The following is a 122,556-nucleotide window of genomic DNA, read 5'->3' on the forward strand; positions in this document are numbered from 1 at the left end:
ATGAGGCTTGGAGCATCCTGGAATAGTGGAAAATATCCCTGCCCATGGAAAAGGGGGTGGAATTCCACGATCCTTGATTTCCCTTCCCACCCAAACCATTCCATGGCTCCCTGCGATGGATTCGTTCCACCTCCCACATCCCTTGGCCGCTGTTCCCGAGTCTCCCCAATTTTCCAGACCCGCTCCACCAGAGAAGGGAGGAGAAATCTGAATTTTTCCAGGCTGGAGCCAGCGCGAGGAACGGCTCTAAATCCTCCAAACAGGATTCTGCCCGCAAAACCCTCGGAAAAACGGGAATGAGACCACGGCACGGGAGCAGGAACGTGGCGGGTCCAGCTTCCATGGGGCTGGACAATCTGGGAACCTTCCCAGTGGATTTTTTCCTGGTTTTTTTTTGGCCTGGATTTTTTCCTGGTTTTTTTTGGCCTGGATTTTTTTCCTGGTTTTTTTTTTTTTTCTGGATAAGAGATCCACACACCTCAGGTTTTAGGGTCCAAACCTCAGGTTTAGGATGAAAGCCTCCAATTTTAGGATCAAAACCTCAACTTTGGGATCAAACCCTCAGGTTTTAAGGGTCCAAACCTCAATTTTGATAACTCTGAGTAGCAGAAATCCCAGAAAACCAAATTATGGAAAGGCCGGATCGCTGGGATCTCTCCCGGATTCCGTGAGGAGCGTCCAGGACCCGGGATCTGGGGGTGGCTCTGGTGCAGATCCAAAGCTCTGACTCTGATGGTGCCACCGATCATTCCCGGATAATTTGTCGGATAATTGGGAATGGGGGATCCAGATGGAATCCACCACGGATTCCGAGAGGTCACCAAATTAACACCGGCGCTTAACGAAGAGGAGAAGAACCTGGGAACGGATCCAAGTGTCCTCTCACCTAAAAGGGATGGTGGGGAAGGGAAAACCAGGATTTTCCATGGAAGGAATTCCATGGCTGCAGCATGGTGGGGTCTCCCGTTGTGCGTTTTCCATGGATTTTGTCATCAGGAATGGCGGGGAGACGACCATCCTTGGAGATGGCGGAATTTGGGCGCTGGATGGGAGAATTCCAGGTTTCCCATGTTCCTGGGAAAGGAACGTGGCCCAGGTCGCCTCCAAATCCATCCTAAAATATTGGGGAAACGCGGTTGTAAAAACACGGAAAAACGGTGCTGGGGAAGTGCAGATTCCCATTCTCCCACCTTGGAATGAGGAAAAACCTTGGAAAAGGGAGGAGGGGGTGTCCTGGCTCTCCTGATTTGGGGGTTTTTTTGGGGAAAGATTCCCAAAAAAATCCTAAATTCCTAAACCATGACACCGCTCTGGTTGGGACGCCGAGTTTTCCTTTCCTCCCGTGCATAGGGAAGCTCCTGGATTGCAGGTTTTCCAAATATCCGAGGTTTCAGTGGAAAACGAGCCTTCCTGCCTTCCTCGCCCTCGCTGCCCGTCCCGGCCAAGTTTTGGGGAGCATCCAAGGGGTGTGAGCCTCCGGAATCCGCTCCTGCTGCCAGAGCAGCCTCTGGAAGCGGCAGATGCTCCCGCACCTGCCAAGCCGGGCTCCCCACAAGGGCTGGGCTCGGGATGAGGATTTGCCTTTGGGAATTCCTTCGGCAAAGCTCCTTCCAAGGAGCGGCAGAACGCGGAATTTTCGGTGCCAAAGGAGCGTTTTGGGGTGGAATTTTCATTGTTGAATTCCCTGATTTGGTTTCTGAAGTGAAATATCCGTGTTTCAATCCATGGGAAAAAAACCACATTTATTTCTGGCATTTGGGTGGAATTTTTGTTTTTGAATTCCCTGATTTGGTTCCCAAAGTGAAATATCCATGTTTCAATCCATGGGAAAAAAACCACATTATTTCTGGCATTTGGGTGGAATTTTCATTACTGAATTCCCTGATTTGGTTCCCGAAGTGAAATATCCGTGTTTTAATCCATGGGGAAAAAACCCCACATTTATTTCTGGCGTTTGGGTGGAATTTTCGTTGTTGAATTCCCTGATTTGGTTCCCGAAGTGAGAAATATCCGTGTTTCAGTCCATGGGAAAAAAAACCCACATCCATTTCTGGCATTCTGGGTTTGTTTTTTTGTTCGGTTTTGTTTTTGAAGTTTCAAGGGTATTTGGGCCTGTTTGGAATTTTCCTGGGAGTTTATGAGCTGGATTTGGATTAGTCCCGATTTGTTGCGTTCGGATCCCCCTTAGAAACTTTGGAATGAAGTCGTTATTCCCTGTGGGAACCCCGGTTGGTTTTTAGAGGGGTTTTCTGCGGCATCCGGAGGGAGCTGGATCCGCCGGGATCCGCTGGAATGTGAGGATGGATCCATTAACAGCTCTGGATCCAAACTCCGGATGCTCCAAGCCTGGTTTAGCAGCAGCACAAAATCCCGGAATGGTTCGGGTGGGAAGGGACCTTCAAGATCATGGAATTCCATGGGCGGGATGGAAAATGCTTCCACTACTCCAGGACGCTCCAATTCCAGGGATGGGGGTGGGAATTCCATCCCAGCCCCTCACCACCCTCCCAGCCAGGAATTCCTCCCCAATATCCCAAATTCCCTCTGCCAGTCTGGGCCGTTCCTGTGTCCTGTCCCTCCATCCCATGTCCAAATTCCGGCTCTCCTGGAGTCCCTGGAAGGGGCTCTGAGGTTTCCCCGGATCCTTCCCTTCTCCAGGCTGGACATTCCCAGCCTCTCTCCATCCCTCGGAGCATCTCCATGACCTCCTCTGGATTTGCTCCAACACCTCCACATCCTTCTGCTTTTCACCCCAGACCTGGATGCAGAATTCCAACAGGAATCTCACCAAAGCCCCAAAATTCCCCTTTTTCCCCTCTTCCCACGCCACCAGCAGGAAGCTGCCCATCCGTATTTCCCCAGGATGGGGCGAAGCTTTGGGAAAAAGGGGGAAAAAACTCGGCAAATCCCTGTTTTTCCACCTCCCTTCCCCTCCTCCCGGCAGCTGGGGCGGCAGATTCCGCAACCAACTGCTCCGAGCCCTCGGATCGCGGATCCCGGGCGCGGTTTTTTATCCACACAACATATGGCCCCGTTTCCCTGCGGATAACCAACCCTCCCCTCCATTCTCCCTCTGCTTTTCATCCCGTTCGTGTCCCGAGGAACAATCCCAACTCTTTTATGTCCCGAGGAACAATCCCAACTCTTTTATGTCCTGAGGAATAATCCAAATTTTTTTTTTCTGGATTTGGGAGCAGGGAAGCAGCGCGAACTCCGATCCCGTCATTTTCCTCCTACGGAGGATTTTTGAGGAGGGAGGAGGAGGGGGGGGAAGATCTTTTCCCGAATGGGATTTGCTGTCTTGAGCGCCCGTCTTGGAGCTTGGAATGTTTTCCGGCCTTATCTCCCCAATCCTAAAAATATCCCGGCGGGAAGGGGGGGAGGGGGGGGGGGGAGCTGCTGCATCCATGTTTTCCTCCCTCTCGGAGAAGGGTCATGGGATATTCAGGAGGTGACCTCGGGAAGGTCGTTCTCATTTTTCACCTTCTAATTGCTCCCATCGTCCCAGGGATGGGATTTTTTTATTTTTTCGGGATCAAATTCCACGGGGAGTTAAATCAAGTTGGTGCCCTGGGGGAAACAAGGATCCCTTGTTTTCATCCCAAATCCTCCTCCTCCTCCTCCTCCTCCTCCTCCTGGAATCCTCCCTCGTCCCGATCAAATGGCGACAGGTGGCCTCTCGGAATCACCTGCTCCCCGCCAGCTGCCGCTTCCCCAGGACGAGGAAAAGCCATCCCAAAGCCCCGGCTCGGGATTTCCAAGGAATTCCACCCCCCCCGGAGGAGGAGGAGGAGGAGGAGGAGCTGTGCCCGATGTTTGCCGTGGCTCCGGCCAAGGCCGAGGAGGAGGAGGAGGAGGAGGAGGAATTTATTTTTCTCTTATTTTTCTCCCCGGGCTCAGATTTGCTGTTTGCAGTTCCCTGCTCTTTTCCCGACCTCATTCCACGAATTTTTCGGAGTTCAGAAAGCACGGGATGTGCCCCGGGCCTCGTTTTTTTCTTCCGCTCGGGGCTGGGCTCAGCAAGGAAAACAAAACTTTCTCCAAGTGTTTTTTTCCCTCGGTGCTGCTTTTCCCTTTAAGGTTTTTGTGGATTATTCCTTTTGTGATTTTTGCTGTTATCAAATATTCCCTTTTTCCCCCCAGGGGCAGACTTGGAATTGGATTTAAAGTTGTTCCATTCTGGAATTTAATTTTAGGGTGTGTGTTTAGATTTTATATTTTCCCCACATTAAATCCGTAAACTCCTCTCATGCTCTGATGCCTCTTGAATTCCCCCCCCAAAAAAGTGAATTTTTACTGTTTTGTTGGAATTTTCGTCCTTTCCCTGCTGTTTTCCAACCTCTGTGACTTTGGGATCCCGCTTTTCCAATCTTCATCCACGCTTGGGCTTTTCCTCCGCCCAGGCTCCACTTTTTCAAGCTTAAATCTTTAAATTTAATCTTTTCCCCTCGGGATTGGCTCAAGTGGAATTTTTTTAATGGAAACGAGGTTTTCCCTAAGGAGTTAAAAAGCAGGAGTTCAAGGAAAGGGAGTTTTGGACACGTGGTGAGGAGGGCCGGGATTCAGCAGCTGCCGCCGGAATTTTTTCCCTGCTCCTCTCCCTCTCTGCCTCCCCCCAGCTGCCACTGCCCCAAAAAGCCAAACTTGGCCTTTTTTCCCTTAAAAAAATCCCCCATCCTTAGGGGAAAAGCAGGGATATCAATCAGGGAATGGTTTGGGAAGGGAAAAATCCCATCCAGTCCCCCGGACAAATTCCACAATCCGGGTTTCTGCAACCTTGGACAATTCCAGGGGTGCAGGGGCAGCCGCAGTTTCTCTGGGAATTCCATTCCAGGGCCTCGGCACCCCTCCCAGACAGGAAATTCCTTCCCAATATTCCCATCTTTCCCTGCCCTCTGGCAGTGGGAAGCCGTTCCCTGATTATCCAAGACGGCAAAAATTGGGGAATTAAAAAAAACACCAAAAATCAGTTTAGCTGAGGCAGGGTGATTCCTGAATCCCTCTCAGAAGGCAGCAGCAAAACCACCAGGAATTTCATGAAAATAAGAAAAATAACATCCTTTCCGGTATTTTTACGGAATTTTCTGGCCAGGAGTTTTGGTGGTATTGGATTTCCGCTCCCTGACGTTTTTCCTTACACAAATATGAAATGGAGACGCCTGAGATTGACAGAATTCCTTTTCCTGCAGGAATTTTCAGGGCAGGGAGAAAATTTCTTCGCTCAATCCCGATCATTCCAGGTTTTTCTCAGATTGGTGCAGGTTGTTGCTTGTTCCCCGGATTTTGGCTCAGGGTTCAAAGCGTTCCGCTCAAATATTCCGAATTTCCAAAGAGCTTATTCCCAGTAATCGTCTTTTCCTCGGAAGATTCCGACTGGAAAAGCAAAACGAGATTAATTTATTTCGGATTTTTAGGAAGCGTTTGAGTCGGGTGTCGGCAAATCCCACCGGGATAATCTTCATTCCATTTCTGGAATGTTCAGGGATAAAAATTTGGGATTTGGGAAGCGAATTTTTAGCGGATTTGAGGAGTGGGGTTTCATGGAATGCCACCACCCAAAATCATCCATGCTCAAGGTGGGAATCATCTGCTCCACCTCGGAGGATGGAAATTCAGCTCTTCCCATCCCAAAATTTCCCCACAATCCCGGGAACGTGGCTTTTCCAAGAGGACAAGTCAAGGGAAGGTGAATTCGGATCCGTTGGTTTGGATCTGGTTTGGGTGGAAACCAATGAGGACCCAAAGGTTTATTAAAAATTCACGGATAATGGATCCCAAAGTTCTCCTGGGATCTTGTGGGGCATCTTCAGTTCGTTAGCTTTCATCAATTAAAACACTCCCAAGGGGTTTATTTTGGGAATGTTGTCCCAGAATCCTGGATAAGGTGTTGGATGGGCATCCCGCCCCTCGCCAGCGCCTTCCCTGGGATCTCCAGCTCCTCTTTCCCATCCCAATCCCAATCCCAATCCCAATCCCAATCCCATGGTGCCCAATCCCATCCCCAGCTCCTCTCCCACCATTTTGGGATCAGAACGACTCTTCCAGCTCAATCCCGGTTCCGGTTCCTCTCCCACCCCTCGGCAAACAGAATTCCCATCCTCCTGTCCTCATTTTCCCTCTTCCCTTCAAACCCAAACTTTTCCTGACATCCCCAAGCCCTTGACCTCTCCGGGGTTTAATGAGGCGAGAGGCTCAAAAAGTGATGAATTGGCGTCGGGGGAGATATCGGATGGCGAAAGCCTCCGGATAAAATTCCAGAGCTCCTTTGAGAGGCTCGAGGTCATCCCGGCGGTTTCGCTGCTTTCGTGCGGATCCTTCCATTCACCCGGGCTCTTTTCCTTATCAGCTCTCCGGCAGCTTCCTAAATTCCTTTTTTGTATTTTTTTTTTCCCCTCTCTCCCTGGAGTTTAAAGGAGATGCCAGAGCTGCGAAGTTCGGATCGGGAGCGTCGGAAAGCGCTCTGATAAGATGGGGAAAAAAAATTCCGTCCTTTCCATTTTCTGAAGCTGCTCTTTGAAGCCTCCAGGGTTTTTTTGGTGGGTTTTTTTTTTTGGGAGTTTTATCCCTGTGTCCTCCAGGCCAGAAGGGATGGGAGGAAGCCAAAAACACGGATGCAAAGTGGGATGTTTCTCGCGGCTGCGTTCCATTCTCCACGGCAAAAATTCCACTGCAAGAGGGGAAAAATTTCTCTGAAAAGGGAAAAAATTCCTCTGAAAAAGGGGAAAAATTCCTCTGAAAAGGGGGGAAAATTCCTCTGAAAAAGGGAAAAAAATTCCTCTGAAAAAGGTAAAAAATTCCTCTGAAAAAGGGAAAAATTCCTTTGAAAAGGGGGGAAAAATTCCTCTGGAAAACGGAAAAAATTCCTCTGGAAAAGGGGGAATAATTCCTCTGAAAAGGGGGGGAAATTTCCTCTGAAAAAGGGGGAAAATTCCTCTGGAAAAGGGGGAAAAATTCCTCTGAATAAAGGAAAAAATTCCTCTGAAAAAGGGGAAAAAATCCTCTGAAAAAAGGGGGGAAAATTCCTCTGAAAAGGGGGGGAAAATTTCCTCTGAAAAAGGGAAAAAATTCTCTGAAAAAGTGAAAAAATTCCTCTGGAAAAGGGAAAAAATTCCTCTGGAAAAGGGGGAAAATTCCTCTGGAAAAGGGGGAAAAATTCCTCTGGAAAAGGGGGAAAAATTCCTCTGAAAAAGGTAAAAAATTCCTCTGAAAAGGTAAAAAATTCCTCTGAAAAGGGGGGAAAATTTCTCTGAAAAAGGGGAAAAATTTCCTCTGAAAAAGGGAAAAATTCTTCCGAAAAAGGGGGAAAAGTTCCTCTAGAAAAGAGGGAAAAATTCCTCTGAAAAGGGGGTAAAAATTCCTCCGAAAAAGGGGAAAAAATTCCTCTGAAAAGGGAAGGGTGAACTTTCCCTGCTCCTGGGGATTTCCCAACTTGGAATATCCCCTTTAAAGGCTCTCGTCCTCCTTGAACTCATCTAATTTCTCCTTTGAACCTATTTATGGGATTTGGCTGCGTTGCCGAATTCACGGTTTAATTAGGAGCCACGGAAATCATTTCCCGGAGTTTTCTTCTAAACTCCGGAGCAACCAATTAAAGAGGAGAGGGAGAAAAAAATGTGGAATCATTCCCTGCTCCTCTTCTCCGCGGTGCTTTTCAGGAATAACGGGGAAATTGGGTTTTCGCACTTCTGAAATAGGTTTTGGTTGTTTTTAAGGTTTCTTTGGGAATTTTTTTCCTCTGAGGATGGGATTTGTTGGAATTTCCCGGAGAAGTTGCGGATGTCCCATCTCTGGAAGTGTCCGAGGGCAAGTTGGGAAAGGATTGGAGCAGCCTGGATGGTGGAAGGCGTTCCTGCCCCATGGAATGGGGTGGAGAGTGACGGTCTTGGAGGTTCCTTCCCATCCCGAACCATTCCATGGTTTCTGGGGCTCAATCTCATCCCGAATCTCCGGGATTTTGATTCCCAGTGGAATCAGGGAATTTGCAGCAGGGATGGGGATTTTGGGATTCGTGGAGCGTCACAATTTGGAGCCTTTGGATGGTGCTTGATCCAACTCTGAGGAACATCAGATTCCTCTTGGATTCCACCCCCTGATTCTCCAGCGGGATCACCCCATGGAAATGCTCATTTTCCATGGGTTTCCTCACTCGGGGAAGTCGGAATTCCACGAATTCCATTCGTAGCCACCTTCAGGCCTCTGCAACTCCCAGAACACCGATATTTAAAACTATCCAGGTATTTACTCCTTCGGGAAGGAGCTGCAATTCCAAGCTGGCAGAGAATTCCGGGAGCTTCATCCCTATGCAAAAGAAATTCCTCCTCCACGGTTTGGCTTCCAAAAGTGCTGAGGAAGAGCTTGGCCAGCCGGGAGCTTTCCCGGAGCACATTCCAAGCCGGGGCACATCCCAGGACGTGTTATCCCGGTTTATCTGGGTCCGGGAATTACTCCAGGGCTGTCATTTGGGGTGCAAATCATTCCCGAGTTGTAAATCCCGGAGTCACATCTCCGGGAAAATCAAAGGGGGAGTTGAGTTCCGACGCCGTCGGATCCGCCGGGCCGTGTTATCCCGGCATTCCGCCTCTTCCAGAGCAGCTGGATGAGCAGGAATGTCCCGGATTTGGATCTCTGGTGGTCTGTGGATAAATAAAAAATCCTCAGGGTTCTACCACTCCTTTTTCGCTGATAAATTCCCTTGGGACAGTCAAATATCCGATGGTTTTCCAATCACGGCGGTCAGCGGCAAAGGGAATGGTTGGGAACGGTGCAGGGTGGAACAAAAGGTCTTGAGGTGCCTTCAAACCCCGCCAGGAGCAGGAAAAAGGATCCTCAAAGTCCTTGGAATGTTGGTGGGAAAGGAAAAGGACCCGCCCATGTCAAGGTTGGGAATGTGAAACTAAAAATGGAGAGATTGGGAAGGAATCTGGTGATGGTTGGCGAGGGCCTGGAATGAAATTCCCAGAAAAGCTGTGGCTGCCCCGTCCCTGGAGGTGTCCAAACCCCGGTTGGAGCAGCCTGGGATGTGGGAAGGTGTCACCACTCCCATCCACGAGAGCTTTGAGGTCCCTTCCCACCCAAACCATTCCATGGCTCCATGAAACCCGACGGTTCAGTGGTGTTAAACTGGGAATTGCCATTCCCAGGCTTGTCCCTTCCCACCCAAACCATTCCATGGCTCCATGAAACCCGACGGTTCAGTGGTGTTAAATTGGGAATTGTCATTCCCAGGCTTGTCCCTTCCCACCCAAACCATTCCATGGCTCCATGAAACCCGACGGTTCAGTGGTGTTAAACTGGGAATTGCCATTCCCAGGCTTGTCCCTTCCCACCCAAACCATTCCATGGCTCCATGAAACGCGACGGTTCAATGGTGTTAAATTGGGAATTGTCATTCCCAGGCTTGTCCCTTCCCACCCAAACCATTCCATGGCTCCATGAAACCCGACGGTTCAATGGTGTTAAATTGGGAATTGTCATTCCCAAGCTTCTCCCATTGGGAAGGAATTCTTCCCCGTGAGACCCCGGAATGGAATTCCCAGAAAAGCTGTGGCTGGAAGTGTCCAAATCCAGGTTGGAGAAACCTGGGATGGGGGAAGGTGTCGCCACTCACATCCAGGTGATCTTTGAGGTCCCTTCCCACCCAAACCATTCCATGGCTCCATGAAACCCGACAGTTGAATGGTGTTAAGTTGGGAATCGTCATTCCCGGGCTTCTCCCATTGGGAAGGAATTCTTCCCCGTGAGACCCCGGAATGGAATTCGCAGAAAAGCTGTGGCTGCCCCAAAGGGGTGGGACAGCTCTAATTAAAGACGATTTTCCCTTAATTAATGATTCTCCCTCCTTTCTTAACCACCTTGACATCTCCATCCTTGGAATTCCTCCCATCTCTGCATTCCCAGCCCTGGAATTTTTTCCCATCCCGGCTCTCCAGGAGCTGGATCAGCTCCCAGATTTCCACCCAGTTCTCTATGGATTTATTCCATTGGTCAGGGATCGATCCCGGGAATCTGCTGAGCAAGGCGGGGACAAAGCTCTTGGTCAGCATCGACATCCCGAGGAGGATTTTTCTGCTGGATCAGCCTTTGGAGATGCTTTTCCCAACAAAAAACAAAAACCTCCTCGTGTTGATGTTTCGGAGGAATCGGCCACAATTTGTAGGATAACGGGATTTTTGGAATTTTCATTTAATGGGGTTATTAAAATCTCGTAGGATCCACGGGAACATCACATGGGTTTGGTCAGGAAGGATTTTTGGAGGTCATCAAGCCCGGCTTTCCACTCCAGTTCCCAGGGAATTCCTCCAATCCCACTCCAGTTCCCAGGGAATTCCACGGCTGCTCCATCCCTGGAATTGTCCAAGGCCAGGTTGGACAAGGCTTGGAGCGACCTGGGATGATGGGAAGCGTCCTTGCCTATGGAAAAGGGTGGGATTGGATCATCTTCCAAAGCCTCTTCCAACCCAAACCATTCCACGATTCCATGAACTTCACCTGGCTGGAGATTTCACAAATATCCCAAAAAATGATGATTCTGGCTGGGAAAAAAAAAAAAAAATCAGGGACGTATCCATGAATGTGTTCCTGCCCACGGAAGCGGAGAGAAACGGGATCGGATTTCCGCAGCGATTCCTGGGATTTTGGTGGGAAAGGAGCAGCTCCAACAAAGATCTGGTGGGAAGAAGTTGGAGGAATTGTTTTAAATCCCTGAATTGTCCAAAAAGAGGGAAATTGGGTTCAGGCGGGATCAGTTTTACCCACAGTTGAGGCTCCAAGTTGTCAGAGGATAGGGAAGGATTTGGAATTAAAAATGGAGAGGTTTCAATTGGAATTTGGGAAGGAATTCTTCCCTGGAAGGGTGGCGAGGCGCTGGAATGGAATTCCCAGGGAATTCCGTGGCTGCTCCATCCCTGGAATTGTCCAAGGCCAGGTTGGACAGGGCTTGGAGCAACCTGGGATAGCGGAACGCGTCCCTGCCCATGGAATCGGAGAGAAACGGGATCGGATTTCCGCAGCGATTCCTGGGATTTTGGTGGGAAAGGAGCAGCTCCAACAAAGACCTGGTGGGAAGAAGTTGGAGGAATTCTTTTAAATCCCTGAATTGTCCAAAAAGGAAGGAAATTAAGCTCAAGCGGGATCAGTTTTACCCAGAGTTGAGGCTTCAAGTTGTCAGAGGAACAGGGATGAGGGGAAAGGGTTTGGAATTAAAAATGGAAAGGTTTTGATTGGAATTTGGGAAGGAATTCTTCCCTGGAAGGGTGGCGAGGCACTGGAATGGAATTCCCAGGGAATTCGGAGGCTGCTCCATCCCTGGAATTGTCCAAGGCCAGGAATTGCAACTTGGGATAGTGGAAGGTGTCCCAGCACATGGAAATGCGTTGGAAAAAATGACCCTCAAAATTCCCTTCCCACAGGGAAAAATTCCATGATTTTCCATGAAAATCACAATTACTGAGCCATGGTGGACCTGCCACAGGGTTGCCTTGGAATTCTGGGGAGACGACACTCAATTTCCCAAAATTCCAGGATGGAATTCCCTCATCTTGGAATTTTGGGATGGGTCCGCAGCGATTCCATGGCAAAACCACCGGAGCAGTTTTCCCACTTTCCATGGAGTGGCTGAGGATCCACCCCGCTCCCAGCCCTCATTCCATGATTTTTTTTTTCCCATTTGTTCCCGATTTTCCAAGGTCTGGCATCAAGGAATTGTGAGGTTTTCTTTCCATATTTTAAGTCAAATATTCCTAAAAAATCAGTAATAAATAAAATAATGGGTGTAATAATTAAAGGAACAACAATGAAGTGAATGATAAATAAAATAATGGGGATAAATAATAAAATAATGAAAAAAAAAAAGAAAAAAAAGAAAAAATAATGAAAAAAAATGTTAATTAATTAATCAATAATAAATAAACCATCGGGCAGGGATTGGAACGGATGAGCTTTAAAAGCTCCTTTCACCCCAACCCACTTAATAATTCCATTATTAATTTAAATTTTTATGGAGTTTTGCAGGAGGTTTTAATTAATATTAAATTAAGAAATTTTAAATTAAATTTTAAAAAGGAGATGAGAAACAAGGCGGGAAATTGGGAAATAAGATGGGAAATAAGATGGGAAACGAGGTGGGAATTGTCCTCTCCTGGGAATTTTGCACTCATGGGAGGATTTGGGTTCTCGGACATTTTGGGAAATCTTGGATATTTTGGTTTGTGATTCCAAAGGGATCGCCTGGCAGTGGGAAATTTGGGGAGCAGAGCCCCCCGAGTGCTGCGGAGCCGATTCCAAGGTCTCCAAAACCTTGCTGGGAATCGGGAATTTCAATTGCTCCTCATAAAATCCTGGAATGCTTTAGGTCGGAAAGGACATTCAGGATCATCCCATTCCCTTCCCTGCCCCTCAATATCCTGGGATTCCCAAATCTTTCTTTGGGATTGGCCACCTTGACTGGTTCTTTGGCCAATCCCAATTCCCTGGAAATGGCTTCCAGCTCTGTGCCAGATGTGAGTTTTGCGGAATTCCACGATTTAGGAACGACTCCCCTCCCACTGCTTTCAGTCTCTGTCCTGCAGGGAAAAGCTCAATTGCGGAATTTCCTCTCATTCCCAGGAGGATCTGGACACCTTTTCCTCCTTTAGGGGGGTTTGATCCGAGCTGGAATCCCAAACCCTGAAAATTCCACTCTTTTTGTCCATCCAGAGGTTTTTAAATCCCGTTGGAAAATCAGCTGGACCAGCTGAGGGCTCAGAGCCAGGCTCACACCCGGGTCCCCCCTCCAGGGATTTTTTTCCTTGGAAATTTGGCGTTTCTGAGGAGCCTCCAGGGGTTCATTCCCGGGAATGTGATCCATGTGATCCATCATTGTCCGACTCCCCGGATGTGTCAGGTTCCTTCCTCGAAAAGCCTCACTTTTCTTTTTATCCCTTCCCATCTATTTCCAGATGTTCCATAAAAGCAGTCGCTCTTCTCCATCTCACGCTCGGGTCAAAAAATGGAATCATCGGGTGGTTGGGGTTGGGAGGGACCTTGCTTGAATTTTCCCTCTCTCCCTGTTCTTTTCCACGCTGGAATAATGGGTGGGAATCGTCGAGTCTTGGACATGGAATATTTGATGGAGGTGTAAGGAAGAGTTGAGCAGTCGCTCTTCTCCATCCCTTGCTCGCGTCAAATCACGGAATCATCAAACCTTGGGTGACCTTCCAAGGTCACTCGGTTGCCTTTCCCTTCTCTCCTTGTCCTTTTCCAGGCTGGAATGGGTGGGATTCATCAAGTCTTGGACATGGAATATTTAATGGGGGTGGAAGGAAGAGTTGAACAGTCGCCCGTCTCCATCCCGCGCTTGTGTCAAATCACGGAATCATTGAGTGGTTGGGGTTGGGAGGGACCTTGGTTGAATTTTCCCTCTCTCCCTGTTCTTTTCCACGCTGGAATAATGGGTGGGGATCACCGAGTCTTGTACATGGGAGACTCGATGGGGATGAAAGGAAGAGTTCAGCCATTGTTCTTCTCCATCCCGCGCTTGCGTCAAATCAGAAAATCATGGGGTGGCTTGGGTGACCTTCCGAGGTCTCTTGGTTGGCGTTCCCCTTCTCTCCTTGTCCTTTCCCAGGCTGGAATGGGTGGGATTCATCAAATCTTGGACACAGGAGATTCAATGGGGGTGGAAGGAAGAGTTGAGCAGTCACTCTTCTCCATCCCGTGTTTGTGTCAAATCACGGAATCATTGGATAGACAGGATTGGGAGAGACCTTGGTCGATGCTTCCCCTCTCTCCTTGTCCTTTTGCAGGCTGGAATAATGGGTGGGAATCATTGAGTCTTGGACATTGAATATTTGATGGGGGTGGAAGGAAGAGTTGAGCAGTCGCTCTTCTTCCTTGAGCACCAAGTCACAGAACCATTGGATGGTTGGGAGGGAACTTGCTTGATGCTTCCCTTCTCTCCCTGTTCCTTTCCAGGCTTTTTCCAGGAAAGGGTGGAAGTCATTGTGTCTTGGACACGGGAGACTCGATGGGGTGGAAGGAAGATTTGAGCAGTCGCTCTTCTCCATCCCTTGCTCGTGTCAAATCACGGAATCATCAGACCTTGGGTGACCTTCCAAGGTCACTCGGTTGACGTTTCCCTTCTCTCCCTGTCCTTTCCAGGCTGGAATGGGTGGGATTTATCAAGTCTTGGACGTGGAATATTTGATGGGGGTGGAAGAAAGAGTCGAGCAGTCGCTTTTCTCCATCCCGTTCTCACGTCAAATAATGGAATTTTGGTGTGGTTGGGGTTGGGAGGGACCTTGATTGAAGGTCTCTCCCAGTTCTTCTCCAGGCTTTTTCCAGGAAAGGGTGGAAGTCATTGTGGCTTGGACACGGGAGATTCTATGGGGGTGGAAGGAAGCGTTGAGCAGTCGCTCCTCTCCATCCCGCGCTCTCCTCAAATCAGAAAATCATGGGGTGGCTTGGGTGACCTTCCAAGGTCACTCGGTTGATGTTTCCCTTCTCTCCCTGTCCTTTCCCAGGCTGGAATGGGTGGGATTCATCAAGTCTTGGACATGGAATATTTAATGGGGGTGGAAGGAAGAGTTGAGCAGTCGCCCGTCTCCATCCCACGCTTGTGTCAAATCACGGAATCATTGAGTGGTTGGGGTTGGGAGGGACCTTGGTTGAATTTTCCCTCCCTCCCTGTTCTTTTCCACGCTGGAATAATGGGTGGGGATCACCGAGTCTTGTACATGGGAGACTCGATGAGGGTGGAAGGGAGATTTGAGCAGTCGCTCTTCTCCATCCCGCGCTTGCATCAAATCACAAAATCATGGGGTGGCTTGGGTGACCTTCCGAGGTCTCTTGGTTGACGTTCCCCTTCTCTCCCTGTCCTTTTCCCAGGCTGGAATGGGTGGAAATCATCGAGCCCCGCACCCGGGAGCGCATGTACGCCAACCTGATCACGGGCGAGTGCGTGTGGGACCCGCCGGCCGGCGTGCGCATCAAGCGCACCAATGAGAACCAGTGGTGGGAGCTCTTCGACCCCAACACCTCGCGCTTCTACTACTACAATGCCACCACGCAGAGGACGGTGTGGCACCGGCCCCAGAACTGCGACATCATCCCGCTGGCCAAGCTGCAGACGCTGAAGCAGAACACGGAGTCGCCGCGGGCGTCCACGGAGAACAGCCCCGGCCGCAGCAGCAATGTCAGCCGGGAGGGGAGCACCAGCTCGTCCCTGGAGCAGGAGCTGGAGGGCAGCGAGAAGGGGCAGGAGCAGCGCCCCGGCCGCCAGCCCAGCCAGTACTCGGTGGTGAAGGAGGAAACGGAAAGGTAAAGGTGGGAGAGAGTCGGGGATTTGCGGTGGTGGTGGTGTCCAAGGGAAATCCTGGTTTGTGGATGGTTCCTCGTGCTCGGCCTCTGGTGGGTCTCCATTGAGTTGGATCCTCCAAAAGGCGCGGAGGAAGAGGGAAAAACATCAGGAAAAGGTGTTTTTCTACCTTAGGGATGTTTTAGATGTTTCCTTCAGGAAGGTTCCGCAAAGGAATAATTTCTCATCCTCTGAAATTCGTTTTTGGGGTTGGAAATTTGGGTTTAGAGCCCGGGCAGGAGAAAATTGGGAATTTCCAGTGCTGGTGGTCTCCAACAGCAAAATCCTGCAGGTCTTGGGTGAAGATGGTTTGTGGATGGTCCCTAATGCTCAACCCTGGTGGGTCTCCACTGAGTTGGATCCTCCAAAAAACAAGGAGGAAAAACATCAGGAAGAAAGGAGGAAAAGGTGTTTCTGCACCTCAGGGATATTTTAGATTTAGAAGATTCCCTAAAGGAATAATTTCTCATCCTCTTGGAATTTGTTTTTAGGATTGGAAATTTGGGTTTAATTTGGGAGAAAATCAGGAATTTCCAGTGCAGAGAAATTCTGCAAGTCTTGGGCAAAGATGGTTTGTGGATGGTTCCTCATGCTCGGCCCTGGTGGGTCTCCACCGAGTTGGATCCTCCAAACCACAAGGAGGAAAAACGTCAGGAAAAGGTGTTTCTCTACCTTAGAGATATTTTAGATGTTCCTTGTAGGAAGATTCACCTTGTTTTTAGGATTTGAAATTTGGGTTTAGGGCCCGGGCGGGAGAAAATCAGGAATTTCCAGTGGTGGTGGTCTCCAAGAGCAAAATCCTGCAGGCCTTGAGTGTTTTGTGGATCGTTCTTCATGCTCTATGTCTGGTGGATCTCCACTGAGTTGGATCCTCCAAACCACAAGGAGGAAAATCATCAGGAAAAGATGTTTCTCCACCTTAGGGATATTTTAGATTTTGAAGATTCCCTAAAGGAATAATTACTCATCCTCTGAAATGCGTTTTTAGGGCTGGAAATTTGGGTTTAGAGCCCGGGCAGGAGAAAATCAGGAATTTCCAGTGCAGAAAAATTCTGCAAGTCTTGGGTGAAGATGGTTCGTGGATGGTTCCTCATGTTCCACCCCTGGTGGGTCTCCACCGAGTTGGATCCTCCAAGAAACAAGGAGAAAGAGGGAAAAACATCAGGAAAAGGTGTTTCTCCACCTTAGGGATATTTTAGATGTTCCCTAAAGGAAGTTTCCCCGAAGGAATAATTTCTCATTCTGTGGAATTCACTTTTAGGATTGGAATTTTGGGTTTAGAGCCTGGGCGGGAGAAAATCAGGAATTTCCAGTGGTGGCAAGGATGGTTTGTGGATGGTTCCTCATGCTCGAGCCCTGGTGGGTCTCCACTGAGTTGGATCCTCCAGAAATCAAGGAGGAAGAGGGAAAAACATCAGGAAAAGGTGTTTCTTCACCTTAGGGGTATTTTAGATTTTGAAGATTCCCTGAAGGAATAATTTCTCATCCTCTTGAAATTCGTTTTTAGGATTGGAAATTCTAATTTTGTGGTTTTCGGTGATTTCCCTGGATAAGATCTCCCCGAGGAGCTGGGATGATTCACGGCACAACCACGGCCGGTCCCGCCGGTCTGGGGAGCTCCTGGCAGGGACAATTTCCCTCGGGAAGGAGAAGGGAGCCAGGAAACTCCTGTTTTCTTCCTGAAAATGATCCTTTTCCCAGGAAATTCCTGCTCCGTTCCCAAGGACAACGTCCGGAGACATTCCTGTCTCTCCTCCATTTTTTATGGATTAAATCTGCAAATCACGGAATTATGGAAATGAGCCCGGGAGAAGTTGGTGGAGCGGGATCCCATTCCCAAAGGGGATTAACAGGGATCGGGGGATGGATTTTAAATTCCCTGGAATTTGCTGAAATAACAGGGGTGGGATCAGGAATTTCCTGAGGAAAGGATCATTCCCAAGATGGAATCAGGAATTTCTTGGGAGAAGGATCATTACCAAGTTCGGATTGGGAATTTCCTGAGGAAAGGATCATTCCCAAGGTGGGATCTGGAATTTCCTGGGGAAAGGATCATTCCCAAAGTGGGATCTGGAATTATGGAATGGTTTGGATTGGAAAGGAGTTTTAAAATCCATCTTTTTCCACCTCCCACCATCCCAACCCAACTCGGGACAATTCCAGGCACGGAGCAGCCGCAGCTTTCCGGGGATACCCGAGGCGGGTCGTTAATTAATGCGTTTATCTTCCCTTAATTGGTGCTTTTGGCCACGTTAAGGAGCCCCGGCCGGGCTGAGGAGACCGATCCGGGGCGGAATTCCCGTTCCCGGGAACCGCGGCTGGGTGGGAACGGGAATTCCCGGCCGGGCCGGCGCTTTCCTGTGGGACACCGGAGGCTCCGGGGGGGAGGTGCCGCCTTCCCGAGGTGCTGATGGAATCTCCGAGCCCGGGAATGGGGGGATCCTCCCGGAGCAGGGGGATTTTGGGGATGGAGGTGGGATTGGGGTCGTTCAGTGCCGGCGGATGCGGAATCGTGGAATTACAGAATCATGGAATGGGATGGGGTGGGAGAGGCCTGGAAGATCACGGAATTTCAGCATTTTCCACGGGTAGGGACACCTGCCACCATCCCAGGTTGTTGCAGCATCCAACCTGGCCTTGGACATTTCCAGGGATCCAGGGGCAGCCACAGCTTCTCTGGGAATGCCATCCCAGCCCCTCACCACATTCCCAGGGAAGAATCCCTTCCCAAATCCCATCCATCCCTGCCCTCTGGCAGTGGGAAGCCATTCCCTGTGTCCTGTCCCTCCATCCCTTCTCCCAAATTCCCTCTCCAGCTCTCCTGGAGCCCCTTCAGGCTCTGGAAGGGGCTCTGAGGTTTCCCTGGATCCTTCCCTTCTCCAGGCTGGACATTCCCAGCTCTCCCACCTCTCTCCAGCCCTTGGAGCATCTCCGTGACTTCCTCTGGAATTGCTCCAGCAGCTCCACGTCCTCCTGGTGTTGGATCCGGGGTGCAGAATTCCAGGTGGGATCTCACCTGAGCCCTGGAGCAGAGGGGCAGAATTCCCGCCTTTCCTGGTGGGAAATGAGCCCGGGAGATGTTGGTGGAGCGGGATCCCATTCCCGAAGGGGATAAACAGGGATCGGGGGATGGATTTTAAATTCCCTGGGATTTGCTGAAATAACAGGGGTGGGATCTGGAGATTCCTGGAAAAAAATGATCATTCCCATCTTGGAATCAGGAATTTCTTGGGGGAAGGATCATTCCCAAAGTGGGATCGGGAATTTCCTGAGGAAAGGATCATTCCCAAAGGGGGATCAGGAATTTCCTGAGGAAAGGATCATTCCCAAAGTGGGATATGGAATTTCCTGGGAAAAGGATCATTCCCGAGCTGGAATCAGGAGTTTCCTGGGGAAAGGATCATTCCCAAAGTGCGATCAGGAATTTTCTGGAGAAAGGATCATTCCTGAGATGAGATTAGGAGATTCCCGAGGAAAGGGTAATTCTGGAAATGAGATCAGGAATTTCCTGGGGAAAGGATCATTCCCAAGATGGAATTTCTTGGGAAAAGGATCATTCCTGAGGTGTGATCGGGAATTTCCTGAGAAAAGGAATAGTCCCAAAGTGGGATCAGGAATTTCCTGAGGAAAGGATCATTCCCAAGGTGGGATCTGGAATTTTCTGAGGATAGGATCATTCCCAAGGTGGGAATCAGGAATTTCCTGGGAAAAGGATCATTCCCAACTTGCAATCGGAAATTTCCTGGGGAAAGGATCATTCCCAAGGGGGAATCAGGAATTTCCCGGGGAAAGGATCATTCCAGAGATGGGATCAGGAATTTTCTGGGAAAAGGATCATTCCCAAGGTGGAATGCAGGGGTTTCCTGGGAAAAGGATCATTCCCGAGCTGGGATTGGGAATTTCCTGGGGAAAGGATCACTCCTGAGGTGGGATCAGGAATTTCCTGAGGAAAGGATCATTCCCAAAGTGGAATCAGGGTTTTTCTGAGGAAGGGATCATTCTGGATATGAGATCAGGAATTTCCTTGGGAAAGGATCATTCCGGAAGTGGGATCAGGAATTTCGTGCAGAAAGGATCATTCCTGAGGTGGAATCCGGAGTTTCCTGGGGAAAGAATGATTCCCAAGGTGGGAATCAGGAATTTCCTGGGGAAAGGATCATTCCCAGGGTGAAATCAGGAGTTTCCTGGGGCAAGGTTCATTTCTGAGCTGGGATTGCAAATTTCCTGGAGAAAAGATCATTCCTGAGGTGGGATCAGGAATTTCTTGATGAAAGGATCATTCCCAAGGTGGGATCCAGAGGTTCCTGGGGAAAGGATCATTCCCAAAGTAGGACCAGGAATTTTCTGAGGAAAGGATCATTCCCAAAGTGTGATCAGGAGTTCCCTGGGGAAAGGATCACTCCCAAGGTGGGATCAGGAATTTCCTGACGAAAGGATCATTCCGGAAGTGGGATCAGGAATTTCCTGGGAAAGGATCATTCCCAAGGTGGAATGCAGGAGTTTCCTGGGGAAAGGATCATTCCCAAGGGGGAATCAGGAATTTCCTGGGGAAAGGATCATTCCTGAGGTGGGATCAGGAATTTCCTGGGGAAAGGATCATTCCCAAAGGGGAATGCAGGACTCTCAAATAAAAACGTTTAATCCCTGGAAATCTCCTGGAAGAGAAAAGGAATTCCGCCCTGGGCTGGGTTTGGCCGATGGGAGTTTGTGTGTCCTGGAATCTCCAGGAATTCCAGGTCTTGGCCTTTCCAGGGCTCGGGATTGAGCAGATCCCAGGTCTTGGAGCTTTAAAAATTAATTTTAAAATTTTAAAAGTTTAGATGCCACTAGAGGGAGGAGAAATTCCCGCTGACTGGAATTCCCACCTGCATCCCGGGAGGTGACAGGGATGAGTCCCATCAGCCCATCCAAACCATGGCTGCATCCCACCCTCGATCCTCATATCCTGGCCGGAAAAAAAAAACATTCCTGCATTTTCCCCATTCCCGCATTTTCCCCATTCCCGCGTTTTCCCCATTCCTGAACTTTCCCCATTCCTGCATTTTCCCCATTCCTGAACTTTCCCCATTCCTGCATTTTCCCCATTCCTGCATTTTCCCCATTCCTGCATTTTTCCCCATTTCCGCATTTTCCCCATTCCTGCATTTTCCCCATTCCTGCACTTTCCCCATTCCCACATTTTCCCCATTCCCACATTTTCCCCATTCCTGCATTTCCCCATTCCCGCATTTTCCCCATTCCTGCATTTTTCCCCATTCCCACATTTTCCCCATTCCTGCGTTTTCCCCATTCCTGCATTTTCCCCATTCCCGCATTTTTCCCCATTCCTGCATTTTCCCCATTCCTGAACTTTCCCCATTCCTGCATTTCCCCATTCCCACATTTTCCCCATTCCCACATTTTCCCCATTCCCGCATTTTCCCCATTCCTGCGTTTTCCCCATTCCTGAACTTTCCCCATTCCCACATTTTCCCCATTCCTGAACTTTCCCCATTCCCACATTTTCCCCATTCCTGCATTTCCCCATTCCCGCATTTTCCCCATTCCTGCATTTTCCCCATTCCCGCATTTTCCCCATTCCTGCGTTTTCCCCATTCCCGCATTTTCCCCATTCCTGCATTTTTCCCCATTCCTGAACTTTCCCCATTCCTGCGTTTTCCCCATCCCTGGAAGTGTCCAAGGCCAGGCTGGACAGGTCTTGGAGCAGAAGACAGCGGAAGATATCCCTGTGTAATTCCATGATCCTGAAGGCCCCTTCCAACCCCGGCCATTCCATGATTCCATGAAATTCCGTGAACTTCCACGATTCCCAGGTCTCGGTTGGGTTTCTCGCAGGAGATCCGCAGCTCGGAAGGAGCTCTGGAGCTTTCCCAGTCCAGGTTTTATCCCAGGGAATTTTATTTAAAGGTTTCTGGATAATCTCAGCTCATCTGGTTGGAAAAGGAAATTCGGGATAAGCGGGGGAGTTTTTATCGGAATTCACACCCGGAGCTTCCCTTAAAATTTGGGATTTGGGACCCAGAGCGTCTCCAGATGCTGGAGACCTCTCCCAATCCATTCCTCACATCCATGGGGATGTTCCATCATCAGCCCTTGGAATCCACCGGGAATTTTCCGTTGCCAAGCTCCTGGATCCCGCCGGAATCACCTCGCGCTTCCACGGTGAGGTGGGATTTGATTCCCAGCTCGGGAATATCAACATCATCTTTCTTCGTCCTGGTGGTCAGCAGAGCATTCCCAGAGGGATTTCCCAGCTTTTCCATGGAGTTTTCCACCCTTGTCCTAAAATGGCGGCTTGTCCCCGGAGCGCGACGCGACAGCCGGGAAATCTCGGAGCGGGAACGTCGGCCGGATTTCGTGTCGGGATTTTTCCGCTCCGTCGGGAAGCGTCTGAGGTTGTTGGCTTGAAATCCTTGGAAAAGGTTCCCAGGCAGGGAAAAAGGAGAAATTCCCATGGAAAACTCAATCCTGCCGCTGCTTTGCCAAGGAGGAATTCCGAGTGGGAGCTTGAAGGACGAAAACGTGGATTTTTGACCGTCTGGAGTTTTTTCCTTGGACAAAAACGCAGGAATTTTGGGATGCCAGGGGTCTTCACCCAAATCCCGTCTGCACGGAAATTGTGGCCAAGTTATTCCTCGGGATCCACAAATATTTTTTTTTAGCACATTCCAAAGGCGCCAGGATATCGGAGATTTAAATCTCCCTGGATTAAGTGTGGCTGAGCTGGAATATCCAAAGGGAATTCTCTCAAAATCCAATCCAGTTCTCCGGGATCAAACCCCCCCTCCCATTACAGGCAGCAGCCATTTCCTGACTCCAAAAAATTCCCCAAACAAGCAGATTTGTGGAATAAAAGATGCCTCAAATCTCTAAAATACCCGATTTGAGCGTCCCACGATTTTTCCTTGGAATTCTCTCCGTTTATTTCCTTTCCTGGAACGCGCCGGGAAGAACCAGGTTTGGAAAACGGGCGGATCAAGGACATAAATCCCTGGAGCTGCCCGAGGATATTCCAGGTCCTGGCGGGAGTTCCCAGAATTCCTCCAGGATGAGAAGGAGGAGAAACCGAGGGCTTGGGTTTGCTCTGGAAAACCGCGCGGAAGGAACGAGGCACGGAAAGGATCCTCAGGAATTTCCTTCCCCATGTCCCACCTCCAGCAGGAGATCAAGGCTTGGAATTCTGGAATTCTTGGAATTTCTTCCTCTAAATGTTGGATTTTCCCAGCCGGGTGAGGTCTCCTGGTGCGAGGAGCCAGGAGGAGCTTGGGATAATTGGGAATTCCCCGGCTTCAGCCTCTTCCCCCGCTTCCGCGAGATCCTCAATTTCCCAAATCGTGAGGAAGGATCCCAAATTCAGTTTTCCAATGTTTTTTCGTGGCGTTTTATCCCCAATTTTGGTTTATTCCCACCCATTTCATGGCAAAAATCCATCTCCGAGTGACGCTGGATGTTCCCGTCCTTGGCAAAGGGGTCGGAATTCCGTGATCGTTTCAGGGCCAAAATCCATCTCCGAGTGACGCTGGACGTCCCCGTCCTTGGCAAAGGGGTCGGAATTCCGTGATCATTGCACAGCCAAAATCCATCTCCGAGTGACATTGGATATCCCCGTCCTTGGCAAAGGAGTCGGAATTCCGTGGTTTTGAGGTCAATTCCAACAATTTGAGTTTCTCCAAACCTGGCCATGGACGCTTCCAGGGGTGGGGCACTGCTGGAATTCCTTGGTGGGATCTCCCAGCATTCCCAAATTTATCCAAAAATTGGATTTTTCTCCACGGGAAATTTTCCTGCTCCGAAATTCCTTTGGCTTCAACTTCCATTTCCCTCTCCCAGCGCCGGGGGTGCTCCAGGGTGAGTTTCCCGTGGAGTTAAAGGTCGGAAAAGACTTCCAAGATCCTCAAATCCAATTCCCAGGCTCTTTCCTCAATCCAATTCCTCCCCGCGATCCTCGAGTTCATCGAGACCGTGAAACTCCCCGGGGGAAGGTGGAATTATCCCGGGGAATATTCGGGGATAACCAACGGAAAACACATTCCCGGCATAACCCAAACCAGCCCGGCCTCCTCTTCCTCATTCCACCCTCAAATATTTCCCAGAAAAACAAAAAAAATCCCAAAAAATCTCGTATTTGGCATTTTTTGCTCCGAGCTGGGATGGAAATCGGGACCTGAAGCTTTTTAATTATCGAGACCGTGAAACTCCCTGGGGGGGTGGAATTATCCCAGGGAATATTCGCGGATAACCAACGGAAAACACATTCCCGGCACAACCCAAACCAGCCCGGCCTCCTCTTCCTCGTTCCGTCCTCAAATATTTCCCAGAAAAAACAAAAAAAAATCCCAAAAAATCTCGTATTTGGCATTTTTTGGAAATCGGGACCTGAAGCTTTTTTAATATCCTTGCCTTGAATTCCCCGGATGAGGCGGATATTCTGGATATTCGCTTGCGTCGTCGTCGGCCGCGGAATTCCGGTTGTGTAATTCCAAGGAAAATGTTCTCCGAATTTTCACGGGAAGCGCGGGGGGCTGGAATTAAGATTAAATCCGAGGATTTGGAGCTGGGATTTCGTTTCTATTCCTGGATTTTTGCCATGGAGCTGAGCTATTGCCCGGATTTTTCCAAAGGCTGGGGAATGCTGCCGTGCTCTAGGCAGGGCAAATTAAAAAAAAAACTGCTGGATTTATTGATTTTTTTTTTTAAAAAAATTAATTTGGGTTTTGTTGTTGTGCCAGAGGTTCCCAGGATAAATTTCTGTCGGTGCCGGAGGATTTGTAAGCCGAGGTTTGGGGAAAATTGTTGGGGGAAAATGAATTTTATTGGCGTAGAAGCATCTGGGTTAATGGGAAATCAACTTTATTAGTGGGAAATCACCTTAATTATAGAAAAATCACATTAATTATTGGAAACCACCTTAATTATTGGAAAAATCACATTAATTATGGAAAACCACCTTAATTATTGGGAAAATCACATTAATTATGGAAAACCACCTTAATTATTGGAAAATCACCCTTATTAATGAAAAATCGTCTTCATTAATAACATCATCTTCATTACTCTAAAATCACTTTTTAAATTGGAAATCATCTTAACTATTGGAAAATCATCTTAACTATTGGAAAATCACCCTTGTTCCTGGAAAATCATCTTAATTATTGGAAAATAACTTTTTTAATTGGAAAAATCACCTTTTTTATTGGAAAATCACACTTATTACAGGAAAATCGTCTTCATTACTGGAAAATAATTTTTTATAATTGAAAATCACCTTAATTATTGGAAAATCACCCTAAATAGTGGCAAATCACACCTATTAAAGGAAAAATCATCTTCATTAATAACAAATCATCCTCATTACTGGAAAATCACCCTTATTAGTGGCAAATCACACTTATTAATGAAAAATCATCTTCATTAATAACAAGTCATCTTCATTAATGGAAAATAACCCTAATTGTTGGAAAATCACTTTTTTCACTGGAAAAATCACCTTTATTAGTGGAAAATCACCTTTTTCATTGGAAAATCAGACTTATTAATGAAAAAATCATCTTCATTACTGGAAAATCATGTTTTATAATTGGAAATCGCCTAATTATTGGAAAATCACCTTAACTATGGAAAAACCACCTTAATTATTGGAAAATTATCTTTTTTATTGGAAAATCACATTTATTAATGGAAAATCATCTTCATTACTGGAAAATCACTTTTTATAATTGGAAATCACCTTAATTATTGGAAAATCATCCTTATTAGTGGCAAATCACACTTACTAAAGGAAAAATCACCTTCATTAATAACAAATCATCCTCATTACTGGAAAATCACCTTAATTATTGGAAAATCACCTTTATTAAGGGAAAATCATCCTTATTAGGGGAAAATCACCTTTTCCATTGGAAAATCAGACTTATTAATGAAAAATCATCTTCATTACTGGAAAATCACCGTAATTATTGGAAAAACCACCTTTATTATTGGTAAATCACCCTAATTAGGGGAAAATTACTTTTTTCACACTTTTTAATGGAAAATCGCCTTTATTCATGGAAAACCACCTTCAAAGTGCCCCGAAAAAGCTTTGGATGTCTCCCTCACCCAGCCAGGGACACGATTTGATGGATAAAAACCAGATAAAAACCGGATAAAAACCGGGTAAAAACCGGATAAAAACCGGATAAAAACTGGATAAAAACCGGGTAAAAACCGGATAAAAATGGGATAAAAACCGGATAAAAACCGGATAAAAACCAGTTAAAAACCAGATAAAAATCAGATAAAAACCGGATAAAAACCGGATAAAAACCAGTTAAAAACCGGATAAAAATCAGATAAAAACCGGATAAAAACCGGGTAAAAACCGGATAAAAACGGGATCAAAACGGGATAAAAACCGGATAAAAACCAGTTAAAAACCGGATAAAAATCAGATGAAAACCGGATAAAAACCGGATAAAAACCAGTTAAAAACCGGATAAAAATCAGATAAAAACCGGATAAAAACCGGATAAAAACCGGATCATCCAGCTCAGAGGGTGGCGGTCCAAGGTTCATTCCCAATGTTTGGCTCCTCTCCCGATCCTTATCAATAACCTGGATATCCTTATCAATAATTGGATATCCTTATCAATAACCTGAATATCCTTATCAATAACCTGGACATCCTTATCAATAACCTGGACATCCTTATCAGTAACCTGTATATCCTTATCAGTACCCTGGCTATCCTTGTCAGTAACCTGGACATCCTTATCAATAACCTGGACATCCTTATCAATAATCTGGACATCCTTATCAGTAATCTGGGACCCACCCCCGGCTCCAGACGCGCCGGAGGGCAGGGCTGGATCTCCAAGGGATTTTTGGGATCGAGGATGGGTTGGGAAGAACTGGCCAAGGTGAAGGCCACGGGATGGACAAAATGGCGGCGGCGCAAGGATTCGGGAATGCTGGGAATTGTTGTCCCAAGGGCAGGCGAGGGAGGGAAGTTGGGGACGCCTCGGAAAGTCCAGCGAAAATTGAATCCTCGTTTGGCCAAAACTTGGAAAATTTTGGATTATCCGAAACCTGGGAAAGCTGGGAGAATCCGGCGGGAATCACCAGGATGGAGCACGGGGTGGGTGAGGAGAACATGAGGGAGCCGGGCTGGTTTTGCATGGAGAAGGATTTTGGGGAGACCTCGGGACACTTTTCCAAAACCGAAGTTGGGTTTCCAAACCGGTCGGGTTTTTGGTTGGAGCCAGTTTTGCTTCCTGCGATCAGCTCCATGAGATTTCATCCGTCGGGATTTCTGGGATGCGATCGCAGCCCCGTTCTTGTGGAAGTCCTTGGTGCCCACTTTGGGAATTTGTTTGGGTTGAGTTTTCCCGATTATCCCGGTTGTTCCAAGGCCAGGTTGGGTGGGAATGTCCGGCTTGGGGACACAAACCGGGCCAAGGTGGAGATTCCAGGAAAACGTCAAACATGGAATGGTTTGGGTGGGAAGGATCCTCAAATCCATCCAGTTCCATCCTCTTTCCATGGGCAGGGCCACCTTCCACACATTGGGAATTTGTTTGGGTTGAGTTTTCCGGATTATCCCGGTTGTTCCAAGGCCAGGTTGGGTGGGAACGTCTGGCTTGAGGACACAAACTGGTGGAGATTCCAAGAAAGACCTCAAACATGGAATGGTTTGGGTGGGAAGGATCCTCAAATCCACCCAGTTCCATCCTCTTTCCATGGGCAGGGTCACCTCCCACCATCCCAGGTTGCTCCAAGCCCCATCCCACCCAGGCTGGACAATTCCAGGGATGGAGCATCCACAGGTCCTAAAATTCCTCCTTTAATCCAACTAATCTGTTGGCCAAGTAAAATCCGTAAGGATTTGCCCTAAAAACCTTGGAAAAACATCTGGCCAAGGGTGGGGGCTGCGCTCCGTCACATCCTTGCCCGCAGGAAATCGGAATTCCTGGTTAAATATTGAGCTGCCCAGATCCCCCCAATCGGAATTTTTGGGATGGATTCGCTCATCCATCAGCTCCAAAACTTGTTGGAGATGGATGGGAGGAGGCCTGGAGCTCGTTTGGATGGGGATAATTAACTGGAAAAGGAAAAAGGATGGATGGAAACCAAGCCCTGGCTCCGATGGATTGGGAAGATCTTGGAAGCGACAACTCCGAAAAATTCCAAGGAAAATCCGTCAATTTTTGGTTGAGCCGAACTGAAGGATGGAGGAGCACGTGGAGCTTGATGCTGGCACCTGGAATAGAAACCTGGGATCCAGAGGAGCGGGAATTCCGTCCTGGATGGGTGTGGAGGAGCTGTTGGTCCATCCCACGTGGGGAATTCCGGCGTCCGTTGGGTTTGACGATCCCGTTTCGGCCGTGGCCGGGTTCCAGTGGAGTTTTTAGATGGAAAATTTGACATTCCCACCAGGTTTTCCTGCTGTGCTGGATGGGGGTGGAGTGCTGGGAAGCAGATCCATAGGGAAGGACCTTGAAGAGCTCCAGAAATCTCCTGGAATCATGGAATGGGTTGGGTTGGATGGGACCTTAAAGCTTATCCAGTTCCTGGGCAGGGACACCTTCCCAGATCCCGGGTTGCTCCAACCTGGACTTGGGCACTTCCAGGGATGGGATCCATCTGGATTCCATCATGGATGTGGAGATCCTTCTGGATTCTGCCATGGATTTGGGGATCCGTCTGGATTCCTCCACGGATTTGGGGATCCATCTGGATTCCATCATGGATTTCAGGATCCATCTGGATTCTGCCATGGAACTGGGGATCTATCTAAATTCTGACACGGATTTAGGGATCCATCTAAATTCCACCATGGAATTGGGGATCCATCTGGATTCCTCCATGGATTTGAGGGTCCACCTGGATTCTGCCATGGATTTGGGAATCCTTGTGGATTCTGCCATGGATTTGAGGATCCATCTGAATTCTGCCATGGAATTGGGATCCATCTGGATTCTGCCATGGATTTGGGGATCCATCTGGATTCTGCCATGGATGTGGAGATCCATGTGGATTCTGTCATGGATTTGGGAATCCTTGTAGATTCTGCCATGGATGTGGAGATCCATCTGGATTCCACCATGGATTTGAGGATCCATCTGGATCCCGCCATGGAATTGGGGATCCATCTAAATCCTGACATGGGTTTGGGGATCCATCTGGATTCCATCATGAATTTGGGGATCCATCTGGATTCTGTCATGGAATTGGGGATCCATCTGGATTCTGCCATGGATGTGGAGATCCATGTGGATTCCTCCATGGAATTGGGGATCCATCTGGATTCTGCCATGGATGTGGAGATCCATCTGGATTCCAACATGGATTTGAGGATCCATCTGGATTCTGTCATGGAATTGGGGATCCATCTAAATCCTGACATGGGTTTGGGGATCCATCTGGATTCCACCATGGAATTGGGGATCCATCTAAATTCCACCATGGACTTGAGGATCCACCTGGATTCCTCCAAGGATGTGGGAATCCATCCGGATTCTGACATGGATTTGGGAATCTGTCTGGATTCCTCCATGGATTTGAGGATCCATCTAAATTCTGACATGGATTTGGGAATCCTTCTGGATTCCATCATGGATTTGGAAATCCATCTGGATTTCTCCATGGATTTGGCGATCCATTTAAATTTTGACATGGATTTGGGGATCTACTTGGGTTCTGCCATGGATTTGGGGACCCATCTGGATTCTGCCATGGATGTGGAGATCCATGTGGATTCTACCATGGATTTGGGGATCCCTCCATGAATTTGGGGATCCATCTGGATTCCTCCATGGATTTGAGTGTCCGTCTAAATTCCACCGTGAATTAGGGGATCTATTTGGATTCCACCATGGATTTGAGGATCCATCTGGATTCCACATGGAATTCGGGATCCATCTAGATTCTGACATGGATTTGGGAATCCATCTGAATTCCATCATGGAAGTAGGGATCCATCTAAATTCTGCCATGGATTTGGGGATCCACCTGGATTCTGACATGGATTTGGGAATCCGTCTGGATTCCTCCAAGGATTTGGAGATCCATGTGGATTCCGTCACGGAATTGAGGATCCATATGGATCCTGCCATGGAATTGGGAATCCATCTGCATTCCATCATGGATGTGGGGATCCATCTAAATTCCATCATGGATTTGGGGATCCATCTGGATTCCACTATGGATTTGGGAATCCATCTAAATTCCGCCATGGATTAGGGAATCTATTTGGATTCCTCCATGTATTTGGGATCCACCTGGATTCTGTCATGGAATTGGGAATCCATCTGGATTCCGCCATGGAACTGGGGATCCATCTAAATTCTGACATGGATTTGGGATCCATCTGGCTTCTGCCACAGAATTGGGGATCCACCTGGATTCTGACATGGATTTCAGGATCCATCTGGATTCTGACGTGGATTTCAGGATCCATCTAAATTCTGACATGGATTTGGGAATCCATCTAAATTCTGACATGGATTTGAGCGTCCGTCTAAATTCCACCGTGAATTAGGGGATCTATTTGGATTCCACCATGGATTTGGGGATCCATCTGGATTCCACTATGGAATTTGGGATCCATCTAAATTCTGACATGGATTTGGGAATCCTTCTGGATTCCATCATGGATTTGGAAATCCATCTGGATTTCTCCATGGATTTGGCGATCCATTTAAATTTTGACATGGATTTGGGGACCCATCTGGATTCTGCCATGGATGTGGGGATCCGTCTGGATTCCTCCATAGCTTTGGGGCCCATCTAAATTCTGCCATGGATTTGGGGATCCATCTGGATTCCATCATGGGTTTGGGGATCCACCTTCTAAATTCCACATGGATTTGGGTACAGCACTGGGATCGGAGGTGATGCCTTTCTCTCAGGAATCCTGGAGGAGGAGGAGGAGGAGGAGGAGAAGGAGGAGGGGGAGGGGGGAATTCCATAATTCCATTCACGCGCGCCGGCGAGGAAAAGGGGATTGAGCAATTCCACGCAGCCGTAATTCCCGGGCTGAATCCCATTAAAATCGGCTTTGACAGAAGCTTCATTTTATTGCTCCACTAAAATTTTGGGGCTTCATCCTATTAGGGAGATTTGTTTGATGGGTGAATCCCATCAAAAAAATAAAAAAAATAAAATAAAAAAATTTAAAAAATTTAAAATTACAAAAAATTTAAAAAAAAAATTTAAAGACTCCCAACTCAGGCAGATCCAGGTCGGGTGAATCCCATCCAAAAAATAAAAAAATAAAAAAAAAATTTTAAAAATCAAAAAAATTACAAAAAATTAAAAAAGAAATTAAAGACTCCAAACTCAGGCAGATCCAGGTCGGGTAATTCCCATCCAAAAAATAAAAAAATTAAAAAATAATTTAAAAAATCAAAAATTAAAAAAAAAAAAATTACAAAAAATAAAAAAAAAATCAACGACTCCAAACTAGGGCAGATCCAGGTCGGGTGAATCCCATCAAAAAAATCAAAAAATAAAAAAAAAAATCAAAAAAATCAAAAAATATAAAAAAATTTTTTAAATTACAAAAAATTATAAAAAAAATTCAAGACTCCAAACTCGAGGGGCTCCGGGTCGGGTGGGTCCCATCCCGGTGGGATCGATCTCCATGAATCGCGGAGGATTCGCTGACGTTCTCCTCCGCCGTTCCTGTTTTCCAGCTCGTCGCCCTCGGGAGCGTTCGAGAAGGAATTCGACGTTTACCGGGATTACGGCGCCGAGGGGCAGCTCCTGCACTACAGGTAGCCGGGATTGGGAACGTCACCCGTGGTTTATTCCCGAAGGTTTATTCCCAATCCTTCCCCTCGTTCCCTTCCGTTCGCGCCTTGCCCCTCGGGTCTTTGTGGAGCGCCAAAAAATAAGGAACCCCAAAAAGTCCTCAGTGAACCCCAAAAAGTCCTCAAGGAACCCCAAATGTCCTCAGTGAACCCCAAACGTCCTTGTTGAATCCCAAAAGTCCTTGTTGAATCCTGCCGAGTCCATCTTGGGCCCCAAATCCTCGTTGAACACCCCAAATATCCTCATTGAACCCCAACATTCCTTCTTGAACCTCCCCAAATCCTCATTGAATCCCCCAAATATCCTCATTGAACCCCAAAATTCTTTCTTGAACCCCAAATCCTCACAGAAACCCCAAATCCTCTCTGATCTCCAAATTTCCTTCTGGAACCCCAAATATCCTCACTGATCCCCAAAATTCCTTCTTGAACCTCCCCAAATCCTTCTTGAATCCCCAAATTTCCTTCTTGAACCCCAAATCATCACAGAACCCCCAAAATCCTCACTGATCCCAAATTTCCTTCTTGAACCCCAAAACCTCACTGTACCCCCAAAATCCTCCTTGAATACCAAACTTCCTCACTGAACCCCAAAATTCGTTCCTGACCCCCCCCCAAATCCTTCCTGAATCTCCCCAAATCCTCACTGAACCCTCAAAATTCCTTCTTGAGCCCCAAATATCCTCACTGAACCCCAAAATTCCTTCTTGAACCCCAAATCTTCACTGAACCCCCAAAATCCTCATCCCCAAAATTCCTTCTTGAACCCCAAATCCTCACTGAACCCCAAAATTCCTTCTTGAACCCCAAATCCTCACTGAATTCCCAAAATCCCCACTAAAGCCCCAAAAATCCTTCTTGAACCCGAAATCTTCACTGAACCCCCAAAATCCTCACTCATCCTCAAAATTCTTTCTTGAAACCCAAATCCTCACTGAACCCCAAAATTCCTTCTCGAACCCCAAATCCTCACTGAATTCCCAAAATCTTCACTGACCCCAAATCCTCGCTGAACCCCAAATATCCCCACTGACCCCCAAAATTCCTTTCTGAACTGCAAAATCATCACAGAACCCCCAAAATCCTCACTGAACCCCAAAATTCCTTCTTGAACCCCAGATCCTCAGAGAACCCCAAATATCCACAATGAACCCCAAAATTCCCTCTTGAACCCCAAAACCTCACTGAACCCCAAATATCCTCATTGAACCCCAAAATTCCTTCTTGAACCCCAAATCCTCCGAGGACCCCAAATATCTTCACTGATTCCCAAAATTCCTTCTTGAACCCCAAATATCCTCAGGAAACCCGAAATTTCCTTCTTGAACCCCAAATCCTCCCTGAACCCCAAAAATCCTCATTGAACCCCAAAATTCCTTCTTTAGCCCCAAATCTACACTGAACCCCAAATATCCACAATGAACCCCAAAATTCGTTCTTGAACCCATAAAATCCTCATTGAACCCCAAAATTCCTTCTTGAACCCCAAATTTCCTTCTTGAACCCCAAATCCTCACTGAACCCGCAAAATCCTCACTGACCCCGAAAATTCTTTCTTGAATCCCAAATCCTCCCTGAATTCCCAAAATCTTCATTGATCCCCAAAATTCCTTCTTGAACCCCAAATCCTCACTGTACCCCCAAAATCCTCCTTGAATACCAAAATCCCTCACTGAACCCCAAAATTCCCACTTGAACCCCAAATCCTCAGAGAACCCCCAAAATCCTCACTGAACCCCAAAATTCCTTCTTGAGCCCCAAATATCCTCACTGAAACCCAAAATCCTCACCGAACCCCAAAATTCCTTCTTGAGCCCCAAATATCCTCACAGAACCCCCAAATATCCACAATGAACCCCAAAAATCCTCACTGAACCTCCCCAGAATTCCTTCTTGAACCTCCCCAAATCCTTCTTGAATTCCCCCAAACCCTCCCTGAACCCCAAAATTCCCCGTGGGACCCCACCAGCTCCTCGTCGAACCCCAGAATTCCGATACGCGGATGAAAGCGGATTTTTGGGATTCGCGGAGTCACTCCCGGCCTGCTTGCTCCGGGTTTTGGTAAAACCCCAAATTCCAGGGTTTTTTCCCAGGAATTGGGGATGAGAGGAGGAAAATTCCAAATTTCCAAGAGGGAGAACCAGCAGGGCGATGGGATCGGGGTTTTATCGAACGTTCTCCATGAATCCATAGACAACCTGATCCCAGCCGGGAGCCGGGCGGGTGCGATTCCCAGGAAAGGGCGGGAAGGAGCCAGAATTGGGAATTTTGATTGGGAATCAGGGATTGGCAGCGGGAGCCGAGCCGGAATCCATCGGGATTTGTCGGGGACAACTTGAAAGCTTCGGTGTGGCCGCACTCGTGAGCTGGAGACGCCTCCGTCTTCCCAATCCCATAAAAACCCAGGAGTTTTCCAGCAGTTTTCCCGCTTTTCCAAGCTGGTCTCCATCGCATTCCATGGAATTCACCACCACTGAGTGACCTCCTGGGAAGTGTTGGAATTAATTGGCACTTGAGGATGAAAGGGATAAAATTCCAAATTTCCAGGAGGGAGAACAAACAGGGCCAGAAACCAGAAACCCTGGGATCGGAGTTTTATCCTCGTTGGCCGAACGTTCTCCATGGATCCATGGACAACCTGATCCCAGCCGGGAGCCGGGTGGGTGCGATTCCCAGGAAAGAGCGGGAAGGAGCCAGAATTGGGAAGTTTGGTTGGGAATCAGGGATTGGCAGCGGGAGCCGAGCCGGAATCCATCGGGATTTGTCGGGGACAACTTGAAAGCTTCGGTGTGGCCGCACTCGTGAGCTGGAGACGCCTCCGTCTTCCCAATCCCATAAAAACCCAGCGGTTTTCCAGCAGTTTTCCTGCTTTTCCAAGCTGGTCTCCATCGCATTCCATGGAATTCGCCGCCACTGAGTGACCTCCTGGGAAATGTCAGAATTAATTGGCACTTGAGGATGAAAGGGTTAAAATTCCAAATTTCCAGGAGGGAGAACCAGCAGGGCGATGGGATCGGGGTTTTATCGAACGTTCTCCATGGATCCATGGACAACCTGATCTCAGCCGGGGGCCGGGCGGGTGCAATTCCCAGGAAAGGGCGGGAAGGAGCCAGAATTGGGAAGTTTGGTTGGGAATCAGGGACTGGCAGCGGGAGCCGAGCCGGAATCCATCGGGATTTGTCGGGGACAACTTGAAAGCTTCGGTGTGGCCGCACTCGTGAGCTGGAGACGCCTCCGTCTTCCCAATCCCACAAAAACCCAGCAGTTTTCCAGGAGTTTTCCAGCAGCTTTCCATGAGTTTTCCAGCAGCTTTCCCGCTTTTCCAAGCTGGTCTCCATCGCATTCCATGGAATTCGCCGCCACTGAGTGACCTCCTGGGAAATGTCAGAATTAATTGGCACTTGAGGATGAAAGGGTTAAAATTCCAAATTTCCAGGAGGGAGAACCAGCAGGGCGATGGGATCGGGGTTTTATCGAACGTTCTCCATGAATCCATGGACAACCTGATCCCACCCGGGAGCCGGGTGGGTGCAATTCCCAGGAATGGTGGGAAGGAGCCAGAATTGGGAAGTTTGGTTGGGAATCAGGGATTGGCAGCGGGAGCCGAGCCGGAATCCGGTGGGATTTGTCGGGGACAACGTGGGTTTGGGCTGGTGGCAATGAAAAGCGTCCCTGGAGACGCCTCCGTCTTCCCAATCCCATAAAAACCCCGGAGCAGCCCCGGCCGCCCTTCCCCCGGCCAGCCAAGGAGCCAATTAGCAGCTTGGCTTAATTAGCGGTGAGTGGACGAGCTCTGGTTTAACCCCGTGAGCGCCACGTGCTGGAATCGGAGCTGGCGGTGGATTCCTGTTAATTGGATTAATTGTGAGGGGGGAAATTATTGGTGGAATCGTGGAATGGGATTGGGTGGGAGGTCCAAGGTTGTCCCATTCCACCCAAAACCATTCCAAGGGCAGGGACGCCTTCCAGTATCCCAGGTTTCTCCAAGCCCTGTCCAACCTGGCCTGGGACATTTCTTGAGATGGAAGCGCCGTGGTGCTCCAGGATCTTTGGACAGGGATTGGGAAGTCCCAACGTGGTGATGACAAATTTGGAGCAGGATGGAACCCAACCAGAGCTTCCAGGATCCATCATGGAGTGGGATGAGCCCCAAACGCTTCCAGTGGAGCTGCCACAGCTCCCTCGTTTCCAATCCCTGTTTGTGGAAAGATCCTGGCGGTTTGGGATTGGGTGGGAGCTCCAAGATCGTCCAATCCCACCCAAACCGTTCCAAGGGCAGGGACACCTTCCAATATTCCAGTTTCTCCAAGCCCTGTCCAACCTGGCCTGGGATGGAAGTGCCGTGGTGCTCCAGGACCTTGGGACAGGGATTGGGAAGTCCCAACATGGAGATGACAAATTTGGAGCAGGATGGGACCCAACCAGAGCTTCCAGGATCCATCATGGAGTGGATGAGCCTCAAACGCTTCCAGTGGAGCTCCCTCGTTTCCAATCCCCGTTTGTGGAACGATCTTGGAGGTTTGGGATTGGGTGGGAGCTCCAAGGTTTTCCAGCCCCACCCAAACCGTTCCAAGGGCAGGGACACCTTCCAGTATCCCAGGTTTCTCCAAGCCCTATCCAACCTGGCCTGGGATGAAAGCGCTGTGGTGCTCCAGGACCTTGGGACAGGGATTGGGAAGTCCCGACGTGGAGATGGAGAATTTGGAGCAGGATGGGACCCAACCAGAGCTTCCAGGATCCATCATGGAGTGGATGAGCCTCAAACGCTTCCAGTGGAGCTCCCTCGTTTCCAATCCCCGTTTGTGGAACGATCCTGGAGGTTTGGGATTGGGTGGGAGCTCCAAGGTTGTCCAGTCCCACCCAAACCATTCCTGATTTTTGGAAGTCAATCCATTTCCTTGGAAGTGAGGAAGAGGAGCAGAACTGTGATTCCCTGAGGAGCCATGAGATGAAAATCCCATCTTTTGGGGAAAAAAGGGATGAGGGTTGATGGTCGCTTTTGGTGGTATCACGGTGGTGGCACCTCCAGTTATGGTCTTGTGGTTCCTCCTGGTGGGTTCCTGATGGGATTGATCCCAGAGGAACTCACTGGAGACCCCCCCGGCCATCATGGATGTCCCAAACCAAGAGGACAGAGATGGGTGGGGAAGGTCCACCCTGAGCTGACCTTCAGCAAGGTCAACCTGACCTTCATCCAAGTTCATTTTGGTGTTTCCTCATCGTGGACATTCCATAAAATCCTTTGGTTATGGATCCGTGACCTCCAACGTCCCTCTCCAATCTGGAAGGATCTCCTCTTGGTTTCTGTGACATTTGGATTTCGGGAACGAAGGTATTTTTGGAGAATTGCTTTAATTGGGATGAGCAGCTCTGATTGACCCCCGGAATTTGGCATCCATGTTGTCCATTCCCAGTTTGGTTCTTTTGGCCTTGTGCTTCCTCCTGGTGGGTTCCTGATGGGATTGATCCTGGAGGAACTCCATGGAGACCATCCCAACCACACCAAGAGGACAAAGATGGGTGGGGAAGGTCCACCCCGAGCTGTCCTTCAGCAAGGTCAACCTGACCTTCATCCCAGGATGATCATCCAAGTTCATTTTGGTGTTTCCTCGTCGTGGACATTCCATAAAATCCTTTGGTTATGGATCCGTGACCTCCAACGTCCCTCTCCAATCTGGAAGGATCTCCTCTTGCTTTTGGTGACATTTGGAATTTGGAAATGAAGATATTTTTGGGAAATTGCTTTAATTGGGATGAGCAGCTCTGATTGGCTCCTGGGAATTTGGGATCCGTGTCCAGTTTGGTTCTTTTGGTCTTGTGGTTCCTCCTGGTGGGTTCCTGATGGGATTGATCCTGGAGGAACTCCCTGGAGACCATCCCGACCAAACCAAGAGGACAAAGATGGGTGGGGAAGGTCCACCCTGAGCTGACCTTCAGCAAGGTCAACCTGACCTTCATCCAAGTTCATTTTGGTGTTTCCTCATCGTGGACATTCCATAAAATCCTTTGGTTGTGGATCCGTGACCTCCAACGTCCCGACCTGACCAATCCCACCCAAACATCCCACCAAATTTTTACCGGAAAATGGCAAAAATTCGCCATCCCAGCCCTGCTTCTCCTGAAAAAAAGTGGGAATGGGTTTGGGGCGGGTCGTTATCTCCCTCTGTCTTGATGAGCTTCCGCGGATGTTAATTAACGCCGATTCCAACGGAGCCGCAGAAATTTCCGGAGATGTTTCACGGAGAGATTCGGTGTTGAGGGCTTGGAGCTACAGGTGATCCCACGGCGCCATCCGGAGTCGGGGATTGCATTTTGGAAAATTAAAATTTTGGAAAAATAAAATAAATTTTTTTTTTTTTTTTTTAGTGGTATTTTGATGGGTGTAATCCTTTGGGAATATTCCATTGGAGAACGGAATTGTGTGCGGCGTAGCTTCAGGAGGTCGTGGACTTCCACCAAGCCAAGATTCGATGTCAAAAACTTTGGGATTCAACATTCCCATCGCTCCAAAATTCCCAAAAATACCAAACTGGATTTTCCCCTTCCTGGATATCCCATGGATGTTGTTGTATCCATAAAATTATCCTGGAAAAACTCGATCCTGGCGCTCACCTTCTTCCCAAATATCCATTTTATTGCCCAAATTATGCAAATTTCACCTCATTCCGGTTTTTCCAGGAATCAGCTTCAAACCAATCAAAATGCTTCCTAAAAAAATGAACTCCGAGGAGGAAGCGACGCTTCCAAAAAATGGGAAGAGGGATTGGAAGTGTGGGAGAAAGGTTGGAGAGGCCGTGGTGGGGTCGTGAGAACCCCAAAATCCCGCAAAAACTGAGAACTTTGAGGGCTCCAGCAGGAATTTTTAAAAAATTTTGAAATTTTAAAACGTAGAATTTTAAAAAGAATTTAAAATAAAAATAATCCCAGACTTTGGGATTATTAAATATTAAATCCCAAATCTTGGGATTATTAAATTAAATATATTATTAAATATATTAAATATTATTAATTATTAAATACGGAATCCCGCAGAATTCCGTGTCAATTTTTGGGAACAGCACAGCGTGCAGGTGAAACCTTAAGGATGGAGGATTTCGGGATTTCATTACACAGCTTAATTAAATTACAAATTAACATAAATTACGAGTTTCTGCACGATTACAGAGGCTGCATTCCTGCCCTGAGGAATTTTCCCGGCTGGAAAATTCCGGATGGAAGCTCCGGGTGGAATCCTGGACATCCTCAGGCTCTGCCGCTCACCTTTCCCTGATTTTTTTTTTTCCACGGATATTTTCGTGCTGCCAGGCACCATTCCAGGGTTTTTTCCTGAGCCCGGAATTCCCGGCGGGATGCGCTCGGAGCAGCTGGGAGGGAAGAGGGGCCGGGCTGTTTCCATCATTCCCATCATTCCCAGCCAATTTCAGCCCTGGAAAAGGGAATTTTCAGCTCAGAAGATGCTCCCAAATCCCGCGGCCGGAAGAGCCAGGTGGGAATTTGGGATTTTGGGGGAATTTGGGATGGTGGGGGTGCCCGAGAAAATTTTGCTTTTCTCAGAAAATCCTGCTGTGTTCTGGTATTTGAATTATTGAAATCCAGGGTTTTTTCCTGGAAAATCCATTTAATCCCGGCTCTAAATTTTAATCTTCACCTGCAAAGTCTAAACAACACCGGGGCAGGGGAAGAAATCTTGGAAAAATTCATGGATTGGGTCGGTTATGAAAATATTCTTGTTTTTAAAAACCTCATGTCGCCACCTCATTCCATCAAAAACCAAATAATTTTGGTTTAAAATAATGAAATAATATTTTTAAAATAATTCTGCTTTTTCCCAGAGAGGAGAAAATCCATTTAATCCCGGCTCTAAATATTTATTTCCAACTGCAAAATCTAAATAACACCGGGGCAGGGGAAGCAATCTTGGAAAAATGCATGGATTGGGTCGGGTTTGGAAACATTCTTGTTTATAAACCTCAAGTCCATCAAAACCCAAATAATTTTGGTTTAAAATAATGAAATAATATTTTTAAAATAATTCTGCTTTTTCCCAGGGAGGGGAAAATCCATTTAATCCCGGCTCTAAATTTTAATCTTCACCTGCAAAGTCTAAATAACACCGGGGCAGGGGAAGCAATCTTGGAAAAATTCATGGTTTGGGTCGGGTTTGGAAATATTCTTGTTTATAAACCTCAAGCCCATCAAAATCCAAATAATTTTGGTTTTAAATAATGAAATTTTATTTTTAAATAATTTTCCTAAAATATGATTTATTCCCTCAGCCCCACCTTGATGGAGTCAGGGAATAAAAAAAGCTCCATTAAAAGCATCGGGAATGTGACAAATCCATAATTTTGGTCGTTTCCGTGGGGTTTTTAAGGAATTTTGAGCCGTGCTGGAATGAATAATGATATGCAAATGAGGGTGGGGGGGGCGGGGTCTGCGGGTGTGGGGTCTGTGCAGAAAAAACAACGGGAAGCAAAAGGAATTCCGGGATGAGGGATCCGGGTTTCTCCTGTCCCCTCCATCTCTGAATTCCCAAAGTTTGGAAGAATTTCAAGGAGGGGACGTTGGAGCCGGGAAGGAAATTTAGGAGAAGGAAATTTAGGAGAAGGAAATTTTAGGAGAGCATGGAAAAATCCTGCCCCAAACCAGCTGGAAGTGATTTGGGAATCGCGCAGATTTCCAAAGGAACGGATTTCTTGCACAGGAGATGCGCAGGGATTTTTTTGGGAAGCGCTTTTGTCATGGAAATGTACGGAGCAGGAAAAAAAAAAAAAAAAAAAAATCCTCCCCCGTGTGGAGAGAACAGCAGGGAGAACGCGGTGCCAAGGCAGAAATAACAGGAAAACTCGGAATTTCCGCCGGCGCCAGCATCCCGTGGATTTCGTGGGCAGCGATTTCAGCCCAAATTTTGCCTTTTTGGGATTCTTTTTGCCGGCAGAAAATTCCCTTTTTTTTCTTTTTTTTTTTATTTTTGAGGCGGGGGGGGCACCAAACCATAACCCAGGGAGCTTTCTGGAACGTTGTTTCCCTTTTATTTCATTTTTGGGATTGAAAGCTCGGCCCAGATGAGGTGATTTGAAGATTTGACGGAAGCGCCGCCGCTCCCTCGGGGATTTTCCTTCGGATCCAGATGGAATGTTAATGCCGGCAGCAAATCCGGGAATTAAGCGGTGGTTTCACCTGGTTTGAGGGAAAACACCTGGATTTAGCAAGGATTTGGGATTTGGGATTTGGGATTTGGGATTTGGGATTTGGGATTCGGGAGGGCGTGGGGGAAAACGTGGAAACGCGGATTTTTTTTCAGGGAATTTCCGGATCATCTCATTCCAACCCTTTTCCATAGGCAGGGACGTCTCCCACCATCCCAGGTTGCTCCAAGCCCTGTCCAGCCTGGGCTTGGACACTTCCAGGGACGGAGCAGCCACAGATTCCCTGGAAATTCCAGTCCAGCTCCTCTGTGGCTCTTCTGTTTTCTTTCCTCATTATTTTTGGGATATGTGAATAAAAATCAGATTATTCCTGAGGATTAAAGACCTCCAGCTATTCCAGAAGAAACACGGAGCGATCCAAGATTTTTGTGCGTGGTTTGAGCGGGAATTGCAGATTTTTCGGGAGCAGGGAAAGGTGGGAAGGGGCTTGGAGCAACCTGGGGTTGGTGGAAGATGTTCCAACCCACGGCAAGAACTTTTAATGAGCTTTGAGCCCAAACCATTCCATGAATCCATGGTTTTGCGGTCGTGGATGGAATTTTGGGGGGTCTGGAAGGGCTCCATGAGGTGGAGGAACCCAAACTCATCCAGGTTTTCGGACAGCCAGGAGTTGGCAGGAGCCTCAATTCCCCAGGAGCTCCGGAGGTGGGAAAGGGAAGGAATAAATTGTTCCCAAACCCCTTGGAGCGAGGACAAAGTGGTGGAAAAGCAAGGAGAGGCTGCGGAGCCTCCTGCAGGGAATTGTGTCTTTTTTTGGGAATTTTTCCCTCAAAACTCGTTGATTTAAGTCACTCCAACCTTTTCCCGGGGGGTTGGACAGAAGGGACAAAATGTCTGGGAATGAACGGGAGCTGGGGAGGGATGAGCCGGCAGAGCAGACGGCGCCTCCGGAATGTTCCGTTCCAGCGTGGGATTGGCGGCAGGATGTGCAGCCCTGCGCCTTGGGAACGGCGAATTCCAGCTGGGATCCCTCCTGGGAGCTCCATAAAATCCATCCCTGCTCTCCCTCCGAGGAGCGGGGAGGGAGGGGATGGAAATCCGCCGTGCCAGGGAGGAATTCCTCACGGGAGAATTTCTTCCAAGGGCAGGGACGCCTTCCACTATCCCAGGTTGCTCCAAGCCCCATCCAACCTGGCCTTGGACGCTTCCAGGGATGGGGCAGCCTCAGATTCTCTGGGAATTCCATCCCAGCCCTTCAGCACCCTCACAGCCAAGAATTCCTTCCCAGTATCCCATCTGTCCCTCCCCTCTGGCAGTGGGAAGCCATTCCCTGTGTCCTGTCCCTCCACGTCTTGTCCAAGATCCAACCCCATCCATTCCCTCCCATCCCTTGAGCGCTTGGGAATATTCATCCTCCAGTCCCAGGAGGTTCAAGACCAACAATCCCAAATTTCGATGGAATTCTGACCCCGCCCCCTCCAATGACATTCCTCCCCGCAGGACCTCATCGCTCCCATGGAGCAGCCACAGCTTCTCTGGGAATTCCATCCCAGCCCCTCCCCACCCTCACAGGGTGGAATTCCTTCCCGTTATCCCACCCAACCCTGCCCTCTGGCAGTGGGAAGCCATTCCCTGTGTCCTGTCCCTCCACGCCTTGTCCGAGATCCAACCCCATCCAATCCCTCCCATCTCCATCTCTCTCCAGCACTTGGGAATGTCCATCCTCCAGTCCCAGGAGGTTCGGCACCAGCAATCCCAAATTTCGTTGGAATTCTGACCCCTCCCTTCCAATGACATTCCTCCCCGCAGGACCTCATCGCTCCGATGGAACGCCGGCACCAAGGAGCGGATGCTGATCAAGGTGACGGACCGCGAGCCCAGCTTCCTCCTCCACCAAGGCAACGGCTACGGCCCGGAGAACCAGCCCGGCTCCCGCTCCCGCCGCCCCTCGGGCGGCCAGCAGTCGCCCAACCTCCAAACCTTCTCCTCGGACAGCGCCGACAACTCCGTCTTCTTCCCCGAGAGGAAGCAGTCGCCCTTCCTGAAGCGGGCCGAGCACGCCGGCAGCTGCTCGCCGCTGCTGGGCCGCGGCGACTCCTTCTGCTCGCCGCTGCAGGGGCAGCACCGCAAGCCCTCGAGCGAGTCGCAGCCGTCGTCGCCGCGCTACGCCTACGAGCCGCCGCTCTACGAGGAGCCGCCCATGGAGTACCAGGCGCCCATCTACGACGAGCCGCCCGTGGACATGCAGTACGAGGCCGGCGGCGGCTACAAGGCCGGCTCGCCGCAGAAGTCGCCCGTCCGCAAGCCGCACCCGTTCCTGCAGTCGCCCAAGCAGGGCGCCAACTCGCCCTACCAGCAGCTGGTGCTCACCAAGCAGAAGTGCCCCGAGCGCTTCATGAGCCTGGAGTACAGCCCGGCCGGCAAGGAGTACGTGCGGCAGCTGGTCTACGTGGAGCAGTCGGGCTCCAGCCCCAAGATGAAGGCGGGCTTGAGGCACAAATACTCCCCCAACCCCATCGGCGGCTCCTACTCGCTGCAGCACAGCCCCTGCCTGGCGCGCGACCAGCGCCCGGACGTCAGATCGGGCGACTACAGCAGCATGGAGGGAGCCGACTTCTGCCCGGGCCCCGCGGGCGCCCCGGCGGGCCAGGCCGAGGACTCCATGTCGTGGTCCAGTCAGCAGGACACCTTGTCCTCCGGCGGCTACTCGCCCTCCACCAGGAAGAGGAAGAGCCGGAAGCCCTCGGCGAACCACGACGCCGACGCCTCCTCCGCGGACGGCTCCGCGGAGCGGGAGGCGCCGGGAGAGCCGGGCGAGGAGCGGGCGGCGCCCGCGCGGTCGCCGATGAGCCGGACGGAGAGCAAGGCGGCCGAGGCGGAGGCGGCGGCGGCGGCGCGGGCGTTCCCGGAGCCGTTCCTGGCGCAGGCGCGGCTGGCGTGGGAGGCGCAGCAGGCGCACTACCACATGAAGCAGAGGAGCAGCTGGGATTCCCAGAAGGACGGGTCGGGCTACGAGAGCGACGGCGCGCTGCCGCTGCCCATGCCGGGCCCCGTGGTGAGGGCCTTCAGCGAGGACGAGGCGCTGGCGCAGCAGGAGAACAAGCACTGGAAGAGGAACACCTTCGAGAAGCTGGGCTTCCCGCAGATCCTGCTGGAGAAGAGCGTCTCGGTGCAGACCAACCTGGCGTCGCCCGAGCCGTACCTGCACCCGTCTCAGGTAACGCCCTCGGGAACGTTCTCGGGTCTGGGGGTCTTCACCACCAATCCTGGTTGAAGATCCTTCTCCTCCAGTGGGATGGTCCCTGGGGTGGGGCACAGGGATCTCTGGGTCATGGTGGCCTCAGCTCTGTGCTGTGGGTTATCCTGGTTATCCTGCCGTGGGGCAGATCCTGGAGCCGCGCAGCTCCCAGGAGGTTCCTGAGTGCCCATCCCTGGCTGGTCCCTCAGGGAAGTTGGTCCTTGCCAAGGTGGTCCTTCAAAGTTGGTCGTTGGCAAGGTGGTCCCTCAAAGATGTTGGTCCTTAGCAAGGTGGTCCCTCAAAGATGTTGGTCGTTGCCAAGGTGGTCCTTCAAAGTTTGTCCTAAGCAAGGTGGTCCTTCAAAGATGTTGGTCCTTACCAAGGTGGTCCCTCAAAGATGTTGGTCGTTGCCAAGGTGGTCCCTCAAAGAAGTTGGTCTTGGCCAAGGTGGTCCTTCAAAGTTGGTCCTTACCAAGGTGGTCCCTCAAAGATGTTGGTCATTACGAAGGTGTTCCTTCAAAGTTCATTCTTGCCAAGGCAGTCCCCCAGAGATGCTGGTCCTTGCCAAGGGCATCCCTCAGAAATGTTGGTCCTTGCCAAGGTGGTCCCTCAAAGAAATGTGGTCCTTCAAAGAAGTTGGTCCTTGGCAAGGTGGTCCTTTAAAGTCGGTCCTTAGCAATGTGGTCCCTCAAAGATACTGGTCCTTATCAAGCTGGTCCCTCAAAAAAGTTGGTCCTTACCAAGGTGGTCCCTCAAAGTTGGTCCTTACCAAGGTGGTCCCTCAAAGATGTTGGTCTTGGCCAAGGTGGTCCTTCAAAATTGGTCATTAGCAAGGTGGTCCTTTAAAGTTGGTCCTTGCCAAGGTGGTCCTTCAAAGTCAGTCCTAAGCAAGGTGGTCCCTCAAAGATGTTGGTCTTGGCGAAGGTGGTCCTTAAAAGTTGGACCTTGCCAAGGTGGTTCTTCAAAATTGGTCCTTGCCAAGGTGATCCCTCAAAGATGTCGGTCGTTGCCAAGGTGGTCCCTCAAAGTTGGTTCTTGCCAAGGGGATCCCTCAAAGAATTTGGTCGTTGCCAAAGTGGTCCCTCAAAGATGTTGGTCTTGGCCAAGGTGGTCCCTTTGAAATTGGTTCTTGCCAAGGTGGTCCCTCAAAGAACTTGGTCCTTGGCAAGGTGATCCTCAAAGATGTTGGTCCTTGGCCAACATCTTCAAAGTTCATCCTTGCCAAGGTGGTCCCTCAAAGAATTTGGTCCCTGCCAAAGTGGTCCCTCAAAGTTGGTCTTTGCCAAAGTGGTCCCTCAAGCATGTTGGTCTTGACCAAGGTGGTCCTTCAAAGTTGGTGCTAAGCAAGGTGGTCCTTCAAAGATGTTAGTCCTTGCCAAGGTGGTCCTTCAAAGAAATTGGACATTCCCAGGGTGGTCCTTCAAAATTGGTCCTTAACAAGGTGGTCTCTCAAAGATGTTGGTCTTGGGCAAGGTGGTCCCTCAAAGTTCATCCTTGCCAAGGTGGTTTCTCAAAGAAGTTGGTCCTTACTAAGGTAAGGTCCCTCAAACAAGTTGGTCCTTCAAGGAGTTGGTCCTTGCCAAGGTGGTCCTTCAAAGATGTCGGTCCTTATCAAGGTGGTCCCTCAAAACCTTGGGATGAAAGAGCCACCACTTTTCCAGGATTTGTCCCCCAGGGTTGTGCGCTGCCGGTTCCTTCCCTGGAGATCCAAACTCCCGTTCCAGAGGAGACCCTGAGGCTCTGACCTGGAATTGCCGGAGCTGGTGCTCCCCATGTGCCCAACTCCATCCCATCAGATGTCTCCATGGTTCTTGGATTTCCTCCACCAGCTTCTGGATGTTCTCCACCAGCTTCTGGATGTCCTCCACCAGCTTCTGGATGTCCTCCATCATCTTCTGGGTGTCCTCCATCCATCTCTTCCCCTCCAGGGAAAGGCTGTCAGGGCTTCCAAAAAACAGGTGATGACACCATCCATGAGGATCAATCCCACCTGGAGAACTTCCTGGAAGATGGAATTTGGTGTCAGCAGGAAGGAGACCCTGGACATGGACCTGGGAAACGACAAATCATCTGGAAAATTCCCTTGTTGTCCACGGGAATCGGTGGAGCAGCAGAAGAAGATTCCTGAAGCGCAGGAGAAGGTCCAAACCCAAAGCTCGAGAGCTCCAGGTCCGCTTTGGATCTTCACGCCAGGAGAAAAAGCTGCCACCATTGGTGATCCCACGCCTTCTTCACAAGATGTGGTGGGAATCTTCTCCGCTCCCCAGAGGTTCCTGTCCTGGTGGTCCCATCTGTCATCCTTGACCTCAGGGACACCATGGTGGTGGGACACCAACAATGGTTTCCCAAGAAGCTGTGGCTGCCCCATCCCTGGAAGTGTCCAGGGCCAGGCTGGACAGGGCTTGGAGAAACCCGGGATCATGGAAGGTGTCCCTGGCCATTGGAATGGGAGGACCTTGAATGGTCACGGCTGTGGTTGTCACCATGGAGTGTCCCCACACCGAGGTGCATCCCAGCCCCACCCAGGTGGCTCCAGGACCTTCTCCCTTGAGGATTCCCGGATTCCTGAGGTGGTTCCATCTGCTGTCCTCGACCTCAGGGACACCACGGTGGTGGGACACCAACAACAGTTTCCCAGAGAAGCTGTGGCTGCCCCATCCCTGGAAGTGTCCAAGGCCAGGTTGGACAGGGCTTGGAGAAACCCGGGATCATGGAAGGTGTCCCTGGCCATTGGAACGGGATGACCTTGAAGGTCCCTTCCATGGTCACGGCTGTGGTTGTCACCATGGAGTGTCCCCACACCCAGGTGCGTCCCAGCCCCACCCAGGTGGCCCCAGGACCTTCTCCCTGGAGGATTCCTGAGTTCCTGAGGTGGCACCACGGCCACCCCATGGGCCAGGCAGGAGGTCACGGCCATTTGAGGTGACACCCGATGGTTCATCCCCTGCTTGTAGGCCAGGACATCCCCCAGGTTCATCTAGGTGCTAATTAGAGCTAATTAGGGCAGAAGTTAATTTCCTGTTGGCTCTGGCAGCAGAGGATCCATCACATTTCACTTCCGGTGTCACTCCCTGGCCACGCCCTCCTTGGCTGGAGAAGGTCGATGTCCTCAACCAGTGGGGTCATTTCCTTCTCTCGGTGGCTCTGGTCCAGCCCATGGACCAGGTTTTGGAAGAGCCACGTCCCCAGCAGCGGCCAAGTGAGACCTTCGAGCATCTCCTGCATCTCCTTCCACCCAGGAAACCCCAGGTTGGAGGACACAGAAGGACCTTTGGGGTGATGTGGCCTCCACGGGGACACCAGGGCTGGGTTCCTTGAGGGATGAAGGGTCCCCATCCCATGTCCCCACCATCGTCACCATGGTCATGATGGGAGTGGAGCAATGTCCATGGAGAGATCTCCACGTTGGAACAGGACGAGTGGTTGGACACCAGAACCTTGACTTGTTTGAAGGAGCAGAAGCTCAGTAGAAACCTCATGGGCCTTCAGCTGACCAATTGGAGGACACAGAAGGACCTTTGGGGCGAGGTGGCCTCCACAGGGACACCAGGGCTGGGTTCCTTAAAGGATGAAGGTTCTCCATCCCATGTCCCCACCATCATCACCATGGTGAAGATGGCAGTGGAGCGATGTCCATGGAGAGATCTCAACATTGGAACAGGACGAGTGGTTGGACACCAGAACCTTGACCTGTTTGAAGAAGCAGAAGCTCAGTAGAAACCCCATGGACCTTCAGCTGACCAGTTGGAGGACACAGAAGGACCTTTGGGGTGAAGTGGCCTCCAGTTTCTTGAGGGATGAAGATCCCGTGTCCCCATCCCATGTCCCCACCATCATCACCATGGTCATGATGGGAGTGGAACGATGTCCATGGGAAGATCTCAACATTGGAACAGGACAAGTTGTTGGAGACAAGGACCTTGACATGTTTGAAGAAGTGAAAGTTCAGTAGAAACCCCATGGACCTTCAGCTGACCAGTTGGAGGACACGGAATCTTTGGGGTGATGTGGCCTCCACAGGGACACCAGGGCTGGGTTCCTTGAGGGATGAAGATTCAGGATTCCTTGATGGATGAAGATCCTGTGTCCCCATCCCATGTCCCCACCATCATCTCCATGGTGAAGACGGGGGTGGAGCGATGTCCATGGAGAGATCTCCACATTGGAACAGGACGAGTGGTTGGACACCAGAACCTTGACTTGTTTGAAGAAGCTCAGTAGAAACCCCATGGGCCTTCAGCTGAGTTGGAGGACACAGAAGGAACCCTTGGGGTGAGGTGGCCTCCACAGGGACACCAGGGCTGGGTTCCTTAAAGGATGAAGGTTCCCCATCTCATGTCCCCACCATCATCACCATGGTGAAGATGGGAGTGGAGCAATGTCCATGGAGAGATCTCCACATTGGAACAGGATGAGTGGTTGGACACCAGAACCTTGACTTGTTTGAAGGAGCAGAAGCTCAGTAGAAACCTCATGGACCTTCAGCTGAGTTGGAGGACACAGAAGGAACCTTTGAGGTGAGGTGACCTCCACAGGGACACCAGGACTGGGTTCCTTGAGGGATGAAGATCCTGTGTCCCCATCCCATGTTCCCACCATCGTCACCGTGGTCAAGATGGGGGTGGAGCGATGTCCATGGAGAGATCTCCACGTTGGAACAGGACGAGTGGTTGGAGACAAGAACCTTGACTTGTTTGAAGGAGCAGAAGCTCAGCAGAAGTTCAGCTGCCAGCAGCTCTGGTGGCTCTTTGGGTGGCCTCCTTGTCCCCCTCCTGGATTTTCCACCTCCTGGGTCTTTCCACCTTCTGCTTTTCTTCTGTTCCTCATCTGAAGCCCAGCCCCGAGTCCGTGGCAGGGCTGGCGTCACCTTGCCCAGGGCCACCGAGGTGGGGACATCAGTGTCACCTCTGCATGGTGTGGCACGTCCTTCCCTGCCGTGGGTCACCTCCCCATGGCCTCCAAACCTGGTGGTGCTGGCCTGGACGGGCAGAAGAGATGATGGAACCACCTTGGCTGGCTGGAGGACCACGGAACTGTCCAGAATTGTCCAGTTGCCCATCCCAATTGTCCCTCGTTGGTCTCCATGGTGGCCACCAGCTGTTGGTGACTCCACCTCCTGGGGTGACATCCATGAGCTGTGCTGGTTCCAGCAGAAGGAGGACACTGGGTTCCTCTGGGCCCTTTTGTCCATCCCAGTTGTCCCTCATTGGTCTCCTCCATGGTGGCCACCACCTGTTGGTGACTCCTTTTGTCCATCCCAATTGTCCCTCATTGACCTCCTCCATGGTGGCCACCAGCTGTTGGTGACTCCACCTCCTGGTGTGACATCCACTGGTGCCACCAGGAGGAGGACACAGGTCCACAGAGGTCCTCTGGGTCCATCCCAGTTGTCCCTTGTTGGCCTCCTCCATGGTGGCCACCATCTGCTGAGGTGACATCCATGAGCTGTGCTGGTTCCACCAGCAGAAGGAGGACACTGGGTTCCTCTGGGTCCATCCCAGTTGTCCCTCATTGATCTCCTCCATGGTGGCCACCAACTGTTGGGGCGTCCCTCCACCTCCTGGGCTGACACCCACCGGTGCCACCAGGAGGAGGACACAGGTCCACAGAGGTCCTCTGGGTCCTTCCCACCGGCTGCTCTGCAGAGGTCCAACCCTGAGCATCTCCTGTCCCTCCGGAAGTTCAGAAGGACCATCCGTGTTCCTCACGGCTTGGAGGAGCCACCACCCTCCTCCTGTGGCCGCTCCTGGAAGGTGATTGGCTGTCCCGGGGGCTGTTAAGGGTGGGCGTGTCCCAGGTGTCCCCAAAATATGGGAGGAACCCAAAGCCACCCCCACTTTGTTCCCTCCATGTTGCCACCAAGTTCTTCTGGCCAAGAGGGGGCACAGCCCGGCTGTCACTCGTCCCCACTGTCCCCTCCCTCCCTCCTGCAGCCAATCGGTGCCGGGCCCGCCTCGGTGCCGGCCAATGGTGCGGCACCCGGCCGTGGTGGGACTCGGGGCCGGCCAATCGTGCGGCACGGTGGGACTCGGTGCTGGCCAATCGTGTGGCACCTGGCCAGGGTGGGACTCGGTGCTGGCCAATCGTGTGGCACCCGGCCGTGGTGGGACTCGGGGCCGGCCAATCGTGCGGCACCCGGCCGTGGTGGGACTCGGGGCCGGCCAATCGTGCGGCACCCGGCCGTGGTGGGACTCGGGGCTGGCCAATCGTGTGGCACCTGGCCAGGGTGGGACTCGGGGCCGGCCAATGGTGCGGCACCCGGCCGTGGTGGGACTGAGGAGAAGCTCCTGGAGAGGACGAGGCCGGAGGGAAACCTCGGAATGGGGCAATGGTTGGGTGGGGGGGGGTGGGTTGGTTGGTTGGTTGATTGGTTTGTCAGATCAATTAATTGGTTGATTGGTTGATTGGTTTGTTGGTTGATTTGTTGGTTGGTTGATTGGTTTGTTGGTTGATTGATTGGTTGATTGGTTTGTCAGATCAATTCATTGGTTGGTTGGTTGATTTGTTGGTTGGTGATTGATTGATTGATTGATTTGTTGGTTGACTGATTGGTTTGTTGGTTGGTTGATTGGTTGGTTGGTTTCACCACTTGTCAGTTGATCAATTGATCAGCTTGTTGGCTAATTTATTGTTTGGATGATTGGTTGATTGATTGATTGATTGATTGGTTTGTCAGATCAGTTCATTGGTTGGTTGGTTGGTTTCTCTTTGGTTTCTCCTCTTGTCAGTTGGTCGATTGATCAGCTTCTTGGCTGATTTATTGGCTGGATGATTGGTTTGTTGGTTGATTGATTGATTGATTTGTTGATTGGTTGATTGGTTTGTCAGATCAGTTCGTTGGTTGGTTGGTTGATTGATTGGTTGACGGATTGGTTTACTGGTTGTTTCATTGATTGGCTTATTCATTGATTGGTTTGTTGATTGATCTATTGGTTGGTTGTTTGATTGATTGAGCCTTTGATTGGTTGGTTGGTTGGTTGCCTGCCTGATTGGTTTATTGGTTGGTTGGTTTGTTGGTTGGTTGGTTTGTTGATTGATCGGTTGGTTGATTGATTGATTGAGCCATTGGTTGGTTGGTTGGTTGTTTGACTGATTGATTTATTGGTTGGTTTGTTGGTTGATGGTTTGTTGATTGATTTATTGATTGAGCCATTGCTCGATTGTTTCATTGAATTATTGCCTGCTCCATTTCTCCATCAATTGATCAACCAACCAACCAATCAACTGATCGATCGATCACTCACTTCCCCCTCCCGTGCCCCGCAGTCAGAGGACCTGATTGGTTTACTGATTGGTCAGTTGGGTGGTTTGTTGATTGATCTATTGGTTAATTGATTGATTGATTGAGCCATTGGTTGGTTGGTTGGTTGATCTATTGGTTGGTTTGTTGGTTGATGGTTTGTTGATTGATTGATTTATTGATTTAGCCATTGCTCGATTATTCCATTGAATTATTGGCTGCTCCATTTCTCCATCAATTGATCAACCAACCAACCAATCGATCAATCGATCAATCAATCGATCACTCACTCCCCCCCTCCCATGCCCCGCAGTCGGAGGACCTGATTGGTTTACTGATTGGTCAGTTGGTTGGTTTGTTGATTGATCTATTGGTTAATTGATTGATTGAGCCATAAGATGGTTGGTTGACTGATGGGTTTACTGATTGGTCAGTTGATTGGTTTGTTGATTGATCTATTGGTTGATTGATTGATTGAGCCATTGGTTGGTTGGTTGGTTGGTTGGTTGACTGATTGATTTATTGGTTGATGGTTTGTTGATTGATTTATTGATTGAGCCATTGCTTGATTGTTTCACTGAATTATTGGCTGCTCCATTTCTCCATCAATTGATCAACCAACCAACCAACAGATCAATCACTCAATCGATCACTCACTGCCCCCTCCCGTGCCCTGCAGTCAGAGGACCTGATTGGTTTACTGATTGGTCAGTTGATTGGTTTGTTGATTGATCAGTTGGTTGGTTGATTGATTGATTGAGCCATTGGTTGGTTGGTTGGTTGATTTATTGGTTGGTTTGTTGGTTGATGGTTTGTTGATTGATTTATTGATTGAGCCATTGCTTGATTGTTTCATTGAATTATTGGCTGCTCCATTTCTCCATCAATTGATCAACCAACCAACCAATTGATCAATCGATCACTCAATCGATCACTCACTTCCCCCTCCCGTGCCCCGCAGTCAGAGGACCTGATTGGTTTACTGATTGGTCAGTTGATTGGTTTGTTGATTGATCTATTGGTTGATTGGTTGATTGATTGATTGAGCCATTGGTTGGTTGGTTTGGTTGATTTATTGGTTGGTTTGTTGGTTGATGGTTTGTTGATTGATTGATTGATTGAGCCATTGCTTGATTGTTTCACTGAATTATTGGCTGCTCCATTTCTCCATCAATTGATCAACCAACCAACCAACCAATCGATCAATCGATCACTCGATCGATCACTCACTCCCCCCTCCCGTGCCCCGCAGTCGGAGGACCTGATTGGTTTACTGATTGGTCAGTTGATTGGTTTGTTGATTGATCTATTGGTTGATTGGTTGATTGATTGATTGAGCCATTGGTTGGTTGGTTGGTTTGGTTGATTTATTGGTTGGTTTGTTGGTTGATGGTTTGTTGATTGATTGATTGATTGAGCCATTGCTCGATTGTTTCACTGAATTATTGGCTGCTCCATTTCTCCATCAATTGATCAACCAACCAACCAACCAATCGATCAATCGATCACTCGATCGATCACTCACTCCCCCCTCCCGTGCCCCGCAGTCGGAGGACCTGGGCGCGTGCGCGCCGTTCGAGGGCGGCCGGCCGGCGCGCGCCATGATGCCGAGCGCCAGCTGCGTCTTCCCGGCGTTCACGCTGCGCAAGCCGTCCTCGGAGACGGACATCGAGAACTGGGCCTCCAAGCACTTCAACAAGCACACGCAGGGCCTCTTCCGCCGCAAGGTCTCCATCGCCAACATGCTGGCCTGGAGCAGCGAGTCCATCAAGAAGCCCATGATCATGACCAACGACCGCAGCGTCAAGAAGGAGGCGTGCGAGATCTTCAAGCTGATCCAGATGTACATGGGCGACCGGCGCGCCAAGACGGACCGGCTGAGCGTGGCGCTGGAGGTGGCCACCAAGGGGTGGAGCGTGCAGGGGCTGCGGGACGAGCTCTACATCCAGCTGTGCCGGCAGACCACCGAGAACTTCCGCTACGAGAGCCTGGCGCGCGGCTGGGAGCTGATGGCCATCTGCTTGGCCTTCTTCCCGCCCACGCCCAAGTTCCACTCCTACCTCGAGGGGTACATCTACCGGCACATGGACCCGGTGAACGACACCAAAGGTGAGCGGGGAACCGCGGCGCGGTGGATTCCGGGGTGGTCCTCCGTGCCTGGGAGGGTCTCCGGGCCGGGTTGGATGGGGGTTGGAGAGAGATGGGAGAGTGGGAGGTGTCCCTGGATGGTCTTTGGGGTCACCTCCAGCCCGAACCGTTCCATGATTCCATTGATTTGGTTCCTTTCCTCTTGGATGAGTGTCCTGGTGGAAAGGTGGATGAGGAGCTCATCCAGAACATCTGGAGGTGCACCTGGGGCTGTGGGACCTTTCCCACCCTTCTCCTTCCCAGAATTCAACAGGAACTGAGCTGTGACACCTTTGCTGTGGAATTTGTGTCACCACCACACCTGGAACTTCTCCCATTCCCTGAAGTTCCTTCCAACCCAAACAATTCCCAGGTTTCCACCATTCCCACCTCCAGATGTTCCTTCTCCAGTAGCTTTGGACCCAAACCATTCCATGATTCCATGTCTCAACCCATTGATTTGGTTCCTTTCCTCTTGGATGAGTCTCCTCATGGAAAGGATGAGGAGCTCATCCAGAACATCTCCTGGAGGTGCACCTGGTGCTGTGGGACCCTTCCCAACCTTCTCCTTCCCAGAATTCAACAGGAACTGAGCTTTGACACCTTTGCTGTGGGATTGGTGTCACCTCCGTTCCTGGAAATTCTCCCATCCCCTGAAGTTCCTTCCAACCCAAACCATTCCAAGGTTTCCATCAATCCCACCTCCAGATGTTTCTTCTCCAGTAGCTTTGGACCCAAACCATTCCATGATTCCATGTCTCAACCCATTGATTTGGTTCCTTTCCTCTTGGCTGAGTCTCCTCATGGAAAGGTGGATGAGGAGCTCATCCAGAACATCTCCTGGAGCTGCACCTGGTGCTGTGGGGCCTTTCCCAACCTTCTCCTTCTGAGAAATCCAACAGGAGATCCAAGAGGAACTGAGCTTTGACACCTTTGGGGGATCAGTGTCACCTCCACTCCTGGAACTTCTCAAGTTCCTTCCAACCCAAACCATCCCATGATTCCAAGGTTTCCATCATTCCCACCTCCAGATGTTTCTTCTCCAGTAGCTTTGGACCCAAACCATTCCATGATTCCATGTCCCAACCCGTTGATTTGGTTCCTTTCCTCTTGGATGAGTGTCCTGGTGGAAAGGTGGATGAGGAGCTCATCCAGAACATCTCCTGGAGGTGCATCTGGGGCTGTGGGGCCTTTCCCACCCTTCTCCTTCCCAGAATTCAACAGGAACTGAGCTTTGACACCTTTGCTGTGGGATTGGTGTCACCTCCGTTCCTGGAAATTCTGCCATCCCCTGAAGTTCCTTCCAACCCAAACCATCCCAAGGTTTCCATCAATCCCACCTCCAGATGTTTCTTCTCCAGTAGCTTTGGACCCAAACCATTCCATGATTCCATGTCTCAACCCATGGATTTGGTTCCTTTCCTCTTGGATGAGTGTCCTGGTGGAAAGGTGGATGAGGAGCTCATCCAGAACATCTCCTGGAGCTGCACCTGGTGCTGTGGGACCTTTCCCACCCTTCTCCTTCCCAGAATTCAACAGGAACTGAGCTTTGACACCTTTGCTGTGGGATTGGTGTCACCACCACACCTGGAACTTCTCCCATTCCCTGAAGTTCCTTCCAACCCAAACAATTCCAAGGTTTCCACCATTCCCACCTCCAGATGTTCCTTCTCAAGTAGCTTTGGACCCAAACCATTCCATGATTCCATGTCCCAACCCATGGATTTGGTTCCTTTCCTCTTGGATTGATCTCCTCGCGGAAAGGATGAGGAATTCCTCCACAACATCTTCCGGAGGTGCACCCATGGGGCCTTTCCCACCATTTTCCTTCCCAGAATCCAGCAGGAACTGAGCTGTTCCACCTTTGCTGCAGGATTGTTCTCACCTGAGCTCCTGGGACTTCTCCCATCCCCAGAAGTTCCTTCCAATTCAACCTTCAGAGGTTCCTTCCAACCCAAACCATTCCATGATTCCATGTCCCAAACTGTTGACTTGGTTCCTTTCCTCTTGGCTGAGTCTCCTCATGGAAAGGATGAGGAACTCATCCAGAACATCTCCTGGAGGTGCATCTGGTGTGGGACCTTTCCCACCCTTCTTCCCAGAATCCAACAGGAACTGAGCTTTGACACCTTTGCTGTGGGATCATTCTCACCTCTGCTCCTGGAACTTCTCCCATCCCTGAAGTTCCTCCCAACCCAAACCATTCCATGATTCCATGGTTTCCACCATTCCCACCTCCAGATGTTCCTTCTCCAGTAGCTTTGGACCCAAACCATTCCATGATTCCATGTCTCAACCCATGGATTTGGTTCCTTTCCTCTTGGCTGAGTCTCCTCATGGAAAGGTGGATGAGGAGCTCATCCAGAACATCTCCTGGAGCTGCACCTGGTGCTCTGAGGCTTTTCCCACCATTTTCCTTCCCAGAAATCCAACAGGAGATCCAAGAGGAACTGAGCTTTGACACCTTTGTGGGATCAGTGTCACCTCCACTCCTGGAACTTCTCAAGTTCCTCCCAGCCCAAACCATCCCATGATCCCACGGTTCCACCATTCCCACCTCCAGATGTTTCTTCTCCAGTAGCTTTGGACCCAAACCATTCCATGATTCCATGTCCCAACCCATGGATTTGGATCCTTTCCTCTTGAGTGAGTCTCCTCATGGAAAGGTGGATGAGGAGCTCATCCAGAACATCTGGAGGTGCACCTGGGGCTGTGGGGCCCTTCCCACCAATCCCACAGGAGATCCAACAGGAACTGAGCTTTGACACCTTTGCTGCAGGATTGTCCTCACCTCTGCTCCTGGAACTTCTCCCACCCCCAGAAGTTCCATCCAACCCAACCTTCAGAGGTTCCTTCCCACCAAAACCATTCCATGATCCCATGGTTCCACCATCATTCCCACCTCCAGATGTTTCCCCTCAAGTAATTCTGGATCCAGAATTCCAGGATTCCATGGTTTCCATCATTCCCACCACCAGATGTTCCTTCTCCAGTAGCTTTGGATGCCAAAATTCCAGGATTCCATGGTTTCCATCATTCCCACCACCAGATGTTCCTTCTCCAGTAGCTTTGGATGCCAAAATTCCAGGATTCCATGGTTTCCATCATTCCCACCTCCAGATGTTTCCTCTCAAGAAGCTTTGGATCCAAAATTCCAGGATTCCATGGTTTCCATCATTCCCACCTCCAGATGTTTCTCCTCAAGTAGATTTGGATGCCAAAATTCCATGGTTCCCATCATTCCCACATCCAGATGTTTCTTCACGAGTAGCTCTGGATCCAAAATTCCAGGATTCCATGGTTCCCATCATTCCCACCTCCAGATGTTTCTCCTCAAGTAGCTCTGGATCCAAAATTCCATGATTCCATGGTTTCCACCATCATTCCCACCTCCTGGTGTTCCTTCTTTGGATCCAGAATTCCAGGATTCCATGGTTTCCATCATTCCCACCTCCAGATGTTTCTTCTGGAGTAGCTTGGAATCCAAAATTCCAGGATTCCATGGTCCCACCTCCAGATGTTTTTTCTCCAGTAGCTTTGGATCCAAAATTCCAGGATGCCATGGTTTCCATCATTCCCACCTCCAGATGTTCCTTCTCCAGTAGCTTTGGATCCCAAACTTGACAGAAATTTGAGAAATTTGGGAATTTCAGGAGATCTTCTGCAGCCTTGGGATTGGTTGTCCCAAACCCTTCACCCTCTGGAGGTCCCCACGACTCGATGTCACCTCCTGGTGGGTCACGGATGAGGTGGGATTGGGAATCCTGGAGGATTTGGGATTTGGGGATTTGGGAACTTTGGGATTTTGGATCCCAAATTTCTCCTGGGGTTCCGAGGTGTCCCTCAGATCCTGGAGGAACATCCATGGGGACACCAGGAGATGGTCCCACCCCAGGTGGCCACAGAGGGTGGAGAAGACCCCGATTTTGGATCCCAAATTTCTCCTGGGGTTCTGAGGTCTCCTTAAGCTCCTGGAGGAACATCCATGGAGGGACACCAGGAGAAGGTCCCACCTCACGTGGCCACAGAGGGTGGAGAAGACTCCGATTTTGGATCCCAAATCTCTCCTGGGGTTCTGAGGTCTCCTTAAGCTCCTGGAGGAACATCCATGGGAGGGGGGACACCAGGAGAAGGTCCCACCCCAGGTGGCCACAGAGGGAGGAGAAGACCCCGATTTTGGATCCCAAATCTCTCCTGGGGTTCCGAGGTGTCCCTCAGCTCCTGGAGGAACATCCATGGGGACACCAGGAGATCCTCCCACCCCAGGTGGCCACAGAGGGAGGAGAAGACCCCGTGGGACATCCCGGGAATGCCGGGATTGGTCGGGTCGGTCCCACCAGAGGCGCCAAAGCCATTTCCTGCCAAAGCCGAAGCTCTGCCCCCAATTCCCCCTCAGCCAATCAGATTCGTTGTCTTTGTGTTGATCGGTTTCGTTGTCTTTGTGTTGATTGGTTTGAATTTGCATTTTGAGTCCGTCTCATTTGGTTAAATTTGCATATTCATGGCCATTTTAATTGTGGTTTTCTCTTTAATTTTATTTTTATTTTTTCCTTTTATTTTCAGTTTGAAATATAATTTCGTTTTAATTTAACTTTAATTTTAATTGTAATTTTAATTTTAATTTTAATTTTAACTTTAACTTTATTTTAATTTTAAATTTAAATTTAATTCTAATTCTAATTTTAATTCGAATTTTAATTTAGTTCATTTTCTTTAATTTCATTTTTACTTATTAATTTTCCTGTTCTTAATTTATACTTTAATTTATGCCCTATTTATTTTTATTTTCATTTTTTTACTTTATTTTCCATTTTATTTCCATGGTATTATTAATTTTTATCATTATTTTCTACTAATTATTTATTTTCTCATTTTTTTATTATTTTTATTATCTATTTTATTTTTATTTTCATTTTTTATTTCTTTTCCATTAAATTTTGACACTTTTCCTAATTTTTTAATCTTTGCTTATTAAATTTTATTTTTAATTTTTTAAATAAAATTTTATTTATGGATTTTTTTATTTTTCTGTTTTCATTTTATTTTAATTTTGCATTTTTATTTTTATTTAATCTCTTTATTCTCATTCCCATTTTCACTTCACTGTTTTTCCACTTCCGCTTTCGTTTCCTTTCAAATTTTATTTCCATTTTATTTGTTCAGTTTCCTTTCAGTTTTTCCTTTAATTCATTTTCTTTTTTTATTTTTATTTAATTTTTATTTCTTTTTTAATTTCAATGTTCCTTTAATTCTTCCTTTAACTTAACTTAATTTTATTTTTTTAATTTTAAATTTAATTTTATTTTTTTGATGTTGTAACTTCAGTTTGAACTTCAATTGTTAATTTTAATTAATTTCCTTTTAAATTTTATTTTGGTTTTAGATTTTAATTTCGTTTCATTATCATTTTATTGTAATTTCAAATTTTGTTTTTGCTTTAATTAGAATTTAATACAGGTTTTGTTTTCTTTTAAATTTTCATTTTATTTCAAATTTTATTTCATTTCAGGTTTTAAATTTTAATTTCATGTCAATTTTTATTTTAGTGCTAATTCCCATTTCATGTCAAATTTTAAATCCTAATCTTAATTTCAATTTTTATTTTTAATTTCAATTTTCATTTTAAATTCAATTTCAAGATTTCCATCTCAATTTCCATTCAGTTTCAAATTTTAATTCCAGTTTCATTTATTTCAATTTTTTTCCTATTTTAATTTCAATTGTAATTTCAATTGTAATTTTCTCTTTCAATTTATTTTAATTTATTTTTTAAATTTTATTTTAAATTTTTAGATTTAATATTCATTTCAATTTCTATTTCAGTTTTTATTTCGATGTTATCTACATTTTTCAATTGTAATTTTACATTAAATTAAATGTTTTAATTTCAATTTAATTGGGTTTAATTTTAATTTTTACTTTTACCTTTACTTTTCTTTCCATCTCAATTTATTTTTTCTAATTTATTTTAATCATCGTTTTAAATTTAATTTTTTGCTTTAATTTAAATTAAATTTTTTAATTTTAAAATTTTAAAAATATATTTATTTTAATTTAAAATTCGATTTTTAATCTCAATTATAATTTAAATGTTTTTTAATTTTTGTTTTAATTTTTAAATTTTAATAATAGTTTTCATTTTCATTTTGATTTTCATTTCAATTATATATTTTAATTTCTTTAATTTTTGTTTTCATTTCAGTTTTAATTTAAATATTTTTAGGTTTTACTTAAATTAAATTTCTTAGCTTTTCTTTTCAATTTAATGTTTCAATTTAAATTTTAATTTAATTTTATATTTAAAATGTATTTTAATTTTTTTAATTTTAATTTTGATTTTCATTTCTATTTATATGTCAATCTTAATTTCGATTTTTATTTCAATTATAACTTTTCATTTCTTTAATTTTTTGTTTTAGTTTAAGTTTCAATTTAAATATCTCTAGGTTTTACGTAAATTTTCATTTCAATTTAATTATTTTATTTAAATTTTAATTCCATTTTTAATTCAATTTAATTATTTAAATTGTAATTTTAATTTTAATTTAATTCGTTCAATTTCAATTTTAATTTCAATTTAATTTTTTAAATTCTAATTTTAATTTCAATTTTAATTTTAATTACAATTTAATTTTTTAAATTTCAATTTCAATTTTAATTTCAATTTTATTTTCATTTTTAAATTTAAATTTCAATTGAAATTCTTAGATTTTAATTTTAATTTAAGTTTTAATTTCAATTTTAATTTACTTTAAAAATTTAATTTCGATTTTAATTTTAATATTAATTTTATTTTAAATTTTAATTTTAATTTCAATGTAATTTTTTAAATTTCAATTTCAATTTCAATTGTAGTTTTAATTTTAATTTGTTTCAATTTCAATTTTTTCATTTTAATTACAATTTTAATTTCAATTTCAATTTCAATTTCAATTTTAATAATGATTTAATTTTTTTCCAATTTCATTTTAATATTTTAATTTTTATTTTAGTTTTAATTTTATTAATTTTAATTTAAATTTTAATTTAATTTCATTAATTTTAGTTTAAATTTTAATTTCATTTGTAATTCCATTTTTAATTCCATTTTTAAAATTTTCATCTTAATTTCAATTTTAAATTTCATTTTATTTCATTTTCATTTCAGTTTTAATTTCATTTTAATGTCATTTTATTTTGGATGTTAATTTCTGTCTCCATCTCCATGTCCATCCCCCCCCCGTCCCCGCTCCCGTCCCCGCGGGGTCCCCGGTGCCCCCCCAGTCTCGCGGCACCTGCGGCACCTCCTGGCCCGGAGCGCCCAGAGGAAACCCAAACTGCGCAAGAAACCCAAGGCACAGAGCCAGGAGAGCCCCGGTAGGGACACCCAGTGCCCACAATGCACAGGGGGCGGGAGCTCGCTAATTAACTCATTAATTAACCGGGGAAATTCATAGGGGCAGCATAGACTTGGTGTCGCTTATCTAATAATATTAATGTTGTTAGTATTAGTGTTGGTATTAATATTAGCGTCAGTAGTATTGGGACTGGTATTGGTATTGGTATTGCATTAATTGGGGTAATTAATAAGGGTCAGGAAGACTTGGTGTCGTTTCTTTAATAATATTAATATTATTAGCATTAGTGTTGGTATTAATATTAGCATTATTGGTATTAGTATTAGTGTTAGTATTAGTATTAGTATTAGAATTGCTAATAGTATTTGTATTGGTATTGGTATTGGTATTGCATTAACTGGGGTAATTAATAACCATCAGGTAGACCTGGCGTCATTTATTTATTAATATTAATGTTGTTAGTATTAGTGTTGGTATTAATATTGGCGTCAGTAGTATCAGTATTAGAGTGGTATTGGTATTGGTATTGGTATTGGTATTGGAATTAGTATTAGTATTAGTATTAGTATTAGTATTGCATTAATTGGGGTAATTAATAGCGGTCAGGTAGACTTGGTGTCATTTATTTAATAATAGTATTATTATTAGTATTGGTAATACCATTCGTATTTGTATTGGTATTAGTATTGCATTAATTGGGGTAATTAATAACAGTCAGGTAGACTTGGCATCGTTGATTTAATAATATTAATATTATTAGTATTAGTGTTGGTATTAATATTAGCGTCAGTAGTATTAGCATTGGTATTGGTATTGGTATTGATATTGCATTAATTGGGGTAATTAATAAGGGTCAGGTAGACTTGGTGTCGTTTCTTTAATAATATTAATATTATTAGTATTAGTGTTGGTATTAATATTACCATTATTGGTATTAGTATTACTGTTAGTGTTAGTGTTAGTATTAGTATTCGTATTAGTATTAGTATTGGTAATAGTATTTGTGTTGGTATTGGTATTGGTATTGCATTAATTGGGGTAATTAATAACCGTCAGGTAGACTTGGCGTCATTTATTTAATAATATTAATGTTGTTAGTATTAGTGTTGGTATTAATATTGGCGTCAGTAGTATCAGTATTAGAGTGGTATTGGTATTGGTATTAGTATTACTATTAGTATTCGTATTAGTATTAGTATTGCATTAATTGGGGTAATTAATAACAGTCAGGTAGACTTGGTGTCATTTATTTAATAAGAGTATTACTATTAGTATTGGTAATGCCATTCGTATTGGTATTGGTATTAGTATTGCATTAATTGGGGTAATTAATAACAGCCAGGTAGACTTGGCATCGTTGATTTATTAATATTAATATTATTAGTATTAAGTGTTGGCATTAATATTAGCGTCAGTAGTATTAGCATTGGTATTGGTATTGGTATTGGTATTGCATTAATTGGGGTAATTAATAAGGGTCAGGTAGACTTGGTGTCGTTTCTTTAATAATATTAATATTATTAGCATTAGTGTTGGTATTAATATTACCATTATTAGTATTAGTATTACTGTTAGTGTTAGTATTAGTATTAGTATTGGTAATAGTATTTGTATTGGTATTGGTATTGGTATTGCATTAATTGGGGTAATTAATAACGGTCAGGTAGACTAGGCATAGTTTATTTAATAATATTAATATTGTTAGCATTAGTGTTGGTATTAATAATAGCGTTAGTAGTATCAGTATTAGAGTAGTATTGGTATTGGTATTGGTATTGGTATTGGTATTAGTATTGCATTAATTGGGGTAATTAATAATAGTCAGGTAGACTTGGTGTCATTTATTGAATAATATTAGCATTAGTATTAGTATTAGCATTAGTATTAGTATTAGCATTAGCATTAGTACTAGTATTAGTATTGCATAAATTGGGGTAATTAATAGCGGTCACGTAGACTTGGTGTCATCTATTTAATAATAGTATTACTATTAGTATTGGTAATACCATTCGTATTGGTATTGGTATTAGTATTGCATTAATTGGGGTAATTAATAACAGTCAGGTAGACTTGGCATCGTTGATTTATTAATATTAATATTATTAGTATTAAGTGTTGGTATTAATATTAGCGTCAGTAGTATTGGCATTGGTATTGGTATTGGTATTGCATTAATTGGGGTAAATAATAAGGGTCAGGTAGACTTGGCGTCTTTTATTTAATAATATTAATGTTGTTAGTATTAGTGTTGATATTAATATTAGCGTTAGTAGCATCAGTATTAGAGTAGTATTGGTATTGGTATTGGTATTGGTATTAGTATTGCATTAATTGGGGTAATTAATAACAGTCGGGTAGACTTGGTGTCATTTATTTAATAATATTATTTGCATTAGTGTTAGTGTTAGCAATAGCATTAGTATTAGCATTAGCATTAGTATTAGTATTAGTCTTGCATTAATTGAGGTAATTAATAACGGTCAGGTAGACTTGGTGTCGTTTATTTATTAATAGTATTACTATTAGTATTGGTAATACCATTCGTATTGGTATTGGTATTAGTATTGCATGATTGGGGTAATTAATAATGGACAGGTAGACTTGGCATCGTTTATTTAATAATATTAATATTATTAGTATTGGTGTTGGTATTAATATTAGCGTGAGTAGTATTGGCATTGGTATTGGTATTGGTATTGGTATGGGTATGGGTATTGGTATTGGTAGTGCATTAATTGGGGTAATTAATAAGGGTCAGGTAGACTTGGCGTCGTTTAATAATATAAATGTTGTTAGTATTAGTGTTGGTATTAAAATTAGCTTTATTAGTATTAGTATTAGAGTAGTGTTAGTATTAGTATTAGCATTAGCATTAGTATTGGTGTTGGTGTTGGTATTAGTATTGGTAATAGTATTCCTATTGGTATTGGTACTAGTATTGGTATTGGTATTGCATTAATTGGGGTAATTAATAACGGTCAGGTAGTCTTGGTGTCATTTATTTAATAAGAGTAGTAGTAGTAGTAGTAGTAGCAGTAGTAGTAGTAGTAGCATTAGTATTGCATTAATTGGGGTAATTAATAACGGTCAGGTAGACTTGGTGCCATTTATTTAATAATATTAATAGTATTTGTATTAGTGTTGGTATTAATATTAATGTTAGTGGTATTAGTATTAGAGTAGTATTGGTGTAGGTAATAGTATTGGTATTGGTATTAGTATTGCATTAATTGGGGTAATTAATTGGGGTCAGAGAGAGAGTTGTTGCTTAGGTAATAATAATAGCAGTAGTAGTAGCAGTAGCAGTGTTGGTATTAGTATTATACGTTTTGGTATAAGTATTAATATTAATAGTATTAATTATTATAAGTTTTACTATTAATTACCCCAAATAATTCTATTATTTGGGGGAATTAATAGGGATGAGACAGAGTTGTTGTAATTTATGTAATATTTTTCATATTGTTAGTATTATTATTAGTGTTCACATTATTAGTATTGGTATTAATACTATTATTGCATTATTGGGGTAATTAATAGATAGAGTTGGTGTCATTTTGGTAACAATAATTATATTATGAATATTAGTAGTATTAGTGTTGGTATCAATATTAGTATGAGTATTATTAGTACTGGAATTAGTATTAATATTATTGTTGCATTAATGGGCGTAATCAATGGGGGTGAGATAGAGCTGATGATTTTTATTAATATTAATATTAATATTAGTAATAATATTAGTGTCAGCATCAATAGTAGCATTAACATTATTAGTATTGTTATGAGTGGTACTATATTATATTAATTAGAATAATTAATAGGGGTCAGATAGAGTTGGTGTCATTTCCTTAATAATTTTATTATTGATATTATTAGTATTAATAGTACTATTGTTGGCATTATTATTAGCATTAGTATTATTAGTGTTTGAATTAGTAGAAATATTAATTAAGGTAATTGATAGCGGTCAGATAGACTTGGTGCCCTTTATTTAATAATATTATTATTTATATTATTAGTATTACCATTGGTATTAATATTAGCATTTGTATTATTAGTATTGGCATTAGTATTCATATTTGTTTTGAATTAATTGGTGTAATTAATAGGGGTCAGAATTTGTGATATATTTAATATTATTAATATTATTAGTATTAGTAGGATTAGTGTAGGTACTAATATTATTGTTAGTATTATTCATATTGTACTAGCATTAATATTATTAATGCATTAATTGGGGTAATTATTATGGGTCAGATAGAGTTGGTGTTGTTTAGGTAATAATATTATTATTGATATTATTAATATTAGTAGATACTAGTAGTATTAGGGCTGGTATTATTAGCGTATTATTAGTATTTGGGTTAGTATTATTATATTAATTGGGGTAATTAATAGGGGTCAGATAGACTTGGTATCGTTTAGGTAATAATATTATTTGTGTCATTTAGGTAATAATATTATTAATAATATTAATAGTATTAACACTAGGAGTGTTGGTATTATTAGTAGCATATTATTAATGTTGATATTAGTTATAATATTATTATTGCATTAATTGTGGTAATTAATAGGGGTCAGAAAGAGCTAGTGTCGTTTATTTAATAATAATGTTATTAATATTATTAGTATTAGTATTGGTATTAATATTAGCGTTAGTATTAATAGTATTGGTATTATTGTTATTAGATTAATTGGGGTAATTATTAGGGGTGAGATAGAGTTGGTGTAATTAATGTAATAATATTAGTATTGGTGTCAGTATTAATATTAACATTGGTATTAATATCACGAATATGTTAATTGGGGTAATTAATAGGGGTCAGAAAGAGTTGGTGTCGCTTATTTAGTAATATTATTTTTAATATTAGAAGTATTAGTAGTATTAATAGTATTAGTGTTGGTATCAATATTAGCAATAGTATTATTTGTTTTGGTAGAAGTATTAATATTAATATTATTAATTATTATAAGTTATACTGTTAATTACCCCAAGTAATTGTATTATTTGGGGGAATTAATAGGGATGAGATAGAGTTGTGTAAGTTATGTAATATTATTAATTTAGTAGCATTAGAAGTATTACTGTTGGCATTAATATTAGTGTTAGTATTAGTAGTATTAGTATTAGTAGGAATATTATCACTATATTAATTGGGGTAATTAATAGGGGCCAGATAGAGTTGGTGTCATTTATTTAATAATGTTATTCTTAATATTAGTAGTATTAATAGTATAAGTGTTGGTATCAACATTAGCGCTAGTATTAATAGTATTGGTATTCATTATAATATCACTATTAATTATTATAAATTCCATTATTAATTACCCCAAATAATTGTATTTTGGGGGGCAATTAATAGGGTTCAGATAGAGTTGTTGTCATTTAGGTAATAATATTATTAGTCGTAGTATTAGAAGTATTAGTGTTGGTATTAATATTAGCATTAGTGTTATTAGTATTGGTATTAGTGTTATTATGATTATTATATTACTGGAGTGATTAATAGTGGTCAGATAGACTTGGTGTCATTTAGGTAATAATGTTATTATTATAAATGTTATCAATATTATTACTGTTAGTGTTGGTATTAATATTCACATTAGTATTAATAGTATTAATAATAATATTCCATTAATTGGGGCAATTAATATGGATCAGATAGACTCTATGTCATTTATTTAATAATATTATTATCAATATTATTAATATTAGTGTTTGTATTATTATTAGCATATTATTAGTATCGGTATTAGTATTAATATAATTATTATGTTAATTGGGGTAATTAATAGGGGTGAGATATAGTCAGTGTAATTTATGTAATAATATTATTATTGTTAATATTAGTATTGATATGATTAGTCTCTCTATTAGTATTGATAGCATTAGCAGCAGAGTTAGTATTAGTATTAGTATTAATATTAATATTATTGCATTAATTGGGGTAATTAATAGGGGTCAGATGGAGTTGGTGTCATTTAGGTAATGGTATTACTGGTGGTATTAGTAGTATTAATGTTGGTATTAATATTGGCATCAGCATTATTAGTATTGGGATTAGTATTATTATTAGTATCACATTAATTGGGGTAATTAATAAGGGTGACATAGAATTGGTGACATCTATGTAATATTATTAATATTATTCGTATCAGTAGTAGTAGTGTTGTTATTGATATCAGTATTAGTGATAATATTAATATGGCATTAATTGGGGCAATTAATAGGGGTCAGATAGACTTGGTGGCATTTACTTCATAATAATAATATTATTACCCAAATTATTAGTATTAGTAGCATTATTGCTGGTATTAATCTTAGCAGTAGTAGTAGCAGTATCAGTATTAATGTATTAATTGGGGTAATTATTAGGGGTCAGATAGACTTGGTGGCATTTACCTAATAATAATAATAATATTATTATTAAAATTGTTAGTATTAGTAGCATTATTGCTGGTATTAATCTTAACAGTAGTAGTATTAGTATTAATATATTAATTGGGGTAATGAATAGCGGTCAGATAGAGTTGGTGGCATTTACTTAATAATAATAATATTATTCATAAAATTATTAGCATTATTGTTGGTGTTAATCTTAGCAGCAGTAGTAGCAGTATTAGTATTAATACATTAATTGGGGTAATTATTAGGGGTCAGATAGACTTGGTGGCATTTACTTAATAATAATAATATTATTAATATAATTATTAGTATTATTGCTGGTATTAATCTTAGCAGCAGTAGTATTAGTATTAATATATTAATTGGGGTAATTATTAGGGGTCAGATAGACTTGGTGGCGTTTACTTCATAATAATAATATTATTAATATAATTATTAGTATTATTGCTGGTATTAATCTTAGCAGCAGTAGTATTAGTATCAATATATTAATTGGGGTAATTAATAGGGGTCAGATAGACTTGGTGGCATTTACTTAATAATAATAATATTATTATTAAAATTGTTAGTATTAGTAGCATTATTGCTGGTATTAATCTTAACAGTAGTAGTATTAGTATTAATATATTAATTGGGGTAATGAACAGCGGTCAGATAGAGTTGGTGGCATTTACTTAATAATAATAATATTAATAATAAAATTATTAGTATTATTATTGCTGGTATTAATCTTAGCAGCAGTAGTAGCAGTATCAGTATTAATATATTAATTGGGGTAATTATTAGGGGTCAGATAGACTTGGTGGCATTTACTTCATAATAATTGGCAATTAATTAATTTTTAATTAATTAATTTATAACATTAATTAATTGATAAAGTTAATTAACAAATGGATTAATTTATAAAATTGATTGATTAATTAATTAATTGATTAAATCCCCTCGGATGCTCTGCTGGTATTGAGGGGGATTTGGGATCCCGGGAGCCTGGGCTGGATCCCACCAGGAGGAATAATAACATTATTAATGAAATTATTAGTATTATTAATAATAATATTATTAATAAAAATTATTAGTATTAGTAGCATTATTGCTGGTATTAATCTTAGCAGCAGTAGTAGTATTAGTATTAATACATTAATTGGGGTAATGAATAGCGGTCAGATAGAGTTGGTGGCATTTACTTAGTAATAATAATATTATTAATAAAATTATTAGCATTATTGTTGGTGTTAATCTTAGCAGCAGTAGTAGCAGTATTAGTATTACTACATTAATTGGGGTAATTATTAGGGGTCAGATAGACTTGGTGGCATTTACTTAATAATAATATTATTAATATAATTATTAGTATTATTGCTGGTATTAATCTTAGCAGCAGTAGTGTTAGTATTAGTATTAATATATTAATTGGGGTAATTAATAGCGGTCAGAGTTGGTGGCATTTGCTTCATAATAATTGGCAATTAATTAATTTTTAATTAATTAATTTGTAACATTAATGAATTGATGTAATCAATGGTATGGAGGGGATGTGGGGTCCCGGGAGCCTGGGCTGGACCCACCAGGAGGAGCCTCCAGGAGACACCAGGGGAGGTTCTGGGGAGCTCCTGCTGGGGCCGGACCTCAGGAACCGCGGCTGGAGCCCACCGGGTCCCACCAGGCACCACCAGGTCCCACCAGGTCCCACCAGGTCCCATCAGATCCCACCGGGTCCCACCAGGCACCACCAGGTCCCACCACGTCCCATCAAACCCCACCAGATCCCACCGGGTCCCACCAGGCACCACCGGGTCCCACCACGTCCCATCAAACCCCACCAGATCCCACCGGATCCCACCAGGCACCACCGGGTCCCACCAGGTCCCATCAAACCCCACCAGATCCCACCGGGTCCCACCAAAATCTCACCAGGTCCCACCAGGTCCCATCAGATCCCACCGGGTCCCACCAGGCACCACCAAAACCCCACCAAAATCCCACCAAAATCCCACCAGGTCCCACCAGATCCCACCAGGTCCCACCAGGTCCCACCAGGTCCCATCAAACCCCACCAGAGCCCACCAGGTCCCATCAGATCCCACCGGGTCCCACCAGGCACCACCAGGTCCCACCAGGTCCCACCAAAATCCCACCAGGTCCCACCAGGTCCCACCAGGTCCCATCAAACCCCATCAGGTCCCACCAGGTCCCACCAAAATCTCACCAGGTCCCACCAGGTCCCATCAGATCCCACCAGGTCCCACCAGGTCCCATCAGATCCCATCAAACCCCATCAGATCCAACCGGGTCCCACCAGACACCACCAAATCCCACGAGGTCCTACCAAATCCCACCAGGTCCCATCAGATCCCACCAAACCCCATCAAAACCCCATCAGATGCCACCGGTTCCCACGAGATCTCACCAAAATCCCACCAGGTCCCATCAAACCCCATCAGATCCCACCAGGTCCCATGAAATCCCCCCAGGTCCCATCAGATGCCACCAGATCCCCTGAAATCCCACCAAAATCCCACCAGGTCCCAGCAGGTCCCATCAAACCCCATCAGAACCCACCAGGTCCCATCAGATCCTATGAAATCCCACCAGATCTCACCAGGTCCTATCAGATACTGTCAGGAGTCTACAGATCCCACTGGATCCCACCGGATCCCACCAGGTCCCACCAGGTCCCACCAGGTCCCACCAAATCCCACCAGGTCCCACCAGGTCCCATTGGATCCCACCAGGTCCCATAAAACCCCATCAAATCCCACCAGGTCCCATCAAACCCCATCAGATCCCATCAAACCCCACCAAATCCCATCAGATCCTACCAGGTCCCACCAAAATCCCACCAGATCCCACCAGGTCCCATCAGATGCCACCAGATTCCATCAAATGCCTTTGAATCCCACCAAACCCCATCAGATCCCACCAGGTCCCACCAAAATCCCACCAGGTCCCATCAGATCCTACCAGATCCCACCAGGTCCCACCAAATCCCTTTGGATCCCACCAAGTCCCATCAAATCCCATCAGGTCCCATCAAATCCCACCAGGTCCCACCAGATGCCACCAGATTCCATCAAATCCCTTTGGATCCCACCAAACCCCATCAAATCCCACCAGGTTCCACCAGGTCCCATCAGATCCCACCAGATCCCCCCAGATTCCACCAAACCCCATCAGGTCCCACCAAAACCCCACCAGGTCCCATCAGATCCCACCAAACCCCACCAAAATCCCACCAGATTCCACCAGGTCCCACCAGATCCCACCAAAATCCCACCAAGTCCCACCAGGTCCCATCAAAACCCCATCAGATGCCACCAGGTCCCACGAGATCTCACCAAATCCCTTTGGATCCCACCAGGTCCCACTGGATCTCACCAGGTCCCACCAGGTCCCATCAGATCCCATAAAACCCCACCAAATCCCATCAGACCCCACCAGGTCCCACCAAATCCCACCAGGTCCCACCAGGTCCCACCAGGTCTCACCAGGTCCCACCAAGTCCCACCAGGTCCCACCAAATCCCATCAAATGCCACCAGATTCCATCAAATCCATTTGGATCCCACCAAACCCCATCAGATCCACCAGGTCCCACCAAAATCCCACCAGGTCCCATCAGAGCCCATCAAATCCCACCAAAATCCCACCAGGTCCCACCAGGTCCCATCAGATCCTACCAGATCCCACCAGATTCCACCAAACCCCACCAGGTCCCACCACATCCCACCAAAACCCCACCAGGTCCCATCAGATTCCACCAGGTCCCATGAAATCCCACCAGGTCCCATCAAACCCCATCAAATCCCACCAGGTCCCACCAAATCCCTTTGGATTCCACCAGACCCAATCAGGTCCCACCAAATCCCACCAGACCCCATCAGATGCCACCAGATTCCATCAAATCCCATCGGATCCCACCAGGTCCCACCAAAATCCCACCAGGTCCCACCAGGTCCCACCAGCTCCACCCTCTGGAGGTCCTCTCTCCGTCTTCTCCTGGGCTCCACCCCAAAGCCCAGCCCGGTCTCCTGGCCGGGGTTGGGTTCAGAGGTTCCTCAGAGGTTCCTCCCCACCCCAACCATTCCGTGGCTCCATCAGAGGAGTCCATGGTGCGAGGCCACCCGGTGGAGATGTCCAGGAGGCCCCACCGGGTCCCCAGAGCTTCTTCTGGGATGGTCCAGAAAGTTCCACCAGGTCCCACCAAGGGTTGGTCCAGAAGGTCCCACCGGGTCCCCAGAGATTCTCCTGGGATGGTCCATAAGGTTCCACCAGGTCTTCAGGGTTTTTTGGATGGTCCAGAAGGTTCCACCAGGTCCCTGGGACTGTTGGGATGGTCCAGAAGGTCCCAGGGCTTCTCCTGGGATGGTCCAGAAAGTTCCACCAGGTCTCCAGGGCTTCTCCTAGGATGGTCCAGAAGGTCCCACCAGGTCCCTGGGGCTGTTGGGATGGTCCAGAAGGTTCCATCAGGTCTCCAAGGCTCTGGGAATGATCCAGGAGGTCCCACCAGGTCCCCAGAGATTCTCCTGGGATGGTCCATAAGGTTCCACCAGGTCTTCAGGGCTTCTTCTGGGGTGGTCCAGATGGTTCCACCAGTTTCCCAGGGCTCTGGGATGGTCCAGAAGGTCCCAGGGCTTCTCCTGGGATGGTCCAGAAGGTCCCACCAGGTCCCCAGGGCTGTTGGAATGGTCCAGGAGGCCCCACCAGGTTCTCAGGGCTACTTCTGGGATGGTCCAGGAGGCCCCACCAGGTCTTCAGGGTTGGTGGGATCGGCGTCATCTCCTCACTGGAGAACATCAGGAACAGGAGATGGGGTGAAGATGGAAGTGGTGGCACCTGGAGAGGACAGATGGGGTGGGAGCGGTGACCGTGGCAGTGGTGGCCTCCAAAAGGCACCCGAGATGGAGGCACCAAAAGCCACCCGAGATGAGATGGAGCCGCCACGGAGCTCCAGAGCTCCACCTTGGGCGGTTCCTCCGAGGTTCTTGAGAGGTTTGAGGAGGACGAGGTCCCTCTGAGGGTGGTGACAAGGATGGAGATGGAGAAGGACCATGGGGAGGGGACAGGGAGGGGACAGGAGCTCTGCCAGGTCCTGGAGGTGGAGTCACCAAAAGCCACCCGAGATGGAGCCATCAAAAGGCACCTGAGATGGAGCCACCACGGAGCTCCAGAGCTCCACCTTGGGCGGTTCCTCCCAGGTTCTTGAGAGGTTTGAGGAGGACAAAGGATGGAGATGGAGAAGGACCACGGGGAGGGGACAGGAGCTCTGCCGGGTCCTGGAGGTGACATCCCACCCCCTGGAGGTGACGTCCCACCCCCTGGAGGTGACGTCCCACCACCTCGGTGTCTCTCTTGCAGGGGTGGCCATCAGCACCTACGCCCGGTACTGCTACAGCAAACTGCAGAAGGCGGCGCTGACCGGGGCCAAGAAGGTACCGGGACAGGGGTGGCCTGGCCAGGGGGGACAACCCGGGGACAACCCGGGGACAACCCGGGGACAAGGAGGTCACGTCCCACCGGGGTCATCCTGGAGCTCCTGGGGTCGGGGAAGGGGCTGGAGGAGGGAGGGAGGCAGTGGAAGGAGGTGGTGGTGGGGAGGAGAACTTGTGGAGAACTTGTGGAGAACTTGTGGAGGCCTGGAGATCTTCTGGAGAGCATCTAAGGAACTTCTGGAGAACTTCTGGAGAACTTCTGGGGATCTTCTGGAGACCTGGAGATGTCCTGGAGAGCATCTAAGGAACTCCTGGAGAACTTCTGGGAACCATCTGGAACATTCCTGGAGAACTTCTGGAGAACTTCTGGGGAACTTCTGGAGAACTTCAGGAGGCCTGGAGATCTTCTGGAGAGCATCTAAGGAGCTTCTGGAGAACTTCTGGGGATCTTCTGGGGATCTTCTGGAGAACTTCTACAGACCTGGAGATCTTCTGGACAGCATCTAAGGAACTTCTGGAAGTCTTCTGGAGAACTTCTGGACAACACCTGAGGACCTTCTGGGAACCTTCTGGAACATTCCTGGAGAACTTCTGGGGAACTTCTGGAGAACTTCTGGAGATCTTCTGGAGATCCTCTGGAGACCCTCAGGAGATCTTCTGGAGAACATCTAAGGAGCTTCTGGAGAACTTCTGGGAATCTTCTGGGACATTTCTGGAGAAATTGTGGGGAGCTTCTGGGAGGCTTTTGAGGATCTTCTGGAGAACTTCTGAGAACCTTCTGGGAACCTTCTGGGAAGCCTGAAAGGATCTTCTGGGCACCTCTTAAAACCCATCTGGGGAACTTCTGGAGAACTTCTGAGAACTTCCTGAAGAGTTCTGGAGACCACCTGGAAATTTTCTGCAGAATTTCACCTTTGGGGACATTCTGGGAACCTTCTGGAAACTTCTCAAGGACCTTCTGTGGACCTTCAGAAGATGTTCCAGAGACCATCAGGAGATCTTCAGGAGACCTTCTGAGAACCTGGCAGGGAGGAGCTTCTGGGAATTATCTGAGGAACTTCTGGAGAACTTCTGGGATTCTTCTGGAGACCTTCTGAAGACCTTGTGGAGACCTTTTAAGGACCTTCTGTGGAACTTCTGAAGACATCCTGGAGACTGACCGAGGATCTTCTGGGGATCTTCTGGGGATGCTCTGGGAACTCTCTGGAGATCTTGCAGGACCTTCTGGGAACCTTTTAAGGACCTTCAGAAGAACTTCTGAGAGTCCCCCAGAGACCTTCTGAGGACTTTCTGGAGACCTTCTGGGGATTTTCTGGGGACTTTCTGAGGACATTCCAGAGACCATCTGGGGAACTTCAGGAGACCTTCTGGGAACTCTCTGGAGACCTCCTGGAGCTTCCTCAGGAACTTCTGGAGACCTTCTGGAAACCTCATGGGGAGGGACCTTCTGGGAACTTCCTGAGGAACTTCTGGAGACCTTCTGGGAACTCTCTGGAGACCTTCTGGAAGCTTCCTGAGGAACTTCTGGAGACCTCCTGGGAACCTTATGGGGAGGGACCTTCTGGGAACTTTCTGAGGAACTTCTGGAGAACCTCTGGAAACTCTCTGGAGACCTTCTGAGAGCTTTCTAAGGAACTTCTGGAGACCTTCTGAGGACTCTCTGGACACCTCCTGGGAGCTTTTTAAGGAACTCTCTGGAGACCTTCTGAGAACTTTCTGAGGAACTCCTGGGGACCTTATGGGGACTCTCTGGAGACCTTCTGGGAGCTTTCTGAGGAACCCCTGGAAGCCCAGCAGGGATGTCCAGCTTTCCAGAAGAAATCCAGAGCGGTGGCTCCTTCTCCTACTGGACAAATCCATCGGTGGAGAAGCTCGAACGTGGCCATGGTCCCACCAAGCTCCATGGGGTTCGATGGATGGATGATGGATGGATGGATGATGGATGGATTGATGGATGGATGATGGATGGATGGATGATGGATGATGGATGGATGGATGGATGGATGGATGATGGATGATGGATGGATGATGGATGATGGATGGATGGATGGATGGATGGATGATGGATGATGGATGATGGATGGATGATGGATGATGGATGGATGATGGATGGATGGATGGATGGATGATGGATGGATGGATGATGGATGATGGATGGATGGATGGATGGATGGATCCATGGATGGATGGATGGATGATGGATGATGGATGGATGATGGATGGATGGATGGATGATGGATGGATGGATGATGGATGGATGGATGGATGGATCCATGGATGGATGGATGGATGATGGATGGATGATGGATGGATGGATGGATCCATGGATGGATGGATGGATGATGGATGATGGATGGATGATGGATGGATGGATGGATGATGGATGGATGGATGATGGATGGATGGATGGATGGATCCATGGATGGATGATGGATGATGGATGGATGATGGATGGATGGATGGATGGATGGATGGATGGATGATGGATGGATGGATCCATGGATGGATGATGGATGGATGGATGGATGGATGATGGATGGATGATGGATGGATGGATGGATGGATGATGGATGGATGGATGATGGATGATGGATGGATGGATGGATGATGGATGGATGGATGGATGGATGGATGATGGATGATGGATGGATGGATGGATGGATGGATGATGGATGGATGGATGATGGATGGATGGATGATGGATGATGGATGATGGATGGATGGATGGATGATGGATGGATGGATGGATGATGGATGGATGGATGGATGGATGGATGATGGATGATGGATGGATGATGGATGATGGATGGATGGATGGATGGATGGATCCATGGATGGATGGATGGATGATGGATGGATGATGGATGGATGGATGGATCCATGGATGGATGGATGGATGATGGATGATGGATGGATGATGGATGGATGGATGGATGGATGGATGGATGGATCCATGGATGGATGATGGATGATGGATGGATGATGGATGGATGGATGGATGGATGGATGGATGGATGGATGGATGATGGATGGATGGATCCATGGATGGATGATGGATGGATGGATGGATGGATGATGGATGGATGATGGATGGATGGATGATGGATGGATGGATGATGGATGGATGGATGGATGGATGATGGATGGATGGATCCATGGATGGATGATGGATGGATGATGGATGGATGGATGATGGATGGATGATGGATGATGGATGGATGGATGGATGATGGATGATGGATGGATGGATGGATGGATGATGGATGATGGATGATGGATGGATGGATGATGGATGGATGGATGGATGGATGATGGATGGATGATGGATGGATGATGGATGGATGATGGATGGATGGATGGATGGATGGATGATGGATGGATGGATGGATGGATGATGGATGGATGATGGATGGATGGATGATGGATGATGGATGGATGGATGGATGATGGATGGATGGATGGATGATGGATGGATGGATGGATGGATCCATGGATGGATGATGGATGGATGGATGGATGATGGATGGATGGATCCATGGATGGATGATGGATGATGGATGGATGGATGGATGGATGATGGATGATGGATGATGGATGGATGGATGATGGATGGATGGATCCATGGATGGATGATGGATGGATGGATGGATGATGGATGGATGGATGATGGATGGATGGATGGATGGATGGATGGATGATGGATGGATGGATGGATGGATGGATGGATGGATGATGGATGATGGATGGATGGATGGATGATGGATGGATGGATGATGGATGATGGATGATGGATGGATGGATGGATGATGGATGATGGATGATGGATGATGGATGATGGATGATGGATGGATGGATGGATCCATGGATGGATGATGGATGGATGATGGATGGATGGATGATGGATGGATGATGGATGATGGATGGATGGATGGATGGATGATGGATGATGGATGATGGATGGATGGATGATGGATGGATGGATGGATGGATGATGGATGATGGATGGATGGATGATGGATGGATGGTTGGATGGATGATGGATGGATGATGGATGGATGGATGATGGATGATGGATGGATGGATGGATGATGGATGGATGGATGGATGATGGATGGATGGATGGATGGATCCATGGATGGATGATGGATGGATGGATGGATGATGGATGGATGGATCCATGGATGGATGATGGATGATGGATGGATGGATGGATGGATGATGGATGATGGATGATGGATGGATGGATGATGGATGGATGGATCCATGGATGGATGATGGATGGATGGATGGATGATGGATGGATGGATGATGGATGGATGGATGGATGATGGATGGATGGATGGATGGATGGATGGATGATGGATGATGGATGGATGGATGGATGATGGATGGATGGATGGATGGATGGATGGATGATGGATGATGGATGGATGGATGATGGATGATGGATGGATGGATGGATGGATGGATGATGGATGATGGATGGATGATGGATGGATGGATGGATGATGGATGGATGGATCCATGGATGGATGGATGGATGATGGATGGATGGATGGATGATGGATGGATGGATGATGGATGATGGATGATGGATGGATGGATCCATGGATGGATGATGGATGGATGGATGGATGGATGATGGATGGATGATGGATGGATGGATGATGGATGGATGATGGATGGATGGATGATGGATGGATGATGGATGATGGATGGATGGATGGATGGATGATGGATGATGGATTATGGATGGATGGATGATGGATGGATGGATGGATGGATGATGGATGATGGATGGATGGATGATGGATGATGGATGGATGGATGGATGATGGATGGATGGATGGATGATGGATGATGGATGGATGGATGATGGATGGATGGATCCATGGATGGATGATGGATGATGGATGGATGGATGGATGGATGATGGATGATGGATGATGGATGGATGGATGATGGATGATGGATGGATGGATGGATCCATGGATGGATGATGGATGGATGGATGGATGATGGATGGATGGATGGATCCATGGATGGATGATGGATGGATGATGGATGATGGATGGATGGATGGATCCATGGATGGATGATGGATGGATGGATGGATGATGGATGGATGGATGATGGATGGATGGATGGATGATGGATGGATGGATGGATGGATGGATGGATGATGGATGATGGATGGATGGATGGATGATGGATGGATGGATGATGGATGATGGATGGATGGATGATGGATGATGGATGGATGATGGATGGATGGATGGATGGATGATGGATGATGGATGGATGGATGATGGATGATGGATGGATGGATGGATGATGGATGGATGGATGGATGATGGATGATGGATGGATGGATGATGGATGGATGGATCCATGGATGGATGATGGATGATGGATGGATGGATGGATGGATGATGGATGATGGATGGATGATGGATGGATGATGGATGATGGATGGATGGATGATGGATGGATGGATGGATGATGGATGGATGGATGGATGGATGGATGGATGATGGATGATGGATGGATGGATGGATGATGGATGGATGGATGATGGATGATGGATGGATGGATGATGGATGATGGATGGATGGATGGATGGATGGATGGATGATGGATGATGGATGATGGATGGATGATGGATGGATGGATGATGGATGATGGATGGATGATGGATGGATGGATGATGGATGGATGGATAATGGATGATGGATGATGGATGGATGGATGATGGATGGATGGATGATGGATGATGGATGGATGGATGGATCCATGGATGGATGATGGATGATGGATGGATGGATGATGGATGGATGGATCCATGGATGGATGATGGATGGATGGATGATGGATGAATGGATGATGGATGGATGGATGATGGATGGATGGATGGATGGATGGATGATGGATGGATGGATGGATGGATGGATGATGGATGGATGGATGGATGGATGGATGATGGATGGATGGATGGATGGATGGATGATGGATGGATGATGGATGGATGGATGGATGGATGATGGATGGATGGATGATGGATGATGGATGGATGGATGGATGATGGATGGATGGATGGATGGATGGATGATGGATGATGGATGGATGATGGATGGATGGATGGATGGATGGATGATGGATGGATGGATGGATGGATGGATGGATGATGGATGGATGATGGATGGATGGATCCATGGATGGATGGATGGATGATGGATGGATGGATGATGGATGGATGGATGGATGGATGGATCCATGGATGGATGGATGGATGATGGATGGATGATGGATGGATGATGGATGGATGATGGATGATGGATGATGGATGGATGATGGATGATGGATGATGGATGATGGATGGATGGATGATGGATGGATGGATCCATGGATGGATGATGGATGGATGGATGGATGATGGATGGATGGATGATGGATGGATGGATGGATGAGGGATGGATGGATGGATGGATGGATGGATGATGGATGATGGATGGATGGATGGATGATGGATGGATGGATGGATGGATGGATGGATGATGGATGATGGATGGATGGATGATGGATGATGGATGGATGGATGGATGGATGGATGATGGATGATGGATGGATGATGGATGGATGGATGGATGGATGGATGGATGATGGATGGATGGATCCATGGATGGATGGATGGATGATGGATGGATGGATGGATGATGGATGGATGGATGATGGATGATGGATGATGGATGGATGGATCCATGGATGGATGATGGATGGATGGATGGATGGATGATGGATGGATGATGGATGGATGGATGATGGATGGATGATGGATGGATGGATGATGGATGGATGATGGATGATGGATGGATGGATGGATGGATGATGGATGATGGATTATGGATGGATGGATGATGGATGGATGGATGGATGGATGATGGATGATGGATGGATGGATGATGGATGATGGATGGATGGATGGATGATGGATGGATGGATGGATGATGGATGATGGATGGATGGATGATGGATGGATGGATCCATGGATGGATGATGGATGATGGATGGATGGATGGATGGATGATGGATGATGGATGATGGATGGATGGATCCATGGATGGATGATGGATGGATGATGGATGATGGATGGATGGATGGATCCATGGATGGATGATGGATGGATGGATGGATGATGGATGGATGGATGATGGATGGATGGATGGATGATGGATGGATGGATGGATGGATGGATGGATGATGGATGATGGATGGATGGATGGATGATGGATGGATGGATGATGGATGATGGATGGATGGATGATGGATGATGGATGATGGATGGATGATGGATGGATGGATGATGGATGGATGGATCCATGGATGGATGGATGGATGATGGATGGATGGATGGATGGATGGATGATGGATGGATGGATGATGGATGATGGATGATGGATGGATGGATGATGGATGGATGGATGATGGATGATGGATGGATGGATGGATGATGGATGGATGGATGGATGGATGGATGATGGATGATGGATGGATGATGGATGGATGGATGGATGGATGGATGGATGATGGATGGATGGATGGATGGATGGATGGATGATGGATGGATGATGGATGGATGGATCCATGGATGGATGGATGGATGATGGATGGATGGATGATGGATGGATGGATGGATGATGGATGATGGATGGATGGATGGATGGATGATGGATGATGGATGGATGATGGATGATGGATGGATGGATGGATGGATGGATGGATCCATGGATGGATGATGGATGGATGGATGATGGATGGATGGATGATGGATGGATGGATGGATGGATGATGGATGGATGGATGGATGATGGATGGATGATGGATGGATGGATGATGGATGGATGGATGATGGATGGATGGATGGATGGATGATGGATGGATGATGGATGGATGGATGATGGATGGATGGATGGATGGATGATGGATGGATGGATGATGGATGATGGATGGATGGATGATGGATGGATGATGGATGGATGGATGGATGGATGATGGATGATGGATGGATGGATGATGGATGGATGGATGATGGATGGATGGATGGATGATGGATGGATGGATCCATGGATGGATGGATGGATGATGGATGGATGGATGGATGGATGGATGATGGATGGATGGATCCATGGATGGATGGATGGATGGATGATGGATGGATGGATGGATGGATGGATGATGGATGGATGATGGATGGATGGATGATGGATGATGGATGATGGATGGATGATGGATGATGGATGGATGGATGGATGGATGGATGATGGACGGATCCATGGATGGATCCATGGATGGATCTGGTTCCTTCTCCTGAGGTCACCTCAGTGGCCACCATCCACTGGTTCCCTCAACTTCTCCTTCCTCCAAGTCCATGGAGGTTTCTCCATGGTGGCCACCACAGTCATGGTGGGGTGTTGGTGGCACCATCCAGGTTCTCCTTGCTCCATGGAGGTTTCTCCATGGTGGCCACCAAAGTCATGGTGAGATCTTGGTGGCACCATCCAGTGGGTCCCTCCAGGTTCTCCTTGCTCCATGGAGCTTCCTCCATGGTGGCCACCACAGCCTTTTGTCTTCTCCAACTCCACCCCTTGCATGGAGGTGGCACCACCACGACCACGTCTCCTGGAACCCCACCATGTCCCCACCACCAACCTCCCCCACGCACGGGTGGTGTCCCCGAGCAGATCCCACCATGACCACCATGGTGACCTCAGGGCGGTGTCCCCGAGCAGGTCCCACCATGGTGACCTCAGGGCGGTGTCCCCGAGCAGATCCCACCATGGTGACCTCAGGGCGGTGTCCCCGAGCAGATCCCACCATGGTCACCATGGTGACCTCAGGGCGGTGTCCCTGAGCAGGTCCCACCACGGTGACCTCAGGGCGGTGTCCCCGAGCAGATCCCACCACGGTGACCTCAGGGCAATGTCCCCGAGCAGATCCCACCATGGTGACCTCAGGGCGGTGTCCCCGAGCAGATCCCACCATGACCACCATGGTGACCTCAGGGCGGTGTCCCCGAGCAGATCCCACCATGGTGACCTCAGGGCGATGTCCCCGAGCAGATCCCACCATGACCACCATGGTGACCTCAGGGCGGTGTCCCCGAGCAGGTCCCACCATGGTGACCTCAGGGAGATGTCCCCGAGCAGATCCCACCACAGTGACCTCAGGGCGGTGTCCCTGAGCAGATCCCACCATGGTCACCATGGTGACCTCAGGGCGGTGTCCCCGAGCAGATCCCACCACAGTGACCTCAGGGCGGTGTCCCCGAGCAGATCCCACCATGGTGACCTCAGGGCGGTGTCCCTGAGCAGATCCCACCATGGCCACCATGGTGACCTCAGGGCGATGTCCCCGAGCAGATCCCACCATGGTGACCTCAGGGCGGTGTCCCCGAGCAGATCCCACCATGGTGACCTCAGGGCGGTGTCCCCGAGCAGATCCCACCATGGTGACCTCAGGGCGGTGTCCCCGAGCAGATTCCACCATGGTGACCTCAGGGCGGTGTCCCCGAGCAGATCCCACCACAGTGACCTCAGGGCGGTGTCCCCGAGCAGATCCCACCATGACCACCATGGTGACCTCAGGGCGATGTCCCCGAGCAGGTCCCACCATGGTGACCTCAGGGCGGTGTCCCCGAGCAGATCCCACCATGGCCACCATGGTGACCTCAGGGCGGTGTCCCTGAGCAGATCCCACCATGGTCACCATGGTGACCTCAGGGCGATGTCCCCGAGCAGGTCCCACCATGGTGACCTCAGGGCGGTGTCCCCGAGCAGATCCCACCATGGTGACCTCAGGGCGGTGTCCCTGAGCAGATCCCACCATGACCACCATGGTGACCTCAGGGCGATCTCCCCGAGCAGATCCCACCATGGTGACCTCAGGGCGGTGTCCCCGAGCAGATCCCACCATGGTCACCATGGTGACCTCAGGGCGGTGTCCCCGAGCAGATCCCACCATGGTCACCATGGTGACCTCAGGGCGATGTCCCCGAGCAGATCCCACCATGGTGACCTCAGGGCGGTGTCCCCGAGCAGATCCCACCACGGCCACCTCCCTGACCCGGGCTGTCCCCTGCAGGGCCTGAAGAAGCCGACCCTGGAGGAGATCCGGCACGCCAGGAACGCCATCTTCAGCCCGTCCATGTTCGGCAGCTCGCTGCAGGAGATCGTGGCCATGCAGAGGGACAGGTACCCCGACCGGCAGCTGCCCTGGGTGCAGACCCGGCTCTCCGAGGAGGTCCTGGCCCTCAACGGCGACCAGACCGAGGGCATCTTCAGGTCAGGCCACCCCGCCCCACGGGGACCTCTCATGGTGGTGGTGGTTGGATGGAGGTTCTCGTAGAGTTCTGGTTCCTGGGGTTCTTCTGCTCTGGTGGGGGATCCAAGGGCATGGGGGGCGTTGGTGGTGGTGGTGGAGAACAAAGTGGTGGTGGGGTTTTGGTGGCACCATCAAGGTTCTTCTTGGTCCACCATGGTGGCCACCACAGCCATGGTGAGGTCTTGGTGGCACCATCAAGGTTCTTCTGGGTGCATAGGGGTTTTTCCGTGGTGGCCACCAAAGTCATGGTGAGGTCTTGGTGGCACCAAGGTCCCAAACGAGGTCCAAGACCATGGAGTTTTCTCCACAATGGCCACGACAGCCATGGTGAGGTCTTGGTGGCACCATCCAGGTTCTCCTTGGTCCATAGAGGTTTCTCCATGGTGGCCACCACAGTCATGGTGGGGTCTTGGTGGCACCATCCACTGGGTTGCCTCAACTTCTCCTTAGTCCAAGTCCATGGAGGTTTCTCCATGGTGGCCACCACAGTCATGGTGAGCTCATGGTGGCACCAAGCTCCCAGAACAGCTCCAGGGCCATGGAGGTTTCTTCATGGTGGCCACCAAAGTTGTGGTGGGGTGTTGGTGGCACCATCCAGGTTCTCCTTGGTCCATGGAGGTTCCTTCATGGTGGCCACCACAGTCATGGTGGGGTCTTGGTGGCACCAAGCTCCCAGAACAGCTCCAAGGCCATGGAGGCCTCTCCATGATCTCCCCCAAGATGGGCTCGTGGTGGCACCAAGGTCCCAAGATGTTTCCAAGGCCATGGAGGTTTCTCCATGGTGGCCACCACAGTCATGGTGGGTTCTTGGTGGCACCAAGCTCCCAAAACACCTCCAAGGCCAGGAAGGTTTCTCCATGATCTCCCCCAAGATGGTCTCCTGGTGGCCCCACCATCTCCCTGCCCAGCTGACGTCCCCTCCAGGTTCTCCTGGACCACCCAGCTCTGCAGATCCGGGATGTCCCCACCAGTCCCACCCCACCAATCCCTCCATCCCCGATGGAGATTCCTCCACAATGTCCCCCAAGATGGGCTCCTGGTGGCACCAAGCTCCCAAGATGTCTCCAAGGTCATGGAGGTTTCTCCATGATGTCCACCAGTCATGGCACCATCCAAGCGGGTCCCTCCAACTTCTCCTCGCTCCATGGTGACCACCAGAGTCATGGTGGGCTCCTGGTGGCACCAAGGTCCCAAAACAGCTCCAGGGCCATGGAGGTTTCTCCATGGTGGCCACCACAGTCATGGTGGGCTCTTGGTGGCACCAAGCTCCCAAGATATCTCCACGGTCATGGAGGTTTCTCCATGGAGGTCATGGCAAGATCTTGGTGGCACCAAGCTCCCAAGACACCTCCAAGGCCATGGACGTTTCTCCACGGTGGCCACCAGTCATGGTGGTCTCCTGGTGGCCCCACCATCTCCGTGCCCAGCTGAGGTCCCCACCAGGTTCTCCTGGAGGGGATCTGCAGGTCCGGGATGTCCCCACCGGTCCCACCCCACCAACCCCGTCCATCCCCGCAGGGTCCCCGGCGACATCGACGAGGTCAACGCCCTCAAGCTGCAGGTGGACCAGTGGAAGATCCCCACCGGCCTGGAGGACCCGCACGTTCCCGGTAGGACCCGGGGGCTATTTCTGCTGGTGGGACTCCATCCCCGCCGTCGGGAGAGGTCCTCACGGCGGGTGGGTTGTCTTCTGCAGCGTCGCTGCTGAAGCTGTGGTACCGCGAGCTGGAGGAGCCGCTGATCCCGCACGAGTTCTACGAGCGCTGCATCTCGCACTACGAGAGCCCCGAGGCCGCCGTGGCCGTGGTGCACGCGCTGCCCCGCATCAACAGGATGGTGCTCTGCTACCTCATCCGGTTCCTCCAGGTGCCCGCGGGGACCTCCCGGTGGGGCGGGACCAAGGGGTGGGGGTGGGGGTCCCGACGTGGTTGTGGGGTCACCAAGCCCATGGCTTCCATTTCCCGTCTGCCATTCCATTGGTTGGTGCTCCTGGGTCCTTCTCCTGAGGTGGGTGTGGGGTCACCAACCCCATGGCTTCCATTTCCCATCTGCCACCCCGCGGGTTGGTGCTCCTGGGTCCTTCTCCTGAGGTGGGTTTGGGTTCTCCGAGGTCACCATGAGAAGAACCGGGAGTTTCACCAATCCATCACTTCCATTTCCCGTCTGCCACCCCATGGGATGGTGCTCTGCTACCTCATCCGGTTCCTCCAGGTGCCCGCGGGGACCTCCCGGTGGGGCAGGACCCGAGGGTGGCGGTGGGTGTCCCGACGTGGTTGTGGGGTCACCAAGCCCATGGCTTCCATTTCCCATCTGCCATTCCATGGATTGGTGCTCCTGGGTCCTTCTCCTGAGGTGGGTTTGGGTTCTCCGAGGTCACCATGAGAAGAACCGGGAGTTTCACCAACCCATCACTTCCATTTCCTGTCTACCACCCCGAGGGTTGGTGCTCCTGGTGCCTTCTCCTGAGGTGGGTTTGGGTTCTCCAAGGTTTCCATGAGAAGAACCGGGAGTTCCACCAACCCCATGGCTTCCATTTCCCGTCTGCCACCCCATGGGTTGGTGCTCCTGGGTCTTTCTCCTGAGGTGGGTTTGGGTTCTTCAAGGTCACCATCAGAGGAACCAGGAGTTCCACCAACCCATCATCTCCATCTTTCTCCTCCCATTCTGTCAGTTTGTGCTCCTGGTGACCTCCTGGTTCCTTCTCTTGAGGTGGTTTTGGGTTCTCCATGAGAAGAACCGGGAGTTCCACCAATCCCATCAGTTCCACCAATCCCATCACTTCCATCTCCTTTCTACCGCCCCATGAGTTGGTTCTCCTGGTGACCTCCTGGTTCCTTCTCCTGAGATGGTTTTGGGTTCTCCAGCTTCACCTCATGGTGACACAAGAACCAGGAGTTCCACCAACCCCATCATCTCCATTTCCCTTCTACCACCCCGTGGGTTGGTGCTCCTGGTTCCTTCTCCTGAGGCGGTTTTGGGTTCTTCGAGGTCACCGTGAGAAGAACCAGGATTTCCACCAACCCCATCACCTCCACGTTTCTCCTCCCACCCCATGAGTTGGTTCTCCTGGTGACCTCCAGGTCTGGTTCCTTCTCCTGAGGTGCTTTTGGGTTCTTTGAGGTCACCACGTGGTGGCCAAGTACCGGGAGTTCCACCAACCCCATCACCTCCATCTTTCTCCTCCCACCCCGTGAGTTCATGATCCTGGTCGATTCTCCTGGTTTCTTCTCCTGAGATGGTTTTGGGTTCTCCAAGGTTTCCATGAGAAGAACCAGGAGTTCCACCAACCCATCACCTCCATCTTCCTCCATCCACCCCATGAGCTGGAGCTCCTGGTGACCTCCAGGTCAGGTTGGTTCTCCTGAGGTGCTTTTGGGTTCCCCAAGGTCACCACATGCTGAAGGTCCAACCCCACCTGGTGTCCCACCACCCATTGACCTCCACCTTTCTCCTTCCACCCCATGGGTTGGTGCCCCTGGTTCCTTCTCCTGAGGTGCTTTTGGGCTCCTCAGGGTCACCATGAGAAGAACCAGGAGTTCCACCAACCCCATCACCTCCATCTTCTTCCTCCCACCCCATGAGTTCATGCCCATGGTGACCTCCTGGTTCCTTCTCCTGAGGTGGTTTTGAGTTCTCCAAGGTCACCATGAGAAGAACCGGGAGATCCACCAACCCATCACCTCCATGTTTCTCCTCCCAACCCATGTGTTGGGGCTCCTGGTGACCTCCAGGTCTGGTTCCTTCTCCTGAGGTGGGTTTGGGTTCTTCCAGGTCACCATGAGAAGAACCAACCCCATCACCTCCCCCTTTCTCCTCCCACCCCATGAGTTTACGATCCTGGTTTCTTCTCCTGAGGTGCTTTTGGGCTCCTCAAGGTCACCATGAGAAGAACCGGGAGTTCCACCAACCCCATCACCTCCATCTTCCTCCATCCACGCCATGAGCTGGAGCTCCCGGCGACCTCCTGGTTCCTTGGGTTCTCTGAGGTCACCACAAGATGAAGAACCACGTCCACCCGGTGTCCCACCGCCCTGCTGACCTCGCCCTTTCTCCTCCACGTTCCCCAGGTGTTCGTGCAGCCGGCCAACGTGGCGGTGACCAAGATGGACGTGAACAACCTGGCCATGGTGATGGCGCCCAACTGCCTGCGCTGCCGCTCCGACGACCCGCGCGTCATCTTCGAGAACACGCGCAAGGAGATGTCCTTCATCCGCGTCCTCATCCAGCACCTGGACACCAGCTTCATGGAGGGCGTCCTATAGCGGCCACCGGCTGTCCCACCCCACCCCACCCCACCGCTGTCCCCTGCCAGCGCCGCCGGCCCCGCCTGGTGGCATCTCCGCCTGGAACAGGAGGTTCCTCACCGCGTGGTGGCATCTCCACACCAGGAACAGGAGGTTCCTCACCGCGTGGTGGCATCTCCACCAGGAACAGGAGGTTCTTCACCATGTTGTGAGTTCCATGTCTATCAAGAACCTGGAGGTCCATGAGGTTCTTCACCACGTGGTGGCACCCATCTCCACCAGGAACAGGAGGTTCCTCACCACGTGGTGGCATCTCCACACCAGGAACAAGAGGTTCTCCACCACGTGGTGGCACCCATCTCCACCAGGAACAGGAGGTTCTTCACCATGTTGTGAGTTCCATGTCCATCAAGAACCTGGAGGTCCATGAGGTTCTTCACCACGTGGTGGCACCCATCTCCACGAGGAACAGGAGGTTCCTCACCACGTGGTGGCATCTCTGCACCAGGAACAGGAGGTCCACGAGGTTCCTCACCACATGGTGAGATCCATCTCCACCAGGAACAGCAGGTTCTCCACCACGTGGTGAGCTCGATGTTCACCAAGAACCGGGAGGTCTGTGAGGTTCTCCAAAGTCACCATCTCCACCAAGAACCTGGAGTTCTTCACCATGTGGTGAGCTCCATCATCACCAAGAACCTGGAGGTCCATGAGGTTCTTCACCAGGAATCAGGAGGTCTGTGAGGTTCTTCACCGTGTGGTGAGATCCATCTCCACCAGGAACAGGAGGTTCCTCACCATGTGGACAGCTCAATCTCCACCAGGAACCTGGAGGTCTGTGAGCTTCTCCATCACGGGGTGAGTCCCATCTTCACCAAGAACCTGGAGGTCCATGGGGTTCTTCACCACGTGGTGGCACCCGTCTCCACCAGGAACCAGGAGGTTCTTCACCACGTGGGGAAATCCATCTCCACCAGGAACAGGAGGTCCATGAGGTTCTTCACTGTGTGGTGAGCTCCATGTCCACCAAGAACCAGGAGCTCCATGAGCTTCTCCACCGCGTGGTGATCTCCATCTCCCCCAAGAACCTGGAGCTCCATGAGCTTCTCCACCCTCCCCTCGTGCCGAGCTCCATCTCCAGCAGGACCTCCTGGCCGGAGAACATCCAGGGATGGTCTCCATCCATCCCCACCCGGACAAGGAGAAGTCCTCGAGGTCCACCCCGACCTCCTGGCCGTGTCACCGCCCGGTTCTTCTCCGGGGGCTCCTGAGGAACATCCTGGTGGACCCTGAGGGATCTCCATGGGGTTGAGGAGGTCACCTGGACACCAGGGGACCTCAGTGACCACGGTCCACCCCGGGGAGGAGACCTGGGAGGTCCCCGTGGCAGTGGTGGCCCCGGGGGGGTGGTGGTGGCCGATTGTCCATCCTGGAGGAGCCATCGGTGTCCCCTCGTGTCACCGTGTCCACCCTGTCCCACCACGTTGGCACCACCAGGACCTGTCCGGGGCCCACCGGCTCTGCCCGGCGCTGGTGGAGCTGCCCCAGGACCTCCATCTGCTCCTGGTTCTTCTGGGCCCATCCTGGTGTCCACCAGCAGCTCCTGGAGACATCTTGGGGTTCATCTTCTCCTCATGGTCCTCATCGACCAATCCTGGTGTCCACCATCAGCTCCTGGAGACATCTTGGGGTTCATCTTCTCCTCATGGTTCTCCTCGACCAATCCTGGTGTCCACCATCAGCTCCTGGAGACATCTTGGGGTTCATCTTCTCCTCATGGTCCTCATCGACCAATCCTGGTGTCCACCATCAGCTCCTGGAGCCATTTTGGGGTCCATCATTTCCTCCTGGTCCTCCTGAACCCATCCTGGGGTCCGTCCAAGTCCTGGAGACATCTTGGTGTCCACCATCAACTTCTGAACCCATCTTGGTGTCCACCATCAACTCCTGGAGCCATTTTGGGGTCCGCCATCTCCTCCTGGTCCTCCTGAATCCATCTTGGGGTCCACCATCAACTCCTGGAGCCATCTTGGTGTCCACCATCAACTCCTGGTTCCTCTGGGCCCATCTTGAGATCCACCATCTCCTCCTGGTCCTCCTGAACCTATCTGGGGGTGCGCCATCAAATCCTGGAGCCATTTTGGGGTCCACCATCAACTCCTGGTCCTCCTGAACCCACCCTGGTGTCCACCATCAACTCCTGGAGCCATCTTGGGGTTCATCATCTTCTCATGGTCCACCTGGGTTTGTCTTGGTGTCCATCCAACTCTTGAGCCCATCTTGGTGTCCACCATTGACTCCTGGAGCCATTTTGGGGTCCATCATCTCCTCCTGGTCTTCCTGAACCCATCCTGGTTTCCACCATCAACTCCTGGTCCTCCTGAACCCCTCCTAGTGTCCATCCAGCTCCTGGACCCATCCTGGCGTCCATCATCTCCTCCTGCTTCTCCTGGACCCATCCTGGCGTCCATCATCTCCTCCTGCTTCTCCTGGACCCATCCTGGTGTCCATCATCTCCTCCTGCTTCTCCTGGACCCATCCTGGTGTCCATCATCTCCTCCTGCTTCTCCTGGACCCATCCTGGCGTCCATCATCTCCTCCTGCTTCTCCTGGACCCATCCTGGTGTCCATCATCTTCTCCAGGACCCACCTGGGCACCCATCTCCACCTGGTCCTGCCCAGCCCACCTCAGTGTCCCCAGCATCCTCCAGGTCCTACCTCGGTGTCCCTGATCTCCTCCAGGTCCCCCCAGTCCAGCCCTGGTGCCCCCAGATCTCCCCTGGTCCTGCCCATCCCACCGGGGCACCTCCATCTGCTCCAGGTCCCACCCGAGCACCCCCAAACCCCTCCAGGCCCCCCCAGGTCTCCACCAGGTCCCACCTTGGTGCCCCCAAACCTTCTCCAGGTCCCACCTTGGGGTCCTCAGATCTCCAGGTTCCGCTTTGGTCATCTCCAACCTCCAGCAGGTCCCACCTTGGTGTCCCCCAAGTTCCAGGAGGATCTTCTTGGTGCTCCCATCAGTTCCAGGTCCCACCTTGGTGACCTCAGATCTCCACCAGGTTCCGCTTTGGTCATCTCCAACCTCCAGCAGGTCCCACCTTGGTGCCCCTCAATCTTCTTCAGATCCACCAGGTTCCACCTTGGGGACCCCAAATCTCCTCCAGGTTCCACCTTGGTGACCTCAGATCTCCACCAGGTCCCACCTTGGTGATCTCCAATCTCCTCCAGGTCCCACCTTGGTGCACCCCACCTTCAAGAGGACCTCCTTGGTGCTCCCACCACTTCCAGGTCCCACCTTGGTGACACCAAATCCTCTCAAGGTCCCACCTTGGTGACCCCAGATCTCCACCAGGTCCCACCTTGGTGTCTCCCAAGTTCCAGCAGGACCTCCTTGGTGCCCCCACCAGGCCCCAAGATTCCAGGCCCCGCCTTGGTGACACCAGACCTTCTCCAGGTCCCACTTTGGTGACCCCCAATGTCCACCAGGTCCCACCTTGGTGCCCCCACCACTTCCAGGTCCCACCTTGGTGCCACAAAACCTCCTCCAGGTCCTCCACGTGCCACCCTGATGGAAACCACAATCTCCAGCAGCTCCCACCTTGGTGACCCCAGATCTTCTCCAGGTCCCACCTCGGTGACTCCCATGTCCACCAGGTCTCACCTCGGTGACCCCAAACCTTCTCCAGGTCCCACCTTGGTGCTCCCAAATCTCCTTCGGTTCCTCCACGTGCCACCCTGATGGACCCCGATCTCCACCAGGTTCCACCTTGGTGACCCCACCAGTTCCAGGTCCCACCTTGGTGACCCCAAATCTCCACCAGGTCCCACCTTGGTGCCCCCAAACCTTCTCCAGGTCCCACCTTGGTGACTCCCATGTCCACCATGTCCCACCTTGGTGATCCCAGATCTCCACCAGGTCCCACCTTGTGATCTCCAATCTCCACCAGTTCCACCGTGGTGACCCCCAACTTCCAGCAGGACCTCCTTGGTGTCCCTCAATCTTCTTCAGATCCTCCAGGCCCCGCCTTGGTGACCCCAGACCTTCTCCAGGTCCCACCCTGATGACCCCCAATGTCCAGCAGGACCTCCTTGGTGCTCCCACCAGTTCCACCTGGTCCCACCTTGGTGTCCCCAAGTCTTCTCCAGGTTCCACCTTGGTGACCCCAAACCTTCTCCAGGTCCCACTTTGGTGACCCCAGATCTCCACCAGGTCCTCGACATCCCACCCCTGATGGGCCCCCCAGTCTCCACCAGGTCCCACCTTGGTGTCCCCAGGTCTCCTCCAGGTTCAACCTTGGACAATCTCCACCAGGTCCCACCTTGGTGCCCCTCAATCTTCTTCAGATCTTCCAGGTTTCACCTTGGTGACCCCAGTGTCCACCAGGTCCCACCTTGGGGTCCTCCAAGTTCCAGCAGGTCCCACCTTGGTGTCCCCACCCCTTCCAGGTCCCACCTTTGGTGTCCCCAAATCTCCAGCAGGTTCTACCTTGGTGATCTCAAACCTTCTCCAGGTTCCACCTTTGGTGTCCCCAAATCTCCAGCAGGTCCCGTCTTGGTGTCCCCCAAGTCCCACCAGGTCCCACCTTGGTGACCTCCAGCTTCCAGCAGGACCCACCTTGGTGCCCTTCAATCTTCTTCAGATCCTCCACGTCCCACCTTGGGGACCCCAAATCTCCTCCAGGTCCCATCTTGGTGACCCCAGATCTTCTCCAGGTCCCATCTTGGTGACCCCAGATCTCCAGGCACCACCTTGAGGACCCCAGATCTTCTCCAGGTCCCAGCTTGGTGACTCCCTGTCTCCAGCAGGATCCACCTTGGTGCTCCCACCAGTTCCAGGTCCCACCTTGGTGACCTCAGATCTCCACCAGGTCCCACCTTGGTGCTCCCAAATCTCCTTCGGTTGCTCCACGTGCCACCCTGATGGACCCCGATCTCCACCAGGTTCCACCGTGGTGACCCCACCAGTTCCAGGTCCCACCTTGGTGACCCCAAATCTCCACCAGGTCCCACCTTGGTGACCCCAAACCTTCTCCAGGTCCCACCTTGGTGACCCCAATTTCCAGCAGGTCCCACCTTGGTGAGCCCAAACCTTCTCCAGGTCCCACCTTGGTGACCCCAATGTCCATCAGGTCCCACCTTGGTGACCACAAATCTCCACCAGGTCCCACCTTGGTGACCCCAAACCTTCTCCAGGTCCCATCTTGGTGACCCCAAATCTCCACCAGGTCCCACCTTGGTGACCCCAAACTTCCTCCAGGTCCCACCTTGGTGACCCCAAACCTTCTCCAGGCTCCACCTTGGTGCCCCCAATGTCCATCAGGTCCCACCTTGGTGACCCCAAACCTTCTCCAGGCTCCACCTTGGTGCCCCCAATGTCCATCAGGTCCCACCTTGGTGACCCCAAACCTTCTCCAGGTCCCACCTTGGTGACCCCAATGTCCATCAGGTCCCCAAAATGGAGAGGTCCCCACAGTGGGGGGGTCCCCAAGATCCTGGGATGGTCCCCAAGGCAGGGAGGGGGTCCCCAAAATGGAGGTTGGTCCCCAAAATGGCCACCAAGTCCTGGGAGGTCCCCAAAGTGGAGAAGGTCCCCAAAATGGAGGTTGGTCCCCAAAATGGAGGTTGGTCCAAAAATGGGATGGTCCCCAAAATTGGGGGTTGGTCCCAAAATGGCCACCAAGTCCTGGGGGAGGTCCCCAAAGTGGAGAAGGTCCCCAAAAATGGGGGGGTCACCAAGGTGGGTCCTGGAGGAGACTGGGGGTCACCAAGGGGGAGATCCTCAAGATGGGGTCCCCAAGGTGGAGAAGGTCCCCAAGATGGAGGAGGGCCCATGGAGGGGGTCCCCAAAGTGGGGATGGTCCCCAAAATTGGGGGTCCCATGGGTGGGAGGTCCCCAAAATGGAGGGGTCCCCAAGGTGGGGATGGTCCCCAAAATTGGGGGTCCCATGGGTGATGTCCCCAAAATGGAGGGGTCCCCAAAATGGGGATGGTCCCCAAAATTGGGGGGTCCCCAAGGTGGAGGTCTCCAAAATGGAGACGGTCACCAAGGTGGGGACAGTCCCCAAAATTGGGGGGTCCCCAAAACGGAGAAGGTCCCCAAAATAGGGGATCCCATAAAGGGGGTCCCCAAAATGGGGACGGTCCCCAAAATGGGAGTCCCATGGGTTGGAGGTCCTCAAAATGGGGTCCCCAAGGTGGAGAAAGTCCCCAAATAGAGGGGTCCCCAAAACAGGGGGTCCCCAAAATGGAAGGGTCACTCAGATGGGGATGAGGTCACCTAAATGGGGGATCCCCAAAATGGGGATGGTCCCCAAAACGGGGGGGTCCCCAAAATGGGGATGGTCCCCAAAACGGGGGGGTCCCCAAAACGGGGGGGGTCCCCAAAATGTGGATGGTCCCCAAAACGGGGGGGGTCACCAAAATGGGGATGGTCCCCAAAACGGGGGGGATCCCCAAAATGGGGATGGTCCCCAAATTGGGGGGGTCACCAAGCCGGAGAAGGTCCCCAGAATGGGGGGTCCCATTCGAGGTCCCTAAAACTGAGGGGTCACCAAGGTGGGGACGGTCCCCCAAAATGGGGGGATCCCATGGGGGTCCCCAAAATGGAGAAGAGTCTCATGGAGGGGTCCTCAAAATGGGGGTCCCCAAAGTGGAGAAGGTCCCCAAATTGGGGGGGTCCCATGGGTTGGAGGTCCTCAAAATGGGGTCCCCAAGGTGGAGATGGTCCCCAAAATGGAGGAGGTCACCAAGGTGGGGACAGTCCCCAAAATGGAGGGGGGGTCCCCAAAATGGAGGGGGGGTCCCCAAAATGGGGGGTCCCATTGAAAGTCCCTAAAATGGAGGGGTCACCAAGGTGGGGACGGTCCCCTAAAATGGGGGGTCCCCAAAATGGGGTCCCCAAGGTGGAGAAGGTCCCTAAAATGGAGAAGGTCACCAAGGTGGAGACAGTCCCCAAAATTGGGGGATCCCCAAAATGGAGAAGGTCCCCAAAATAAGGGATCCCATAAAGGGGGTCCCCAAAATGGGGACGGTCCCCAAAATGGGGGTCCCATGGGTGATGTCCCCAAACTGTGGGGGGGTCCCCAAATTAGGGTGGGGGGTCCCCAAATTAGGGTGGGGGTCCCCAAATTGGGGTATGGGGGGGTCCCCAAACTGGGGGTGGTGGGGCCAACCCAGCGCTACCTCCCAGCTCTGCTCACTGCCAGGGGACCCCCCAAATTTCCTCCTCGGCTTAATTAAGTTTTAATTAATTCTTAATTAATTCCTGGGGCTCACTCATTAATTTTTAAATCATTTTTTCCCTTCCTCCTTTTATTCCTGGCGGGGTTTTTTTTTTGGGGTTCATTTTTTTTTAAAGCCTCGAGGTTTTTATTTATTATTATTAATTAAATAAAAAAAATAAAAATTAATGGATAAAATAATATAAAAAACCGAATTTAAAGGGACAGACCCGGCCCTGCTCCCTCCCCCGGGGTTTTCCCAGGATTCCCCCGATCCCGGGAATTCCCTCGGGAATTCCTTCGGGAATTTTCCTCCCCTCACCCCACACGGGGGGGGGGGGGGGGGTTTGGATTTTTGGGGTCCCCCCAAAAAGGGGGCGCCGAATTCTGTATTTGGGGGGGGGCTGCGGCCCCTCCCTCGCGTGTGAATAAAGCTCCGTATGGAAAGCGCTGCTGGTTCCGGGTGCCTTTTGGAGCGGGAAAAGGGCGGGAATTTGGGAATTTGGGATGGGATTTGGGAATTTGGGATTTGATTTGGGAATTTGGGATTTGATTTGGGAATTTGGGATTTTGTCTGTCCCCAAAATGTCCCCAGGGTCGCGTTCCCCCGGTCCCCTCCCGCTGTCGGTTCCACCCGGAGCCTTTTTATTGCTGCACCAACCTCAAAGGTGCTCCCCGCACTCCGGTCCCCCATGGAGCTACTTCCGGGCGTGGCTATCGCGACAAAGAAACCGCGGGTGTTTTTGTGAGCTGGATCGGAGTGGGGGATTTTATAGGTGGTTTTATAGGGGAAAGCCCAAAAAGGATCCTTCCATCTCAGGGACACCCCAAAAACCCCACAGGGAACCCCAAACCATTCCAGAAACTTCTCCGGGACCCCAAAACCACCGCAGAGCGCCCCAAAATCATCACAGGGACCCCCAAACCAGCCCAGGGACCCCAAAACCCCACAGGGACCCCCCCAAACCAGCCCAGAAATTTCCCCGGGATCCCCAAAATCATCGCAGAGCGCCCCAAAACCCCGCAGGAATCCCCAAAGGAGCCCAGGGAGCCTCGCCCTGCCCAGCGCCCCAAAACCACCCCAGAAACTTCCTCGGGACCCCCAAAATCATCGCAGAGCGCCCCAAAACCACCCCAAAAACTTCTCCCTGCCCAGCGCCCCAAAACCACCCCAAAAACTTCCCAAGGATCCCCAAAAATTATCGCAGAGCGCCCCAAAATCACCCCAAGGACCCCCAAATCAGCCCAGGGAGCCTCTCCTTCACCAGCGCCCCAAAATTCCCCGGGAATTCCCCGGGATCCCCAAAAATCATCGCAGAGCGCCCCAAAATCACCCTAGGGACCCCAAACCAGCTCAGGGAGCCTCTCCCTGCCCAGCGCCCCAAAATGATCCCAAAAATTTCCCCAGGATCCCCAAAAACTTCACAAAGCCCCCCAAAACCACCCCAAGGACCCCAAACCAGCCCAGGGACCCCCAAACCAGCCCAGGGAGCCTCTCCTTGCTCAGCGCCCCAAAACAATCCCAGAAAATTCCCCGGGATCCCCAAAATCATCGCAGAGCGCCCCAAAACCCCACAGGGACCCCAAACCAGCCCAGCGCCCCAAAATAATCCCAGAAAATTCCCCGGGGTCCCCAAAATCATCGCAGAGAGCCCCAAAATCACCCCAGGGACCCCAACACCAGCCCTGTCCCCACAGCAATTCCGGGAGTTCCCTTCAGGAATTCTCCCCTCACGAATTCCCGCCCTCAGCAGGACCGGGCTGGGTTTGGCGCCGTTGTTCCCGCAGGAATTCCGGTTCCCAGCGCTTCGGCAGCGCCGTCAGCTCCCGGTGGCCGCGGGATCGGGGATTGGAACCGGGATTGGGGATTGGAACCGGGATCGGGGATCGGGACCGGGGATCGAGCGGAGCTCGGAGGGGAAACCGGGGCCGCCTCAGAGCGAACCTCCCGCTCCGACCGCGCGCTAGCCAATAGGAAGGCAGAGATTGGTGATTGACAGCAAAGGGAGCCAATAAACATCAGAGGACAGCAAAGCGCCCGCCCGCACACCAACAACCAGTGAGACGCTACAATGAAGTTTGACAGACAGCGAGAATATCCAATAAAACTGTGATGTTCCGCCCTTAGGGTAGATCTCGCTCGCTGATTGGAACCGGGACCGGGAATCGAGACCGGGGAGCTCGGGGGGGAACCCGGGGCCGCCTCAGAGCGAACCTCCCGCTCCGACCGCGCGCTAGCCAATAGGAAGGCAGGGATTAGTGATTGACAGCAACGTAAACCAGTAAACATCAAAGCACCGCGAAGCGCCCGCCCACATAGCAACAACCACTGAGACGCTACGATGAAGCTTGACAGACAGCTAAAATAGCCAATAAAATTGTGATATTCCGCCCCTAAGGTGGATCCCGCTCGGTGATTGGAACCGGGATCGGGACCGGGAATCGAGCGGAGCTCGAGGGGGAAACCAGGGCCGCCTCAGAGCGAACCTCCCGCTCCGACCGCGCGCTAGCCAATAGGAAGGCAGGGATTAATGATCGACAGCAAAACGAACCAATGAACACCAAAGTTCCCCGATTCGCCCGCCCACACACCACAAACCAATGAGACGCTACGATGAACTTTGACAGACAGCTTTAAGAACCAATCACACTGCGATGTCCCGCCCTTAGGGCGGATCCCGCTCGCTGATTGGCGGGCGCAGCGCGCAGCCCCGGAGGCGGAGCTCCCGCAGGGGCAGGGGCGGGCGGGGGCTGCGGGCAGGCGGTGAGTGGGGGACGCCATGTTGGGGGGGGCGCCGGGGCGGCTTTGGGGGTTCGGGGGGTCCCGGGGGGGGCTCCGGACAATGGGGGGACCCTGTGGGGGTTTGGAGGGGCTGGGGGCGCCCCTTGGGGGGGCTCGGAGGGGTTGGGGAGGGGTCCCGGGCTGGCTTGGGGAGGATGGGAAGGAGCCTGTGGGTGGGACGGGCTGGATCCGGATCCCGGGGGGTCCCTGAGGGGATTTTGGGGGGTCCTCAAGGGAAGGAGGGGTTGGGTTTTGGGGTTCCTCGGGGTGGATTTAGGGGATGGCTGGGGTGGGTTGTGGGGGGGGGGCGGGGTTTGGGGTCTCTGGGCTGGGGTTTGGGGGATTTGGGGGGGGCCCGGGAAGGGTTTGGGGGTGCTGGGGTTCGTGTGAGGGGAGTTGGGGTTTGGGGGATCCCAGGACTGGGTTTGAGTGTCTCTGGACTGGTTTGGGGGTCCTCAAACTGGTTTTGGGGTCCCTGAACTGGTTTTGGGGTCCGTCGAGTGGTTTGGGGGTCCCTCCAGTGGTTTAGGCGATCCTGAACTGGTTTTGGGGTTCCTGGACTGGTTTAGGGGGTTCCCTGGATTGGTTTGGGGGTCCCTGGTTTGGTTTATGAGTCCCTGGACTGGTTTGGGGGGGTTTAGGGGTCCCTGGACTGGTTTGGGGGTCCCCAAACTTGGTTTTGGGGTCTCCAGACTGGTTTAGAGTCCCTGGACTGGTTTAGGGGATCCCTGGACTGGTTTTGGGGTCCCTGGACTGCTTTGGGATCTCTGGAGTGGTTTAGGAGTTTCTGGACTGGGGTTTGGGGGTCCCTGGACTGGTTTGGGGTCTCCAAACCGATTTTGGGGTCCCCAGACAGGTTTAGGGGATCCCTGAACTGGTTTTGGGGTCCCTGGACTGCTTTGGGATCTCTGGAGTGGTTTAGGGGTCTCTGGACTGGGTTTGTGGTCCCCAAACTGGTTTGGGGTCCCGGGGCTGGTTTTGGGGTCCCTGGCCTGGTTTGAGGGACCCTGGGCTGAGTTTGGGGGATCCCTGGACCAGGTCTGAGGTCCCTGGAGCGGTTTTGGGGTCCCTGGATTGGTTTGGGGGTCACTGGGCTGGGTTTGGGGATTCCTGGAGTGATTTAGGGATCTCCAAACCGGTTTAGGGGTCCCTGAACTGGTTTGGGGTCCCTGCACTGGTTTGGGGTGTGTCTGCACTGGTTTTGGGGTCCCTGAACTGGTTTGGGGTCCCTGCACTGGTTTGGGGTGTGTCTGCACTGGTTTTGGGTCCCTGCACTGGTTTAGGGGTCCCCAAACCTGTTTGGGGGTCCCTGGATTGATTTAGGGGTTTCTGGACTGCTTTTGGGGTCCCTGGAGTGGTTTTGGGGTCCCTGGGCTGATTTTGGGGTCCCTGGACTGGTTTGGGGTTTCTGGACAGGTTTGGGGTCCCTGGGCTGGTTTAAGGGATCCCTGGACAGGTTTAGGGTTCCCCAAAACAATTTTGGGGTCCCTGGGCAGGTTTAAGGGATCCCTGGACAGGTTTAGGGTTCCCCAAAACAATTTTGGGGTCCCTGGGCAGGTTTAGGGGATCCCTGGACAGGTTTAGGGTTCCCCAAAACAATTTTGGGGTCCCTGGGCAGGTTTAGGGGATCCCTGGACAGGTTTAGGGTTCCCCAGAACAATTTTGGGGTCTCTGGACAGGTTTGGGGGATCCCTGGACAGGGTTTGGTGTCCCTGGACGGGTTTAGGGGTCCCTGAACTGGTTTTGGGGTCTTTGGACTGGTTTAGGGATTTCCTGGACTGGTTTTGGAGTCTCTGGATTGTTTTAGGGGTTCCTGGACTGGTTTTGGGGTCCCTCAACTGGTTTAGGGGGTCCCCAAACCAGTTTGGGGTCCCTGGACTGGTTTGGGGGATCTCTGGATTGGTTTGGGGTCTTTGGATTGGCTTAAGGGGTCCCGGGACTGGTTTAGGGGTTTCTGGACGGGTTTGGGGTCCTTGAACTGGTTTTGGGGTGTGTCTGGACAGGTTTGGGGTCCCTGGGCTGATTTTGGGGTCCCTGAACTGGTTTGGGGTTCCTGGACTGGTTTGGGGGCTCTCTGGAGTGGTTTTGGGAATTCCAGGACCGGTTTTGGGGATCCCTGGACTGATTTTGGGAATTCCAGGAGTGGTTTTGGGGTCCCTCAACTGGTTTGGGGGTCTCTGGACTGGATTTGTGGTCCCCAAACTGGTTTGGGGTCCCTGGGCTGGTTTGGGGTGCCTGGATTGGTTTGGGGTCCCTGGCCTGGATTGGTTTGGGGGTGTCTGGTGTGGTTTTGGGGTCTCTGGGCCAGGTTTTTGGGGGTCCCTGCACTGGTTTGGGGGTTTTCAGGCTGGTGTTGGGATCTCTGCGCTGCTCTTGGGGTCCTCGAACTGATTTTGGGGTCCCCGGGCAGGTTTGGGGGATCCCTGGAGTGGTTTGGGATCCCTTGGAGCAATTTTGGGGTCCCCAGACAGGCTTGGGGGATTTCTGGACTGGTTCAGGGGTCCCCAAACTGGTTTAGAGGTGCCTGGAGTGGTTTTGGGGTCCCCAAACTGGTTTTGGGGTGCCTGGACTGGTTTTGGGGTCCCTGGAGTGGTTTTGGGGTTTACTGGACTGGTTTGGGCATCCCTGAACTGGTTTTGGGGTCCCCAAACTGGTTTAGGGGTGCCTGGACTGGTTTTGGGGTCCCCAAACTGGTTTAGGGGTCCCTGGACTGGGTTTGGGGATCCCTGGACCAGTTTGGGGTCCCTGGACTGGTTTTGGGGTTCCTGAACCGATTTTGGGGTCATCTGGACAGGTTTAGAGGTCCCTGGATTGGTTTGGGGGTCCCTGGACAAGTTTGGGGTCCTGGACTGGTTTAGTGATTTCTGGGCTGGTTTTGGGGTCTCTGCACTGGTTTAGGGGTCCCTGGGCCGGGTTTGGGGGATCCTGGACTGGTTTGGGGTCCCTGGAGCAGCTCTGGGGTCCCTGGGTTGGTTTTGGGGTCCCTGGAGCAGCTCTGGGGTCCCTGGATTGGTTTTGGGGTCCCTGGGCAGGTTTGGGGGTCTCTGGGCAGGTTTGGGGGGTCCTGGGGGGCACACCCCACACCCCCATTTTTAGTGCCCCTCGCCATTCCCCCAACCCCCATTGCCCACCCAACCCCCACCCCATTTCTCCCACAGCTTCCAGTGGTGGGGACAACCCCGGAATTCCAGAACGTTCTCTCCCCACCCCGTTTCTCCCACAGCTTCCAGTGGTGGGGACAACCCCCGGAATTCCGGAACGTTCTCCCTCATCTTCCAGCAGCGGGAGAAACCCCCGGAATTCCAGAACGTTCTCACCTCATTTCTCCCACATCTTCCAGAACAACCCCCAGAATTCCAGAACGTTCTCCTCCCCACCTCATTTCTCCCACAGCTTCCAGCGTCAGGACAACCCTGGAATTCCGGAACGTTCTCTCCCCACCCCAATTCTCCAGTAGCTTACAGTGGTGGGGACAACCCCCGGAATTCCAGAACGTTCTCCTCACCACCCCATTTCTCCCACAGCTTCCATTGGGGACAACCCCCAGAATTCCGGAACGTTCTCTCACCACCTCGTTTCTGCAACGCCTTCCACTGGTGGAGACAACCCCGGAATTCCAGAACGTTCTCTCACCACCCCATTTCTCCCACAGCTTCCATCGACAGGAAACCCCAGAATTCTGGAACGTTCTCCCACATCTTCCAGTGGGGACAACCCCCGGAATTGCGGAACGTTCTCCTCACCACTCCATTTCTCCCACAGCTTCCACTGGGGACAACCCCCGGAATTCCAGAACGTTCTCTCACCACCCCATTTCTCCCACAGCTTCCGTCGACAGGAAACCCCAGAATTCCGGAACGTTCTCCCACATCTTCCAGTGGGGACAACCCCCGGAATTCCGGAACGTTCTCCTCACCACCCCATTTCTCCCACAGCTTCCAGTGGGGACAACCCCCGGAATTCCAGAACGTTCTCCTCCCCACCTTATTTCTCCCACAGCTTCCAGCGTCAGGACAACCCTGGAATTCCGGAACGTTCTCTCCCCACCCCAATTCTCCAGTAGCTTACAGTGGTGGGGACAACCCCCGGAATTCCAGAACGTTCTCCTCACCACCCCATTTCTCCCACAGCTTCCGTCGACAGGAAACCCCAGAATTCCGGAACGTTCTCCCACATCTTCCAGTGGGGACAACCCCCGGAATTCCGGAACGTTCTCCTCACCACTCCATTTCTCCCACAGCTTCCAGTGGGGGCAACCCCCGGATTCCGGAACGTTCTCCTCACCACCCATTTCTCCCACAGCTTCCAGTGGGGACAACCCCCGGAATTCCAGAACGTTCTCCTCACCACCCCATTTCTCCCACAGCTTCCAGCGTCGGGAAACCCCAAAATTCCGGAACGTTCTCTCCCCACCCCAATTCTCCAATAGCTTACAGTGGGACAAGCCCCGGAATTCCAGAACGTTTTCCTCACCACCTCATTTCTCCCACAGCTTCCAGCGTCAGGACAACCCTGGAATTCCGGCACGTTCTCTCCCCACCCCAATTCTCCAATAGCTTACAGTGGTGGGGACAACCCCCGGATTCCAGAACGTTCTCCTCACCACCCCATTTCTCCCGCAGCTTCCGTCGGCGGGATTTCCCCGCAATTCCGGAACGTTCTCCCACCTGGCACCGCCGCCATGGCTCCGTCGCGCAGCCGCTCCACGCAGATCCCGCCGTGCGTCCCCAAGCGCCAGCTCCCGCCGGGCTACTCGGACTCGCTGCTCTTCCTGTGCGCCCGCCGCATGGTGGCGCAGCACCCGCTGCCCGTGCTGCTGCCCGCCATGCCCGCCCACCTGTACCCCATCCTGTTCCAGGCGGCGTTCCTGGACGGGCGGCCCCTGGTGCTGCGGGACCTGGTGGCCGCGTGGCCGTTCCCGGTGCTCAACTTCCAGCGGCTGGTGGGGCGCCGGGAGCTGCTGCGGGACCATCCCTGCAAGCTCTGCGTCCAGGCCGTCATCCTGGCCGTGGTGGCGCAGCTGCGGCGGCAGCTGGAGGAGCCCGGCCACGACGCCAGGTGGGTTCTGGGCAGCGTCGGGATGGGGGCACCAACTCCGTTCCTGAGGTTGCTTTGGAAGGTTCCTCCCTGGTTTTCATGGTTTCTTCCTGGTTTTGATGGTTTCCTTCTTGGTTTTGCTGGGTTCTTGCCATTTTAGATGGTTCCTTCCTTGGTGGTTCCATCCTGTTTTTGATGGTTCCCATTTTTCATGGTTCCATCCTGTTTTTGATGGTTCCCATTTTTGATGGTTCCTTTGCGTCTCTGATGGTTTCCTCACGTTTTAGATGGTTCCCTCCCTTTTTTGATGGTTCCTTCTTGTTTTTGATGGTTCCTTTTTGTTTTTCATGGTTCCTTCCCAGTTTTGATGGCTTCTGGCCATTTTAGATGGTTCCTTCCTTGGTGGTTCCATCCTGTTTTTGATGGTTCCTTCCCATTTTTGATGGTTCCTTCCCATTTTTGATGGTTCCGTCCCATTTTTGATGGTTCCTTTCCATTTTTGATGGTTCCTTCCCATTTTTGATGGTTTCTTACCATTTTAGATGGTTCCTTCTTTGACGGTTCCTTCCTGTTTCTGATGGTTTCTTTCCACATAAGACGGTTCCTTACTTGATGGTTCCTTCCCATTTTTGATGGTTCCATCCCTGTTGATTAATTCCTGGTTTTGATGGTTTGTTTCCGTGGCGGCGCAGCTGCGGCGGCAGCTGGAGGAGCCCGGCCACGACGCCAGGTGGGTTCTGGGCAGCGTCGGGATGGGGGCACCAACTCCGTTCCTGAGGTTCCTCCATCGGTTTTGGTGGTTCCTGCTTGGTTGTTACAGTTTCCTTCTTGGTTTTGATGGTTTATTGCCATGTTTGATGTTCCCTTCCCATTTTTGATGGTGCCTTTTTGCTTTTGATGGTTCCCTCCTGTTTCTGATGGTTTCTTCCAGTTTTTGATGCTTCCTCCCATGTTTGATGGTTCCTTACCGTTTTTGATGGTTCCTTCCCATTTTTGATGGTTTCTGGCCACTTTAGATGGTTCCTTCCTTGGTGGTTCCATCCTGGTTTTGATGGTTCCCATTTTTGATGGTTTCCTTTCCATTTTTGATGGTTCCTTCCCATTTTTGATGGTTTCCTTCCATTTTTTACGGTTCTTTCCTGGTTTTGAATGTTTCCTCCCATTTTTGATTGTTACTTGCCATTTTCGATCGTTTCTTCTTGTTCTTGATGGTTCCCAGTTTTGATGGTTCCTTCCCATTTTTGATGGTTCCATCCCTGTTGATTACTTCCTGGTTTGTTTCCGTGGTGGCGCAGCTGCGGCGGCAGCTGGAGGAGCCCGGCCACGACGCCAGGTGGGTTCTGGGCAGCGTCGGGATGGGGGCACCAACTCCGTTCCTGAGGTTCCTCCATCGGTTTTGGTGCTTCCTGCTTGGTTTTGATGGGTTCTTGCCACTGTAGATGGTTCCTTCCTTGGTGGTTCCATCCTGTTTTTGATGGTTCCCATTTTTCATGGCTCCTTCCTGGTTTTGATGGTTCCTTCGCATCTCTGATGGTTTCGTCACATTTTAGATAGTTCCCTCCCTTTTTTGATGGTTTCTTTCCATTTTTGATGGTTCCTTCCTGTTTTTGATGGTTCCTTCCTATATTTGATGGATCCTGGTTTTGATGCTTTCTTGCCACTTTAGATGGTTCCCTCCTTGACGGTTTCATCCCATTTTTTTATGGTTCCACCTATTTTTGAGGGTTTCTTCCCCTGCTTCCTCATTTCCTCATGTTTCTGATGGTTTCTTCTTCTTTTGATGGTTCCTTCCTGGTTTTGATGGTTCCTTCCCGTTTTTGATGGTACCTTCTTGCTTTTGATGGTTCCTTCTCGTTTTTGATGGTCCCTTCCCCAGTTTTTACAGTTCCTTCCCATTTTTGATGGTTCCTGTTTTTGACGGTTTCTTCTTGTTTTTGATGGTTCCTTCCCATTTCTGAATGGCTTCCTCCTGTTTTGATGGTTTCTTGCCACTTTAGATGTTTCCTTCCTTGGTGGTTCCATCCTGTTTGTGATGGTTCCCATTTTTGATGGTTCCTTCCCATCCCTGATGGTTTTCTCACGTTTTAGATGGTTCCCTTCCCTTTTTTGATGGTTCCTTCCTGTTTCTGATGGTTTCTTCCCGTTTTTAATAGTTCCTTCCAATTTTTGATGGTTTCTTCTTGTCTTTGACAGTTCCTGTTTTTGATGGTTCCTTCCCTTGATGGTTCCCTTCCCATTTTTGATGGTTCCTTCCCATTTTTGATGGCTTCTTCTTCTTTTGATGGTTCCTTCCTGGTTTTGATGGTTTCCTTCCCATTTTTGATGATTCCTTTTTGGTTTTGATGCTTCCTTCCCATTTTTCATGGTTCCTTCCCATTTTTGATGGTACCTTCCCGGTTTTGATGGTTTCTTCCTGTTTCTGATGGTTTCCTTCTGTTTTTGATGGTTCCTTCCTGCTTTTTGATCGTTCCCATTTTTGATGATTCCTTCCCGTTTTTGGCGGTTCCTTTCTGGTTTTGATGGTTTCTTCTTGGTTTTGATGGTTCCTTCGCATTTTAGATTGTTTCCTCCTTGATGGTTCCCACCATTTTTGATGGTGTCTTCTTGTTCTCGATCATTCCAATTTTTGATGGTTCCTTCCTGTTTTTGAAGGTTCCTTCCCCATTATGATGGTTTCCTCCCGTTCCTGATGGTTTCTTTCCATTTTGTTCCCTCTTAGTCTTGGTGGTTTCTTCCTGTTTTTGACGGTTTCCTCCCATTTTTGATGATTCCCTCTTGGTTTTGATGGCTCTTTCTTGGTTTTGATGCTTCCTTCCCATTTTTGATGGTTTCCTCCTGTTTTTGATAGCTTGTTCCTGTTCTTGATGGTTCCTTCCTTTCTTTGATGTTTGCTTGCCAGTTTTGATGGATTCCTCCCATTTTTGATGGTTTCTTCATGTTTTCCAATACTTTCCTCCCATTTTTCATGGTTCCTTCCATTTTCCATGGTTCTCTCCCATTTTCCATGGTTCTCTCCCATTTTTCATGGTTCTCTCCCATTTTTCATGGTTTCCTCCCATATTTGATGGTTTCCTCCCCGGTTTCAATGGTTTCCTCCCATTTTTGATGGTTTCCTCCCCGTTTTCAATGGTTTCCTCCCGTTTTTAATGGTTTGTTCCCGTTTTTTCCCCAGCGGGTGCCGCCTACGCGTGCTGGACGTGACGGGAGTTCCGGACGACCCGGCCGGCCGCGCTCCGGACGGGATGAGCGTCTGGTCGGGCACGGTGGCTTTGGCCAAGGCTTGCGTGGAGGTGTCCAAGCACCAGCGGGAATTCCAGCGGCGCGGATCCAAGCGGCACAAAGGCCGCTCCGGCGCCGCCACGGCCGCGGCCGCTCCGCAGCCCCCGGGCGTCGACGTCCACGCCGACCTCTTCGTCAACGGGACGTCCTACGGGATCCTGCGCGACGCGCTCCAGACCGGATCCGCCGGCCCGCTGCGCCTCAAGTGCCGCGAGTTCCAAGCGGAAAAGCTCTCCCTGGCCGGAATCGTCAGCCTGCTGGAAACTCTGGACCCCTCCTGCGTGCGCAGGGTGGATCTGCGCTTCCGGAATTTGGGATTGACCGGGCTCTCGGTGATCCTGCCGCACCTGTCGCGCTTCCCGGAGCTGCGCAGCCTCAAGCTCCAGTACAGCAACGTGGACGTGCGGCGCCCCACGCCCGAATCGGCCATCGGCATCCGGTGCCTGGCCGGGCAGCTGGGAATGCTGCCCAGCCTGCGCGAGCTCAACCTGGGATCCTCCCGGCTCTCCGGGAACCTGCGCCAGATCCTCTGGTGAGCTCCTCACGCGGCGGCGCCCGGCCGGGCCCTTCCCGCGCTCCCGGGGCGTTCCCGAGGCTTGGGGGGCTTGGGGGTCTTTTCCAGCCTGAGTGATCCCGTGGATCCAGGATTTCATTGTCCCGATGTTCCCATGACTCCGTTATCCCAATAGTTTGTGACTCAGTGACTCCATCATCCCAAAATGCCGTGATCTCAGGATTCTCAAAGGCTGAACTTGACAATTTTGGAGTTCTTTTCTAATCTTAGTGACCCCGTGATTCCAGAATTATATTATCCCAATATTCGGTTATCCCAATAGTTATCCCAATAGTTCATGACTCAGCTGTTCTGTTATCCCATAATTCCATGATCCCAGAATTCCAAGACTCTCAAAGGTCAGGCTCAATGCTCTTGGATGTTTTTCCAGCCTCAGTGATCCCGTGGATCCAGGATTTCCTTATCCCGACGTTCCCATGATTCCGTTATCCCGATAGTTCATGACTCAGTGATTCCATTGTCCCATCATTCCAAGATCCCAGAATTCCTTGGTTCCAGGATTCCCAAAGGATGCTCTCGATGGTCTTGGAGGTCTTCTCCAATCTTAATGATCCCTTGATTCCATGGTTTCATTATCCCAATATTCCCATGTTCCCATGATTCCGTCATCCCAACAGCTCATGACTCACTGATTCCATTATCCCAGAATTCCACAGTCCCAGAATTCCATAATGCCAGGATTCTCAAAGGCCAAACTTGACAATCGTGAAAGTCTTTTCCAATCTTGGCATTCCAGAATTTTATTATCCCAACATTCACAAGTTCTCACGGTTCTGTTATCCCAATAATTCATGACTCAGCTGTTCTGTTATCCCATAACTCCATGATCCCAGAATTCCAGGACTCTCAAAGGTCAGGCTCAATGCTCTCGGATGTCTTTCCCAGCCTCAGTGATCCCGTGGATCCAGGATTTCATTATCCCGATGTTCCCATGATTCCGTTATCCCGATAGCTCGTGACTCAGTGATTCCAAGATCGCAGAATTCAGTGATTCCAGGATTCTCAATGCTGAACTGGATGATCTTGGAGATTTTTTCCGACTTAAGTGATCCCGTGATTCCAGGATTTCATTATCCCAATATTCCCACGAACCCGTAATCCCAATATTTTACGACTCAACACTTCCATTGTCCATAAATTCATGATCCCATAATTTCACGATTCCAAGATTCCCAAAGGTTGGTCTCAATAATCTTGGAGGTCTTCTCCAATCTTACTGAGTCCATGATTCCATGATGTCATTATCCCAATATTCCCACGATCCCATCAGCCCAATATCCCATGACTCAACAATTCCATCTTCCCATAAATTCATGATCTCATAATTCTGCCATTCCAAGATTCCCAAAGGTTGGGCTTGATGGTCTTGGAGGTCTTCTCCAATCTTAATGATCCCTTGATTCCATGATTTCATTATCCCAATATTCCCATGATTCTGTTATCCCAATAGTTCATGACTCACTGATTCCATGATCCCAGAATTCCATGATCCCAGGATTCTCAAAGGCTGAACATGACAATCCTGAAAGTCTTTTCCAATCTTAGCAGCCCCGTCATTCCAGGATTTTATTATCCCAACATTCACAAGATCTCACGGTTCTGTTATCCCAATAGTTCATGACTCAGCCGTTCTGTTATCCCATAACTCCATGATCCCAGAATTCCAGGAGTCTCAAAGGTCAGGCTCAATGCTCTTGGATGTCTTTCCAAGCCTCAGTGATCCCGTGGATCCAGGATTTCATTATCCCGATGTTCCCATGATTCCGTTATCCCGATAGTTCGTGACTCAGTGATTCCGTTGTCCCAGAGTTCCAAGATCCCAGAATTCCTTAGTTCCAGGATTCCCAAAGGTTGGTCTCGATGGTCTTGGAGGTCTTCTCCAATCTTAATGATCCCTTGATTCCATGGTTTCATTATCCCAATATTCCCATGTTCCCATGATTCCGTCATCCCAACAGCTCATGACTCACTGATTCCATGATCCCAGAATTCCACAATTCCATAATGCCAGGATTCTCAAAGGCCAAACTTGACAATCTTGAAAGTCTTTTCCAATCTTGGCATTCCAGAATTTTATTATCCCAACATTCACAAGTTCTCACGGTTCTGTTATCCCAATAATTCATGACTCAGCGATTCTATTATCCCATAATTCCGTGATCCAGAATTCCAGGACTCTCAAAGGTCAGGCTCAATGCTCTCGGATGTCTTTCCCAGCCTCAGTGATCCCGTGGTTCCAGGATTTCATTATCCCGACGTTCCCATGATTCCGTTACCCCGATAGCTCGTGACTCAGTGATTCCAAGATCACAGAATTCAGTGATTCCAGGATTCTCCAATGCTGAACTTGATGATCTTGGAGATCTTTTCCAACTTAAGTGATCCCGTGATTCCAGGATTTCATTATCCCAATATTCCCACGAATCCATACGCCCAATATTTTATGACTCAAGGCTTCCATTGTCCATAAATTCATGATCCCATAATTCCACCATTCCAAGATTCCCAAAGGTTGGTCTCGATAATCTTGGAGGTCTTCTCCAATCTTACTGAGTTCATGATTCCATGATGTCATTATCCTAATATTCCCACGATCCCATCAGCCCAATATCCCATGACTCAACGATTCCATCTTCCCATAAATTCATGATCCCATAATTCCACGATTCCAAGATTCCCAGAGGTTGGGCTTGATGGTCTTGGAGGTCTTCTCCAATCTTAATTATCCCATGATTCCAGAAATTCACGATCTCTTTGTTCCCATGATTCCATTATTCCATTGTCTCAGTTCATGTCTCGCTGATTCCGTTGTCCCAGAGTTCCAAGATCCCAGAATTCCTTGGTTTCAGGATTCCCAAAGGTTGGTCTCGATGGTCTTGGAGGTCTCCTCCAATCTTAATGATCCCTTGATTCCATGATTTCATTATCCCAATATTCCCATGATTCTGTTATCCCAATAGCTCAGTGATTCCATGATCCCAGAATTCCATGATCCCAGAATTCCATGATCCCAGGATTCTCAAAGGTTGAACTTGACAATCTTGAGAGTCTTTTCCAATCTTAGCAGCCCCGTCATTCCAGGATTTTATTATCCCAACACTGACAAGATCCCACGGTTCTGTTATCCCAATAGTTCATGACTCAGTGATTCTATTATCCCATAATTCCATGATCCCAGAATTCCAGGACTCTCAAAGGTCAGGCTCAATGCTCTTGGATGTCTTTTCCAGCCTCAGTGATCCCGTGGATCCAGGATTTCATTGTCCCGACGTTCCCATGATTCCGTTATCCCGATAGTTCGTGACTCAGTGATTCCAAGATCGCAGAATTCAGTGATTCCAGGATTCCCAAAGGCCGAACTTGATGATCTTGGAGATTTTTTCCAACTGTAGTGATCCCAACATTCCAGGACTTTATTATCCCAACATTCCCACAATCCCATGATCCCAATATTTTATGACTCAACAATTCTGTTATCACATGAATTCATGATCACATAATTCCGTGATTCCAGGATTCCCAAAGGTTGGTCTCGGTGGTCTTGGAGGTCTTCTCAATCCTTAATGATCCCTTGATTCCATGATTTCATTATCCCAATATTCCCATGTTCCCATGATTCCGTCATCCCAATAGCTCATGACTCAGTGATTCCATTATCCCAAAATGCCATGATCCCAGAATTTCCTTCCCCCATTGTCCCATAGCCCATGATCCCAGAACTCTGTTATTCCAGGATTCTCAAAGGCTGAACATGACAATCCTGAAAGTCTTTTCCAATCTCAGCAGCCCCATGATTCCAGGATTTTATTATCCCAACACTCACCAGGTCCCACGGTTCTGTTATCCCAATAGTTCATGACTCACTGATTCCATGATCCCAGAATTCCATGATCCCAGGATTCTCAAAGGCTGAACTTGACAGTCTCGGAAGTCTTTTCCAATCTTAGCAGCCCCATGATTCCAGGATTTTATTATCCCAACACTCACAAGATCCTGTGGTTCTGTTATCCCAATAGCTCATGACTCAGCGATTCTATTATCCCATAATTCCATGATCCCGTAATTCCAGGAGTCTCAAAGGTCGGGCTCAATGGCCTTTCCCAACCTGATTGATCCCACGGCTGCAGGATTTCATTATCCCAATGTTCCCATGATTCCGTTATCCTGTTGTCCCAACAGTTGACGACTCAAAGATTCCATCATCCCATAATTTCATCATCCCAGAATTCCTTGGTCCATGATTCCCAAGGTTTGGGCTCGATGGTCTTGAGCATCTTTTCCAACCTTAATGATCCATTGATTTCAGAATTCTTATCCCAGTGTTCCCATAATCCCATGGTTCCATTATCCCAATAGCGTACAACTCAAAGATTCCATCATCCCATAATTTCATGATCCCAGAATTCCTTGTTCCACGATTCCCAAGGTTTGGGCTCGATGGTCTTGGAGATCTTTTCCAACCTTAATGATCCCAGGTTCCCATGATCCTATTGGTTATCCCAACAGTCCATGACTCCATTTTCCCATAAATTCGAGATTTTGTAATTTCTTAATTCTAAGATTCCCAAAGCTTGGGCTTGATGGTCTTGAGCATCTTTTCCAACCTTAATGACCCCAGGTTCCTATGATCCTATTGGTTGTCCCAATAGTCCATGACCTCATGATTCCATAACTCTCTGATTTTGTACCTCCATGATCCCATAATTCCTTGATTCCAGGATTCCCAAAGGTTGGATTTGATGATCCTGAAGCCTTTTCCAACTTCAATGGCTCCATGACCCCGTAACTCCACGATCCTGTAATTTCATGACTCCCTGATCCCAGAATCCCGATATCCCATGATTCCATAATTCCATAACTCCATGATCCCACCACCCCATAACTCCACAATTCCACAATTCCCTGGCTCCATGACCCCGTAATTCCATGATTCTCAAAGGTAAAGCCTGATGTTCTTGGAGATCTTCCCCAATCTCAGCCATTCCATGATTCCATGACCGTACCGCTCAATGACCCCACAATCTCGTGGATCCACAATTCCATAACTGCACGATCCTCAACTGCCAGACTTTTTGTTCTTGGAGACCTTTCCCAATCTGAGTCATTCCACAATTCCAAAATCCCAAGATTTTCAGAGATCACTACTTGATGTTCTTGGAGATCTTTCCAAACTTCAGCCATTCCATAACTTCATGATTCCACGACCACGCCACTCCATGACCCCACAATCTCATGGATCCATAATTCCATAACTCCATGATCCCATGATCCTCAAATGTCAAACCTGATGGTCTTGGGCTCATTTCCCAACCTGAGTCATTCCACAATTCCATCACCCCATCATTCCAAAATCTCTGGATTTTTAGAGGTCAGACTTGATGTTCTTGGAGATCTTTCCCAACCTCAGCCATTCCACAATTCCATGACCCCATAACTGCAAAATCCCAGGATTTTCAGAGCTCAAACTTGACGTTCTTGGAGCTCTTTCTCAACTTCAGTCATTCCAAAATTCCATGACCCCATGATCTGATAATTCCATGATTCTCAAACCTTGACCTTGATGTTCTTGGAGATCTTCCCCAGTCTCAGCCATTCCATGATTCCATGACCGTACCGCTCAATGACCCCATAATCTCGTGGATCCACAATTCCATAACTCCACGATCCTCAACTGTCAAACTTTTTGTTCTTGGAGACCTTTCCCAATCTGAGTCATTCCACAATTCCATAATTCCAAAATCCCAAGATTTTCAGAGATCACTACTTGATGTTCTTGGAGATCTTTCCAAACCTCAGCCATTCTGTAATCCCACGATTCCATGACCACACCACTCCATGACCCCACAATCTCATGGATCCATAATTCCATAACTCTATGATCCCACGATTCTCAGATGTCAAACCTGATGGTCTTGGAGTCCTTTCTCAACCTCAACCATTCCATAACTCCTCCATGATCCCATAACTCCAAACTCCCAGGATTTTCAGAGGTCCAACTCGATGTTCTTGGAGCTCTTTCCCAACCTCAGTCATTCCAGAATCCCATGGCTCTGTGATCCCACAATTCCATGATTCTCAAACCTTGACCTTGATGGTCCTGGAGGTTTCCCCCCAACCTCATTCATTCCATAACTCCATGGTCCCACGATCCTCAGATGTCAAACCTGATGGTGTTGGAGACCTTTCCCAACCTGAGTCATTCCATAATTCCATTATTTGATTCCACAATTCCATGACCCCATGATCCCATAATTCCATGATTCTCCGACTTTAACCTTGATGTTCCTGGAGATCTTTCCCACACCCACCTCAGCCATTCCATATCTCCATGATCCCATCATTCCAAGATCCCAGGATTTTCAGGAGTCAAACTTTACGTTCTTGGAGCTCTTTCTCAAGTTCAGCCATTCCACAATTCCATGGCTCTGTGATCCCATAATTCCACGATTCTTAAATCTCTACCTTGATGTTCTAGGAGCTCTTTCCCAAGCTCATGTACTCCATAACTCAATGATCCCATCACTCCAAAATCCCAGGATTTTCAGAGGTCAAACTTGACATTTTTGGAGCTCTTTCTCAACTTCAGTCATTCCAAAATTCCATGACCCCACGATCCGATAATTCCATGATTCTCAAACCTTGACCTTGATGGTCTTGGAAACCTTTCCCAATCTCAGCCATTCCACAATTCCATGACCCCATAACTCCAAAATCCCAGGATTTTCAGAGGTCGAACTCGATGTTCTTGGAGCTCTTTCCCAACCTCAGTCATTCCACCATTCCATTGCTCCCTGATCCCATAATTCCATGATTTTCAAACCTTGACCTTGATATTCTTGAAGACTTTTCCCAACCTGAGCAATCCCATGATTCCATGACCCCATAACTCCAAAATCCCAGGATTTTCAGAGGTCAAACTCGATGTTTTTGGAGACCTTTCCCAGCCTCACCATTCCCACAATTCCATCACCCCATCATTCCAAAAACACCAGGATTTTTAGAGCTCAGACTTGATGTTCTAGGAGCTCTTTCCCAACCTCAGCCATTCCATAACTCCATGATCTCATCATTCCAAGATCCCAGGATTTTCAGAGCTCAGACTCGATGTTCTTGGAGATCTTTCCCCCCGAATCCCCCCCAGTCCTGACCTGTCCCTTTTCCCTCCCCGCAGCGACCTCCAGGCCCCGTTGGAGAGCTTGGAATTGGCCTTCTGCTCCCTCGTCCCCGCCGACCTCGCCTTCCTCTCCCAAAGAGTCTCCCCATGGCTCCAGAGCTCTGGGATCCATCCCAGCCTTCCATGGTCCCACATTCCACAATTCCATGGATTATGGTCCAATATCCCACATCCCAGAACTCCATGATCCCACATTCCATCATTCCATGATTTTCAATCCTTGACCTTGATGGTCCTGGAGGTTTTCCCCAACCTCAGCCATTCCATAACTCCATGGTCCCACCATCCTCAGATGTCAAACCTGATGGTGTTGGAGCTCTTTCCCAACCTGAGCCATTCCATAATTCCATGACCCCATGATCCCATAATTCCATGATTCTCAAACCTTGACCTTGATGTTCTTGGAGACCTTTCCTGACCTGAGTTGCATAACTCCATGACTCCATTCCATAACTCCATGACCCCATACCTCCACAATCCCAGGATTTTCAGAGGTCAAACTCGATGTTCTTGGAGACCTTTCCCAGCCTCACCCATCCCACCATCCTGTCATTCCAAAAACACCAGGATTTTTAGAGGTCATGCTCGATGTTCTTGGAGCTCTTTCCCAACCTCAGCCATTCCATAACTCCATGATCCCATAGTTCCACAATCCCACGATTTCAGAGGTCAAACTTTACGTTCTTGGAGCTCTTTCTCAAGTTCAGCCATTCCATAATTCCATTGCTCCATGATCCCATCATTCCATGAGTTTCAAACCTTGAACTTGATGGTCTTGGCGACCTCTCCTGACCTGAGTAATTCCATGATTCCATGACCCCATAACTCCAAAATCCCAGGATTTTCAGAGCTCAGACTCAATGTTCTTGGAGCTCTTTCCCCACATTTCCCCCCGAATCCCCCCCAGTCCTGACCTGTCCCTTTTCCCTCCCCGCAGCGACCTCCAGGCCCCGTTGGAGAGCTTGGAATTGGCCTTCTGCTCCCTCGTCCCCGCCGACCTCGCCTTCCTCTCCCAGAGCTTCCACGCGCCGGCCCTCAAGCGCCTGGACCTGAGCGGCCACGACTTCTCGCAGGGCCTCCTGGAGCCGCTGCGGCTGCTGCTGGAGGAGACCTCGGCCTCGCTGCTGCACCTGGATCTCATGGAATGCCGCATGGCCGACTCCCACCTGGACGCGCTGCTGCCCACGCTGCGCCGCTGCTCCCGCCTGCGCTTCCTGGGACTCTACGGCAACTCCCTGTCCACGGCCGCGCTCAAGGATCTGCTGCGCAAAACCCTGGAGCTGCCCGACCTGCGCCTGGTGGTCTACCCCTTCCCCGTGGATTGCTACAAGCCGGAGCCGCCGCGCCGCGTGCCGGGCTCGCGCCGCATCTACGAGGAGCCCATGGACGGCGAGCGCTTGGCGGCGGCCACGGCGGAGATCTCCCAGCTGCTGGCCAATTCCGGCCGCACCGACCTCGTCTGGACTTACAACCCCTACGGCCACGGCACGCTGGACTACTTCTCCTTGTGATTCGGGGGAAAAAAAAAAGCTCGGAGCCTCCGCAGCGGAAAAGCGGCGCCGCCTCCTTTTCCGAAATCCCGGCGTTTTCCGCCTCGTTCCGGTTTTTTTTTCCCCTTTTTTTCCGGTGCTTTTCCACCCGTTCTCAGTATTTTTCCAGCTCGTCCCGATTTTTTTCCTCCCCATCCCACGTTTTTCTCCGATTTTGTAGTTTTTCTGCCACAGTTTGAGTTTTTTCCTCCCATCCCGATAGTTTTCCCCTCATCCCAGAAGTTTCCCCCCCTCATCCCGTTTTTTTTCCCTCTCATTTTGTTAGTTTTCCCCCTCGTCCCGTTTTTTTCCCTCTCATTTCGTTATTTTTCCACCTCATCCCGATATTTTTCCTCTCATTACATTATTTTTCTGCCTCATCCCGATATTTTTCCTCTCATTTCGTTATTTTTCCGCCTCATCCCGGTGTTTTTCCATCAGGAAAATTGGAATTTCCATCAGGAATTGGCCAAAATCCCGGGAGGCTCCGGGGGCTGGATTGAGTCCACGGGAACTTTCCGGAAGCTTCTCCCGATCCCGTCGGGAATGGCGGCGTCGCTTGTGGAACGAGATTGAAGTTGGAAGAAACCAATCCGGGCACAGATGGAATTCCAGAGCGGGAATTTTGCAGGGAAACGAGTCTGGAGACGATTCCGCGGTGCTGGAGTGGAAATTCCCAAAAATTCCCAAAAATTCCTGGCTCATCCTGGAGCTGGATCTTGGCAAGGATCTGAAGATCCCATGGGAAAAAAAAGGAGCAGATTCCTGGGAGGAATCCCATGGAGGAGGAAACCTTTGGAGCAGGATGTTCCCCAAGGATTGATTGACCCCCTTGGAAAAATCCATCAGGAATTTATCTTGGAGAAATCCATGGAAAACTCACCTGGGGATGGATCCACCTTGGAGAAATCCATGGAAAACTCACCTGGGGATGGATTCATGGAGAAATCCATGGAAAACTTACCTGGGGATGGATTCATGGAGAAATCCATGGAAAACTTGCAGTGGGATGGATTCATGGAGAAATCCATGGAAAACTTACCTGGGGATGGATTCATCTTGGAAAAACCCATGAGGAATTTATCTTGAAGAAATCCATGGAAAACTCTCACCGTGGGATGGATTCATCTTGGAGAAATCCATGGAAAACTTACCTGGGGATAGATTCATCTTGGAGAAACCCATGGAAAACTCTTCCCATGGCCAAGAAATCCATGGAAAACTCGTTGTGGGATGGATTCACCTTGGAAAAATCCATGGAAAACTCTTCCCATAGTTGAGAAATCCATGGAAAAGTCGCTGTGGGACGGATTCACCTTGGAGAAATCCATGGAAAATTCCATAGTTGAGAAATCCATGGAAAACTCTTCCCATAACCAAGAAATCCATGGAAAATTCCATAGTTGCGAAATCCATGGAAAACTCGTTGTGGGATGGATCCACCTTGGAAAAATCCATGGAAAACTTCCCATAGTTGAGAAATCCATGGAAAACTTTTCCCATAGGTGAGAAATCCATGGAAAACTCGCTGTGGGACGGATTCACCTTGGAGAACTCCATGGAAAACTCTTCCCAAAGTTGAGAAATCCATGGAAAACTCCCCTGGGACGGCCAGAGGGACCGAGGGACCGCCGGGACCGCGGGAACTGGGGGAGGGCAAAGTTGGATTTGGGCTCCGGTTCTCCTGCTCTGGTTCTGTTGGGAATAAACTCCTCCCGCCCCAGATCCGCGTCCGTCCATCCTTCCCACATGGAATTTCCTCGTCCCAGTCCAAGAATCCTCCGAGATTTATATTTTTCCCCTTATCCCAGTGGCTTTCCCCTCATCCTGGTGTTATTTCCCCCCTTTTTATTTTGTTTTTCACCTCATTTTGATATTTTTCCCCTTATCCCAGTGCTTTTTCTCTCATCCTGGTGGTTTCCCCCCCTTTTTATTTTGTTTTTCCACGTAATTTTTGTATTTCTTCCCTTATCCCAGTGGCTTTCCCCTCAGCCCAGTGTTTTCCCACCTCATTTTGCCGCGTTTTTACCTCATTTCATTACTTATCCCCCTCTTTTTTTTTTGTTTTTCACCTCTTTTTGATATTTTTCCCTTATCCCAGTAAATTTCCCGTCATCCTGATGTTTCCCCCCCTCATTTTGGCATTTTCCCCCTCATTTTCCACTTTTTCCCCTCATGTTCCAATTTCCCCTCCTCATGTTTTCCCCTCGTCCCGCTATTTCTCCCCCCCATCCCAGCTATTTTTCTACCTCATCCCGCTGCTTTTTCTGCGTCATTTTTCCAACATTTTCCCTCATCCCGGAGCTTTTCCGCCTCATTTTTCAACTTTTTCCCTCAGCCCGGAGCTTTTCCCGTCGCCTCCGGGGCTCTGAGGGCAAAATGGCGGGAAGCCGCCGGGGGGGGGGGGCGCATCTATGAGGGGGCGCAGCGCTACAGGGACCTATAGGGGGATTTTTATGGGGTCGCTGAGGTTTTTTATGGCTTTGAGCCCCTACAGAGAAGCTCTGAGGGGTTTCTAGAAGGATTCTATAGGATTTAGAGATCTATAGGGTCCCCTATAACCGCGGGACCCCCCCGGCCCTTCTCCTTCTATTTCCGTTTACCCCCGGAACCTTTTCACCGCCGCACTACCGGCGGTGCTCACAAATTGCGGTCCCCCGTGTGGCCACTTCCGGGTGGCGCGGCCTTCGCTGTCGCTGTCGCCTGTCGCGACAGGGAGGGGGCCCGGCCCTGTCGGGGGTCGCGATGAGGGGGAGGTGCTGCGGCCGGAGCCGGGAGTCCGTGAGTGTTTTTATTACACTTGTAGATAAGGACAAGTGAGGGGGATTGACAAGGGATCGATAAGGGATTGATAAGGGATTGATAAGGGTTGGGGGGGTCGGGAGGGGCTTCTGGGCAACGGATCCCGTCTGGATTCTGGGCAGATGCCGAAGAAATCGCAGCGAGGATCCCACAGAAAACCCGGGAGGATCCTGATCAAATCCCAAAATAATTCCGGATTAAACCCAGATTAAACCCCGATTAAACCCAAAGAAGCCACCAAAACAACCCCAAAATAAACTAGAAAAACACCCAAATAGACACTGAAAAACCCCCAAAAATACCACAAAAATAATCTAAAAAATAAAACAAAACAAAAAAAAAAAAACCAAAAAACAAACACTCCCCAAACCCCACTGGAAAACTCAAGAAAAACCTCCTAAAAAAACCACAAGAAGACACTGAAAAAATCCCAAAAAGCACCAAAAAAATTCCAAAAAAATACCAAAAACAACCCCAGCAAAGCCCAAATCAAACTCCATAAAAACCCCAAACAAACCCCAAAGAACAACAGGGAAACCCCCCCAAAAAAAAAAAATTCAGAAAAACCCCAAAAAAACCCCAAGAAAAATCACCCAAAAAACCCCAGACAGCCCCAGCCAAAAACTCCATGGAAACCATCAGGAAAAACAAAAAAAACCCTAAAAAACCACCAAAAAAACCCCAAAAAACCCCAAAAACAACACCTGAAAAACCCAAAACAACCCCAAAACAACAACAAAAAACCCCCAAAAATCCCCAAAACCCCACTGGGAAACCCCAAACAAACCTCCTAAAATAACCCCAAAAGACACTGAAAAAATCCCAAACATTTTCCATCAAAACCCCAAAAAAGCCCCAGAAAGGCACCAGGAAAACCCCAAAAAAAGCCCCAAAAAAACCCCAAAATAGCCCCAAAAAATCCCCAAAAACCCCAAAATCCCCCTGGGAAACCCCAGGAAGGAGCCCCAAAACACAACAGGAAAACCCCAAACGGGAGCACAAAAACCCTGCAAAAAACCCCTCAGAAACACTTCCAAAAACCCCAAAAATGGCCCCGAAAAAGCAGAAAAAGACACCAAAACATCCCAAAAAAAACCCAGGAAAATTCCTAAAAAATCCCACAAATGCTTTGGGAAAAGCCCAAAATCTGCCACAAAAATCATCCAAAAACCACAAAAAAAACCCAAAAAATCACCAAAAAACCCCAAAATACCACAAAAAATCACAAAAAAAACCCCCAAAACCCCACTGGAAACCCAAAAAAAACCTCCTAAAATAAGCCCAAAAAGACACTGAAAAAATCCCAAAAAGCACCAAAAAAAACCTAAAAAAACCCCAAAAAACCATAAAAAAACCCCAAAAAAAACAAGAAAAAAAACCAAAAAATCCACCAAGAAGGCCCCAAAAAAGCCCCCAAAAATCCCCAAAACCCCACTGGGAAACCCCAAGCAAACCTCCTAAAATAACCCCAAAAGACACTGAAAAAATCCCAAACATTTCCCATGAAAACCCCAAAAAAGCCCCAAAACCACCCAAAAAAACCATAAAGAAAAACCCCAAAAAAACCAAGAAAAAAAGGCCAAAAAATCCACCAAGAAAACCCCAAAGAAAACCCAAAAAAATCCCCAAAACCCCACTGGAAACCCTAAAAAAACCTCCTAAAATAACCCCAAAAGACACTGAAAAAATCCCAAACATTTTCCATCAAAACCCCAAAAAAGCCCCAGAAAGGCACCAGGAAAACCCCAAAAAAAGCCCCAAAAAAACCCCAAAAAATCCCCAAAAAACCCCAAAATCCCCCTGGGAAACCCCAGGAAGGAGCCCCAAAACACAACAGGAAAACCCCAAACGGGAGCACAAAAACCCTGCAAAAAACCCCTCAGAAACACTTCCAAAAACCCCAAAAATGGCCCCGAAAAAGCAGAAAAAGACACCAAAACATCCCAAAAAAAACCCAGGAAAATTCCTAAAAAATCCCACAAATGCTTTGGGAAAAGCCCAAAATCTGCCACAAAAATCATCCAAAAACCACAAAAAAAAACCCAAAAAATCACCAAAAAACCCCAAAATACCACAAAAAATCACAAAAAAAACCCCCAAAACCCCACTGGAAACCCAAAAAAACCTCCTAAAATAAGCCCAAAAAGACACAGAAAAAATCCCAAAAAGCACCAAAAAACCCCCAAAAAACCCCAAAAACATCAACCAAAAACCCACCAAGGAAACCACCATGAAAACGTCAAGAAAATTCCCCAAAAACCCAAAGAAACCCCAAAAACCACCAAAAACCCACCAGAAAAACACCGGAAATACCCCAAAAAAACTCCCAAACACCATTGGAAAAAACTCCAAAAATACCTCAAAAAAACACCAAAAGGCCACCAAAAATCCTGAAAAACATCCCAAAAAATACCCACAAAAAGCACCAAGAAAACGCACAAGAAAACCCTAAAACCCATCAGGAAAACCCAAAAAATCCACCAAAAAAAACTCAAAAAAACCCCCAAAGGGACACCCAAAGAAACCCCAAAAACCACCAAAAATCCTGAAAAATATCCCAAAAAAACCCCAAAAAAACTCCCAAACACCATTGGAAAAAACTCCAAAAATACCTCAAAAAAACACCAAAAGGCCACCAAAAATCCTGAAACAAATCCCAAAAAACACCCACAAAAAGCACCAAGAAAACCCTAAAACCCATCAGGAAAACCCCAAAAAATCCACCAAAAAAACCCCAAAAAAACCCCAAAGGGACACCCAAAGAAACCCCAAAAACCACCAAAAACCCACCAGAAAAACACCGGGAAAACCCAAAAAAACCCAAAAAACCCATCAGAAAACCACCAAAAAATACCTCAAAAATCCCCAAGAAAACCCCAAAAACCCTGGGAAAAAAAATCCCGAAAAAACCCCCAAGAAACCCCAAAAAACCACTGGAAAATCCCCAAAAAACCCCACAAAAAGCACCGAGAAATGACCAAGCAACCACTGGACACCCAAAAAGCCCCAAACCACAAAAAAGCACCAGAAAAGCACCGAGAAAACCCCAAAATCCCCAAAAAACCACTGGGAAACCCCAAAAACCACCAAAAGAAAACCACCAGGAAACCCCCCCAAAAAACCCCAAAAGGACACCCAAAAAAACCCCAAAAAGCACCAAAAATCCACCAGAAAAACACCGGGAATACCCCAAAAAAACTCCCAAACACCATTGGAAAAAACTCCCAAAAATACCTCAAAAAACCACCAAAAGGCCACCAAAAATCCTGAAACAAATCCCAAAAAAAACCAAAAAAACCTCAAAAAACACTGGAAAACCACCAAGAAAACCCCAAAAAAGCCACCAAAAACAACCCCAACAAAAAAACCCAAAAGGACGCCCAGAGCAACCCCAAAAACCACCAAAAATCCTGAAAAAAATCCCAAAAAACCCCCAAAAAACCTCCCAAACACCATTGGAAAAAACTCCCCAAAAATACCTCAAAAAAACACCAAAAGGCCACCAAAAATCCTGAAAAAAATCCCAAAAGAAACCAAAAAAACCCCAAAAAACACTGGAAAACCGCCAAGAAAACCCCAAAAAAGCCACCAAAAATCCTGAAAAAAATCCCAGAAAAACCCCAAAAAACACTGGAAAACCATCAAGAAAACCCCAAAAAAGCCACCAGAAAAACCCGAGAAAAACCCCAAAAGGACACCCAAAGAAACCCCAAAAACCACCAAAAATCCTGAAAAAATATCCCAAAAAACCCAAAAAATCTCCCAAACACCATTGGAAAAAACTCCCAAAAATACCTCAAAAAAACACCAAAAGGGCACCAAAAATCCTGAAACAAATCCCCAAAAAAACCCCAAATAAACCCCCCCAAAAAACCCCACAAAAAGCACCAAGAAAACCCACAAGAAAACCCGAAAACCCATCAGGAAAACCCCAAAAAACCCCAAAAGAACCCCAGAAAGACCCCCCAAAGAAACCAAAAAAAAGTGGGATGAAGAGTTTGGGATGGGGGATTTGGGGATTTGGGATGGAGGATTTGGGATGGAGGATTTGGGGATTTGGGATGGGGGATTTGGGATGGGGGATTTGGGATGGGGGATTTGGGGATTTGGGATGGAGGATTTGGGATGGGGGATTTGGGGATTTGGGATGGAGGATTTGGGATGGAGGATTTGGGGATTTGGGATGGAGGATTTGGGATGGGGGATTTGGGGATTTGGGATGGAGGATTTGGGATGGGGGATTTGGGATGGGGGATTTGGGATGGAGGATTTGGGATGGGGGATTTGGGGATTTGGGATGGAGGATTTGGGATGGGGGATTTGGGGATTTGGGATGGAGGATTTGGGATGGAGGATTTGGGATGGGGGATTTGGGGATTTGGGATGGGGGATTTGGGGATTTGGGATGGAGGATTTGGGATGGAGGATTTGGGATGGGGGATTTGGGGATTTGGGATGGGGGATTTGGGATGGGGGATTTGGGATGGAGGATTTGGGATGGGGGATTTGGGATGGGGGATTTGGGATGGGGGATTTGGGATGGAGGATTTGGGGATTCGGGATGGGGGATTTGGGATGGGGGATTTGGGATGGGGGATTTGGGGATTCGGGATGGAGGATTTGGGATGGGGGATTTGGGATGGGGGATTTGGGATGGAGGATTTGGGATGGGGGATTTGGGATGGGGGATTTGGGATGGGGGATTTGGGATGGGGGATTTGGGATGGAGGATTTGGGGATGGGGGATTTGGGATGGGGGATTTGGGATGGGGGATTTGGGATGGAGGATTTGGGGATTCGGGATGGAGGATTTGGGATGGGGGATTTGGGATGGGGGATTTGGGGATTCGGGATGGAGGATTTGGGATGGGGGATTTGGGATGGGGGATTTGGGATGGGGGATTTGGGATGGAGGATTTGGGATGGGGGATTTGGGATGGGGGATTTGGGATGGGGGGATTTGGGATGGGGGATTTGGGATGGGGGATTTGGGGATTTGGTGGGGGATTTGGGATGGGGGTTGGGATGGAGGATTTGGGGATTTGGGGATGTGGGATGGGGATTTGGGACATTAGATCGAGGATTTGGGGATTGGGGATGGGGGATTGGGGGATGGGGGGATGGGGGTTGGGGTGGGGGGGGGGTGTGGGGGGTTGGTGGGTGCTGTGGGTGGGTGTTTTTGGAGGGAGGTGGGGGGTTGGGGTGGGGGGTGGGGTGGGGGGGGTGGGGTGGTGGGGGTGGGGGATGGTGGGGTGGGGTGTTGGGGGGTGTGGGGTGGTTGTGGGGGGGTGGGGGGGGGGTTGGGGGGGGTGGGGGGGTTGGGGGTGTGTGGGTTGTTGGTTGGGGGGTGTGGGGGGTTGGTTGGGGGTGGGGAGGTGTGGGGGGGGGGTGGGGGTTGGGGGGGTTGGGGGGATCTGGGATCAGGGGTTGGGGGGTGTGGGGTTGTTGGTGAGGGGGTTTGGGTTGGGGGGGGGTTGGGTGGGGGGGGGGG

The 122,556-nt window shown here is 48.9% G+C and overlaps 2 protein-coding genes and 3 long non-coding RNA genes across 11 annotated transcripts; 4 read left to right on the forward strand and 1 right to left on the reverse strand.

Annotated features, from left to right (window-relative positions):
* Positions 1-14,862: 14,862 nt before the first annotated feature.
* On the forward strand, positions 14,863-86,686 carry ARHGAP39 (Rho GTPase activating protein 39; the record flags this gene model as incomplete). The annotated part of the gene is made up of 9 exons (XM_054295346.1): positions 14,863-15,294; positions 31,006-31,086; positions 42,081-43,488; positions 52,297-52,858; positions 71,974-72,047; positions 82,185-82,384; positions 83,943-84,034; positions 84,121-84,290; positions 86,492-86,686. Coding segments are annotated over 9 exons (3,214 nt in total), but the record flags the coding sequence as incomplete, so codon positions are not given.
* A 2,597-nt stretch (positions 86,687-89,283) lies between these two features.
* On the reverse strand, positions 89,284-91,760 carry LOC128950469 (uncharacterized). 3 transcript variants are annotated; one of them, XR_008484360.1, is made up of 4 exons: positions 91,617-91,760; positions 91,482-91,543; positions 90,267-90,361; positions 89,284-89,355 (listed from the first exon to the last, which is right to left on the reverse strand). It is a non-coding gene; the product is annotated as an uncharacterized LOC128950469 (long non-coding RNA). The 3 variants fall into 3 exon arrangements; XR_008484361.1 differs by lacking the exon at positions 89,284-89,355 and adding an exon at positions 89,932-90,027; XR_008484359.1 differs by lacking the exons at positions 89,284-89,355; positions 90,267-90,361 and adding an exon at positions 90,655-90,756.
* Positions 89,351-90,339, forward strand: LOC128950470 (uncharacterized). The gene is made up of 3 exons (XR_008484362.1): positions 89,351-89,410; positions 89,760-89,800; positions 90,260-90,339. It is a non-coding gene; the product is annotated as an uncharacterized LOC128950470 (long non-coding RNA).
* On the forward strand, positions 90,649-91,986 carry LOC128950468 (uncharacterized). 5 transcript variants are annotated; one of them, XR_008484358.1, is made up of 4 exons: positions 90,649-90,718; positions 90,815-90,878; positions 90,981-91,179; positions 91,213-91,380. It is a non-coding gene; the product is annotated as an uncharacterized LOC128950468 (long non-coding RNA). The 5 variants fall into 5 exon arrangements; XR_008484354.1 differs by lacking the exons at positions 90,649-90,718; positions 90,815-90,878 and adding exons at positions 91,672-91,703; positions 91,735-91,986 and having other exon boundaries at positions 90,961-91,179; positions 91,213-91,317; XR_008484357.1 differs by lacking the exons at positions 90,649-90,718; positions 90,815-90,878 and adding an exon at positions 91,704-91,978 and having other exon boundaries at positions 90,961-91,179; positions 91,213-91,317.
* Positions 91,987-94,580: 2,594 nt separating this feature from the next.
* On the forward strand, positions 94,581-114,248 carry LOC128950471 (leucine-rich repeat-containing protein 14-like). The gene is made up of 7 exons (XM_054295348.1): positions 94,581-94,633; positions 95,693-95,877; positions 96,288-96,409; positions 96,559-96,652; positions 101,293-101,728; positions 104,880-105,518; positions 113,672-114,248. Exons 1-7 carry the CDS (start codon positions 94,581-94,583, stop codon positions 114,243-114,245), a joined length of 2,103 nt encoding a protein of 700 aa, XP_054151323.1. The 3' UTR covers positions 114,246-114,248.
* Positions 114,249-122,556: the final 8,308 nt, after the last annotated feature.

Source organism: Melozone crissalis, unplaced genomic scaffold (assembly GCF_028551555.1).
Source record: "Melozone crissalis strain CALT ecotype California unplaced genomic scaffold, PUWL_Pcris_2 ptg000646l_1, whole genome shotgun sequence".
NCBI lineage: Eukaryota > Metazoa > Chordata > Aves > Passeriformes > Passerellidae > Melozone > Melozone crissalis.

Coding starts and splice junctions, on each gene's coding strand:
- LOC128950471 (XM_054295348.1), top strand. CDS start 94,581: ATGGAGCTACTTCCGGGCGTGGCTATCGCGACAAAGAAACCGCGGGTG. Junction 96,653..101,292: donor GCGGGGGCTGCGGGCAGGCG/GTGAGTGGGGGA, acceptor TTTCTCCCGCAG/CTTCCGTCGGCGGGATTTCC. Junction 101,729..104,879: donor GAGCCCGGCCACGACGCCAG/GTGGGTTCTGGG, acceptor TTTTTTCCCCAG/CGGGTGCCGCCTACGCGTGC.